The sequence below is a fragment of the Erinaceus europaeus genome, chromosome 10 (assembly GCF_950295315.1).
Source record: "Erinaceus europaeus chromosome 10, mEriEur2.1, whole genome shotgun sequence".
Taxonomy (NCBI): Eukaryota; Metazoa; Chordata; class Mammalia; order Eulipotyphla; family Erinaceidae; genus Erinaceus; species Erinaceus europaeus.
This window is the reverse complement of record NC_080171.1, coordinates 96,087,837-96,232,015: the sequence shown is the minus strand read 5'-3', so window position 1 is coordinate 96,232,015 and position 144,179 is coordinate 96,087,837. Positions and strand designations below refer to the sequence as shown.

The 144,179-nt window shown below is 44.7% G+C and overlaps 1 protein-coding gene and 1 long non-coding RNA gene across 6 annotated transcripts in view; both read right to left on the bottom strand.

The window, feature by feature from the left end:
- The window catches only part of NEK6 (NIMA related kinase 6), a 105,409-nt gene extending 63,733 nt beyond the window's left edge, over window positions 1-41,676 (bottom strand). Inside the window, exon 1 of one of the 5 annotated variants that reach the window (XM_060200141.1) lies at window positions 41,485-41,676. The gene's annotated coding sequence lies outside the window, so the exon portion shown is untranslated. Of the gene's footprint in view, window positions 1-3,215; window positions 3,349-41,484 lie in introns of those variants that run through there. The other 4 variants (XM_060200142.1, XM_060200140.1, XM_060200137.1 and 1 more) reach the window with 4 other exon arrangements.
- Window positions 41,677-50,892: 9,216 nt separating this feature from the next.
- Window positions 50,893-128,335, bottom strand: LOC132540770 (uncharacterized). The gene is made up of 3 exons (XR_009551914.1): window positions 128,209-128,335; window positions 105,536-105,639; window positions 50,893-51,135 (listed from the first exon to the last, which is right to left on the bottom strand). It is a non-coding gene; the product is annotated as an uncharacterized LOC132540770 (long non-coding RNA).
- Between the last annotated feature and the right edge of the window lie 15,844 nt (window positions 128,336-144,179).

The window sequence follows — 144,179 nt, the reverse complement described above, 5'->3', positions numbered from 1 at the left end:
TAAATATTTTTTAAAAAGAGGCCAAGTTATGGCCTGGTCACACAACAGGCCAGAGGCAGAACTGACACACAAAAACTAGTCTACCTGATTCCCTTAGTGTCTAGTGCCTTGGAAGAATAAATGAATGAGTGAGGAATTCTGGCTCAGAGATGTGACTATGGCTGCTGTGTCCCTCTCCCACTCCAGCCCCCCTTTTCTCCTGGTCTTGAGTTTAGCAGACGTTACCCATTCATCACTTGACAGGAAACAGCCAGATCTTGGGCCAGAGACATGGGAGCCTCGGAGCAGTGAGGGACAAGCCACAGATGGCGTCTGGTTTCCTGACTGGTCCTGTTCCCTCCCCTCCCCACATGCTGCACAGATTCCATAGCCAAGCTCCATAACCAGCAGGAGTCTGGCTTCTCTAAGACAAAGACCACAAGCAGCCCCTGGAAGTGAGGGTGGGGGAGGCGGTGAGGGAGGGGCTCAGGGCAGGGGTCCCTAACCCCCTCTCAGAGTGGAACCTGGATGGGGGCAGGCATGCAGGGCTGGTGCATCGTCCGCCCAGCCAATGAGGCTTTTCCTCCCACTCAGCTCAGTGTCAGAACTCACACTTCATCTTTCTCTTCCAGGTCAGCCACCTCTAGTTTCTCTCCAACCTGGGGCCTCTCTCCAGACCCAACTTTCAACAGTCACTGGCATAGGTGACTCAGTTGCCCGAAATCAGAACTTTGGCCTACCCTTCCCAGGTTCCCATCTCAGCAATTCTCTACCAGGTTGGCCCCCTGGATACCCTGCCTCTTTTTAAAGTCCATGCTGGGCCTCCCTGTCCTGCTGAATCTTTCCACAAAAACCTGCCCATGTACCCAGACCCCTGCCCTGTGCTGGCCTTACTCTTCTAAGTGGGGACCTGCAATCACCTTCTGCCTGACTTCCTGGCCTCCCCACTCTACTCTGAGCTGACCTCCAGGACATTGAGGAAGATTTCCCTAGCTTTTCAATCCCAGTCTGCCACCCCACATCCGTCCCACATCTAACAGGACCCACAGGCTGAGCAGGTCACTATGACCTGCCCAGCTGACACCAGGCTGCCCTCCTGTCTGCCTCTAATCCTACTCCCCTTCCCAACTATACTTCACCCTGACCTTTCTTATATATAATTTATTTATTTTCCCTTTTTGTTGCCCTTGTTGTTTTTCATTGTTGTTGTAGTTATTGTTGTTGTTATTGATGTCATCCTTGTTAGATACGACAGAGAGAAATGGAGAGAGGAGGGGAAGACAGAGAAGGGGAGAGAAAGATAGATACCTGCAGACCTGCTTCACGGCCTATGAAGCGACTCCCCTGCAGGTGGGGAGCCGGGGGCTCAAACCGGGATCCTTAAGCCAGTCCTTGTGCTTTGCACCATGTGCGCTTAACCCATTGTGCTACCGCCCGACTCCCTCACCCTGACCTTTCAATGCCTTCCACACACCAGCCTCTCATGTCAAAGTCCCAGTCACACATTAAGAGCAGGTCTGGGGTCCTGTCAGGCTCAGCACTTCTTTTGGGATCTTGCCCAGGGTCTGGCATCCAGGGGCAGCTGGGGAATTAACTTCTGCTGACCGTTTAGTCAAAGAGGACTCCCACCCCCAGGTCTTCAAGTGCCAAGCAAGGAGTTTCCACCTTCACACTGAGAACCTCCCCCCACCCCAGCGACTCAGATTAGAAATCACCAGATCATTCAAAATAGATCACACCACACACACAAGTTTCTCAAGCTTGTGTACAACTGAGGCTGCTGATCACCTTTCACTCCCTTCTTTGCTGGTAATAAAACCTAATGCTAGGGAGAAGAAAATAGGAGATGGAGACAGTGCCTCTCAGCTAATGGAGCAAGAAGCCATTTGGCTCTGTCCCACTGGGCTATGTCTCAACCCTTTTCTGAGGAGGTCCCACTTTGGGCCAGGGGCTGAGAACAGCCCCTCAGTACAACCCTGCTGTGATGATACCAATGCTTCTTTTATTAGCTGAGGAAACTGAAACACAGAGAATGTCCATGGCTTGCCAACTCTAAGTGGCTGGGAAATGGCACATGCTGTCTTTGAACCCAGATATGACCCTTTCCATTTGAAAGGGGCAGTGTTTGGAGCCTAGCTAGGAACCAGAGGTGGGGGAGAATGGAGACCTCACTCTGCTAGGAGTCTCTGACCTCTCAGAAAGTCTTACCATTCCAAGAAGCCCTACCCTCTGGGGAAATAAACTTGGTCCTCAAGGGCTTAGCAGACTTTGCCACTCCCTGTGCAGAATGAATAACTTCTTGTTGGTAACCTACCTCCTGCTTCAGGGTCCAACCTAGGGCACCTCTTCCAGGCAGCTTTCATGGGCTTCTCTTGATAATGTCACACCCAGTTCCCACAGTTCTCACTGCTTTCATCCCCCTTGACTGGAGATGTCATCAAGGACAACCAAGTCACTCACCTCTGTGGTCCTAGCAGGTCACAGAATGAGGGCTAAGGGCTGGAAATGACTGTTGACCTAGCACATACATACCAGAGGCCAGGAGGGAGAAGCCTGAGGCCCTCTGAGCCAGCTCATCCCTGAGGCCACTGGCAAAGGACAGTTTTAGAGCAGAAATTCAGACCCTGGCTATGACCCTGCCCTGGAAGTCTGAAGGAGGAACCTCAGAGCCCCACCTCAAGGAGAGACTGGAGGACTTCATTGTTTACAAAAACTTGTCCTAGGTTCCAGGAGAGTAGCTACCACCGAACTGTGGCCTCCACATGGGGAAATTCTCAAACTCTTGGCTTCCCCTAATTCTTCTCCAGTCTCATGTTAAAGGATTGAAGGGATGGCTATTCCTTGCAGGAGAAACTTCTGGGAAGATCTCATTGCTCAGACATCAGGCAGGGGCTCGAGCAGCCAAAAATCCACCCTAAAGAGACAAGTATTACCTTTCCTGCTTCTCCCTCATCCTCAGGAGTCCTAACAAGGCTGGTAATCACTCAAAGTGAAACCTGTACGCCAGCCACAACCACCCCACCCAAGCCCCTACCTGGGTAGAGGCAGAAGTCCTGCCCAGTTTAGAGTGATGGGCCAGGGGGATGGAGGTCCAGTGGGCAGTGGGACAGAGGTGCAGCCAGGACAAGAGGTCAGTGAGTCCCAGAGGTCACACCTTTTGGTCACTGGCTGGGCAAATCTTTGAAGGCAAAGCCAGCAGGAAATAGGGCCAGGTCTCCCACAGCCAGAAGCAGTACCTTGCAGAGTGGCTCCTGAGAAGCTCCAGGAAAATGTTGGCTTGGCTCAGGATGGAGGGCAGATCTGTGCAGCCTCTCTGTGCCAGGGTGAGTGAAGGCAGAGGGGCTGGCCTTGTCTGAGTGTGGGACTTCCCCTGCAGTGGACTCCCGTCCCCAGCCGTTGCCAGAAGGAAACTCCCCACCATGCACTGCTCCAAAAATAGCTCCAGCTGCCACCTCTGTGGTGAACACATTTTGTCAGAGCCTCCAGGGAGCCCAGGGCTGAGTCTTAGAGAGAGCCTGTGGGCCTGGAATGTAAATGGAATTCACTCTGGGGTTGCCCTGTTCTGACCCCCCACTTCCATCTTCCCCTTCAGGACACAGGTGGCACTAGCCTGGCTTGGGACACCCAGCAGAGTAATGGTAGTGGACCTGGCCTCCCCACCCCCATGCCACACCCCACACTGTTCAGACTAAGGGATCCGCCCTCCAGGCTCCAGGAGTCTCCCACTCCCAACCCAGAGCCAAGTATGCAGACTGGAGGTGCTGGGGTGAAACCAGCAAGTTCAAGGAGGAAGGAGGGGTTCCTCCATTACCTGTGCTGCTCTGTCCCCTCCATCCCCACTACCCCCACTAGGACTCAGCAAATCCAGAAAAGCAAGCCAAACAAAAAAAATTTACTGTACTTTGACAAGTGTACCGCTTTCTACCCTGAGCCGGCCTCTCCCTCTCCCTCTCCCTAGCCCTCTCATTCCCTCTCTCTCTCTCTCTCTCTCTCTCTCTCTCTCTTTTCCTTTTTTATCAGAGCACTGCTCAGCTCTGGTTTATGGTGGTACAGAGAACTGAATCTGGGACTTTGGAGCTTCAAGCATGAGAGTTTCTTTGCATAACCATTATGCTATCTACCCCTGCCCCCTTTCTAGTCTCTCTATTATAATCTGAGCCCAATTGTTTTCCTGCCTGAGGGATAAAAGCCTTGGTTGGTGGTGGCCCTGGGTTCAAGCTCCAGCTGTGTTCCCTGGTCTTTTCAGGGATGTGGGAACAGGAATAGTGCTTGGTACCTCAGGCTGGTGGCGCATCTTGGGCCTTTCTGTGAATCACAAGTGTTCAGCCTTTAGCCAGGGATCACAGCTGACATCTGACCGATGGAACTACTGTTTGCTTACTGTCACATTCTTATTTGGGCATCATTCTCCTAAACAAGTCAGTGGATTCAGGAATCGGTACTCAACACTCCTACCTTGCCTTTCAGCTGCCTTCTCCATGCAGGGCCTATGCTGAAACAAGGCATCCCTAGACCCTGCAGACAAAAATTCCTCTGCTTTTTAAATTTTTTTTCCATTAACATTTTTCTCTGAAATATGGGTAAAATGAACTACTCTTTAAAAAATTTCTTTATTGGGGGACTAATGGTTTACGTTTGACAGTAAAATACAGTTGTTTCTACATGCATAACATTTCCATATAACAATACAACCCCTACTAGGTCCTCCTCTGCCATCATGTTCCAGGACCTGAACCTTCCCCCCACCACCTCAGAGTCTTTTACTTTGGTGCAATAAAAGCTCCTCTGCTTTTACAGGAACTACAGGAGGAAGGCTCAGAACATACAGTCTTCCTGGCATGGAAAGTGAGTCCCCAGGCAAAGGAAGGATGGTCAAGGACAGTCCCTTACAGCAGTGGCATCTTGGAGGTGGCTTCAATGGCTGAGTGGGACTGAGGCCAGAGGTACAGGGAGTTCTGGGGACAGTGAGGTGTGATCAAAGACACAGAGGCTGGCAGGGCTGCCTGCCTGTGGAAGAGAGCCCAGGAAGCAGCTAGGCCAGCCCCAGCCCTGTCTCTGGAAAGAGCTCTGTGGCCAGCACCTGGTCTCCCCTTCAGAGCAAGCTCCACCTCTAGCCCGGGCAAACCACCCGCTGTGTCCCATCTGCAGCTCAGCCACTGGGACTGACACAGGCATATGGCAGCGGAGGCCCTGGAGGACAGAGTGAGCCAGATCCTGGCACCAGGCTCGGCCACCTGCCAATGCACCTTCCCTGCCGGCTGTGCCAGGTGCTGTGACCCCCAGGTGGCTGCCCCTGGAACGGGGCCAGTTATCCACAGGCCTGTGGGTGGACTCCCCAACCAGACCTTTCTTAGGACCGTCGCTCCATGACACAGTGAGTGGTAACATCAGCCTACATTCAGAGAAGAGGCCCCAGACAGGGTGGTGAAGCCCCCAAGTTGGATAGTTCCTACCTAAGCACTGTTTTTATTTTTTCCTTTTGGCCTTCTGTCTGCTGGAAAGGAATTCCCCAATGCAGATCCCCTATGCAGAGACAAGCTTCTGAGGGGCCAGTGTGTCCAGAAAAAAAATATGGGTCTATGGCAGTAAGAACCTTCCAGAAGTCTAACCTGGCTCTGTTCAGCCTCTGCACCTTTGAAATGCTACATTCACTACTGGTCATTCCCTAGCTGTCCACACAGAAAAACAGGCAGAGTTGTGCTGAGGGATACACGGCCCCTCCTTCCCTGTGGTGTTGAACTCGTGGGTGGGGGTGGTGACCCTGAGTCACCACAAGCCTCCGGCACAAGCTCCAGATGCCAGAGAGAGGCTTGGTCCCCTCCATCCATTCCCATCCGCTCATCACTGCTCCTGGGACCACATCACCACAGCCTGCCCCTTCCTTCAAGCTCCCACTAGGATCCTAAGTCAGGCCTGAGATCACTTTACATTCAAAAAAGGTGTGTGTTCTGAGCTGAGACATGTGCAGTGTAGTGGCCAGGGACTCATAAGACCTGGGACTCTCATAGGACTGCATAGTTTGGGAAAGTCACAGCTTGTCTTTTTTGAGCCTCAGTTTTCTCACCAACAGCATGGGTGGGTCAGGCTTCACAATCTAGGAGGGGGCCTTCCTATGCTGATACATTTTCCTAAGGCTGGTGGAAATGCCATGGCTCATGCTGAAACTTAGTTCAGGGTCCTGTATCCAATCATGATCTCATTTGTGGAAGGGGAATCAGAGATTCTAGTCGCAGAATTAATTAGTAAGGGGACACTCACATTAGTCTGGGAGTTCCTCAGCCTTCTGTGGGCTGCCTCTCCATCCACAAGTCACAGATGCATGGAGTAGGGCAGGAGGGCTCAGAGGCCTCAGCTCCCAGACACACTGATGGAAAAGTGGGATACTTGAGCAGGGAGGGGAATGGATCATGCAAAGAGGCTCTCCTAAGTGATCTTTCTGAGGAGTTAGTAGCTTGTGTGCTCATAAAACACCCCTGCAAGGCAGATGGTGCCTCCATTGGACATATGAGGACAGGTTTGAAGAGGTTATGTGACTTGATAGGAGTCCAGCTGGAGCGCAGCAGAACCTGGATGGGAACGCAGGCCTATGTTCATCCTCAGTCACCTGACTCACTCTCTGCAGTATATGGGCTGGACTCTTCGCCTCTGAGAAGAAGGCAGTGGGGTGGTGGAGGGACCAGGTCAAAAACACATGACTGATACATAATCAGTCCAGCGGGTTTCAGGAAAGTGGTGGCACTTGACCTGAGACCAGAGGGCAGGTTGTGAGGAGGCAGAAAGTCATCCCACAGACAGGTTCTGGAGTCTGAGCACCCCAAGTTTAAATCCTGCACGACCTCTGTTCAGCTGCATGAGCTCAGGCCAGCCTCTGGTCACTTCTCTGCAGGTACTTCGTAATCAGGGAACCAGGTAGGACTCTCGGGGGTGGGGGTGGGGGAATTTATAAGAACTGAATGAGGAACGTAGCCCTGTAGCCTGAGACTAGCAGGACCCAGGAAGTATACAGGTATATACAGAGCTCAATAAGCATGGCTGCTGCTACTTTTATGATTACTGTTGCCATCATAAAAAAAACAATGTTCGGCAGGTTTGGTAGGAATCGGCCTGTAACCTACTAGTTAAGGTAATAAAGTACCTCCCTGCCCTCCATGTGGTCTTGGCCTCAGTCTCTTGCCTCTTCTGCATCCTGGAGTTGTAACATTCGGAGATGTTCCGTGGATATTTCCATAACAAAAGGAGGATTTTAGAAGGGAGGGGCAGGGGCTGAGAGAGAGGAGAGAAGGAAAGAACACCATTAGCACCATTTCACTGCTTGGGAAGCTTTCCCTCTGCAAGAAGAGAGCATGGCTTGAACATGAGTCCTTGTTGCATGGTAATATAACTAAGAAATATTTACCACTGCACATTTTCTAAGTGTGGAACTTTTATGTGTGCTATTTTTTGTAATTTGGATGAGCTGATGATTTCCCAAGTCTTTGAATCTTGTTACTTTTTAGCTAAATTGTCCCCTGAATTTCACTCTTCCCTCACATTTTTATAATCTGCAAGGATAAACCAGGTTGTACATTAAATTTTTTTTATATATTTATTTTCCCTATTGTTGCCCTTGCTGTTTTTTTTATTGTTGTTGTAGTTATTTTTTTTTTTTTAACTTTTTGCTTTTTCCTCCCTTTTGTTGTCCTCCTTGTTTTATTGTTGTGGTAGTTATTTTTGTTGTTGTTATTGATGTCATCGTTGTTGGATAGGACAGAGAGGAATCGAGAGGGGAGGGTAAGATAGAAATGGGGAGAGAAAGATAAACACCTGCAGACCTGCTTCACCACCTGTGACGCGACTCCCCTGCAGGTGGGGAGCCGGGAGCTCGAACCGGGATCCTTACGCTGGTCCTTGCGCTTTGCTCCGCGTGAGCTTAACCCACTGCACTACCGCCTGACTCCCTGTACATTTTTTTTTTTAAAACCAGAGCACTGCTCAACTCTGGCTTATGGTGGTGTCTGGGAATTGAACCTGGGACTTCAGACCTCAGGCATGAGAGTCTGTTTGCATAACCATTATACTATCTACCTTTGCCCAGTTATAATTCTTTATAAAGTAAATTTTTGGGGACTAGGTGGTGGCATACCTGGTTGAGTGTACATGTTACAATGTGCAAGGACATAGGTTCAAGCACCCAGTCCCCACCTGCAGGGGAAAATCGTCACAAATGGTGAAGCAGTGTTGCAACTGTCTCTGTCTCTGTCCCTCTCTGTCACCTTCTTCCCTCTCGATTTCTGGCTGTCTCTATCCAATAAATAAATAAAGATTAAAAAAAATTAAATAAAAAAAAAAAACCACTCAGTGTTCATTCAATAGCAATATCCTTGCAAGAAACATTCCTGGCAACCCACTCTGCAGGCAAAATTGTCTATAATAAGGCAAGTTCCTAATCTTCATGGGGACATCTCCCACCCACAACCCCCATTCTGGTCTTGAAGTCAACGCAAGAGGTGTGCCTGGCCTCTGAGGGACGCCGCTCTCAGGGCGAACTGGAAAAGTCACATTGGCTCCTGCTGTATTCTCCCACAAACTGGGAAATGATGGCAATGCATTTTACCAGGATGACGAACCTGAGCTGTCCCACCCTCCCCCTATTGTCTCAATAAAATAAATCTCGGCCCTTGGCTGGTGAGAGACCCTATATATTTACATGACGATCAGGTCTCATGATCGCAGGGCTCGTGGTTCCAGCAACTGCGTGTGGCAGGGATGACAGTGGTCCTTGGAGACTCACTATTTTCTAGCGACTTTTATAGTCCATTATATCCCGGCATTTACAGGGCTCTGCTCCAGGCCTGGCAGGAATATCACACACGATGGAGCTGGCAGACTTAATATTCCATCGTGGCATTGTAGATCTGACTTCTGCCTCATCCATCCTGCTCAAGTCTTTGTGTGACACTGACACAGAGACCCTTGGGAGCTCCAGGGGGTGATGGGAGGAGAGAGTTGAGGATATCTAGAAGCACAGGTGTCCCCACCCAAGCCAGCTACTTGGTTCTAGTCTGCTATCCCAAGCTGGGAACATCACAGACTTAGTGGTCTTCTAGGAACAAGGGACTTTGCAAGGAGAGAGTACACACAGTGTGTGTGGCAGGGGGAGAGTTACTCAGGCATATCAGTATCTGCTGCATTTCAGATGGATCACAGAGGAGCCAGGGCCTCTTGGGCAGGAAGGAAGAAGAGATTGAGAAGGGACTGGGCTCTCAGCCACCTATGTGGGTCTGCCAGCTCAGCCTGTTAGCAGGGCTCACATACCCATTACACAGATGAAATGGTTGAAGCTAGGGGTGGAGGGATGAAACTTGCTGAGGCTGCTAGTCTCCACTGCTCGTGGTTGGGGTGTCTGGCAGAAATTAGGAATTCACCGAGTGTCTCCATTCTGATGCCCCAGTGGTGGGCAAATGGAACCCTTCTGGCCACCAGGTCTTGGCCCAGGGAGTTTCCCTAACACAGGAGACCAAGAAAAGTGCTGGCAATTCTGATGACTCAAATAACCTCTGAAACTAGGAGGCAGGAGGCAGGAGGCAGAAGGTAGCATTTCTGGTGGGTTTTACCCACTTCCTAGAAAGATGTGTCACCTTCTGTTTAGTCAGCACTCATCCACCCATCCATACAGACCTGCATTCAGGGTGGCATCACTTGGTTTGTTTGTCCTTGAAGCAAATACAGGTTGGCAGGTGGGGCTCACAGAAGGAAAAACTGAGGCCCAGAAAGGGGTGCAGAGAGCTCAGGGTCATACAGTAGGGACCTGAGTTTTCAAACTCTGTTGGAAAAGGTTAATTTTTCTATTTTGGGAAGTAAGAAAAAAGAACATCTCTAGAGCTTAAGAAGAAAAGAAGGGAGGCATTAACAGCTGAACAGAATTTCTACAAGGCCCCCAGCCAGACCAAAGAGGTTCCAGAAATTCTGTGCAGTCTGAGTATTTGTGGGCTGAGGGGTCACGAGATTTCCTCTGCAGAAGGCAGAGATGAAAAAGTCTGGCGGTGGGGTGAAGGAGGAGGGAGACATCCACGAGACCAGGGATCATGAGTTTCAGCCTGACTCCCCCAATGATTTGCTGGGTGGCCACAGTCCAGTCTCTCACCCTTGCTGGGCCTCAATTTACACATGTATTAGAACAAAACCTGATGCAAAGAAAATAAGGTATAATTGAGCCACTTGTACCTCATAAGATCACTGCAGGACATCACCTCCACTTTAGACTAGTGGAAACTGAGGCATACAACCAGATATGCCATTCCACAACCTGTTTCTGGCAAAGCTGAACCTTCTTCCTCAGTCTGGCTGCTGCCCTGAACTGCTGCCTCTTCCACAAAGCACAATTTCTTTAGCTTGCTCAGCTGTCTTTATAACCACAGCCCAGAGGCCCTCGGGAGGCCCCTGAATCACAGCGACCATCAACAAACCTCTCATGAACCTCAATGGGGAATTTCAGTTGGAGCAGGGAGAGACAACCCTGTTTAGATGTCTCTTTAGGAGTTCAACACTCAGGCCAGCCTCTGGGACCACAGGCGGGAAACTGCCATTCGGTCATCCGAGGAAGAGGGGGGAAAAAAAGACATCTATTCAGAGTCAGACAGAGCCTGCTCTGTGAAAAGGAGGTAGCCAGCAAGACAAGCAGCCCAGCTGTGCAAGAGATTCCCAAAAAACCCTGACTTGGGAGCAGCCACGTGGAAGGCCCAGAGACTTGGGTGGCCACCAAGCCCGGATGATATGCCTGCCTGCTCAACTGGGAAATTCCCAAGGGAGATGGGTTCTGATTTGAAACCTGGGTCTGTCTTCCAAGACAAAAATCCTTCAGACAGCAGAGATTTTCTGGCTTAAAATGCTTGCTGATCTGTTTTACAGTGGTCTCAAGAGTAAGAAACACTTGTGCCAATAAGAACAGCCACTGTATTACCTGCTCCCACTCCGTGCAGCACACCAGGTCTACCTGCTCATTCCCAGGAGATGGGCTTGATTGTTCCATCTGCACATAAATTTCCACTCCAGGGGTGGGGGGCTTGGAATCCAATGCCAGCCTGGAGTGTAGGAAGTTGAGGGGTAAACCCCAGCTTGAACCAGACAGAGATGTGCAGGGAGAGCTCTGTGGGACAGGTGACATCAAGTCTTGGGCCCTGGAGGGACACATTCTTCCCTCCACAGGCATGGGAACAATTCCCGCAAAAGGACAGGTGGGGAAGGACTAGCCTAACTGCAGCTACAGATGTCCAGAGGATGCCCAATCCCCCTGGAGGCTGGAATCCAGTAACTGAGAACACTAGATTCAGTGCACAGAACAGCCCCTACTTGGTTTATGTGGTGGTGTCCACAGTAGGTCATCACTCAACAAACAGGCCCATTTAGACAGACATGATTGCCATGTTCCACGGTCTATTCCAGGAAGAACCTGAACCTACTCAGCTGAAGTCTCGTGTCTCATCAGAGACCTCAGCAAGACTACAGGACCCTCCCAGTCTGCAGCCTGTGTTCTAAAGACTAAAACTGAGATTTAGAGCAGAAAAGTGGCAAGTCCAAGCATATTCCACAGTTGGTTTCTTCATTTAGAGCACGGGATACGTACCTACCTCATGCACAGCAAGGATGGTAGATTGTCTTAGATGGGGCTTCCTGACTACAGACAAGAGTCTCAGAAACCTGCACCTACAGTCCAGTGTTATCACAGTTTTGCAGATTCAGGGAGTAGAGACCAAGCAAGAGAAAGCTCTGTGCAGCCTGCCTAAGGGTGTTTTTTGTTTTTGTTTGTTTGTTTATTTTCCCTCAGAACAGGAAGCAGATCAAGGACAAGGAGCAGGAGGAGGGCAGTCCAAGTGGAAGACACAGCATGTGGAAAGGTCCTGGGCCCAGCCTGGATAGAGATGTGATTGACGCAGTGGCTTGGGGTCTGCAGAGGGTAGGGAAGCTCAGAGAGCAGCTTAAGCGCAGATAAGGGGTGCCAACTGAGAACTGGGGGGGGGCGTTTCCAGATTCCCCCTTTCAATGCTCTTTTGCACACCACTCTGCCTTTCATGGTTATCAGTCCTTTGGTATAATTTTATTCAGAGGGTGATGTAATAAATCAAAGTCCCAGATGCCAGTCTCAGCAGCACCTATTCTGCACTATTACATGCATGCATCTGATATCCCCAGCTTTGTCCTGATGATTTTAGGTGGCCACACTTCCACAGACAGGAGGAAGAAAATGTTCACAGACACTTCAGTCCACAAGACTGCTAGGGCTGTATTTCAGGAGTGCTGTGAAGTTGACATCCTGGGCTTCAAGATACTCTCTTACTTGGTGAACATTTATTGAGGACCTACTATGTGCCAGGCTCTGTGTGAGGCACTAGAAGGGTTCACACAAGGTGGCTGCAACCTCAAATCACTCAGCTGTCTCTCTAATCTAGGGGCTGGAATCATTCTTCCTATCTCACAGGAAGAGAGGCAGGAGGCTCCGAGAAGCCCTGGGACCTGCTTGCTCAAGATTACTCATCCAGGCAGTGTCAGGGCTAATCTGGAAATGTCTGACCACAGAGCCCTTGCCGGAATAGATAAGGGTCCCTTCAGGAACAGAAGAGCCAGGATCCCTCCTTCCTAGCCTGCAGACTTCCCTGTATGTACAAAGCAGGCAGAGGGTGAACTGGCAGGGCTGATGGGATGACACAATCCCGTCATTACTAGGACCCCTCCCAGCCCCTAGAAGCACAGCCAGGGTGGGTGGCTGATGCAGGTGCTGCTCTGATGGGTCCTCAGTTGTCTAGGCTGGTATTGCCAATGGACTAAATGGATTATATAGAAGCATACTTAAAAAAAATTATTTATTCCCTTTTGTTGCCCTTGTTGTCTTGCTGTTGTAGTTATTATTGTTGTTGTTACTGATGTCATTGTCATTGGATAGGACAGAGAGAAATGGAAAAAGGAGGGGAAGACAGAGAGAGGGAGAGAAAGATAGACACCTGCAGACCTGCTTCACTGCTTGTGAAGTGACTCCCCTGCAGGTGGGGAGCCGGGGGCTTGAACTGGGATCCTTACGCTGGTCCTTGCACTTTGCACCATGTGCTCTGAGCCCCCTGAGCTACTGCCCGACTCCTGAGAAGCATACTTTTTTAAAAAAATTATTTATTTATTCCTTTGTTGCCGTTGTTTTATTGTTGTCGTCGTCGTTGGATAGGACAGAGAGAAATGGAGAGAGGAGGGGAAGACAGACAGGGGGAGAGAAAGATAGGCACCTGCAGACCTGCTTCACCGCTTGTGAAGTGACTCCCCTGCAGGTGGGGAGCCGGGGGCTTGAACTGGCATCCTTACACTGGTCCTTGTGCTTTTCTCCACCTGCGCTTATCCCACTGTGCTACCTCCTGACTCCCAGAAGCATACTTTTTAAAAATCCGTTCTCCCATAGCTGGCACCTGTATTAATTGAATCTGGAGCACAAAGTCCCTGACCTCTTTAAGTCTCTGCATCTATTCAGTGGGTGGGTCACCGCCTGGCCCTGTCTGTGGTCATGTGCTCCCTTCACAGACCTGGGTCCTTGTGTGGACCTATTTCCTCCAAAGGAATGTCAGCAGGCTCTTTGGGCCAGCATGGGTCTCACACAAGCAGGTGGCCTCAGCTGTCCCTCCTGGGAAGCCTGCCCACACTCCAAACTGTTGATGATCAAATCAACATGAACTCTCCAGACAGACCCTCTTCCTCAGCTCTCAGGTGAATGGTATCTCTATAAAACCCATGCCTAATGACAGCCTGTCAATAGGGGAAGTGTTCTTGCCATTGGAAACCAGGTCTTGGCAGACAGCATTAAACTAAGATGCCCTCATACAGGATTCAGTAGCCCTACTCCAAAGACTGGTGTCCTGTAAGGAGATACGCTTAGTGATTTGAGATTGCACAACTACTTGGACACAGAGAAACACAAGGAAAAGGTGATTGAGGACAGACGCAGAGACTGGAGAGATGTTTCTCAAGTCAGTGCACATCTGAGATTGCTGGCAGCTACTAGATGCTAGAAGAGAGGCAGGGAACAGACAATAGAAGGAACCAGCCCTGCGGACTCCTAGATTTTGGACATCTGGTCTCTAGGACTGTAACAGTAAGTTGCTGCTGTTTCAAGTCACCCCATTTTCAGTAGTCTGTCACGACAGCCAAAAAATGAATATGCAGGGCTGGGTGGTGGCACACCCAGTTGAGCATGCACGTTAACATGTACAAGAGCCTAGCTTCAAGCCACCAGTCCCCACCTGCAGGGATGAAGTGGTGAAAGTTCTTCCCATCTCTATCTTCCCCTTTGCTCTCAATTTCTGTTTCTATCAAAAAAAAAAAAAAAAGATGGCAACCAGGAGCAGTGAATTCATGATGCAGGCACCACACCCAGTGATAACCCTGGTGAGATGTTTTAAAAAATAAACATTAAAAAAGAACATGGAGAGTCGGGCGGTAGTGCAGCGGGTTCAGCGCATATGGCGTGAAGTGCAAGGACCAGCCTAAGGATCCTAGTTGGAGCCCCTGACTCCCCACCTGCAGGGAGTCACTTCACAGGCGGTGAAGCAGGCCTACAGGTATCGATCTTTCTCTCCCCCTCTCTGTCTTCCCCTCCTCTCTCCATTTCTCTCTGTCCTATCTAACAATGACGACACCAATAAGAACAACAATAATAACTACAATAACAATAAAAAAACAAGGGCAACAAATGGAAAATAAATAAATATAATAAAATTAAAAAACAACAACAACATGAAGGCATTCCCATGCCACAGCTGGCATTTGAGGTTCTCCAGGTGCTGCAGGTTTTATCTAAGACACCCTCTGGCCCAGTAAATAAAGTAGTGATTCCCAGACCTCAAAAATTCACAGGTCTGCAAAGCTTTCCCTTACCTAATTCTGAAGACAGGCAACAATTTCTGGCATCTGCAATAAAATTTCCACCTATTTTCACCATTTTGCATTGAAAGGGGCCCCTGAAATAGGAAATTGATGCCAGGTGTGTCTCTGCCTTTTCTCATTTCACCAGGAGTCCCGGGATGGTGAGAAACTACACAGCCTGATCTGGCCCACATCTGCATTTGAGACAAATACAGTCCACCATGCCCAGATGACTAACTTTTTTTTTTCTCTCCATTGTAGCAAGGCTGGCCTCTTCCACTCTCCAATAAGTACAAAAAGGGGAGGATTTCTCCATTGTAGAACTCTGACCAGTTTATTCCAGTTAACTAGTGGGTCCTTCCAGTTAACCTCCTCCCCCTTCCCCCACTGAGAATTAAGTGATTTCTCAGTCTGAGGGAGGGGACATTCCCAGCTAGTCTAGTAAGCAGGATCAAGAGGAAAAGAAAAGAAAGAAGAAAGAAAAGCAGGACTGAGAGAGAGTAGTGCTGACCCTTTTGGGAAAAGAAGACCAAATTGTGAAATCACACAGTGTGCAGACACCAGGGGCCAGAGGACTCCAGTTCTCTTCAAAGACACCTCATAAACCCGTGCCGGCCAGCCTCAGAAGGAGAGGCCAGATGCCAGGAGCTTTGGGAGGAGCATTAGAAACATTTGGCCCCCGGCAGCCTGAGGACCCAACAGAAGGTGGTTGCCCTGTGCTGGGCAAGCCTCACACCCATGTCGGCTTCATGGTGAGCAGCAGGCTGGGCCAGGAAAGCTGCTGAGGCATGAGGATGTAGGAGGCTGAGGAATGTTTTCCTCCCAAGTAGCTCAAGAGTGCCAAAGCCATTACAGGATGCCTCCAATGCTGGAGAAACTTGTGCCCGGAGCACTGGGGCTCTGGGTCTTGCTGGGGCAGCCCTGCCAGGGCGGTGAAGCTCAGAAGATAAGTTCTGAGACTGCTACCTTTCAGGGCACGAGTCATCCATCCCTCCATGGCCAGGGGCAGGGTGGACCCCAGCTCTCAGGAAGTCAGGAAACATACTCTTTTCTGGGCTAAATGCCCAGATTCCTTGAGCAGTCACAGGACACGCTTTTTGTGAGCCAGTTCAAAGCCACAAGCATGGACTTGAAGTTTCTTTGGGGGCAGGAACCTGTGAGGTTATACATGGGTACACCTGGAATTCCAGACCACAAGCTGGCCAGTGAGTTGGACCCCCAGCAGGTTCTGTACACGCAGGGGCTCAATTCTGCCCTGGCAGTGTGGCAGGAACCAGAGATTGGTATCTGTGGGCCCTAGTGGCCTTGTTCAAAGAATAGGGGGGGTTTATTCATTCCATCATAATCACTGGTCAAGTACTTCTTGAGAGACTCTGTTGTCTAAAGCACAAGGTAGAGAAGACACTGCCTTCCTAGAGGCATCAAGGGAGACATAGATGCAGATGTGGAAGAAATAATCTTTTGGGGCAACAGTCAGGGCCAGGAGGGAACATAACCTAGGAGTGTGGCTCCGGCAGCGCAGATAAGGGGGCTTGGCTTCACAGGGCAGGAAAGATGATGAAATCAGATGGTGGGCAAATGCCTAGCACATAACCAGCACTCAGCAGAAAATTAGGATCCTCCCGTTCTACCACTGCACAGGGGGCCACCTGGAACCAGAAAGAGAAGGGCTGGGGCAGGCTTCCTGGGCAATGGACTGATTTCCTTATTTCCTGGATTCAAGGGGGAACCCCAGTCCTACTTGACTCAGCAAATCCCTGCTCTTTCTTTTTTTTAATGGAAAAGGTCATCCTATCTCAGGTTATCCCATAAGACAAACAAACAAACAAATCCAACACTCTACACATCATGTCTAGTTCACACAACAAAATAAGTGAAATGAAACCAGGCCACAGTCACCCATCTTCCCACTAGCAGAACTGTAGCAGCAGGAAACAGTCCTACCTGAACTTAAGTCTGAGGACTTCTTCACCCAAGGAAATAGTCCTACCTGAACTTAAGTCTGAGGACTTTTTCACCCATTTGTTGAGAGACCTTGGTCAAGGTTTGTCACCTGAGTCTCACTTTGGTGATCTGAAAATGGGGAGCAGACCCAGGGGAAAGGCTCACTTGTTCATCAAGGTTGTGTAGGCAAGGTGCCCAGGAGTTAGTCTGGCTTATAGAGGTCTAGCTGCTCAGATCTCTGCTCAGCACTGAAGGGGTGGGGCACTTCACATGAGGGGAGGGTAGAGGAAATGGGGTGTATGGCCATGCCCAGCCATCAGGAGTCTGGTGTCTAGAAGGAAAAGCCAAATTGTGAGACCGCCGCTCAATCTAGGAGTGGGGGGGGTGGCGTGGCCCTGAGACAGCTTTTTTGTTGGATGTCTCACCACAGTCCTCACTTCTTTCTGTCGCACCAGCTGGAAAACAGTCCCTAGCTATGACAACATGAGCTCCCTGGAGTATATAAAACCACCCAGTCAGTAGAGCAGGCTTTTGAGTAATGTTATTTCACTCAATGATAATAGTGGTGAGAAAAAAAAAAAAAATCCCAGGATGACATCAGACAAAACAGCTTCATCTGAAGGCCTGCTTTTGTTAGGTATCATTTTATTTAAAGTCAGTTTTCTAGAATCTGTAGGTATTGGGTGAAGATCTACTGTGTCTAACACATTCCTTTTCTTGCCCTCACACACTCAACATCAAACATTCTGACTGGATCCCAAGTGGGTGCAGGTGCAAGGGGAGAGGAGTGGGACTGAGTCTCTTATTTTTGCTTTGTTTTTTCCTTACCAGAGCAGGTTTAACTTACAGTAGTTCTGGGTACTGAACCTGAGGCCTTTCTTACCTCAGGCATGAAAAAAAAAATTGCATAATCACTATGCTCTCTCCCCAGCCCAAGGCTGAGCCTCTTGTTGGTTGATAGGACCCTGTCCCTCTAGAACCACCTTGATATCACCTTGGTGCCAGACAGAGACTGTCTATAGGGCTCCTGGGACCTTGCCTCTAGGAAAAATTATAGCTGGACAGGTCTTGGGGAGAGCTAGGTACTCTCCAGGTACCAATGACCTCACCACATGGTCCCTACCCATCCTGCAACCCAGCCATGACCCATCCATGGCTGTGTAGCAGAATGCCTTGCAGTGCGCTGGAGGACCTCGAACCCTGTCCAGTCCCAGCACACACACAGCGTGCTGCGGACAGATGTTAAACTGGAAGCTGCTCCTTTCCACAGCTTCCCGTCTGACTTCTTTAGCCCACTCAATCAAACAATCAAGCGGTAGATCGATGGAAGATGAGTCAGGATTCAATCACAGTGATACAACCACCAGTTCCTGGAGAAGTGCCTTAAATCCTGGGCTCTTGCAGATTAATGAGATGGCCTAGAAATCAGGAAAATGGATGTATTCTGAGGCAGAGGGCTGAAAAGGCCTGGCCTCAGCTTATGCACTCCAATTAGCTCTGGCTTCTCATGTCCCTGAATCAAAGTAGCTTCTCTGATGATGGGGTGGGGGTGGAAGGTGGGGGCAGGGAATGACATGCAAAGATCTGGATTTAGGAAAAATAACACATCCACAGCACTCTTCCTCCCCCCTCCTTTCCAAAACAGTGCTGTGAGCTTTACATATTTTATCATTTATTTTCACATTGTCCCCAGCAAGTTGGTAGGCGTCGGCCTTGTTTTTCACAAGAAAGCTGTGACAAGAGGCTGAGGATGCGGGAGGTGAGGGGCCTCCTGCCTGACACTCAGCAGGAAAGGAAAGGGCTGGCTGGGGTGGAGTGAGAGTGGAAGAGAGCCCAGGGTTCTTTTTATCGGGGCAACTGAGCCTCTGGGGAGAGTCTGTTGGCCTGAATATCAGCCTTGAGAGACTATTCACACACATGCACATGCACACGCACACACACCACACCACCACCACCAGCAGCAGCAGCCACTTTCTGACCACACCTCCTTCTTTTACTAGCCTTCAAGCCTCCAGAGAAAATGATCACTACTGGGCTTAGCATCCAAGGTCTGTTTACCAGCCTTACTCCAACCCCAAGTGACACCTGTCATCCACTCCATTGACTTCACAAGAGCCTCTTAGGATTTCTCGCAACCTGGCACTTCATACTTCAGTGTGTTCCCTGGCCCGCCCTTTCCATCTGGTAAATTCCTATTGATCCTTGAAGATAGCAGGCTGGGGGCTGGGGAGATAGCACTATTGGTAGCACAGCAGACTTTCATGCCTGAGGCTCTGGGGTCCCAGGTTCAATCTCTGCTTTCACCATAAATCAGAGATGAGCAATTACCAGCTTGAGTGCTTTCTGGAGAAATAGGTCTGCCTTCTTATCTTCATTGTGTGGCCTCAGTAAGTCATTTACTTCTTTGCACCTTGGGTTCATCTGTAGAAGTTCTATAAAAAGTAAGGGCTGACTGATGCTAGTATGCGTAAACCTCTGATGGATGATCTGATGGAAAGTTAGTGAGCCTCGTAAGAGGAGGAATTGTTCACAGAAAAGACAGCTGGTAATTCTAAGTGGATAAGATATATTTGTGGAGGAGGTGCAGTGCAGGGGCCATGGAGGCTCCAGAATGTCCCCTGTGCACATACCAGTGACACACAGGTCCCCTACTTACAGGATCACTGGGAGCTCAAGAGCCTTTTAACAGGCCACAGGGGTTCATCTGCTTCATGAATCTGCCTATTTTCACCGCTCACTGTTAGTCTGACTCTATGACTTCAGTGGACATTGGTCTTCGCCCACATATACTGCTACCTCAAGTCCAGATCTGGAGGGGCAAGTCAAGGAGGGTCAAGGGTCTTAAAAAGGGCAACAAAAGGGAAAATAAATAAATATAAAAAAATTAAAAAAAAAAGAGAAAGTGGTAGATTGAGGTATGGGTTGATTGTTGAAGGCACAGTGGCTCTATTGAGGAGACTAGAAGAGTGGGATTCTTTTTTTTTTAAGACTGAAGTCCTAACTCTGAGCAGCAAACTGGGGATGCAATATTCCTTCCCCCTCATTGCTGCCACTGAAGCCTTCACTGGGACCAGACAATGTGCTGGAAACGCAGAGAAAATGAGTCTGTCCAAGCCCTGGAGAGCCTGGTCTCTGAGGAGGGTCCATGGGGTCAAAGGATGGAGGGCTGTGGGCATCAGGTTCCTGTGCTGAGTCCCAAGGTCAGACAAAGTTCCCCAGAGTCACTGAGGTTTGAGAAGGGAGAAGAAAAGCATTACAGACCACACGAGCTTAGAGATCACCATTGCAGAGAAACCTGCAGGCAGAGAGAGAGACTCTGGGAGTGAGTATTTCCGAAAACCAATCCTCCTACCTTTAGGCTCTGGACTTGATGAGAGTCACACACTCAGTCTCCTGTCTCTGCAGTCTCATCAAGGAAGAACAGTCCTCATTCCAAAATTGAGAAAGCCAAGGCTCAGAAAGGTAAAAGCTATTTACTCAGTCACTCATCATACTGAGAGCACGGAGGAAGGACTTTTCTGGCTTAAATATGTGGGCACTGAGCTCTCACTCTTAGAAGTTTTGAGAAGTATGCACTATGAGAGAGCCCCAACTGGCAGAACCTGCAGGAGCTGTGGAGCTTCATCAAGCCTTCTTTCTGGTATCTGTGGAATTCTGCTGTGTACAGGCATATAATCTCACCCTTCCAGACTGCACAGTCAGATGAGGCACACAGATTACTAACAATAAGAACAAAGCTGGGTGGGTGAGTCAGAGATAACATAAAGAATTACTTTAATGGAGCTGAGGTGATAGCAGTTATGCACAAAGGCTTTCATGCCTGAGGCTTCAAAGTCCCAGGTTCAATCCCTGGCACCACCATAAACCAGAGCTGAGTAGTATTCTGGTGAATAAATAAATAAACAAACAAGTCTTTAAAAAAATTTTTTAAGTTCTATTTTATTTATTTATTCCCTTTTGTTGCCCTTGTTTTATTGTTGTAGTTACTCTTGTTGTCATCGTTGTTGGATAGGACAGAGAGAAATGGAGAGAGATGGGGAAGACAGAGGGGGAGATAAAGGTAGACACCTACAGACCTGCTTCACCGCTTGTGAAGGGACTCCCCTGCAGGTGGGGAGCCGGGCGCTCAAACCGGGATCCTTACACCGGTCCTTGTGCTTTGCGCCACATGCACTTTACCCGCTGCACTACTGCCTGACTCCCACAAAAATAATTTTATTGGCCAGGTGGCGGTACACCTGGTTGAGTGCACACATCACTGTGCACAAGGACCAGGTTCAAGCCCCTGGTCCCCATCTGCAAGGGGAAAGGTTTGCGAGTGGTGAAGCAGAACTACAGGTGTCTCTCTCTCTCTCTCCCTCTTTATTTCCCTCTTTCCTCTTGATATTTGACTATCAAATAAAGATAACAGAAAAACTTACAAAATTGTCTTAATAATAATAATTTTATTAATGGAAGTCTGGTCCCACTTGCACCTCTTCTCCTCTCTCTACCTAAACAGCAGACATTGCTAGTCAATCGCAAAGCCTTCTCAACAGAGAAGTCTTCAAGGAGTTATGGCCAATCAGTCAGACCAGGAACTGAGAAAACAATCACTGCCACACCTGCTCCAAACCATCATGCAGGACAGTATGCTGAGTGCTGAGAGAAATTCCCTGCCCTGTCGTTAGGGGCACAGGCATGAGAAATTCTACCTCCAGATGAAGTTCAAAGTCCTCTGTATGCTGGCTCACTCACGTGGACTTGGGGAGTTGGGGGGGGGGGTGCTGGACTTAAGAATACCCACTCTGTGGTCTGGGAGATGGTGCAGTGGATAAGGCATTGGAGTCTCAAGCAGGAGGTCCTGAGTTCAATCCCTGGCAGCACATGTACCACAGTGATGTCTAGTTCCTTCTCTCTCCTCTTATCTTTCTCATTAATAAATAAATAGTCTTAAAAAAAAAAAGAATCCCACTCTTCTAGTCTCCTCAATAGAGCCACTGTGCCTTCAACAGTCAACCCATACCTCAATCTACCACTTTCTCTTTTTTTTTTTTTTTTCCTCCTCCAGGGTTATTGCTGGGCTCCGTGCCTGCACCATGAATCCACCGCTCCTGGAGGCCATTTTTTCCCCCTTTTGTTGCCCTTGTTGTAGCTTCGTTGTGGCTATTATTATTGCCCTTGTTGACGCAATTCGTTGTTGGATAGGACAGAGAGAAATGGAGAGAGATGGGGAAGACAGAGAAGGGGAAAGAAAGACAGACACCTGCAGACCTGCTTCACCACCTGTGAAGTGACTCCCCTGCAGATGGGGAGCTGAGCTGGGATCCTTATGCCGGTCCTTGGCGCTTTACGCCACCTGAGCTTAACCTGCTGCGCTGCCCCCCGACTCCCTCAATCTACCACTTTCAAGTTGAAGCAAGTTTCTAGACTCTCGTCGCTTCTGTTGTTTCATCTGTACATGAAACCAAAGACCACTCTCCCCAAACCATACACAAAGCAGTCCACATAGTATGGCGATATGTGAGTGCTTTCTACATACTGGGTCCTCGCTTCTTTGTCAGAACTCAAAGGCCCTCACTGCATGTCGTGCACAGATGACAATCATTGGGTACCAGAGACATCACATGCCCTGTCCACTTTCCTCCATGCAGCACCATGGTGTAGCTCTCAGGCTTGTGAGCAGGAATTGGCATTGGGCCATCTGCTGTCCCTTCCTTCTCAGTCTTGGCCCTTTAAGATCCAATAATTCATCTTTCTGTACGAGTTCAGTTTTTCTCTTTTTTCCTCCTTTCCCCTCTAAGTAAAACTGCTCAGGAGGCAGCTCCTGCTTCTGTCCCCAAGGCAGTTCCAAAGGGCCCATCTCATCCTGCACAAGTGATGGCAGTAATTCTGTTAATGGGAAGCAAGACGGATGGTACTCGGTGCCCAAAGTGTATGAGGCAAGCCGGAATCAGCCACCCTGGGGGGGAAGGAAAGTGTTACCAGATCACACCCTCCTTTGGGGCCTTATTAGGTCTTGAAAGAGCTGCTGCACTCGCTAAAACCTGCTTTTGCCAGCAGAAGCCTCATTTTACAAATATACAACAGAAAAACCGTAAATGGGAAGAAAGCCCGGAAGATTCTGCTCCCCTGCTGCAGCAAGGCACACTGCTGCTGGGAGCTGAGGTCTTTAGCCTCCTGGACTCCGGGTTTAGATAGATAGGACCGAATGCTGGCTCACCGGTTTGTGAACACTGAACAAGACCGTTTCTTTGCTGTCTAAAGACCATTTACCAATGGTGGGATGGGTGGGACCGTTTTGAAAACGTTTTCTTCCTTCCTTCCTTCCTTCCTTCCTTCCTTCTTTCTTTCTTCCTTCCTTCCTTTCTTCCTTCCCTTTTTCTTTCTTTCTTCCTTCCTTCTTTCCTTCCTTCCTTCCTTCCTTTTCTTTCTTTCTTTCTTCTTTTTCTTCCTCTTCCTCCCCCTCCCCCTTTCCTTCTCCTACTTCTTTTTTGTCATAAAACTGCTCAGCTCTAGCTTATGGTGGTGATGGTGATTGAACCTGAGACCTCAGACATGAGAATCTCTCTGCATAACCATTATGCTCTCCCCTCTACTCATGAAAACATTTTCTAGGGGGCTAGGCAGTGGTGCATATGGTTGAGCACACACATTACAGTGCTCAAAAATCTGGGTTCAAGCCACTGGTCCTACCTGCACAGGGGAACCTTCCCAAGTGGTAAAGCAGTGCTACAGGTGTCTCTCTTTCTCTCTCCCTCTCTGTCCTCTCTACTTCCCTCTCAATTCTCTCTACCCAAAATAAAGACAACACTGTCTAGAAAAGGCCTAATTGTTCAAGTTGCCATCACACCCTGCATCCCTCAAGTCAGTCGTAGGAGAACCCCCGTCACAGTATTTCTCCACTTCACCCACCCAAGAACCCTTGCCCCAAGGGGTCTCTACTGTCTTCTACTCTGAGAGTCAGTGGCCTCTTGAAGGCAGTGACACCATGGAATGACGACCCTTTGCACAATCACACGAAAGGTTAGGATCTCTCTCCAGTTTGAGATCAGTCACTTAATGTTCTCTGGGCTTCAGTTCATCCGGATGCAAAATAAAGGTGGAGGTTTCAATGGAGACAGAAGGCTGACAACAGACAGGACAAGTGGACATGGAGGCAGGCAGCCTGGGGCTGTCTGACCTGTAGCCTCTCTGAGTCTTGGCTGCCTCACCCCATATATGGAGCTAGCCTTGCCCACCTCACAGCCTCGGTGGGGGTGGGGTGGGAAGGAGTCAAGCCAATCCCAACACCCAGAGGCTTTCTGCTCCTCTTGGTTGCACCTCCCCACAGCACCCAGCACTGCCTGATACACTGCACAGAGCCCTGAGTAGAACTATGGCTTTTATGCTGTCAGAAAAAAACTAAACCCTGTGTTCACATTAGAGCAGAATGGTTCAAGGTATATGCTCTGGGTGAAAAGGCCAGGGTTCAATCCCTGGCTCAGGATTTACTATGTGCCTTGGGCAAGAGATGCAGCCTCACTTGGTTACAGGTAAAATGGGACCAGCAGGGATCATTTCATGGGTCACCATCAGAGGCTGGGACCTGCAGGGGTTAGCCCTGCTGAGCTTCAGCTGTGAGACTGAGCACTTGAGAGTCTTGCGGATGCTTGAGGGGGAAAGAAAAAAATCCCACATTCCAACTGGGAAAACTACTTTCTGGAAGTTGGTTTGACATCCTGGGCCTCATGGGGGAGAGGGGACAATGAACTTCATCCAAACCGGATATTAAATCCCTAGTGAACAGGCCATGGGGGGAAAAAAACAAAACAAAAAACGGCTGCAGGGAACTTCACTCAGTGAAGAGTATGGGACCAGTATTATCTGTACTTATTTATCTGTCTCTGTCTTAGGGCTCTGTAAGCCCAGCACCACAGGACACATGGACTCATTTCTTGATTCTGGTGGCTCTCCCCCACTGGAATGCCAGCTGTGTGTTGTCTGCTCATTCTGTTTCTTAGAACAGAGTGCCCGACTCTACTGGACCGAAGAATGGCCAAAGAAAGGAAGGGACAAATTCCTGGGAAAGAGTGGCTCTGGACTGAGTGACTTCCAATGTGTCCTGGTGTGCAGGGAAGTTCTTGAGAGTCCTGGGTGCCACCAAGCAGTAGTCTTCACCCTGTATAATGTCACTATCAAAACAATAACCACCACCAATTAATTGGTACCTGACTGGATCATGGAAACCACCTCACACCCCTCCCCCACCAGCCAGAGCCTGTTCTTCACTTTGCCAGTGAGAAAGCTGGGGTCTCACCAAGTGAACAGCCAGAAACCAAGGAAATACAGTGAGTAAAGGGTTGAGAGGTATGACAGGCATATGTACATGGGTCTGTCCGACCCTACCGCCGCCCTCCTCTATCTCTAGGACTGAGTGGTTGACTAGATCTGGGAGGGAAAGAGTTAGAGCCCCAGGCCCTGCTCCCTGCCAAAAAGGGTGAATGTTCAGAGGCGGGTCGCAGCTGCTGCCAACTGATTTCTGTTCTTCCTTCCCCCACACTAACACAGGAGGCAGAGGCTCAGCCAGGAAGAGACCCCTGTTGTCCAACACACTTAGGTTTGTGCAAAGAGCATTTACTAGCTTTGGGGTCAAGTCTCAATTAAAAAAAAAATCTTTATTTGATAGAGATAGCCAGATATCAAGAGGGGAAGGGAAGATAGAGAGGAAGAGAGACAGAGACACACCTACAGACCTGCTTTACCACTCATGAAGCTTTCCCCCTGAAGGTGGGCACTGGGAGGCTTGAACTCAGGTCCTTGCACATTGCAACACATGCACTCAACCAGGTGCACCACCACCCAGCCCCTCAAGACTCAGTTTTAAACCATGTAGTTGATGACTGGGCCAATGAATGCCTTTGCTGACCCTCAATTTTACTCATGTGACCATGAGGTAGCTGTGACCACGAACTAAGGCAATACCAGCTAGCTCATGACTGCAAAGTAGGTGCTCAGTAATCGGTATCTGTTCTACCTCATGGGTGGTTTCCTGAGTGTCCAGAAAGTCACATGCTGGGCTTTCCACGCCTCCCAATCCCATCCCCACTTGATTTCAGGCGTGGAAACATAGTGGTGGCTGGTGGAACCCGAGCTCCCTGCCTTCTCTCATCTCCAGGGAACCACCTGCTTGATATTCTTCCAGAGCCAGTGGCTTAGCAATCTGGGCATTGGATTTCTGACCCTTGTCACTCAAGGACAGGAAGTCAGAAAGGATGGGTTTGTCAGCACGGTAATATCCGGAAATGATATGAGGGATTAAATCAGGAGGGCATTTCCAAGGAAGCCCATGCCCATGGCGTGTCCTTGGCACAAGATGAGAGCAGCTGGCCCACTAGAGGTCTGTAGACATGGCTTCAGAGCAGAGCTTGCCCTTCAAATAAGATCTGGTCCCGGTGGGGGAGACAGCATAATGGTTATGCAAACAGACTCTCATGCCTGAGGCTCCTAAGTCCCAGGTTCAACCCCTGCACCACCATAAGCCAGAGCTGAGCAGTGCTCTGGTGTTTCTCTCTCTCTCTCTCTGCATCTCTCTCAAAAAAAAAAAAAAATTAATAAAAAAAAAATAAAATAAAACAAAAATATTAAAAAAAAAAAAAGATCTGGTCCCGATTCCACATAAGGCCTTGATGATGGGGCCTTGCTGTCTTTGGAATGTATATGTTAGTGAGAGGAGGAGGTGACAGTCCTCCCACCAGGGTCAGTTCATATAGTGGAGACCACTGTAGTTGCATCTGGTCCTGCCTTTATAAGGGAATCAGAGACTCTGTGCTTGCTGTCTTAAAATTCTTCACTTTGTTCGATTTTTTTTTTTTTTTTACTATTATTATTTTTACCAGGGCACTGCTCAGCTCTGGTTTGTGGTGCTAGGGACTGAACCTGGGACCTTGGAGCCTCAAGCATGAAAGTTGTTTGCATAACCATTATGTAGTCTCCCTTTTACTCTGTGTGTGTGTGTCTGTGTGTGTGTGTATGTGTGTGTGTGTGTGTGTGTATGTGCTTCTGTATTGTCACCAGGGTTTCTGCTGGGGCTCAGTGGCTACACAATGAATTCACTGTTTCTGGCAGCCATTTTCTTTTCTATCCCCCCCCCCCACTTCTTTATTGGATAAAGACAGAGAAAAACTGAGATGGAAGGGGAGGATAGAGTGGGAGAGTGAAAGAGAAATGCCTGCAGTACTCCTTTTCTACTCCTGAATTGGAACCAGGGGCTTGACTCCAGATCCTTATGGTCACAAATGTGCTCTACAAAGGGGCCAGGTGGTGGTGCACCCAGTTGAGAACACAAGTTACAGATATGCTCTAGCCTCACCACTTGGCTCCCAACTTTTTTTTTTTTTGTCTCCAGGGTTGTCATTGGGACTTGGTGTCAGCACTACTAATCCACTGCTCCTGGCAGCCATCTTTTTTCCATTGTTGTTGTTGATGCTGTTATTGTTGTTGGAAAGGACAAAGAGAAATTGAGAGAGGAGGGGAAGACAAAGAAGGGGACCTGTTCCACTGCTTGTGAAGTAATCCCCCCCCCCACAGGTGGGGAACTGGGGATTCGAACGGAGATCCTTGCGCTGGTTCTCGTAATTCACACTATGTGCTCTTTTTTTAAAAAATATTTATTTATTTATTCCCTTTTGTTGCCCTTGTTGTTTTATTGTTGTAGTTATTATTGTTTTTATTGATGTCATCACTATTGGATAGGACAGAGAGAAATGGAGAGAGGAAGGGAAGACAGAAAGAGGGAGAGAAAGATAGACACCTGCAGATCTGCTTCACCGCTTCTGGCTCCTACGCTATTTAATATTTACATCAATGACCTCCCAGAAACTTCTTCAAGGAAGTTCATCTACGCTGATGACATCTGCTGTGCAACTCAGGCATCAAAGTTCGACATCCTTGAGGAAACACTCACGAAAGACATGTCTCTGATATCTGATTACTGTAAAAAATGGCGACTAATCCCTAGCACTGCAAAAACGGTATCATCTGTTTTCCATCTACACCATGCCTCGGCCTCGCGTGAGCTTAATGTGCAGCTTGGCGATACGAGAATCCGGCATGAAGCCCAGCCAGTCTATCTTGGCATTACTCTCGATTGCACCCTGTCATTTCACAAACATCTCATAAAAACTGCAGCAAAGGTGGGCGCGAGGAATAACATCATTGCAAGACTGGCCAGCTCCTCATGGGGCGCGAGCGCTTCCACACTACGATCATCATCTCTGGCATTATGCTATTCCACTGCAGAATACTGTGCCCCAGTATGGTTCCGTAGCCCCCATGTCCACTTGGTCGATTCCAAATTATATTCCTCCATGAGGATCATTTCTGGAACCATCCGTTCCACCCCGGTTCCATGGCTGCCAGTTCTTAGCAACATCTCCCCGCCAGATATTCGTCGGGATGCGGCATCATCTAAGTTCATTTCCCACGTCTACGCTCGACCGGACCTGCCAATATACTCGGATATCTTCGCCCACCCTGTCCAACGCTTGACGTCTCGTCACCCAATCTGGTCCCCTACGCCTACACTGAACTTCTCTGTTCCAGACTCTTGGAAACAGACTTGGCAGTCAGCTGAGGTCAAGAACAAACACCTCATCACAGACCCCTGCAAGCGTCAACCCGGCTTTGACCTAGCACATTATGATTGGGCCCTCCTCAATCGGTATCAAACAGGCCATGGCCAGTGCGCCGCTATGTTCCATCGCTGGGGAGCCAGAGACCACCCGAACTGCCCCTGCGGCTCCAGACAGACTATGACCCACATAGTCAACGACTGCCACCTCTCCAGATTCAAAGGAGGTCTCGAAACTTTATATCAGGCTCAACCTGACGCTGTTGACTGGCTACGGAAGAAGGGCAAATGCTAGAAGAAGAAGACCACTTGTGAAGTGACTCCCCTGCAGGTAGGGAGCCGGGGGCTCAAACCAAGGATCCTTATGCTGGTCCTTGCGCTTTGCATTACATGTGCTTAAATTGCTGCGCTACCGCCCAACTCCCACACTATGTGCTCTTAACCGAGTGTGCAACCCCTCCCACTTTGGCTTTGAATCTGTGTTTTTGAAAATGAAATCCAATACAATCCTTATTTACTTGTGCTTGGGCCTCATCCTCATCCTCACACAGGCCCCCACTTTGTTCCCTCAAGCCCAGAAACCTTGGTAACCCACCAAACTTGGCAAGAGCTTGGGTGTATAGTGCTGAGGGTTGGGGTCAGGTACAACCCAGGATGGACACCCAGGTACCTGTGAAGGACTGCAGTGGCCTTCCCAGTACCCTTGTGCCATGGAAGCATGGTAGTACACACTAAGAACAAAAACCTCCTGGCAGGTAGAGAGAGAGTGTGTGTGAAGAGAAGGAAAAAGATTTCCATCCTTTTTGTTTCTATTTTATAAGAGTTTGTGAGAGAAAGGCCAGGACACTGTTGTCACTAGGGATCTAACCTGGGGCCTCAGACATGAAGGGCACCATCATTTCTCAAGCCCTGCCTAGTGCCCACCACCTCTCCCCACAGTCCCACACGCCCTCCCCTGTGCAGCCCCTCCTGGGTTAAGTAGTTGCTCCTTTTGGCTCCTACTCTGTGACGGCTTACAGATATTGCTTTCCTTTCATGACTTAGTCCGCAGGTAGGGGCTTCTCTGGCATGATTTGGCTGGTACAAGCGACTACACCACAACTGGTGTGCCAAGTTGGGTCAATCTAGGCTTGATCCTGGGCCACTCCCCAGTTGTGCGGTCTGGGGACCTGGCCTGGCCTGATTCTGTTTTGTGCCTCTAACTTGGGGCTAGTGAAGTCTTGAGGGGTCACTAAATGAGGAAAAGAAATGGTGTTGGCAGAAGCAACCAATAGCACAACTAGATACAAGATACTGGATACTGTACAACAAACCCTAACAAAAGGACTTTTCAAAGTTAACCCAATTACCAAATAATGTGATGATAACATTAACTATCGATTGTCTTTTTGAACCCTAAGACATCAGGAACCTCACATCTCCACTATAGAGCCTCTACTTCCCCCAGTCTTGGAACCCTTGGATAGGGCCCACTTTCCCATATGCCTCTCCCAATCCATATCAAATAATATTGCATCTGCCGATCACAACCTAATCAACGCAACGATTGCCACCTCAACATGCTTCACTTCAGACTGTGTCCAGAGACTTCACGTGTGGAATGACAACCCTTCAGCTTCATTACTCGGTCACCAGGTTCCAGATGTCATCAGGATGCCGGCCAGGCTTCCCTGGACTGAAGACCCCACCAATGTGTCCTGGAGCTCTGCTTCCCCAGAGACCCACCCAACTAGGGAAAGAGAGAGGCAGATTGGGAGTATGGACCGACCAGTCAACGCCCGTGTTCAGCAGGGAAGCAATTACAGAAGCCAGACCTTCCACCTTCTACAACCCAGAACGACCCTGGGTCCATGCTCCCAGAGGGATAGAGAGTGGGAAAGCTATCAGGTGAGGGGGTGGGATACGGAGATTGGGTGGTGGGAATTGTGTGGAGTTGTACCCCTCCTACCCTATGGTTTTGTTAATTAATCCTTTCTTAAATAAAAACAAAACAAAACAAAACAAAACAAAAGAAATGGTGTTGGTGGTAGGCATGGTACATGAGTGTTCGGCAAATGTCAGCCATGACTATCATCTCACAGCCCCAAAACATCAGACCAGCCTGGCACTTCCCAGGATGGCATACATCAGCTCCCTCCTTCTAGCATCTGCCGCAGCTCTTGCTCCGAGCCTGCACTCACCCCCCATTGTCATGTCGCATCAGTCCATAAATATTTAAACAACATGTCATCAGATTATTATAACATATGATCTATAGCACTGATGTGCTGCAGTTCTGCGCATTTGGGCTTCGCTTTCAGAATATCGAGACATAAAATATTTATGTATTTAGCCAACCACGAGATCTCACATTCTGTCTCAAAATGCTGGGTGGTGGCAAGATGCTGAACTGAGACACGATGTGTGAAGGAGATGCCTTGTTCTCACGTCAGTTTCTGGGGCATCTGGATGGTTTCTGGTTCGTTCTGGGAATGTCATCTTGTGACTGGTTGGGTTTGTCACAGCAAGTGGAAAACTGAGACCAGAAGACACCCCCCACCCCTGCCCCCAAATAGGGGGAGAGTGGAAATTTCTAGGGGCTGGATCATTTTCATTTCTTCACCTTCATGGGTCTGCATATAGCATGTGCTCAGTAAACCTCCACTGGGAAGTCAATGGATTCACCTGCAGCCCACAGCACCAACCAATGGGTTAGTACCCAGTAGGGGTTCACTGACAAATTTCTTCTCTCTCACTTTATCCCCAGGGCCCAGCACCAGGCCAGGCACAGAGTGGGACCCAGCAACTATTGCTGGATGCACAGCAATTGAAAGAATAAATGTGTGGCCAGATAAATTACTTAATTAGCTAATATGTTAAGGAAGGCTAAGGACTCATGGTCTGCTGGTCTGAATTACATTGTCAGACCCTCCTCCTGAGAAATGCAGAGCTCAGTAAGCTGTGGTGGGCAGGCAAGGGGGTTTTTCTGGGTAATTAAATATCTTGACTGCTAACATTAGCACATCACAGAGACCATATGTCCTGGAATTTTCAGCCCTACAGTTTCAAAGATGCTGCCCTCTTAAGCTTTCTGTGTATCCAGAAACTTCTCACATGGCAGCTACAAAAAAGCATCACTTGAAATGTCCCCAGATGTTACTGACATGCTTTCATAGACACTGCCCTCTTTGGAGTTTGGGAATTGTGGTCATCATGTGTCTGTCCTACTGACAGTCCACATCTGGAGACCCAGGACACTGTAAAAGTAGGCACAAGTGACAAGTAGTTAGCCTGGTTTAGTAAAGTCTTTGTCCATTTTCCAAATGCTGTGCTATCACTATCGAAAGTGGGCAGCCCACCCCTCTGCATAGGAGGAGATCCAGTCCTTGTTTCTTCTGGGGTTAGCTGAGAAGGCTGGCATTTAAAGCAAACAGAGAAGGCCACTAAAATTCCTGGAGGAGGGGAACATAGGAAATGCACGCACTCTGAGTCAGGCATGCCAAGTCCACACTCGAGATCCTTGGTGTAACTGAATCCGGCTGCTTTCGGTAGGGCCCGCCAAATGCACTGGGTGGGCTCCCTCTCCCCAGTTCCCTGTCTGCCTGCCATGTGGTGCCCAGTGGTCCTGACATCTGGGCACCCACCCTGTTGCCCCGCCCAGGCCCCACCAGCTAGGGAATCTTTCCCTCTTAGAATCTAAGATTCCTGTTTTCTGGGCTGGAGTAGAATCCAGAGTCCTATTCATTTGTTGAACAGCAGTGTCTGTGTCCAGAGGAGGCCTGGGATGGTTCTCTGCTTCCATTCTCTAAGCAACCTCCAGATAAGTCCTCTAAAAAAAAAATAAGTGCTTGATGAAAACACTGCTTTAAGACACAGCACCTACTTGTTCCAATCCAGAGCCCCAGCTATAGTTGCCTGCAGTACAGAGGTAAAGGAAGGAGACCCCTGTAACTTTAGGCAGTAAGCCCTTCTGGAGATAAGCTCTTCCGTCTTGGAACACTTCATGATGCTTCTTCCTCTAAGAAATCTCTGCTCAGGGAAGGGTCAGTTGGATAACACCCAGACCTTTGAGGCCCCCTGGGAGGAGAGGGGAGGGGCCCCGGAAACCACAAGTTTGTGGACAGATTTAGTACCTCTGAGAAACATTCTGCGAGTAACTTGCCATTTGCCCACTGAAATCTTTCCATTCATTCCATAAATGTCAACTGAGCACCTATTGGTTGTCTAGAGGGGGGCTCAGCACTGAGCCATAGCTGTGGTCCACACTCTGGGAGGCAGGTAACTGACAGTCCACACCAAGGATAGTGTTGGTTCTGAAAAACTAATAAATCCAGCCCATGGATTGAGAATGAGAGGATGAGGGTTGGCTTCTGAAAGGGTGGAGATGGCAGGATCTCTTTGGAGAAGTGACTTTTTGAGTGAAGAACTGGTAGCGCGGGTCGGGGTATGGACTCAGGAAGAACACAGTCAAAGGCCCTGAGGTAGGAGAATGCTTGACATGTCTGAGGAGAGGCTGAAGATCCTATAGTTGAGCAAAGTGAGCTGGGAGAGACTTCTGAGAGGTGAGGCTGCAGAGGCAGTGAAGGCTGCCACACTGCTCTTACAATAAAGACCAAAGCTCACCCAGACTCCTAGCAGCCTCCTCTCCCATTTTTTCTCCCTGTATTTTTTTTTTTACAGATAAGTCTCCTTGTCCTTCCCTTAGACAAGAAAAATTCATCTTGAAAGAATGGATTATCACATACCGACCAGCGTGGCCCTTCAGTTAACAAAACAGAGTGTCCCTAACAAGGTAACTCAGTGCATACTGTTTCTTCTAGTTGCCCTGAAGGCTCTTGTAGGTCCTGGGTCTGGTCACCAAGCCCCAGTTCAAAATAAGTATACTTCCAGATGGCAGCCAGATGGCCTATGCATCAGACCAGACCCCCTGGTATCCTTACAGCCCTGGTGCTAAAGACTGTACGTCCCAGCCTCTCTGTGTCTGTTTCTTTGTCCATAAAATGGGCTTACTTGTACTATAATATAATGCATGGAACAATGGAACTGCTTAAGGGGGTCAAAAGTCAGAGAAGGGCAAGAAGCTCTCCTGGCTGCCAGGTGTTTCCTCTAGCCCTGATCCCCAGATACCCACTCCTCAGTCCCATTCACCTGCTCACCTTGTGGCCTACCTGGCCTTCACGCCATCCCTCTCAGACTTCCCTGAAAGGACCAGTAAAGGGTCTCTGTCAGATCCTGACATGAGGCCTGACTCAGAATGAGGGGACATAGCCTGAATGGATGAATGGACTGACCACATACCAGCCAATATGGCAGCATCTAGCTAACACAATGGAGTCCATTCAGTTCACAATGTGCCTATGTTTCTGTATCAAACCTCTCACCCATCCATATCCCAGGTCCAGGCAGTACAACTAGAATCTTAGCCTGGAAGCTGGAGTTGAATCTAAAGTAAACCATGAAGCTGACACAAACAGCACTTTGAGTTGGTCACAGTCTCTCTCCTCAGTTTCCCCATCTGTAAAATGAAAGGCTCTCATTTTTCTATCTTTAAGTATCAGAACCTACTCTATAATTTGATAATTTTCAAGCAAAAAAAAAGTCAGTGGCATTTCATTCATGTATGATGTTGTACAACCACCACCTCTATCTTGAACTGAAATATTCTTATCACTCCCCTGCCTCCCCTCCCCAAAAGAAAAAAAAATCCCTGTACCAATTAAGCAGCTGTTCTTCGCATTCTCCTCCTCCAGCCCCTGATAATGCCAACCTGCTTCCTGTTTCTGTGGAGTTACAAGTTCTGGGTATTTTCACATAAGCACCTGTCTTAAAATGACTCCTCCTACAAAATACAGATCTGTCTAAAGGCAAGGTTTGTCTACTTCCCCTCCACCCCGCCAAGTTCATGTCCCTTACCCTTAGTGGTCTTTTGATCATTCAGGGAATTCTCTGACTTTCAACAATTCTTTTCTAAATTCTACTCCTAAAGATGGATTTTAAAAAATATTTATTTTCCCTTTTGTTGCCCTTGTTGTTTTTCATTGTTGTTGTAGTTATTATTGTTATTATTGATGTCATCATTGTTAGATAGGACAGAGAGAAATGGAGAGAGGAGGGGAAGACAGAGAGGGGGAGAGAAAGATAGACACCTGCAGACCTGCTTCATGGCCTGTGAAGCGACTCCCCTGCAGGTGGGGAGCCGGAGTACGAATCGGGATCCTTACACCAGTCCTTGTACTTTGCGCCATGTGCGCATAACCCGCTGTGCTACCGCCCAATTCCCCTAAAGATGGATTTTTAAAGAAAATCACCAAGACCATCTAGTTGAGTGTAACTGGTCCATTTCCCAGATAAGGAAGTAAAGGACAGCCCTATGTAAACACTTGAGAGGTGGCTGCTGGAGAATGAAGCATTGGATTCAAAGATCTCTAGAACCTGCTGATAGCACCCCCCAACCCCTCCATATACACCATGGAGGGGTCTTAGGTGTGAAGAGCTGGATAAATTCCCACAGAAGTTACTTCAGAAAAGGCCACCATTTCTGGGGAGAGGAGAGCTCTCTTCTCCCTCAGAGAAAACAAGTTGGTCTGAGGGAACTCAAAAGACTTGGAGGGGGTAGGTGGGACAAAGATTCTACTCCCTTAGGTCTGCTGACTGGACCTGCCTTGAGAATCCCTTGTGGGGAGGGGACTACTTGCTTACTTCTGACCAAGAACTACCTGCCCCAGGCCTGGGGCTATGACAGCCGCTCCTGTCAGCAGAGCCCTCTGATGGGCCAACACTGTGTAAATAATTAACAAAACATCTGCCTAGCTTAATAACACACTGTGGCTGACGCAGCTCTTGGGGCCTCCTGAGACCTTCCAGCTCGAAGAGGATGCACTGCAAACTTAGAAGGCTCACTTTCCTCACCTTATGGGCACTGGGTGGGAAGAAGAACAAAATACTGATTGCAAAACATTTTCCTGAGATGCCCAGGGGACCCCCCGACACTTAAATTCTGCCTCTTTCCAAATTACTGGTGTCTCCTCCACCATCTATTCTGAAGGTCATGATCATAGAAAAGTGGTACCTAGAGGTGGCCTCTGACAGACTTCTCTACCCTGTTTAGAGCCTGAATATGTAAGGGTGCTGAAAATGCTCCAGACCAAGAGTCTGGCTGGCCCTGTGACCCTGGGCAGGTCCTGCTTAACTAAATAGTTTCTACATGCCTCATAAGTTCTCGGGAGTGACAGCAGACACCTCCAGGGTGCTATCCATACCTGAGCAGGTCATATGCATTGTGCCCTTTAGTCCTTCCTGTAACCATTATGAGATCAGAAATGTGTCCATTTTCTAGATAAGGAACCCAAGCCTCCAGAGAAGAGTGACTTGCTCCAAGTGGGAGGTGGATGTCCATCTTATTCTAATTGGTGTCAGAGCTCAAGTTGGTTTTGTTTGTTTGTTTTGTTTTGTTTTATTTTCTTCCTCCAGGGTTATCTCTGGGGCTCAGTGCCTGCACTACAAATCTACTTCTCTTGGAGGCCATCCCCCCCCCACCCCAACCCGTTGCTGCAATTGTTGTTGTTGCTGCTGCTGTTGTTGGATAGGACAGAGAGAAACTGAGAGAGGAGGGGAAGACAGAGAGGGGGAAAGGTAGACACTTGCAGACCTGCTTCACTGCTTGTGAAGCGATCCCCCTGCAGGTGGGGAGCTGGGGACTCGAACCAGGATCCTTGAGCCGGTCCTTGCACTTCACATTATGTACGTTTAACCCACCGCTCCACCACCTGGTCCCTGGGTTTTGTTTTGTTTTTTACTGGAGATTGACTTGAGAGTCTATGCATGCAGAACTGTGGTCTAACCACTTAGCCACCTTCCCTGTTCGCTCAGAGCTCAAGTTATTAATGTGTCTATGGGAAAGGGACTCCCCCTCTCTAGATCTCCATTTCTGGTCTGTGAAATGGGCAACTGGGGAAGAAGGGTAAGTCCTTCCGACTCTTATTTCCCTTGGTTCTTGGGTGAAACTTCTGTCTGGCTGTGAGCTTACTAAGTTCATGGCCACTGGGACTGAGCAGAACTTTGGCCCTTTGGCAGGCCTCTTTCCCACAATCCCTGGTTTCAAAGGCTTTGGTGATACCCAGGAACAGAGAAGGTAGGCTGGGAAAAGGCACCATGGACAAATTCCAACTCTGCCATTCACCTATAGTGGGAAGATGTCTGAGGGGCTGAGCCTAGCCTCCATTCAGAAGGCTCTCCTTAAATGGCACCAGGGTCAAGCCCTGCCCTCCTCCTTGAGCCTATTTTGAAGTGTGAGGATTAAAGAACTTGGAGGAAAATGCAGACTCTGCAGACTCTTAGTGGCAGGTTCCCTCCCCCTCCTCTTGTTGGAATTCCTTCACACTCTCTGGAATTCCTACATAAAGCCCCTTATTCTTTTCTATGAGGTCACCAGCACACAGATGTCTAAGAGAAAGAAAGCACAGCCCCATGTGGATCCAGGCCCCATACCAACCAAGGCCTTAGGAACTGAAAGCCTTTCAGACCCAGGCTGCAACCCACAGACAAAGCTCAGAAACGAGTCAGGTTTGGTTAGCTGATGCCAAGAAGACCTGACTAGAAGATGGGCCTTTACCACCAGACAGCTGGAGAAGTCATTTGTGGATAAATCTAGAATAGGAGATAACAGAATTGGAGGGCAGAGGCTGTGAGCGTGGCTCTGTTTCTGCACATGCAAGTCTTGTTAGAGGGACAGATGTCAAAACGTTAGATCACGTTTCAAGTTCAAGTTCCCAAACTGAACATCACAGGAAATTATTTCACCAACTAATCTTCCCCAACATCAGCTCCTGTCTGAATGTCAAGTCTGGGAAGGCTGTTCCTCTAATTCAGTTTTGACCAAAGCAAGACACTGTGTATGCCACCCAGCTCAGACAAGAATGAGTGAAGTTACTGGTCTGATGTTTTCTTTTTAAATTAACATTTTCTCCAAAGGTCATCTCATCACTTGTCACTTCTCAAAAGTCAGACACAAGAAGATGGTCAAGTACAAAAAAGTTAATGAGAATTTTGGCCAAACCCAGAAATCTTCTTCCATCTGCTCATCAAAGCAATTTCACACAGTAGAACCTGGAGTTGGTGTATTGCACCAAAGTAAAAGACTCTGGGGCGGGGGGGGGGGGGGGGGGAAGAGCACAGGTCCAAAAAGGATGACAGAGGACCTAGTGGGGGTTGCAATGTTATTTGGAAAACTGAGAAATGTTATGCATGTACAAACGATTGTATTTACTGTCAAATGTAAAACATTAATTCCCCAATACAGAAATTAAAAAAAAAAAGCAATTTCACAGATGCCTAAGAGATACCCAGACCACCCCAGGTGGCCCCCTTACTCTTACTCCCCAGAACTCTGTGTTCTGGCTCCTACCATCCAAAGTGATGGCCAAAGAAAGTTCCTAGCATGTGCACATTGCTTACTAAGAATGACATGAGAAAAAAAAGATAAAAAAAGTGGAAACAAGGACTATTTATACCTCCCCAAATCACAGACCAGACGGGAGAGCAATCTATCAATGCCAGAAATGTGGTGGAGCCTTCATACAAGATCTATTATTTCACACTTCAAATTAGCGCATCTCAGAGCAATTTGCAAATGTTCATTGATTTACAGAACATACTCAGCAGGGAGAGAAATCTCTTTTCCTTTCAACACCAAAGGACACATGCAGGGGTACACAGGTCCTCACACATCTTCCTCGCAAGTACAGTATAGTATAAACCATGATATAAGTGGAAATGAAAGAAAATAAGAGAAGAGGCATGGGACTGAAATGGCAAATGACAAGAAGCCTGCATAGGGAGCTGGGCAGTGGCACACCCAGTGAGCACACATATTACCATACACAAGAACCCAGGTTCGAGCCCCGACTGTCCATCTACAGGGGGGATGCTTCATGAACAGTAAAGCAGATCTTCAGTAATCTTTCTCTCTCTCTTTTTCTCCCCCTCCCATCTCAATTTTTTTTCTGTCCTATCAAATAAAATAGAAAGGAAAAACAAAAGGTTAAAATGGCCGCCAGGGGCAGTGGATTCATAGTGCTAGCACTGAGCCCCAGCAGTAACCCTGGTGACAATTAAAAAAAAAAAAAAAGAAAAAAGGGAAGCCTATATAGACACAATGGTCAGTTATTCAGATGTGAGAGTCTGGCCCATGGAGGAAGTACTCCAGCATCCAGGGTGAAAACCTGAGGCTCTTCCCAAGGCCAGTGTCATGACTTGCTTTCTCCCCACACAGGCCTAGAAGTGCCAAGCTGACTTAATCTCAGATGACTCATCAGGGCCCACCACTCTCCACCCTTTAACTAACTTCTGGTCTGACCCCAGAAGAGGAAGGGAATAGCCTTCTCTTTTTGACAATTGTTCTCACATTGCCCTTCCAAAACCAGCTTTCTGCACTTGGAGGGGGAAAAAAAGGGGAAAATGGAAACTACGGCCCTCCCTATATGATCACTCCAACCCTGTACTGGTCTTTTGTACCAGAGGGGCAGCAACAGATGAGGAAGGAGTGTAATCACTCCCAGAAAACTGGAGTACAAGGAGAATTCCAGTCCTGAGAACTACTGAATATTAATCCACTCGTTTCTGTAGCACTTAAGAAGAGAAAAACATGACACACACACAGAGAAAGACTGACTTGGCTTGAGGTTAAGAACTACAACTCCACAATCAGAAACGTGGCTTCCTTCTTCCTGTCTCTAAGATCAGGATAACAGTTCTGGACATAAGCACTGTGCCAGGCACCTAACATACAGAACTTTCCAGATTCTGGGGACAATACACTCTACTTGGACAAGCCTGAGTTCAATGCAGGGCTAACTGTGTGATGTTCACCTGGTTATTTAATTTCTGTCTCTCAGTTTCCTCACCTGAAAAATGTAAATTCCCATCTCATCAGGTTGGTGAGTAGGATCCAGTGAAATAAGGCATGTAAGGCTCTTACTTAGTACCTTCATCATAGGATATATCCAAGAAATGATGGTCATCAGCCACAGTGCCACTTTCACACAATAATGTAAGTCATTTCATCACGTAGAGCCTCAGTTTTCTCATCTATAAAGTAGAGATGATAATGTCCTACCACAAGCTGACAAGTCAACAAGAGCCTTATGCATCAAAGCACTCAGCTCCCAACTTGCACACTGTCAGAAAGCAAATGTGGCATGGGGAAGAGGTCTGGACAGGTGGCTGGATTCTGCCTCTGTCTCTGGACCTGTGGGCTTCCCCTCTGTGAGTCTCAGTTTCCTTGTGCATATAGAAGATAAAATGTCACTCCCTACAGTACAATCACTGAGAGGATTATTAGCACCCAGAACAGTGTTTGACACAAAGTGACTGTTCCACAAACATGCCTTCCCTTCCCCAGCTCCTTCCTTACTCAAAGTCACCAGAAGTGCCACCTGGCACAGCTAGAAGCTCCATTTCTTGAAACCTGAATGGCCCCCAAAGCCAGACCAACCTGGATTGCTGCTTCAGCCCAAGATTATTTTGAGGAGACAGAAACAACTTTTTAGTCATTTCCGAAGCAGACAGGACTGTAGAGGCTGACAAACCACAGGGACCATTTTAAATCCTGAGCCTTTTTTTCTGGGAAGTTAGGCAAGAACCTTCCCAAATGTTTGCCCGTGGGGCTTTCTGCCAGAGAGTGACTCACCCACAGCTCCCCACAGGCATATTTTATTTGGGGGTAGGGGCTAGAGGGAGGGCTTGGTCTTGATGGGGGGCTGGGCCGGGAGGGAGGCAATATTTCCAGCAAACTCAAAAGTGCCTGATTTTCTTCTTCTTTTTCATTTTCAGGACAAAAGAAAAGGAATGTAGGTCCTTTTTGCTTCCTTCCAGGTTTTGTCTCCTAAAAGATGTCCAAAGTTCACTCAGTAAGCTCCCTGCACTGGGAACAGGAGCTTCCCAGCCGGCCCTACCTCCTTCTTTCAATGAAATTCTTCTTCCATTAAATGTGCCTCCACGGTTTGCCTGTGCACACACCAAACTCCTAAAACGACATTTCCCCTCTCAGAACGGCAAAGTGAATTTTGACAATTCAGAGGGACTCAGGAGTGGAGAGTTTCCAAAGTTTTCCTTATAGCAAAGAAGGCTTGGGACTGCAAAGATTCTCAGCTAACATAAAGTACAAAGAAACTTGAAAAATAAATAAAAACTGTCAGTCAAAACTGAAAGGGCAGATGTTATGTTGAAAGAGAGTGTTGTGATGAATGTGCTGCTGTGATGGGGGTTTGTACTTGATAAACAAAGCTGATGAATCTCTCTTGATTTAGCAGGGCAGACAGGGAGAGCCCCCACCCCTCAGATAAGTATCTGGGTACCCCCGGTCTCCCCAAGGTCAGAGGCCCAGCCTCCAGACTCACAGGGAAAAAGTTAAAATCTGTCAGGGACAGAGAGACACAGAACTGATTCAGCCAAGAGACTCAGAGGGGCATCTGGGTGGGCCTAAAGGGCTGAGCCAGGCCCACCAGAGACCCCAGGAAAGGTCCTGCCAAAGTCATTACGCAGCCCCCTCCCCGCCCCGCTGCTTCCAGTCACTCTGAGTCTGCGGCAGTGTGGCCAGGTAGGCCTGGTGGGCACACCAGTGGGACACAAAGGGGGGCACCCCAGGCTCCACAGTCAGCACACCGCACTCTCCTGTGTCACTGGCTCACAAACGCCACTCACACCACTCACGTGTGAACTCTCACACAGGCATGACTCCCTGAACACACACATCCGAGTTGCAAGTGCTCCGTGGCACACAGAGAACCGCACTAAGGGGGAAGAGCGGGAGCCCAGCCCACTTCCCTCCAAACCCGGAGACCCGGGGACCCAGACAGCCGGACGACGTGCACACCACCGACTCCGGCCGGCCCGGCGCGCGCACACCCCGCGGACACACGCAGAGCGGCCCCGCCACCCGCGCACCGCGCCGAGCACACCGGGACCTGCTAGTCCACACGCGCCGGCCTCCCGCGTGCACCACCTCGCGCTCTGCCCCGCGCAGCCCGGGCGCGCGCGCACGCGGCTCCCCCCTCCCTTCTCGCTCCCTTTACCGGCCCGCGCCGGCCCGATCCGGCTGGGCCCGGCCCGGGGTCACTCACCGCGCGGGCAGGCTCGGCTGCGGGCGGCAGGAGCGGCGCGCTGACCCGCGACCCGCCGGCCAGCCGGAGCTGTGGTCCCACACGAGTTGGCGCCGCGGCCGCACGCGAGTCCGCTGGGTTCCGCCGGCGCCTGTGAGGGCCCGCGCGCGCGCTCCCGCCCCTCCCCGCCGCGGGGCCGCGCCGCCCCCTGCGCTCGCGCGCTGTGCCGCCACGCAGGCCGGGGTGTGTGTCTGCGGGGTGGGGTCGCCCTGGCTGCGGCCTCCGCGGTCTCACCCTGCGGCCCGCTGTAGAGCCCCTCACCCAGGGCTTCCCCTCCCCATTTCAAAGATGGGGAAACTGAGGTCCAAATTCACACAGCCACTCCAGCATAGCATTTCCCCCTCTTGTAAAGTTTTGGTCTATTAGAGTTAGGGTCTTCAGTCAGTCAACCTTGGACCCCTCCTCATTCATCCTGAGGCTCCCCCATCACCTAACATGTTCCCGTACAGCTCTGATCAGACTCCGGTTGACAAGTGATTAGGGCGCCTGCTGAGTGCGGGGGCACTGCAGGCACCCCAAGGGGTCTCTCCCCAAGCCGGCAGGGAAGGTCTCATCTGGAATCCCCCACTTCCTGCGAGCCCCAACACCAGAAGAATCAATGTGCAGGGGTTTCTGGAAGACGTAAGACTAATGACTGTTTAAAATGCCCCATCTGATGAGAGTCTCCAGGGGGCTCAAGGTGGCTGCTCAGTTCCCCACTTGATTTCTGAGGGGAGACTCCTGTGCAGTTCCTGTTTCCACACGCAGAGCTGTGCTGTCCTCTGGGAGGATGGGAGCTAGAGACTGGCGGTGCCTGCCTGCCCCACTGCCCAGCGTGCCAGTACTGTGCCCAGCCCAACAGGACATGTCTGCTGGGATTCTATCTACCCAGTGAGAGAATGTGCCTCAACTGTTTGATCAAAAACAATGACACCAGCTCGTGGCCGTACACCCTGCCTGCCTTGTGCTGTTCAGTTCCACCGCTGCTCTGTGGAGGAGGTGATGAGCCACTTTCATGCCCATTGTGCAGATGGGGTCAGTGAGGAGGTTTAGAATGGAAGCTTAGCAAGGTGAATTCTTTTGCCTAAAGTGGCTTCGTTTATCAGTGATTGTGTTGAAAGCTGCACTGTCTAATTCCCATGCCTGTTGCTTAATCGCAACAGCCCTGCCAGGGATCAGCATGGCTCTGGGCTGCTGGTGCAGTGAGAGGCGGCAGCCAAGGCAGCAGCTTGTCCAGAGGAGCCAGCTCCATCCATCGCAACCTTCGCACAAACCAACAGGGAGGAAATAGATCACTCTGTGCACTGGTTAGTCATTGAGTTGAGGATCTATTTACAACTCCAACTCATAGTAAATGTACATCATAATAAATGTCAGACTGAACAGTGAAATATAAGAAATAAGCACTGCAAAAAAAAAAAAAGGAGCAGAAAGAAAGGAAGAAAAAAACTGCTGAGACTTTGTTGCAGTGTTAGTGATATTGGCCTTATTCATACTCAGATGTTTCAAGTCATGAAGTATTTTTCTGTTTTTCTATGTATTCATTCACCTTGTATATAGCAAAGGACACCTTCTATGGATCAAGTACTATCCAGGCACTGGAATATGGTCATGAATATAGCTCTGTCACTCTTCAATCTGGGGGTGGTGATGTGTGTGGAGAAGAAACTAAATATCTGATATGGGTGTAGTAACTTGGGTGGAGAAAATGAAGCAAGGATTTCACTGATGCATAAGAGGGCCCAGGGGTGCTTTTTGAAAATATTTTATTTATTTATTTATTTATGAGAGGGATGGGAGAGAAAGAACCAGACATCACTCTGGCACATGTGCTACCGGTGATTGAACTCAGGATCTCATGCTTGAGAGTCCAATGCTTTATCCACTGTGCCACCTCCCAGACCAACCCAAAGGTACTTTTTTTATAGTGGGTATTGGGAGAAGTTCTCTCTGATGAAGCGATTTTTAAGCAGAGGTCTATATGAGGGAGTGATGGAAGCAATTAGAAGTGTCCTGGGTGTGTAGGCCTGACCGCATGCTCCCAGGATCATCCTAGTAAACGTCAGAGTAAGAAGTGCTATTCCTCTTTGAAGAAAACTTGGGAAGTAGTACCAGACCACCAGAGGAGAGAAACCACATTGGTCCCTTCCTCCAATTCCACACATATCTGTGCAGGTCTCTGCCATTTGCAAAGCCCTTCACCAGCTACACAAAGCTCCTAGTTTGTAAACTGAGGCTCAGAGGGGTCAAGAAACATGTTTCAGGTCACAAAGTCCACTGCTGCAAATAGCAGGGATAGGTCTGGCTACAGGGCAGTGGATGTCTGAGTGTTGGGGGGATGACAAAGTCTTTATAAAAAGCTCCCTTTTCTCCCCCTTGACTACAGTTCAGTACTCCAAGGGGGTGGGACATTCACCGTATACTTCTGGGGACAGGAGGGTACAACAGCAGGGCTCAAAGGGGAGTTAGGAAGAGTCTTCCTCACCCCTTGTCCTGGACTTCTTTTTGATCACTCCCTAAATCCTCTGATCTGGCCCCAAACCCTGCTAACATGGGAGTAAGAGGAGGTAGGGGAGGAATCAGGTTAAATTCTGTCCAGAGATGCTTCAATTTTTCTATACACACTACCATGAGCAGTGGGTAGAGGGGAATGGTATAAAGCAAACTAAGCTGCATTCAGTTTTTTTTTCTTTTATCATTTTATTGGCATTTGACTTTTTTTTTCTTGCCTTAGGGGTTATTGCTGGAGCTATGTGCCTGCACTACTTATCCACTGCTCCTGGAGGCTATTTTTCCTTTTTGTTGCCCTTGTTGTTTATTATTGTTGTTGTTCTTGTCATTGTTGGGTAGGACAGAAAGAAATCAAGAGAGGATAGGAATACAGAGAGGGGAAAAGAAAGATAGACACCTACAGACCTGCTTCACCACTTGTGGGGTGCAGGGGAGGGGCCTCGAACCAGGATTCTTATGCTGGTCCTTGCACTTTGCACAGTGTGTGCTTAACCCGCTGCACTACCACCAGGCCCCCTTGACTTTTGTTTTTAATGCAAAAGACTTTTTTAGTGAGTCCCTGGATGAGTCACCTCCACAAGGTGCTTGGCAAAATCACTCCTGGAATTAGAATCAACGTCTTCCTGTGCATGAAGCTTGACACCCTTCCTCGCACTGTGGTTTTTGAGACTGTGGTCTTGGAGAAAGGTCCTATAGTGTAGCCCCCTGGCCTTCCACCAAGAGTTTCAAGATTAAACCTGTGTTATTTCACTATTTCTCTGCATTAGGGGAAGAGAAACCACCATTGCTAGCATGGCATCTCCTCTCCCTGTGTCTGCGTGTGGTGTTTTATTCTCAAAGGTCCCCCTGAAATAGGATGGTGAGTTCTGTTTGACACTGAATAAGCTGAGGCTCAGAGATGACACCACCACAACTTAAGCCCAGTAATACCCAGAGCCCCTATTCCTCTCTCTATCTGGGGGAACGATAGTTAGTGGAGGGGAGTCATGAAGATTTAGAATGAGACCTAGCTCCTTTAAAGCACTGTCCAAAATGTCTTCTTGCCATCTTTGTGATGATGTGAATTTTTGTGGGGAATAGTCTTGGTTTTCCGACCAAGTTTCAACGGTGTTTGTCCTCCAGTGTAATTATTAATAATAGCACTCTGGTTTACCTCCAAAGTGTCTTGGTTTGGTTGATCACTTTTAGGGTCACCTTGGTTGTTTGCAAAGGTTGCCACCTGGACCCAGAGAGAGGGGATTCTAATTTGACGTTTTACTAGATATGAAAATGAGAGCCTCCAGTCCACCTCTGCCCTTCTGGTCGAGGATTCAAACAAGAATTTTTCTGAAAGTTTTTGGGCTTTGAGCAGCAGCAAGCCCAGCTGGTTGGGAATAGAGTCAGGACTCCCTCTCCTGCCATTCTTTCACTCCCTGTGTGACCTTGGGCCACTCTCCTTTTGACTGTAAAAACTGGGGATGGGGATGGGGGTGGAAGAAGCCCTGTCAATCTTGACCTTTTAGGATTTACAGTTGCCCAGATCACATAGAGAAATCAACTGACACTTTGGCAAGAACTGAAACATATGGTACATCCTTCCCTTCCATACCATCAGGTGATTCACTTTTTTTTTTTAACCATTAGATCTCATCTTTAGCTAAATAAATGGTCTAAAGAATTACATACTTGTCTGAAGCTCAGAATTCAAAAGATGCATAGTGAAATGCTTCCTTTATGGTTTCCCCCTTGGTCCCTTATTTCATGGAAGTTCTTCTTCTTCTAGCGTTTGCCCTTCTTCCGTAGCCAGTCAACAGCATCAGGTTGAGCCTGATGTAAAGTTTCGAGACCTCCTTTGAATCTGGAGAGGTGGCAGTCGTTGACTATGTGGGTCATAGTCTGTCTGGAGCCACAGGGGCAGTTCGGGTCGTCTCTGGCTCCCCAGCGATGGAACATAGCGGCGCACCGGCCGTGGCCTGTTCGATAGCGATTGAGGAGGGCCCAATCATAACGTGCTAGGTCAAAGCCGGGTTGACGCTTGCAGGGGTCTGTGATGAGGTGTCTGTTCTTTACCTCAGCTGACTGCCAGCTCTGTTTCCAAGAGTCTGGAACATGGAAGTAATCAGCAGTGACGAACATTCTGGTCACAGACAGTGTTTGTGTGATTTTTCCCTTCCTTCTTTCCTTCTTTCCTTCTTTCCTTCCTTCCTTCCTTCCTTCCTTCCTTCCTTCCTTCCTTCCTTCCTTCCTTCCTTCTTTCCTTTCTTTTTCGAGCACTAACCCACAGTACAATATGCCTATGTTTTCTTGGAGACTGCTTCTGGTCTCTCCTCAATGAGTTTCTTGCTTTCATGTGATGGCATAACACTCCAGAATATTTGCATTTAACCTACATTTAGCAAGTCCCCTGCCCCCTTCTCTGTGTTTTCTTTTAAGCCCATGGGAGATGACAAAAGTTTCATCTGGTGGTCTAGGAGGTGGCACAGTGGATAAAGCACTGACTTTTAAGCATGAAGTCCTGAGTTCAGTCCCTGACAGCGCATGTACCAGAGTGATGTCTGGTTCTTTTTCTCTTCCTATCTTTCTCATGAATAAATAAAATACTTTTAAAAAAGTTTCCACTGTGGCAAGTGTCCTCATAGTTGGGGGACACAAATCACAGAAAATATTGGAGAAGCAAATATAAGCATTTTCTTCAACAACTTCCAGGTTCATATGTGAAGTTTTCTCTTTTAATTCTTTAATTCCAGGTCTATGTAGCATTGCGGAAAGAACACAGACATGGTTGTTTGCTTGTTTTTGTTTTTTGACGTGAAAACTTATCTGTGTAAGTTTAGGTAAATGGCTCTTCATTCTGAACCTCAGATTGCTTGTCTATAAAGTAAAGACAGTCAGCCTCTCTTGAAGGGATACTGTGGTCACTAGAGGCGACATTTTTAAAAATATTCACTGAAGAGTTCTGCGCCATGCTCTGAGGCTGGGGGTCACTTGCAGCTCTGAGGGATGCAGGGTTGTAAACCTTAAATGCAGGGTTATAAGCCTTCCATGCTTAGCTGGTCATCTCTAAGCAATTATTTCCTCCTCTCTTGGCAAGGTGAGACTTCACCTTTGGAGGACTCTGAATGCAGAAATAAAAGTCAGTTACTTTAAATGAGACAAGGAAGGGCACTTGGGCATTGTCATTCCACTCTCTATAGATGGGACTTGCTCCAGGCTGTGCAGGCAGCAGAGGCTAAGATATCAATCTGGTGTCCTCACATCCCAGAAACTTCCTTCCAACCTTGCTCTTTTAGATAACTCATCCCAAGCCTCCTGGTTTAGAAGGAGCACCAAGAAGTATGACTTTTACATGTGGTTCCATAACAGACTTACATGACTCTACTGTAAGGTAGTGATTGTCGCCCATTTTACAGAGGAGAGAACTGAGACCGTTGGTAGTGAAATAGCATAGGACTTAGTGCTCCAACCATCTCTGCTGGGAACACTCAGAACCATTCACACCTCCCTAAAAGAAGTGGCATTTGTGGCTGTTAAGAGACATCAGACGTGGAGGTGGGGGAGTTTCACAAGCTCATAAAAGAATGGGCCTTTGGCCTGCTCTGCCTTCTGCATGCCTATTCTCCTTTTTTTAAAAAAAAATTTATATTTTTATTAGTTATTTAAATATTCACGAAATTACAAGATAACAGTGGTACAACTCCACAATGTTCCCACCACCAGAGTTCTCAGTCCCCAATCCCTCCATTGTAAGCTACAGCAATTCTCCTAAAGTTGCAGATATGGTTAACTATTATTTCTACAACTATCTGTCTTTTTTTGAATTTACTTGACCCCCCCTTTTTTAAAGGTCCCATCTTTTCTTCCTTTCCAAGTCAACACATATACTGATTACTATATCCCTTCCTTTTTCCTCTTCTCTCTCTGGATCCTGATGAAGTTGGAGTTCAGAGCCCTCTGGTCATCTTCCCCTTATCATCCCCTCCCAACTGGGAGTATGGATCAAAGTTATTTTGGGGGTTCAGAAGGTGGGTGTTCTGGCTTCTATAATTGCTTCCCCACTGGACATGGGCTTTGGGAGGTTGATCTATACCCTCAACCTGTTTCTACCTTTCCCTAGTGGGGTAGGGCTGCATACCTATTCTGTCCTGTTACTGAGGTAAATGAGACCTCTGGCTGTGGCTTTTTCTCCTCCCTTGGGGTTAAGGATAGTGATGGTTTGTTCACTCTTACTTTTGGTCTCTGACTAGATGTGACACAAGGGAGATAGAGACTCATGGCCTGGCCATGCAGTCCTGTCCCAGCATCAATAAGAGTGTTGTCTTTCCCTCTTACATTCTGGATTGGACAGTAATACCATGCCAAAGGAAACAATAGCAGGTCAGGTGAATAATTATCCGGACAATAGAAGCTTGAAGAAGTTAACCAATTTGTCTAAAACACAGATTGTAAGGGGGCATCTGATAGGTCTAGAATCTGTGCTCTTACCTACTCTGCTTTGGGCTGAGTCAGCAGGATGTCATGCTAGCCATATTTCTTCTTGGTAGCACCCAGATATCTCCTGAGTTTTGGAGAGGTGAATGAGAAGGCTCTAATACCTTCCTGGAACTTCTGGGGCAGGAAGCCAAGGTAAGACCCACTCTAGGGTCCAAAGCCTCCCCTACTTGCCCAGTGAGGCTGCTTGTTCTCAAAAGCTTCAGATTTAAGCCTGCCCTCTGTATGAGAAATAGGAGCATCTAGGGCCTCACCCACCCTTGGGCTCCAAATTACAGTTCTGGGCGCTAAGCCAGGTTGCTCTGCAGATCCCTGGGGCAGGCAGCCATTTTTACCTCACTGAGTCTGCCAGAAACCTGCGATCCAATTCTACTACCTAGCTTCTGAGATCAGACACTCAAAGCTAAACTGGGGCCCCAAGGGTCATGGCAGAAACCCAGCCATGGAGCCAATCAAACTGAACTTCAAAGCCCAGCTCTGCCACCAATCATAGCACGACCTTGAATACAGCTGTCTACCTTCTGGACCCTCAGTTTCCTCACTAGGAAATTGCAGGGGATAACAACTTATCACTAGTTTGTGACTAGCTAAAAATACTGTACCAGTACCCAGTTGAAAATAATATAAACTGATTTTTGCCATGTGTATTACCCAGGTTCAAGCCCAGCCCCCAGTGCACTGATGGAAGCTTCATTGCTGTGGTCTTAGGCTCTCTCTCTGTGTCTCTCTCTCTCTCCTCTCCTCTATTTCTCACTCTCTATCTCTTTTTTTAAAAAATCAACTCTTAATGGAGGGGATAAGATACGGAACTGTGGTACTGGGAATTGTGTGGAATTGTATATTCTTCTTAACCTACATTCTTGTCAATCATTATTAAATCAATAATTTAAAAAAGTCAACTCTTTATCAGGCACTCTAGATTTTATATATGTCGTTTTATTTAATGTCCTCATCAAGTTTATGAAGTAGATGGAGGTGATGGCAGAGGAGATAGTGTTAGCTATCTCTTTCTACTGAGCATTTGCCTCAGTTTCCCTGTTTGACAAAGAAGAAGAAGGTTCAGAGAGGTAAAGTCTCTTGCTAGAGATCATAAAACTGGGGAAAAGTGGGAACAATGTGTAGTAGGTATGTGGATCCATTAAGCTGGCACAGCTAGCTCAGAGTCTTATCTGTAAAAGAAGCATGATGATAGCATGAGTCACTTCCTACTTCTGGCAAATTCCATACTGGATGCCTTTGTGTTTCTTAAAAGCCCTGATTTGTACCCTTTGCTGATGTCCATGGGGGTAAAAGTACTCCCACTAGGGCTGACTATAATTACCAAATACTTAACAAACAGCTTTTGTTTGACAACCAGCTCTTGCCAGCCAGTGCAGATTAGGCCCCTGGTACCTCAAAGGCCCCATCCACTGCCCTTCCCAGACCCTGAAAAGGGGTGACCCAGTGCAATAAGATGTGCTTTTCCTTGGTTTGGGCAGCCCTCCAGTACTGAGTATCCACTTATACTGAGCAACCACTGTATAATAATGTCTTGCATCCAGGCCCTGGGCCTTCCTGAGTCTTAACACCAACAACATTCCCATGAAGGTAGGAACAAATAAGAAAAATGAAGCTCTTCCAAAGTAATGTCCACTGGCTCAGGTCACCCAGAAAGTAAATTGCAGAGTCAGGACTCTGAAGCCCAGTCTGCTTGACAAGACCTTTTTCTCAGAAGCAGGGGTGAATATGTGAGGAGATCTGGGTCTGATGCCAACAAGCCATGACCTGTTTCTGGCCCTCCCTCATCTGTACTATGTGAGCTTAACCCAGTGCACTACCACCTGGCCCCTCTCCTTCATATGTAAAGAAAGAATTAGACAAATAATTTTTTGGTCATTACTGGAGTTTCATCACTCTCATGTGACTTTATTTTTATGTTAGGGAAAAAGAAATAGGACAGGAGAGGGAGAAAGAGAGAGAAGCTCCCCCAACCCCTGAGGTGGGGACTGGGGGTTCAAACCTGGGTACTTTCACATGGTAACTTGTGTTCTTTACTAGGTGCACCATTGCCATCCTGACTTTTCCCCCCTTCAGATAGAATGACATAGTTGCAGGTGGTTGTGGCATTCCATGATCATACAGTGGTTACTACTTTGCATTGTGGCTGTAGCAGACAAAATGACAGATAGAGAGGCCCCACAGCACCAAAGTGCCTCAGTGCAGTGGCCAGGCTCACACCTGGGTCATGCCTGTGTTAAAATGAACACACTATCCAAATAAGCTATCTTGCCAGCCTGTGACAAATGGTTTTATTTATTTATTTATTTAAGAAAGGAGACATTAACAAAACTGTAGGATAGGAGGGGTACAATTCCACACAATTCCCACCACCCAGTCTCCATATCCCATCCCCTCCCCTAATAGCTTTCCCATTCTCTATCCCTCTGAAAGTATGGACCCAGGGTCATTGTGGGTTGCAGAAGGTGGAAGGTCTGGCTTCTGTAATTGCTTTCCTGCTGAACACGGGCGTTGACTGGTTGGTCCATACTCCCAGTCTGCCTCTCTCTTTCCCTAGTAAGGTGGGTCTCTGGGGAATCGGAGCTCCAGGACACATTGGTGGGGTCATCAGTCCAGGGAAGTCTGGTCGGCATCCTGCTGGCCTCTGGAACCTGGTGGCTGAAAAGAGAGTTAACATACAAAGCCAAACAAATTGTTGAACAATTATGGACCTAAAGGCTGGAATAATGCAGATGAAGTGTTGGGGGTTACTCACTGCAGACTCTTGTGTACTTCTGCTTTCAGGTATATATTTTGCCCTGGTTTATGGATACCTGTGAACATATGCTCTATCTCAGGGGACCTGGTCTATATCTAGGTTTTGGGACTTTCTTAGGAAGTGAACCACCTGGAATGGGATTAGAGAATACTATGAAAGGAAAGTCTCACCCGAGTAATGAAGCTGAAGCGTTGTCATTCCACACCTGAAGTCTCTGGACACAGTCTGAAGTGAAGCATGCTGAGGTGGCACTCATTGTGTTGATTAGGTTGGGATTGGTGGATGTAATATTATTTGATATGAATTGAGAGAAGCATGCAGGAAAGTGGGCCCCACCCCAAGGTTCCAGGACTGGGGGAAATATAGGCTCTATAGTAGAAATGTGAGGTTCCTGCTGTCTTAGGGTTCAAGAAGACAATGGATAGTTATTGTTATCATCACATTATTTGGTAATTGGGTTAACTAATTTTGGTATTTGGTAATTGGGTTGAAAAGTCCCTTTGTTAGGGTTTGCTGTATAATACCCAGCATCTTGTATATAGCTGTGCCACCAGTTGCTTCTATTCTCCCTGCTCTAGGCTTTTGAGAGAGTCCACATATCAAAGACTCAGTCTATGTATTAAAAAGACTCAATCTGTGTTTTAAAAAGTTTGAGACATACAATCAATTTTCCCCTCTCGTATTAATTAGTGATTTATATGACTACAAATTAATAGGAGTGTACATAAACACCGTTTCCACCACCAAAAGACTGTGTCCCATTCCACCCCCACCCCCCCACCCCCCCCAGCCAACCCGGGAAGCTGAATGTCCACCCTCCCCTCACCACAGGGTTTTTACTTTGGGACAAATGGTTTTTTTTATGGATGCAGGGAACCTTGCACAATGTGATTTCACCACTAGGAGTCACTTTTATTTTTATCCAGGTAGAGAGACAGAGAGAAGGGAGACAACACAATGTGGAAGCTTCCCTTTTTTTGCCATAATACCTCTCATGGAGAATGCCAAGACTTGAAAGTGGGTCTCAAAACTGACAACTCAGGCAGCCTACCTGGTGAGCTGTCTCTGTCCCCAGGACAAGTAAATTTCTTTTTTTTTCTTTTTTTTTTTTAATTTTTTCCTTTTTATTTATTTAATTAATTAATTATTTATTTTGTTGCCCTTATTTTGTTGTTGTAGTTATTATTGATGTCATTGTTGTTGGATAGGACAGAGAGAAATGGAGAGAGGAGGGGAAGACAGAGAGGGGGAGAGAAAGACAGACACCTGCAGAGCTGCTTCACCACCTGTGAAGTGACTCCCCTGCAGGTGGGGAGCCGGGGTCTCGAACCGGGATCCTTCCGCTGGTCCTTGTGCTTAGTGCCACCTGCGCTTAACCCGCTGCGCTACCACCCGACTCCCGACAAGTAAATTTCTAATGAAACTTTCCTGCCTAAATGAGCCCTGTTAAGAGTTCAGTGGGGTAGGGGGTGGGGGTTCACATCCACAGAATGAGTAAGTCCAACAAAGAGAAGATTTTCTCAGTTAACCAGGGGAAGGTGTGTGCGTAGGACACCTTGCCAACTTAGCCTGGCACATGTATACTTGGAGGCAGTGGTGCTATGGGACCAACTTGGATTTGAACCCCAACCTTTCACTTGCTGACTCTGTGACCTTGGATCTTGCTAGCAACTGCCCTGTTATTCTGGAAGCCTAAGAAGTCAGGGAAGGTTTCCCAGCTTTTGCACCAGGTAAGTGGGGCAAAAATCCCCCCACCTTTACAGACCCCCACAGCCCCTCTCTTCTCCAGCTCTGTCTCCTTGGGGGGTCTAATGTGCACCAGCACTCTTCATTCAGAACCTGGAAGGTCAGAGCAGCTGAAAGGGGTGGGAGGCCTGAACTTTGTTTCCAAGGAAGATAGAAGCCAAGTCCCCCCTCCTCAGCCTCCATCAGTAGGCTCAGGTTTCTGAGAGCTGGGTTCCCAGAAGAGGCATTAAGGATGGAAGAATGCAGACCTGGGTGTGACTTGAGGGGGGGAGTGGAGAAGTAGTATGGGGGAGAGCCTTACCACCACCCCACCATCTGCAGCCCAGCCCAGCCCCCAGCTGGAGGGGAAGAGAAAGGGAGGGAAAAGGAAATCCATTTAGTGGAGTTCTCAAGAAGGCTAAGAATTCTTGTGTGGGGAGGGGTGAAGTATCAGGGGGCTTGCACTCCTTGCAGAAAGATTGACTATTTGGGGATTTGAGATAACTGCGGAATGGGGAAGGACTCTGGTGGTGGTAAGAGAGGAATCTTGCTGAGTAACTTCTGATTCCTTCCTTCCTCCCTCCCTCCCTCCCTCCCTCCCTCTCTTCCTTTCTTTCTTTGTTTCTTTCTTTCCTTTCATATTCTACTTCAGTGAGAGGTAGATAAATACCAGAGTACTGCTCAGCTTTAGCTTATGGTGGTGCCAGGGATTGAACTTGGGACCTTGGTGGAGCCTCTGGCATGAAAGTCTTTAGCATAACCATTATGCTACTCTTTAAGCATCCTTTCATGCCTCTTTACCAACACATCTCAGCTATAACCTGCCAGATCCCTGCCCAGGACAGTGGCAGACTGATGAGTCCAGACTCACTCCTGTAGGCCCCATGCTGGGAGGGCCACAAAGGGTGGACCTCCCCCCTCTGTTCTTTGCCCTGAGTCGTCCTCCTTCTTCTCAAACCTCCAAGTCAAGCCCTGCCTTTGGCTGCCCTCTGTATAAACTCCAGATAAGGATACTGGGAAACAATTCTACAAAAGATGGTGGGACTTTCCAGAACCAACCAAAAAGAGAAGAAAAAAATAATTCCCCTCAGAGTTCCATTAGAGTTGACCTTAGTTGGTCCTCTGTCCTTGACTCAAGGGAGACCCCACGGCAACTTGGTAGAACCACACTTTTATATTGAATCATGAGACCAGTGTTCAAATTCTGAGTCTGGTGCCTAACCTGGTCTGTAACCTAGGTGAGCTGCTGGTATTGTCTGTATAGTAAGGTCTCCTTGGGAAAGTTGAATGGAATAGTAAGTACTAAGTACCTGGCACAGGGTTGAATTTCCCTCCACAGACGGGGATCAAGTCAAAGTCCAAAGCATCTTTGTCTCTCCAGAGAGAGCCCCTCCTCTGAAAGACTGGGTAATCCTGCACACTTGAGTAATACACACATTCCCCAGGCAAGAGCAGAACTCTTCTGTTCTTCCAGAATCTTCTCTACCTTTTGAGCTCTGTGGGTGGGGGAAGCCACAGTTCCTCATCCTTTCTGCCCAAGGTCCCCTCTGCACAAGCCCACACACTGGCCCTGGGCCTCACTTAGATGCCAGTACTGCTCGAGAGAAAGCCCCTGTACTCTGAAAACCACAGAACTTAAGTACTGACACTTCCACTGCCATGTGGTTTGGACTGATTTTTCAAAAGTTGACTGAGCAATAGTCAGATGATTGCAGATGATTCACTTCAGGGCACTTATAGGCATATTATTATTATTATTATTTGCCTCCATGGTTATTGCTGGGGCTTGGTGCCTGCCTGCACTATGAATCCACTGCTCCTGGAGGCTATTTTTCCCCTTTTGCTGCCCTTGTTTATCATTGTTGTTGCTGCTGTCATTGTTGTTGGATAGGGCAGAGAAAAATCAAGAGAGGAGGGGAAGACAGAGAGGGGGAGAGAAAGATAGACACATGCAGACCTGCTTCACCGCTTGTGAAGTGACCCCCCACCTACAGATAGGGAGTCGGGGGCTTGAACTGGGATCTTTGCACTGGTCCTTGCACTTCTCGCAATGTGCTTTCAACCCACTGAGCTACTGCCTGGCCCCCAGGCTATTACTTCTTCTTCTAATTATTACCGTTGTTTTATTTTTATTTTGCTACCAGGGTTTATCCTTCGGCTATTCAACGTGTCTGCACAGCAACACCATTCCGAGCGAACCACTCTTCTTTTCTATTTTCTTTTCTTTTATCTTCCTTCCTTCCTTCTTTCTCTCCCTTTTTTTTTTTTTTAATAGAGGCTGTTAAGCAGTGTTGGGAATTGAACCTAGGGCCATATACATGCATAATATATACACTGATGCGGAGTCACTTTCCTAGCCCTGACTTGTGTTTTGAAATGCTGTCAAACATATCTGTTTCTTAATATTGCTTAATGTGGTGCCAGGAAATGAACCCATGACCTCACAAATATGTGATACCACTGCTGAGTGGTCTGTCTGTCTGGCCCAGTTGTTTTCATTATTAAAAAAAATAGATTTATGATAGAGGGAAGAGAGAGAACTAGAACACTACTCTGTCACATGTGATCCTGGGGTTCAAACTTAAAAATGTACATATATATAGATATAGATAAAAAGATAGTTATAGAAATAATGGACACTCCATATCTATGACCTTGGGAGAATCACTGCAGTTTCTAGTGGAGGGAATGGTGACACAAAACTCTGGTGATGGGAATAGTGTGGAATTATACCCCATGTTATTTTGTAATTTTGTAAATGACTAATAAAAATAAAATAAAGGCCACAGGGATTAGTGGATCTGTAGTGCCAGCATTGAGCTCCGGCAATAACCCCAGTGGGGGTGGGGGGTGGGGGGAGCTCAGATGTGTTGCAATGACTAGAGCTCTGGACTTACAAGCACATCTGAGCTTCCCCCACACACACACCGTGCTTATTGCTGGAGCTCAATGCTGGCACTACAAGTCCACTAATCCCTGTGGCCTTTATTTTATTTTTATTAGTCACTTACAAAATTACAAAATAACGTGGGGTACAATTCCACATCATTCCCATCACCAGAGTTTGGTGTCACTATTCCCTCCACTGGAAACTGCAGTGATTCTCCCAAGGTCATAGATATAAAGTGTCTATTATTTCTATAACTAAATTTTTATCTATATTTATATACATGTACATTTTTATTAGTGATTTAATAATGATGAACAAGATTGTAAGATAACAGGGGTACAATTCCACATAGTGCCCAACATCAGAGTTCTGTGTCCCATTCCCTCTATTGGAAGATTCCCTAATTCTTTATCCCTTCCTGGAAATATGAACTAAAATTCTTTTTGGGGTGCAGAAGGGAGGAGTTCTGGCTTCTGTATTTGCTTCTCCATTTAACATGGACGTTGGCAGGTTGATCCACATTCCCAGCCTGTTTCTATCTTTCTGTAGTGGAGTAGGGTTCTGAAGAGGTGTGGTTCTGGGACACATTAGTGAGATTGTCTGTCTAGGGAGGTCATGATGGCATCATGGTAGCATCTGCAACTTGGTGGCTGAAAGGCAGTATGATATAATGCAAACTGTTCAATAAACAGGCACTCAGAGACCTCTATCTATATATATTTCCCCATTTTTTCCTATGATCCTGCCTTCTCTTCAATCCCAAGTCATAGTTCCACCAGTTATTACTTCTAAATGTCTTTCCTTTTTTCCTCTTCTCTCTGAGTCCTGATGGAATTAGGTTTCAGAGCTCTCTAGTCATCTTCCCTTAACATTTCTCCCCTTCTGAGAGTATGGACCAAAATTCCTTTTGGGCAGTAGCACAGCGGGTTAAGTGCACATGGCACCAAGCGCAAGGACCCTTGTAAGGATCCTGGTTGGAGCCCCCAGCTCCCCACCTAAAGGGGGGTCACTTCACAAGCAGTGAAGCAGGTCTGCAGGTATCTATCTTTCTCTCCTCCTCTCTCAATTTCTCTCTGTCCTATCCAACAACAATGATAGCAATAACAACAACAATAACAACAACGATAAACAACAAAGGCAACGAAAGGGGAAAAATAGCCTCCAGGAGCAGTGGATTCGTAGTGCAGGTACCGAGTCCCAGCAATAACCCTGGAGGTTGGGAGTCGGGCAATAGTGCAGCAGGTTAAGTGCACAAGTTGTGAAGTGCAAGGACTGGCGTAAGGATCCTGGTTCGATCCCCTGGCTCCCCACATGCAGGGAAGTCACTTCACAGGCGGTGAGGCAGGTCTGTAGGTGTCTATCTTTCTCTCTCACTCTCTGTTTTCCCCTCCTCTCTCCATTTCTCTCTGTTCTATCTAACAACGATGACATCAACAACAATAACTACAATAATAATAATAATAAAACAGGACAATGAAAAAAGGGGAAATAAATAAAAATAAATATTGAAAAAATAACCCTGGAGGCAAAAAAAAAGAAATAGGAAGTGAAAGAATTAAATACACATCTATGTGGTAAGCGTGTTTGTGTGCATACATGTATTTAAACACACATAGACATTATTTTTCTCTGAGGCATTTGAATATCAGGTTTGTTGAGATGTACTTTATATGTGATAAATGTACCCTGAGCATAGAATTTAAATCTTGAAAACTCAATAGTCTTGTACCCACTCCATGAGCAAAGTCCAGAACATTTCCACTACTCTGTAAATGCCTTTGTACTCCCTTCTAGTCAGTCCTCTCCCAGGCTCCCAGTTCCTGCAACCACCATCTGGTTTCAGCTCATATTGTGGGTTGTGTACAGTGTTATATAAATGGAGCCATGTAGTGTGAGCCTTTTATGTCTGACATTAAATAGCACAATGCCTTTGAAATGTTATCCATGCTGTCCTGTGTTTCAGTGGTTCTGTGTTTAATTGCTGAAACAATTTAATTGCTATTTGTTGTCAGTATTTAAAAATTTAGTCATTCTGTAGGTGTGTAGTGCTGTGACACTGTGACTTTAATTTGCATTTACCTAATGAATGATGATACTGAGCACTTCACGCTGAGCATTTCATGCACTTAGTTGCCACCCATATGTCTTCTTTGGAGAATTGTCTCTTCAAAGCTGTTGCCCATTTTATTATTGGGCTGTTTGTCTTATTATTAAATTATAACTTCTTGTTCAATTCTGGATACCAGCTCTTATTATGTATTTTCTTCTATCTTTTGTTTTGTTTTTTCTATTCTCATTTTCTTAACAGTGACTTTCATAAGGCTGATGTTTTTAATTTGGAAAAATATCCATCGTTTTTTATCTTTTATACTTTATGCTTTTTGCATTCTGTCTAAGAAACATTCATCTATCAATATCACAAAGCTTTTTTTCCTATGCTACATTCTAGAAGTTTTATAATACTCTGTCTTACAAGTCCATGGTTGATTTTAGATTAATTGTTGTATATCATGAGAAGTATCATTAGATTCCTTATTTTTTTATATGGATGTTTGATTGTTTTAGTGCCATTTGTTGAAAAGACTCTTCCTTTTTATTTTTTATTTCCCATTAAATCACTTTGGTTCCTTTGTTTACAAAAAAATCAGTTGATAATATGTATGTGGGCCTGTTTCTGGCCTCTCTAGTCTGCTGCATTAAACCATAGATCTAAATGGATGCTCACATTGGCTCACGTTGCCTTTCTTCGTGTAGCTTTTGTGAGGCGCAAGTTGACACACAACATTAGTTTCAGGTGTATTGTGGCTTCTAATAAATTTTGAAATAAGGTGGAGTGGGTCTTCCAACTTCATTGTTCTTTCTGTTTTGTTATTTATTCATGGGGAGGGGCAAAAAACCCAGAGCACTGCTCTGGTGTATGTGATGCCAAGGTTTGAACTTGGAACCTATTGTTTACAAGTCCGGTGCTTTAGCCACTGCATAACTCCTGGGCTGCTTCATTTTTTAAAGAAGTGTTTTTTAAAAAGGCTCACTTTTATGCATACTTCTCCCAATTAATACCAACTGGTACTGTGCCTGCTGATCTCATCCCAATCAATGCAACCAGTACCACCTGTTTCACTTCAGACTATATCCAGAGATGTCAGGCGTGGAATGTGAACCCATCAGCTTCATCACTCTGGTGAGACCTTTCCTAGCTCACAGGAGTCCTTAAATTCATTTTGGGTGGCACACTTGTTAACAAACCTCAAAACCTAGATATAGATCAGGGTCCATGAGATGGGCCATAAGTACATATATCCAGAAGCTGGGAGAGAAATATAGACCTTAAAGCAAAAGTACACAGTAGTTTGCAGTGAGTCAATAAATGTAGCAAGCAAGCAGAAAGACATAAAAAGACATCATAAAGTACCTAATGAAGTAGTTTCTACTTAGACCTAGATAGATACCCTCCTCACCTACCTTCTATTGCATGTCCCTCAACTACTCCGAAGCTAAACTTGTCAAACAAAGTAAGGACTACAAAAGCTGAATAAGGGCAAGACACTGGCACACTTTAATGATAACTCTTTAGTCACTCCCAGGCCACCACAACACCTTGGGCCCTAGTCAGGGAGCCCTGGGATTCCCATACAGATGTGATGGACCTAGACCTCTAACAGATCCCTCTCACCACTGTCACTGGTCATCTCCATTAAGATTTCTCTGGGTAGGCATTTTTGGTTTTAAGTGTACAAATACAATTTCATTTTTACATTTTTAAAATTTATTTTTATTGTTGTTTTTTAATTTGACAATATAGGGAGAAGTTGAGAGGGTAGGAGAGATAGGGAGAGAGAAAGACAGCACTGTTTTATTTCTCCTGAAGCTTCCACCTGCAAGTAAGGAGCGTGAGCTTGAACCTGGGTCCTTGGGCATGGTAATATGTGTGCTCAACCAGGTATGCCACCACCCTACCCCTGATTTCATTCGATTTATATGCTATTGTAAATGGTGTTGCTCTTTTAATTTTATTTCTTCACTAGTATATAGGAATACTAGTGGTTTTTGCACATTGTCCCTTTATCCTGAACCCCAGCAAAACTGACTCATTACCTCCATGAACTCTTTAGTCACTTTTTGAGAGCTTTTCTACATAGAGAGTTATGTAGAAATGAACAAGTATGAATAAACTGTTTTCTTCTTTTTTTAAAAGATTTTATTTATTTATGAGAAAGACAGGAAGAGAGAGAAAGAACCAGATATCACTCTGGCACATGTGCTTCTGGGGATCGAACTCGGAACCACTAAACTGTTTTATTCTTGTTGTTTGTCACTTATTTATATTTTAGAAGATTTATTTATAAGAGGTAAAAATGAACCAGAGTATTTCTCTGGCACACATGATACTAGGAAATGGACTAGGGACCTCATGCTTCAGAGTCCAACACTTTACTCACTGTGCCACCTCCCAGGCCACAAATTACACAATGCTTTTTTTTTTTTTAACCAGATCATGTTTTTTTAATTATTTTGGTGGTACCAGGGATTGAACCTGGGACCTCAGAGCCTCAGATGTGAAAGTCTTTTTGCATAACCTCTATGCTATCTCTCCAGCACTGCCACTTGTTAACTTGTTTGGCTGAACTGATACTTGGTGGTGGAGAAACCTGCATGGATTCTGATCTACTGTGTTAGCTGTAGGTCTTTTGTTTATGAGATTGTGAAAGTTCCCTTCTACCCTTGCTTGGTAGAAAATATCTTTTTTTTTTTTTTCATCATAAGTGGATTTCAATTTTTGTCAAATGTTTTTCTGCATCTATTAAGATGATCATATGGTGTTTCTTTCTGTTGATATAGTGAATTACATTGATTTTTTAAAATGTTGCTCCAACCTTGCATTCCTGAGATAAAACCCATGTGGTCCTGACATCTTGTCCTTTTTTATACAATATTTTCTAATCTTTTGAAAGAATTTTTGTATTTATCTTCCAAACTCATAGAACTTGTTGGGAGATGTGTTCTTTCTCTTTTTAAATTTTATGTAGAATCCACATTAGGTTTTTTTCTTACATGGATTTAACTTGGAATGTTTACCAGTTAAGCCATCTGGGCCTAGAAAGTTTTTCACTGGAAAGTTTTGTAGCTACGAATTTATATTTCTCACTATGTATGGGGTTATTCAGGCTATCTCTTTCTTCTGGAATGAACTTTGACAGCCTGTGTCTTTTAAAGAATTTATACATTTCCCCTAAATTGTCAGTTTTATGGATTATCTTTTTTAAAATTTTGTTTAATATTTATTTATTTATTCCCTTTTGTTGCCCTTGTTGTTTTATTGATGTAGTTATTATTGTTGTTGTTGTTGGATAGGATGGAGAGAAATGGAGAGAGGAGGGGAGGATGGGGGTGGTAGAGAAAGATAGACACATGCAGACCTGCTTCACCGCCTGTGACGAGACGCCCCTGTAAGTGGGGAGCCGGGGGCTTGAACTGGGGTCCTTGTACTTTGCACCATGTGCACTTAACCTGCTGCGCTACTGCCTGACTCCCTATGGATTACTTTTTTAACACTCCTAGGATTCATAAGGATGTCCCCTCTTTCTTTTTTATATAAGTAAGTGTGTCTCCCCCCCATCAATCTGGCTAGAGAATTGCAATCTTTGTTGATATTTTCAAAAAACCCATTTTATGATTTAATTTATTTTATCTACTGGTTTTTCCCCCCTGTTTTGATTAGTCAGTTTCTATTTTTGTCTATTTGCTTTGGTTGTAATATGCTCTGCTTTGTCTATTTTTTTTGAACTATAAATTTATTAGCTTAGATTGTTGATTTTGAAACTGTTTTCTTTGTGAATACAGCCACTTGATGTTAGAACTTTCCATTTATTATTAGATAGAGATAGAGAGAAACTGAGAGGAAAGGGGGAGATAGAAAGGAGGAGGGAAAAGAGGAGGAAGAGGAGGAGGAGGAGGAGGAGGAGAGAAATCTGTAGCACTGTTTCACTGCTCATGAAGCTTTCCACTTGCTGGTGAGGACTTGAACCCAGATCCTTGTGCATTATAACATAACTTCCAGATGGAGAGATTGAAATGAGAGGGAGAAAGTGGTTGATATTAACAATGCTCACCAACATTTCAGTTCTGTCTTGAGCACACATCTACACTTGACTTCCTCTTTGAAATTGAACAGGGACATATGATTTGCTTTAGCCAATGAAACATGAGCAGAAGTGACACTTGTCATTTCAAATGGAATCTAAGAGCCAATACATACGTTTTCATGCTACCTTCCCTTCTGTATAATGGACCTTGGTCCTCCAGATGCACATAGCATCTTAAGATGGTGATATGACCATCAGCCTTGCTTCCTGAGAAATTGCAAGAATACAGCTTTTTCTAATCATCCCTTACTGTATATAGAGAATGAGAAACATCTTTGTTATTGAAAGTTATTAAGATTTGGGAATTATTTATTGTGACAGCATAACCTAGTATTTCCAGACTAACACAGGACATTAAGAAACTTTTAAAATTCATTTTTATTTTTACAAAGTTTTATTTATTTTTCATAAAAAGAAATTGAGAAGGAAGGAGAAACAGAAAGAGGGGAGGGAGAGACACTGATAGCATAGCTTCACCACTTGTGAAACCTCCTTCTTTCAAGTGGGAATAAGGGTTTGAACTCAGGTCCTTGTACACTATCATATGCAACATTTACTGGGTACACCACCACCTGGCATCAAAACAAAAAACATTTATTTATAAGAGAGAAGAAAAGAAAGGGGATAAGAGAACTTTAGCATGTGCAGTGCCAGGGATAGAACGCTGGACCTCATGCTTGAAAATCCAACACTTTATCCGCTGTGCCGCTTCCCAGGTTGCATAACAGGGAAATTTGCATTTGTAAGTTTCTGGTTTTGTTTTCTCTTGCCATGTGATACATCATAGGTTTATTTATATGCACACTGTCCCTCTTCCCTGTAGAAAATGAGCTCCTGTAGATAAGAAAATTTATTATTGGGGCTTGGGTGGTGGCACACCTGGTTGAGCACACATGTTATAATGCACAAGGACCCGGGTTTGAGCCCCCAATTCCCACCCGCAGGGAGAAAGCTTTGCAAGTGGTAAAGCAGGGCTGCAGGTGTCTCTCTGTCTCTCTTCCTCTCTATCTCCCCCTTCCCTCTAAATTTCTGACTCTCTACCCAATAAATAAAGATAATAATAAAACATTTTTTTAAAGAACAAAATTTATTATTTTATAACCTTAAGGCCTAGAATCATATCTTACACCAAGAAATCACCCAGTACCTGCTTACTGAACAAGCATGTGAAAGGTTGCTTGCACTGACCATCTTACCCAGGGAGGACTAGGACCTGTCCTCCAAGTTTAGCATGTGGTGGAGTTGGTAAACATATAAGCAGTTCTTTACAGAAAGGTTCAGGTACATGGTCCCACACTTTGTTTCTCTCTGTGTGTGTTTGTATCTGTCTGTTGGTGGTAGTGAAGGGGGGTTGCTATTTCCTGCCCCAGTGATGGTCTGGCAAAAGAACATCCTGAGAGACTTACACAGCAAGGAAGCACCTCTCCCGGGCACTCAAACTCCCCTCTTCTCCCACACTGAGGAGCTGCCTAGAAGACTGCTTTCTCTGACACGTGCAGGGAAACAGGCCCATGCTGCCAGGGCTGTTTTGAGGCCTCCCCAGAAGACCTATGTCAGTCCTGAGCTGCAGAAATTCCCTGTCCACCTAGATACAGAGACACTCTGTCTCCACCAGCCCACGCAAAAGCCTGAACTCATGTAATTAAACATAATGACACATGGTGGGAGCATCTAGTATCTCATGGTCTAATGATACATCCACCTCAGACCCCATCGTAGAAGCAAGCAAGGCTTTAATTAGGCCTGGCATCAGCAGGTGGCAAAGCCCAGGGGTGAAGAAGCAAAGAGAGGATCCTGGCCTTGGTGTTTGCCAACCTGTTGCCAAGTCTAGTTTAATTCCCTTTTGATGATGAGACATTGGACCAGCCAAATCATGTTGCCAGGTCTTGAACTTCCTATCTGCAAAAGGGGGTTGTGGATTTACACCACACAGAGTTGTTAGGACAGTGAGTCCTCTTCTCTAGATGGGCTGCTAATGGGATTCAGGCCCTGCCTCAGTAGAGATATATAGAGATATAAATTGGGAAACAATTTTGGAGTTCAGGGGGGTCACCAAACCTTAAAGAAAGGTTGGGTTTGCCACAGTTTGCTCCTCAAGGACTCACTGAAGAGGCCAGGAAGGTAACTCAGCTGGTACAGTATTCCCTATACACATAATGCTCTGGGTTCATTCTCCTGACACTGTGTATGACAGAGCAGTGTTCTGGTCTCTCTATTAAATAAAGCTTAAAAAGAAAAAACGAAACAAACAAAAGAAAGAAAGAAACCCTCAGGAGTCGGGTGGTAGCGCAGCAGGTTAAGTGCACGTGGCATAAAGTGCAGGGACCAGCATAAGGATCCTGGTTCAAGCCCCCGGCTCCCCACCTGCAGGGGAGTCGCTTCACAGGCAGTGAAGCTGTCTTCCCCTCCTCTCTCCATTTCCCTCTGTTCTATCCAACAATGATGACATCAGTAACAACAATAACTACAACAATAAAACAAGGGCAACAAAAGGGAATAAATAAATAAATAAATATTTTTTTAAAAGAAGAAGAAAGAAAGAAACCCTTGAAGGCTTGCTGAAGAGCCACAGCTTCATATTGCCAAACTGACTGATAATCCAAAATCTTGTTAAGGCCATCCTTTCTTTTTGTTTCTTTCTTGTACATTTTAAGCGGCAGGCTTAAAAATCATTTGCATAACCATTATGCTGTCTCCTCAGCCTGCCTTTCTGTTCTTTTTTTCTTTATTTGGGGCTTCTCCCTCTAGGCTGACTATTTCAGGTAGAGAGAGAGAGAGAGAGAGAGAGATTGAGGCAGAGACAGAGAGATCACAGCAACAAATCTTTATTCAATGCAGTGGGACCCTGGCTCAAACCTGGGCTGCACATACGACAAAGCTGAGTGCTGTCTGAGTGCTATTTTGTAGGCCTTATAACTCTAATTTCTTGACTTAGAGTTTTAAATACAATCTATAATCTTCCTATTTTTGAAGGTAAAGATTTCCTTTCCATACAATTCACCTTCTTTTTTCTCCTGACATTATCTTCCTTATGCAATATCATGACTCTTTGGTTAGGTAAATATTCTGGATTTAGTGTATAACAACATAAATGGTGTTTTCAGTCATATTGAGGAGTACTGTGATTACATTAATTTTCTTTTAAAAATATTTGTTTTATTTATTCCATGTGAGTTAGAGGGAGTTTCACATGAGGGAAAGAAAGAGAAGCTAGAGCACTCACTACTCTGGCACGCGGTAACGTCAGGAATGGAAGTGCGTGACTCAGACATGCAAGTTCTGTCCTCTACCAATGGTGATGCTTTCATGACTGCACATTCATTTTCCAGAGGAACTATCTCACTGGCTCATTTTCCAGTTTTTCACTTGCTTGGTTTCTAGCTGCTCTCTCTAACCTATATCCTCTGGCAAGAGATGAGGTCATCAGGCAATCCTTCTGATTTTTCTTTTTCTTAGAAACATCTATCCAGGGACCTCTTCCTGTAAAGCTGAGCTGCATGGAATTAGAGTTTAATTTTTTTAGAGGAAACTTTTCAAATTATTTATTTAATTTTACAGTTTTTAAAAAAAATACTTTTATTTACTTATTAGACAGACAAAGAGAAATTGAGAGGGGATGAGGAGATAGAGAGAGGAAAAGAGATAGAGAGACACATGAAGCCGTGCTTCACCACTCGTGAAGCTTTCCCACAGCAGGTGGAGGACCAGGGGCTTAAACCATGGCCCTTGCACACTGTAATGTGTACGTTTAACCAAGTGTACTCCCACCTGGGCCCAAAGCTTAGTTTTTTCAAAAAAAATATTTTGTGGGAGTCGGGCTGTAGCACAGCGGGTTAAGCGCAGGTGGCGCTAAGCTCAAGGACCGGCGTCAGGATCCCGGTTCAAGCCCCCGGCTCCCCACCTGCAGGCAGGTCCCTTCACAGGCGGTGAAGCAGGTCTGCAGGTGTCTGTCTTTCTCTCCCCCTCTCTGTCTTCCCCTCCTCTCTCCATTTCTCTCTGTCCTATCCAACAACAACGACATCAATAATAACTACAACAATAAAACAACAAGGGCAACAAAAGGGGATAAATAAAATAAAATTTTAAAATATGTATTTTGTATTATGAAAAATATGGGAAAATACTACAAAGAACTTGATTCAGACACCCCATTCAGGTTTCACCACTTGCCCCCATGATGTCACTTACAGGTGATGACCCGTCTAGCATCTGAGCTATTGTCTCTCCACTCTCCTTCAGTCAAGTATAGTTACTCCACCTGGCTTTGAATCTCACATTCTCAGTGAACATGAAGATGATAATGCAGTCATTTTCCAGAATTGTGCTCAAGTTGCTTTTGTCCGTGATTCCCCATAATCATGCCCTGATCATGCCCTGATCATGCTTCTTGGGCAGGAATACCACAGAAGTGCTACTGGCTTTCTCATTGCTTCCTCTCAGGTGCCTCATAGTGCGGGTTTGGTGACACAGTTTTTGATTTGTGATGTTCATTTTGATCAACTCAACATTTGATCCAGACTCTATTGTCTGACTATTTTGTGAGCAGTATCTCCTTGGGGGTGCTTTAGGATTATGTGATTATTTTGCTCATTCTACATAGAAAGTTGAGCATTCATTGATGTTTCTCACTTGAAATGATTATCATATTAGTTGTCCACCAGTGATTTTCTTCTTCATATACTATTTGGCACACCACTACAGGAAAAATTACCCTCTTATATCCATTTATTTATTCGTTTGCTTAATAGAGCTTTATTTCTCTGAGTGCCCTCCTTCTACATCCAAGATCACTCAGAAACTAGGCCAATAATACTAAGTGTGGATTCCATGGATATTCAATAGAACATCATTCATCACTAATGTTCTTAATTTTGGTGTTCAAATTATACCAGATTTGGCTAGAACGTGTCCCTTCCAGATGGCTCTTCTGACCCACTGGCATGTCCCCTTCATTCTTTGAACACTTACTTCTTAACTTTCTGACTCAACAAGATGTTATGCATCTTGCATTTTCTCTGACCCAGCCCAGAAATCCAGCATTCCTGTCAAAAAGCCTGATTTCTTTTTAGACCTTCTTGCTAAACAGGACTGAACACACACAGACACACACACACACACACACATTGACAGCTGCAATTCTATACTAACGTCAGAAAGTTCTTCAGCATCTTTTCTCCATTTTTCCCCCTTATCAGTGAAAAACCTAGTTCTTGAATTCACAGTAGATTTTTCATCTACGGTCTGGAAGATAGTATGTTTATGCAGAAGGCTCATACCGATAACTCTGAGGCCCCAGTCCAGTCTCTAGCACTATCATAAGCCGGGGCTGAGCAGTGCTCTATTAAAAAAAATCATATGTATATATATATTCTGCTCTACCCACTCATGATGCATCAATGCCCAGCCTCCACAGTTAAACTCATCATCTTCCACCAACTCCAAATCTGGCTTCTTGAAGGCCACCATACTGTCCCACGTGGACCTGCCTCATGATTTTTCAACTGGACAGACTGAGAAAGGCAGGCAAGGAAGGAGGAGGGGTGAGGAAAGGAGAATGAAAATAACCAGCAGGCATGAGACGGATTTAAATAGCTCTGGAAGATTTCTGGGATTTTCAGGAATGTCCACTTAGTCTCCACCCACCTCCCTGATACTGCCTCTAGAGGAAACTGGACTGAAGACCCAGGGGAGAGGGGAGAGTGGCCCTGCCCCACCCCCCCAGCAGCAGGTTGGCATGTGGAGGCTGGTGACATGTTTGAAGGTCCTTGAAGGCCCTGCCAGTTCATTTCATATATATTGCTAGAATTTTACAAACAAAAATTAAATTGGGATAGATACATTTGATAAATGCCATGAGTAAACTGACCTCTGATGAATAAACTCAACCCTGGGGTGTTAGGGGCAGGGGAAGTTCCGACTCACAGGTTCTGGGATCTCCTCCTTCTACACCCAGAGTAGCTCTGCTCATTATACTCCTGGGCTTCTGAATGAACTTCCTCTTAACAAAAGGTTCAGAGAGAAGACTGGACCTGAATCCTGTGGCCCCTTGCCCCTCTGGGTTTGTGTGAAAGGAGAGGCTGGGGGCTACATTCGGCACATCTCAGCCTCTGGCATGTGACTGACATAGCAAGGGGGGAATGGTAGCACAAGAGGAGATTGAAGCGGCCCTCCTCCTTCCCCCAAAGAAACAGATCGGCTGGCTGGCCCTGGGCCTACAGCCAAGGGGAAGCCAGAGACAATAAGCTGGAGTCACCCTGGCCTGCTAGGGCAGGTTGTGCAACTTCCCCCCACCCTCTGCCTGCAAACAAGACTTTGGCCCCAGGACTTTGAGCTCTGGGCAGCTGTCATTTTCCACCCCTACCCCCCATCCCCAGGACCCAGGCTGCTTATTTTAGAGGACTGGCAGGGGGTAGGTGTGGATGGGAGGTGGGAGTGCTTTCTTAGTCTGGGGCAGCCAGGTGGCGCAGGTTCCTTGGGAAGAGTCCCAAGAAAGACCAGAGAAAGTGGCTGTGGTGGATAGTGGAAATGACTGTCTAAAAGGGAAGCTGTGTGTGTACGTGTGTGTGTGTGTGTGTGTGTGTGTGCGTGTGCGCATGCACATGTAAGCAGCAGCACATGTGAGCTGTGGAAGGGCACAGGAAGTGACATTTGTGAGACAGTCATCACCTCCTTGGTCACCAGCATGGGAGTCGCATCAGAGGACTGTCTCTAGATGCTCTGAGCCCACGAAGGTACATTAGGGTAGGCACACCAGTCTTTAGGATTTGACATGCGTGAGGAATGTGGGGACACCTTGGTGAACTCACATGTGGGTGTGTAATCAGGTTAACTAGTTGCGCACATGCATGTCATGGAACATGGATGCAAGATTGTGTACATGAGTGTAAGTCTATGGGTGCACATGTAGTATCTACCTATGAGTATGCACTGGAGTGATTCCATGTATGTGTGTGCCATGCGTGGGTAGACATTTCTGCCCACACAGGGTGTGTGTGCATGAATGAGGTCCCAGTTATTGCACCTGTGGCTTTTGTGAGGGGCTTGTAGTTTTGTACATGTGAATGCATGTAAAGTGACTGCTTGTGCAAGTGCTGATAAAAGACACACATCCCTGGGACCTAGGCCCAACATGTCACATGCTCCGTCCCTACCTCTCCCCACATCTGCCAATGATTCTGCACACTTCCAGCTTGCTTGTCCTGAGCCACATTTCCCCGACTTGTGCTGTAAAGGATGAGGTTGGGCTCAGTCCTCAGGCTCCTCCTACCTTTGTGGTGACTTGTATACAGCATTGAATGTAAAAACATTCAAATGTGGGGAAATTAAGAGCCTGGAAACCCCGTAATTTAACTGGGTTCCTGGGGGAAGAGGCAGGAGGTTTTGTGGTAATAAGTGAAGTGGGCAACCCAGAGACCAAAATGCGGTGCATCTGAGAAGGGCCTGAGACCTGCTGAGCCTGCCAGCTTCTGGAGTTTAGAGGAGGGGGCCAGCTTGAATGATCTATGCTCAGGGGTCTGGAAAGGAGGAAATGAGCACTGGGACCACAGTGGAAACAGGGCAGTTGGGCAGCTGTCCTGGCACAGAACAAGCCTTTATTTCCCTTAGGGCTATTTGTATTGATTTAAAAAAAATTATTAGTGAGAGAGAGCCCAGAGCACTGCTCTGTCATACAGTTCTGGGAATAGAACCCAGGGTCTCACATATTCAGAGTCTGCAATCTTGTCACTGAGCTACCTTCTCAGCCCCATTAGGACTTGTGTTTAAAAGCAAGGCTCTGGCCTGATATTCAGGGGGATACTGAATGGGAAGGAAAGACAAGCTAGCTAAACACCCTCTCTGTTTAGGCACTCTGCTAGTGCAGCATCTCCTCTGCCTCCTTCACGGCTTTCCTTTCTCCCCTGGCTCCCAAGATCTCCCCACAGTCTATGTTCTGGGGTGGGGGTAGAGGAACCTCCCTAGCCATCTTCACCTACCCATCTGGATGAATAATTAAATTAACATCAGATAAATTAGTAGGGGGAAATAAAAAATTTAAAAATTTATTTATTGTGTGTGTGTGTGTGTGTGTGTGTGAGAGAGAGAGAGAGAGAGAGAGAGAGAGATAGAGAGAGAGAGAGAGAGGAGTACAGTTCAACTTTGGCTTATGATAGTGTCAGAGATTTAACCTGGGACTTCTGGGACCTGAGGCATGCAAAACTTGTACTCTGACACAATGAGTTATCTCCCTGGTCTGAAAAAAACAACAACCCAAATTCAATTTCACTTACACAGGGGTCAGGTATGCTTGTTATTTGGAACTGAGGGTGGGATAGGAGCCCGAGGTTTTAAGGGGAAATGACTGTAATTCACAGGATGAAAAAGAGGAGCAAATAATATCTGACACTTAGTTGTGTTCCCTGCCATATACATGGGCTACTTATGGCTATTTCTGGTAATAACCCTAATTCTGGGTAAAACCCCTAAATACATTCTTCTAGTAGTAGTTAAGGGAGTGGTAAGTGATTCTCTTCAGCTTGCAGGACCTCAGCTGGAAATTATCCACATATCAAATCCTGGGGAAGCCTGTTTTGAGCCCCTCAGGGCAGACAGATGAGTCTTTGGCAAGATACAGTAGAAAGTGTGGCGACATCATCCTTACTGCAACTTCAAGCTTCTTCATTCTACCATTGTTCCTTGCAACTCCATTCACACTGCAGGAAACAAGCTTAATCTGAGAAATTTGGGGAGCAGGTTCATTGTAAAGAGTTAGAAGGAAATAGAGTCCCTTCAGACCCTATGGGACATGCCTTCAGGAAGCTGGCTGGCTAAGACCTTCCTGAACAAAAACTCGAGGAGAAAAGAAGGAGTGTATTTTAGGAGAAGGAAGGTTCTGGGTGTCTACTAGAAAAAGTCATGAGCACTCTGAAAAGCAGGAACCACTCTAGGCATTTCACACAGAACAAGTTTAGTATGGAAATTGGTTACATGAGAAAGAGAAGAGCTCAAAAACCAAACAAAAAGAAAATAGGGAGACACTAGAAGAAATTTCTGTAACTCACAGGCTGAAGAGGCAGGAGGAGTAAATGGTGACGTGGCTTAGGGATGGTTGGGATTATGGCGAGAGCCATGGTGAGGACTAGAACTCCAGAAAAATGTGTTGTTCTAGAGGAGTTAAAGACATAGAAGACAGCAGACCACCCTAGTGAAAGCTCCTGCCCTCATTTCCTCATTTCACCAACCCTTGGTTTTTCCCTCCCTCTCTCCCCACCCCCACCAGTGTTTCCTATTGGGTGCAAAGAAATACTTGGCACCATCCCCAAGACCACAGATAGGATTGAATGTTGATAAGAGTGTGATGAGCTGCACACATACACCCTTCCCAGTGCCACAGGCACTCTGAGTGTGACTTCAGGCTATCCCCACTGCAGTCCAGAAAGCCCAGGGCAAGGCTGCCCACCCTACAGTCAAGGAAACAGTTTTCAGAACAAAAGTTACTTCTCTTAGGTCGCATAGCTGAAAAAAAAAAAAAAAAGCCAGGGCAGGGCCAGGGCTCACACTTGTGTGGGAGAGACTTCAGGGACCCCAGGCGTGGGAAGCAAGTGTTAAGTCTGGTGTGGGGGTCCTACTTGGGAGCAATATTGAATAACACTCTGGGCTGGTGATTCCTGGGAAATTCTAAGAAAACAGGCAAGATCAGCAGTGAGAAGGCCCCCAGAGGCCATGGGGGAAGAGCAGTGTGGTGGGTGACAGCAAGCTCTCAGAGCCCCACAGACTGATTCAGATCTACTTTGCCATTGACCAGTTGTGCAACCAAATATCTCTGCATCTCAGTTCCCCTTCTGTAAGGTGGTTGTTCCTACTTAATTGTTGTGAGAGTGAAGGCTGCCTAAATGTTTGCTTCTGTGAGATGTTCTTTTTTTGGTCTCTGTTTCACATATGAGAAAATCGAGGCTCTGAGAGGTAATTTTGACGAATGGAGTGACACTATGCAAAAGTAGGATGTGGCTGAGATCTGTGCCAAATCTGGGGTGCTCTCTCACACCTCCCCCATTTTCTCCCTGGCCCCCGGGTCCTTTGCTCACTCTCTATGGCCCACACAGCCCATTCCCACTGTCAGTGGGCTCTCTCTGATGATCACCTTTTTCTGCTGGCCGTCAAGCCCAGGGGCCTCTGGCCTCCAACCATTGCTGACCTGTGGCTAGCTATGCTGTCCCTGTTATGGTTTCTCAGCAATTCTCTGCTCCAATAACTGGCCTCTGTATCAAATTCCCTCTCTTCAACACCTGGAGAGTTTCAGTTTTCCTGCCAAGTCTCCATTTATTGCCGTTTCCTTGGCTGGGACCCTCTTGGGTGTTTTCTCATCTGCTAACGTACTTAACTGTATCCCACTCCCTGCAGTTAGGTCTGAGGGCTCCGCCCTGTGGAAGGGAAGCAAGCAGGAAGAACAGAGGGACTTTGTTTGCCTAGAGTCCTGCAACAAATGAGAGGCAGAGCTAGGGCTTCAAGTCAGGAGGTTCAAACCTAGAGGTCACATTGTACTCACCACAGTTACTACCTTCATCTCTTCCAAGTGACAGTCTGATGGTGGGTAGTGACTGTGACTCTTGTATCACTTTTCAGCCCTCAGAGACATGATGACATAATGATGGGTGGTGTGTCCCGTACAAGCTCTTCTCCAAGTTGGAGACCCCGGGACTGAGGACAAGCCAGGTGACGTCAGACCCTCCTCTTTGACCCTAAATGTTCCTCACTGGCATTCTGGGTTTTCAGCCTCTACCCTCCAGGACCCTGGCATCCATCTCCCCCAGGGCTCTTGGTGACTCACCCGCATGGCCCTTTTACTTCCTTCTTCCCCGAGAAGGTTTTTCACCTGCAGCAGCTGCAGAAAACAGGCCTCCTCCATGGTGGGATTAAAAGGCCCCAAGGGGCTATGGGAACCCTGGAGGGTACAGGGTGGCAGAAGGAATCTTGGGCCTCCTTGAAAGACACTGGTCTCTGACCCTGTCCAGGAATGCCCCCAGCACCTGTGTAGGACAGTACATAGGGAAGTGGCCTAGGATTTTCAAGCTGGAATTGTGCCTCTCGTACTTATTGCTAGTGTTAAAGGAACCCATCTTTATTCCTTTCCTTATTTAACACATTTGCCCAGGCTTCCCATGTACCCAGCAATCCCTAAAGAATTAAGAAACTCTTTTTTTTTTTCTCTGCCTGTGAAGATCTATAGTCAAGGGTGGGGATAGGGGTGGGATGAGAGCTCGAGGATTGAGAGTGGGGGACAGATTCATAAGCAGAAAAGAAAACCCAACACATAGGGAAGTTTCAGAGGCACTTCTGATATCTCCTCACACACTTTACCAGAAATGTTTATGCAGAAAACGCTTCCTCATTGCAACTTGGCCTTCACTCTCCCCTTTGAGCACTCAGTTGCTGGGCAAAAGCAAGGCTCAAAGTTAAATTAAGCTTCATAAGCATCTCTGTACAACTGCCTTGGTGCAGATATGTTGAACAACTTCAGGGGTACCTTTCATATCCTAGTCTACCCTGTTTTTTTTTTTAATTATATTTATTTATTCCCTTTTGTTGCCCTTGTTGTTTTCTTATTGTTGTTGTAGTTATTGTTGTTATTGATATCGTTGTTGTTGGATAGGACAGAGAGAAATGGAGAGAGGAGGGAAAGACAGAGAGGCGGAGAGAAAGTTAGACACCTGCAGACCTGCTTCACCGCCTGTGAAGTGACTACCCTGCATGTGGGGAGCCGGGGGCTCGAACTGGGATTCTTATACCGGTACTGGCAATTGGTGCCACCTGCACTTAACCCACTGTGCTACCACCGACTCCCTACCCTGGTTTTATAACTGAGCAGTAGAGTCAGGCATGGCTTAGCTACTCTCTGTGTGGATTTAAGGAGGTTGGTCATCTCTGAACTTTGGTTTATTTATCAGTAAAATAAAATGAAACTATTGACAGAAGTACAGCATCTTGTTTTCGTTTAAAAAAAAAAAATCAGTCAGATCATCTGCACAGAACACCTGGCCTGCTGTGTACAGAAAGCACTCAATAAATGCAGCTGTCATGGAGGATGCTATTATTTATGATGTGGAAGTGTGTGTGTGTGTGTGTGTGTGTGTGTGTGTGTGTGTGTGTGTCTAAGGAGTGCTCCCAGGAAGCTTTCTGGAAGAGTTGATATTGGTGCTGAACCTTAAGGGAGAAAGTGGAGGAGCATGTTTCTGGATCATGTGTGGAAAGGCCAGATATGGTGGGGGAGTGCAGAGTACCTCTGGGAGTGGCTGGTGGCTAGGTCCTGGAAGGGTTCTCTGGCCTCTGGGTGGTACTTGAGCTACAGCCTGGCTGTGCTCACTGTGATATTTGGGTGGATGGGATTGCCCAGCCTGGTCTCAGAGATGCTGGCATGGTTTCAGGCTCTCCCCTCCCCCTTCTCCCCACCGCCCGCCCCCTCCTGTTTCCGGGCCTCCACTTCCTTCCCCTGCACAGACCACAAAGGCGGTTAAGAGGAAGCTGCTACTTATTTTAGCAGCAATCCCTGGACACCCCCACCCACAACTGCCCCCATGCCAGGTCCCTTGAAAAGATACCCAGTCATTCTCTGAGTCATAGACCTTGCTCCCCACCCCTGCTCCCTGTAGAGAAACAAGGAGCCCACAATCATGGGTTCTCATGTCCTCATGCCCCCATCTGTGCCCTGGGCTCTGACACAGGTCAGGAGCTGACCCCTAGGCAGACATGGGTGGGAGGTAGATAAACAGCCACCCTCACCCCAGGGGCTCTCCATGGAAGCTGAGGTCTAGACCTGAGAGAGGATCTTGGGAGAAAAGTAGACTTGGATTGCTGAAAGTTTACAGTTTGGAAGGCCATAGTTTACAATTAAAGAATCACAAATATAGAGTCAGTGAGATAGCTCACCTGGGAGGGTGTCTGCTTTGCTATGAGCACAACTGAGGTTTGAGTCCTGACCCTCTGGCAGTGGAGGAAGCTTTGATATTACGGTCTATCTATCTAGCTAGCTAGCTAGCTAGCTAGCTATCATCTATCTACCTATCTATCTATTGCTTTATCTGAAATTTCTGTGACAGTAAAAAAAATTGCAATTACAAATGTATGTATGAAAATGCATTTCTATTTAGGAAGAGTGTGTAGTGAGGAATCCTAAGGCTGCAGCTCTTTTAGCTTCTGGTCCACCCTGGAGCTAACAGCTGCAGTACTTACATAGAGAATCACCCTGGGCCATCTCCAACGTCCTCTGCTTTGCAGAAACTGCCCTCTCCACCCCCACTTCCCTGATACTGATACCATAAGAACTGGTGCAACTACTTGCAGGGCACCCAGGAAATCCAGGGCTGGCGATGTCCCAGTGGAAGTCTCCACCCCACCAGGAATGGTAGATAGTGCAGGTGTCCTCTAGCTTGCTCAGGGCTGGGTGGGACCGCTCCAAGCCTGTCCCACAAGTCACTCTATGTTCTGGCTAGGACTGAGCCCCAGTACCCATCAAGCAAGCTGCTGGTTAGCCATTTGTCCTTCTCCCTCTTGCTCCCTCTCCCTCTGGTGCCTCCTTCTTCTGGAGATCATTGCCTCCTGCACCCATGGCTTCCTCCCTCCCTCCTGCTCATCAGTCATTTATCCAGAGACTTGACGTCCCTCCAGAGCCCACAAGCTTGTGCAGATGGGCTGGGCTCCCCACGTGCACTTCTGAACCCCCATCAGGTGAGCTGGGGCAAGGGGCAGGCAAGTGATGAGCTAAGCCACTTCCTCATGGAGCTCTGGGCTCCACACCCTTGCCTCCCTCTCACATGTAACTTTCCAAAGAAGGTTCCAGCAGCTGTGCCAAGTCAGGCAGGAAGGAAGGAAGAACAATAGTTAACACTTGTACTGACTATATGTGAGTAGCTTTACACAAATGTAATACATTCATCTACTCACAGTCCTAAGAAGTAGATGTTTGAGCAGAAAGCCCAGTTTAGGGCAGGGGTAGATAGCATAATGGTTATACAAACAGACTCTCATGCCTGAGGCTCCAAAGTCCCAGGTTCAATCCCCTGCCCCACCATAAGACAGAGCTGAGCAGTGGTCTGGTAATAAAAAAATAAAATAAATAAATAAATGGATGAATAAATAAATAATATATATATGTATATATATGAAAGCACAGCTTACGGATGCAGGAACTGAGGTAGCCAAGGGCTTTCATGAGGAGGTAAAGTTAAGAAGAGCTGGAGTTTTTAATCTAAGCAGCCTAATTTAAAGCTTGTGATTGAGCCCTTTTGCTTTGTAATTCCAGGAAGAAGGGAAGGCAGGGGTGGGGGTGAGTTTGATGCCAAAAACCAGATTCAAATGCACTTGAAGGGCTGAGAGAAAAAGGCAGATCAGTGCAGAGAACCACACCTGAACACACATTTTCACATCAGCATGCTCCAACTACTACACATCCACATGGACCTTATAGGCATACAGGCAAGCATGTGTGTCTGGCCAATGCATATGTGTCTATGTTAAGTGTGCAAATGCTATATACACTTGGGAATTTGTTCACACATGTGTACATACCTCTGGGCATCTATAGGCTCCCCCCCACATGTGCATGTATCAACAGGCATGAACATGCAGGCTATTCACAGAAGGTGCACAGCCATGTACATTACAGGTTTATGGCATCGTGACTGTAGCCCCTCACACACACATCACCCCCCCCACACACACACACAAATACAAATTAGTGCTTGTTTCAGATTCTTTGCTTAAAGAAAACTTGTGACTGTATTAAAAATGTAGGACACATCAGCCAAATAATTAAAGTGAAGAGCGCGGCAGTGGGACTCCTCGCCACTCTCTCGGGGCCGCCTGCGCAGGGCTGAGCTCGACGTGGCTGTGTCCTATATCTTTGAGGAAGAGGCACTTTATTGCAGTAATTTATCACCCCCATAAATGTGGCTCCTCTGTAACGTGGAATAATTTGGGAAGAAATATGTTTTAAAAATTAAAAATGCAGTCTGCATGCGCCCCGGCAGGTCTGCAGGGAGACATCGCAGGCAACTCCGGTAACTGCCCGTGTAGCTCTAATATCTACAACTTCCATTATTTAAAGTGTGATTATATTTTTCCTGCTTGGAGCTTTGTCAGCTATAAATAAAAGATAAGGGTGAATTGTTGTGAGGCCTAGTAAGCACTTCCATTATTGGTACTTAAGAGGACTTGGGGATGGAGGGAATGGACAGGGATAGGAGAGAAAGGGAGGCCATTTTGGGGCGCCTGGGTCTGAAAGGTGAGCTGAGGGGTTTGGTGCGCCCAGTCCTTTCTCTGGTTGAGGTTTCCTTTGGATCCAGAGCGACATGATCACATGACCCACTCAGTTCTATTGTCCACATCCACTAGGACCGAGGTGAAAAGCTTTCCCAGAGCTGACTGCAAGTCACATTTCCCCATGTGTGGACCAACTCCAGGTCTCCCCAGGGATTCCACAACCGTGGGACACCCAAGGGTCAAGGGTGTAAGCTGTTTATTTTGGAGTTGTTTTTATGTTTGTTTGTTTTTTGCTTCCAGTTTTATCGCTGGGGCTTGGTGCCAGCACTATGAATCCACTGCTTCTGGAGGCTATTTTCCCTATTTTGTTGCCCTTGTTTCTCTTGCTGTGGTTGCTATTGTTGTTACAGTTGTTGTTGGATAGGACCAAGAAAAATTGAGAGAGGAGGGGAAGACAGAGAGGTGAGAAAGATAGACACCTGCAGACCTGCTTCACTACTTGTGAAGTGACCCCCTGAGATGCTTGTTTTTATACTGGAAGGAGTTAAGGCTTCCAAGTGAGTCTAGAGGAGGGGGTAAAAGGTTTTAGTAGAGAGAATAGTAGGTCAATAGGTTCCCAACAGTCAATCAAACATAGACTGACCAGGAAGGAAAAGAAACATTTCTGAGACGATCAGAACAGAAAACAAATCTATTTTGTTTGTTAAAAGGAGAAAAGGAGGCTGGAAAAATATCTCACTTATAGTGAGGCACCCCACTGCACTGCTTTGGTGCTATGATCTTTTCCATTCTCTTTGCCTCTCTGCCTCTGTCTCTATCTGAAAAAATCATCCTAGAACAGTGAAACTCAGGTGATGATATAGAGAGAGGGGTAGGTGGGAGAGGAGAGAGAGAGGATAGAACTCTAAATTAAACAGAAACCTGAAGATAACTTCTTTTTAAAATTTTTTAAAAAATTTATTTTCCCTTTTGTTGCCCTTGTTGTTTTTTATTGTTGTAGTTGTTATTGTTGTTGTTATTGATGTCATCATTGTTAGATAGGACAGAGAGAAATGGAGAGAGGAGGGGAAGACAAAGAGGGGGAGAGAAAGATAGATACCTGCAGATCTGCTTCACCCCCTGCTCAAACAGGGATCCTATGCCAGTCCTTGCGCTTCATGCCACGTGAAGACAACTTCTTTGCCTCCTTTCCCTGAGTCTTAAAATTTTCTCTACACTCAAAATTTTGGACTGGGGGATTGGGCAGTAGCACAGCGGGTTAAGCGCACATGGTGCAAAGCCCAAGGACCAGCGTAAGGATTCCAGTTCGAGCCTCCAGCTCCCGACTTGCAGGGGGGTTGCTTCACAGGCAGTGAAGCATGTCTGCAGGTGTCTATCTTTTTCTCCCCCTCTCTGTCTTCCCCATCTCTCTCCATTTCTCTCTGTCCTATCCAACAACAACAACAGCAGTAACAACAACAATAACAACAACAATAAACAACAAGGGCAACAAAAGGAAAAAAATGGCTCCCAGGAGCAGTGGATTCATAGTGCAGGCACTGAGCCCCAGCAATAACAGTGGAGGCAAAAAAAAAAAAATTTTGGATTGATGTCCTGCCTCTGCAGTTACATTGATTTGGGATCCAGAGTAAGGTCTTTTCATTTCCTTGAATCTAAGTTTGTTCACCTGTAAATTATGTTTAGTAGGACCTATTCTCTCATGGTCACTGCAACAATTAAATAAGATAACAAATACTGGATTGGCTCCAGGTACTCGGTGAAATCAAGTCAGACAAAGGTCCAGCATGCACCTTTGTATTTAACAAATATGAGTTGAACACTTAGGTCCACACAAAAACCCAAACACAGATGTTTATAGTCACTTTATTTATAATTGCCCAGACCTGGAAATAAGCAAGATGTCCTTCAGTAGATGAATAGATAATCACACTGTGGTCCATCCAGACATGAGATATGACTTAGGGCTAAAAAGAAATGAGCTATAGGAGTGGGGAGGTGCTGTTCATGGGTCTGGAACTTAAGTTTGGGAAAATGAGAAAAGTTCTAGGGCTGACTGGTGTTGATTGCTGCATGACAATATGAACATACTTCAGTCACCTAGACTGCACATTTATAAATAGTTAAAAGACAGAAAAATAGGAGCTGAGCAGAGGAGCACCTGGTTGAGTGCACATGTTATCATGTATAAGGACCTAGGTTCAAGTCCCCAGTCCTCACCTGCAGGAGGGAAGGTTCATGAGAAGTGATGCAGTGTTACAGATTCCCTCTCTCTTTCTCTCCTTCCCCAATATTCTCCTTTCCTCTCCACTTTTCTTCATCCTATAAAAAAGGCTACCAGAGGTGGTAGATTTGTTGTGTGGGCACCTGGCCCTCATGATAACCCCAAATTTATTTATAAAAATTAATAAATTTGTCATGCATATTTTAACACACACATGCGTGCGCGTGCACACGCACACACACACACATACGCACACACACGAAATGTATCACAAAGCTGTGCAAAGGCATAGAGGAACCTTAAATGCACACCATTAATTGACATAAGCTAATCTGGAGAAAATACAGGTGTATGACTCCAACTATATGACATTCTGGAAAAAGCCAAACTGTATGGACTGTAAAAATATTAGTGTTCATCCAGGGGTGGGGCTAGGGAGGTGGAAGTGAGGAGTGAAGAGAAGCACAAGAGAACACTGAAACCATTTATCAAAATGCTGTAATGGTGGGTACATGCTGTTACATACAAAATCCAAAGAAAACATGCTGCCAAGAGTGAACCCTCATGCAAACTATGAATTTTAGCTCCTAATAATATATTCTCATTGGCTCATCGGTTGTAACAAATGTACCACAATAATGCAAGATGACAACAAATGGGGAAATGAGTAGGGAGGAGTTGTCTGGTGACTCTGTGTTCTTTTTGCTCCTTTTAAAACCTAAAATAACTCTAAAAAATGAAAGCAAAAACTCTGAAATTGAACAATAAAAGACACTGAATTAAGTTCTGGCCTCTTTCTTTAACAACTGACACTACAAAGAGCAGGGCTGGAAGGCACATGAGCTATCATTCCATTCAATGGTTTAGAAACACTTGACCTTTATTTTCCAGGCAAAAAGTTATAGACATTCCAACACATCAAAAGCTTACGAGCTGGGTAAGAGCAGAGAACAGCTTGGACTGGCTTTAGCCACAGTCTGCCAGCAGGGGTTCACTGGCTTACCCATGTGCTTAGTCTCATTGGGCTGCTGGAGAGGCCCTGGACCTCACCTCTGGTGAGTTTTATCTGAGCTGCATCAACTGAAATAGCAGATTTACACCATTTGGAGCTGGTACTGGTTGGCTGAGTTTGCCACACACCAGCTCAAACCATTTTGAATTGGCAAGAATTAGGCCCAAATCTAAAGCCAAGGATGTGTGCACCAAAATAGTGGAGAGAGGAGAAACCAGAAGGACTAAAGTCCTTGTAAAAATCAGCAACACATGTACAGACAGCTGGGCTCAGAAAGTCAGTAGGCTTCCAGAATGGACTTGCTCACCAGCCAGATGGCATCAAGGGCCACACTGTAGGTGATGAGAAGGGTGCTCACCCCTAGGGTGCTCTAGCCTCTTCTTTATTAAGATCCTCACCTGACTGGATCCGGAGGAGGTGCAGGTAGAAAGGATTACACGGGTTTACCTGATGGTCCTAGCAGTTGAGGACTGGGGGTGCTGATTTGGTGGCATAGTAAATCAAAGGATCACAGAGATCTTTGTCTGAGGTCACCAGGGCCTTGAATCAATTCACTATTGATTAGGTTCAGTGTAACAGTGCAGGGCAGCACACGGTAAGAACTTCTATGCCTAAAGTTGGGGATTAGTCGAACAATGATGAAAGTCATACTCAAAAATGGATTGAAAGAACAGTGGGGTCCCAAGGTGCCACCTATATGTAAGTCTTCTCTACTGTTAGGAGAAGGTTGAGGCCCTGAGGCCTGGGGTGGGAACATTTGTGTGGCTACATGGAATAACCTGGACATCAAATTCCCCCAACCTCTGGACCTGGAAGAGATGCCCTCCTCTTTGCTGGAGTTTCTTACAGCAACAGCAGATGACTCAAAGGTACCACCTGAGATGCATACTTCTCAGGAAAAAGTGAGCCCAGGAAGAAATGGGTTATTTACCTCAAGAGTTGCAGGGCCTGGCTAGTGTATGTGGACAAAATCCATAGCACCCCTGGGAACAGGGCTTGAAAAAAATCTAAGCCAGAGAAGGGCTGATGTGGACCAGGCCAAGTGGGGGGAGATTATGGACACGAGAGACTACTGAATTTATCAGTTTTTATTTTTGTCATCTCCAAGGATTCATCTTTCCAGGTCAACATTTTCAGACAGGAAGAGAGGGAAAGGGAGAGGAAGAGGGGGAGGGGGAGGGGGAGGGAGGGGAAAGAGAGAGAATGCCTGGGTGGTGGCTCACCTGGTCAGCACACATGTTAACAGTGCAGAAGGACCAGGGTTCGATCCCCTAGTACCCAACTGCAGGGGGATAGCTTTGTGAGTGGTGAAGCAGTGCTGTAGGTCTCTCTCTCTCTCTTCCCTTACTTTCTTGATTTCTGGCTGTCTCTATCTAATTAGTAAATATAATAATAATAATAAATGGAAACAGTTTTTTTTTTTGCCAGGGTTATTGCTGAGACTCAGTACTAGCACTACAAATCAACTGCTCCTGGAGGCCAGTTTTTACATTTTTTAAATATAGGATAGGACTGAGAGAAATTGAGAGAGGAAGGGAAGATAGAGAGGGGGAGAGAAAGATAGACACTTGCAGACCTGCTTCACAGCTTGCAAAGCAACCCTTCTGTAGGTGGGGACCCAGGGACTGGAACTGGGATCCTTGTGCAATTTTTCTTTCTTTCTTTCTTCCTGTCTTTTAAAAATTTTTTAAAATTTCTTTATTGGGGAATTAATGTTTTACATTCGACAGTAAATACAATAGTTTGTACATGCATAACATTTCTCAGTTTTCCACAAAACAATACAACTCCCACTAGGTCCTCTGTCATCCTTTTTGGACCTGTACTCTCCCCCCACCCACTCCAGAGTCTTTTATTTTGGTGCAGTACGCCAGCTCCAGTTCAGGTTTTTCTTTCTTCCTTCCTTCCTTTCTTTTTTTCCCTCTTTCTTTTCTTTCTCTCTTCCTTCCTTCCTTCCTTTCTTTTTTATGTGTGTTTTATTATACAGAGACAGAGAAAAATTGAGAGATAGAGAGACAGAGAGACAGAGAGACATCTGCAGCCCTGCTTCACCACATGTGAAGCTTTCCCCTGTCACAGCCTCTAAATTATACCATTTCAGCCCCCACACTTACTATGTGTGCACTTATCTGCTGAGCATGTGGTTTCCATACCCATAAAAAAGGAGGACTGCAAGGGAGGTGTCATAGCAGTCATGCAATAGACTTTTATTTCTAAGACACTGAAGAATCCAGGTTCAATCCCTGGCACCACCATAAACCAGAGCTAGTACAAAGAAGAAAGAAAAAGAGAGGGAGAGGAAGAGGAGAAGGTGAAGGGGAAAGAGGAAGAGGAGAAGTTATAATATAAAAAAGGAGGGTATGGTAACTGGGAATTAGTTTACCTGGTCGAGCACGTGCTTTACATGCCTGAGGACTCAGGCTGGAGTCCCCCAGTCACCGCATAGAAACACCTGAATAAGGAAGCATCATGAGTGGGGAAGCGATACTGTGGTGTCTCTACTTTGCTCTTTGTCTTTCCCCTTCTCTCCATCTCTCACCATAAATAAATAAATAATAAATAAATAAATAAATAAATAGAAGTATCAGGAGGCAAGGTGGTGGCACACCTAGTTAAGTGCTCACAGTACAGTGCACAAGGATCCAAGTTCAAGCCTCTGGTTCCCAGCTGCAGGGGGAAAGCTTCATGAGTGGTGAAGCAGAGCCGCAGGTGTCTCTCTGTCTCTCTCCCTGTCTATCTCTCCCCATGCCTTTCAATCTCTCTGTCTCTACCCTATAAAAATAATAATCATGCAGGCATGGAGCTTCAAAGATAAACTCAGGGGCAAAAAAGAAAATATATATATATGAGAAGTGGTTCATATGCACCTAGGGTAGAAGGCAGGACATGCTTTCAGTTTAACCCCCAGATTATGTTAACTCTCCCTGCTCACTGTCATATATAATCTGTAAGAATCTGAAACATCTGAACTCGGTGGCTGTGCACTGGGGTAAGTCAGCCAAGTAGAAACTACATTTCCCAGAATTCTTTTCCCTGTATAACCTAGTGTGGGTCACAGACATTTTGAGAGAGAGATAACAGATGAAAGTGAAGCCAACCTGCTCATTTTATATTTGCAAGGTGGATTTATGGTGGCAAGCATCATTTCAACCCCTACACATTGTGACTTAGCTGTTGACTAACTTGTCACGAGCAACAGCCAGCTTCTGACCTCTGTGCTCCAGGGACTAGGATTATGGCAAGGCAGGTCAGGTTCCTACTGTGAATGTGTTTATGTTCTCTTGGAAGTTGTGTAGGGGTATAAGAAATGTCATCAAACTAGTTCTTCACAGCAGGCCTCTATTCTCAACCCTGTCTCAACCCTCCCCCTCAAACCCAACCTCAAAAAAGCAGGCCATATAGTTCTACTCTGTGGTTATAGTGGTCAGTTCCATGCCAAACTGCCCTGCTCTTTCTGCCTGCATTTCTCTTCTCTCTCTTCTGGATTTGAATCTGCAAAGAAATGAATCTGGGAGGACATGTTCTGAACCACTGGTGACTCCCCCAATAAGTGAAACTGGGAAAGAGAGGACTTTCCTGTCTATTGCAGACAGCCCAGGGAAATGACATCATATGCCCAAAATCACATGGCTGTTAAGTGGCAGAGCTGAGGCCTTGGCTCCTTGCCCACTTTATACCTTTCACCTCCACATCCCCAAAACTGGGACATCCTCTGACTCTCACTCCTCTGGCTCTTGCCTAACCTTTCAGATATTGCATGGAAACCCCCTTGTGCTGTCACTGCCTTCGTTCTGGCTCTGTGATGAAGGACTGAATTAACACTCACTAATTCTGCGGTAGGAGGTGGAGACGATAGCTACAGAGGAGAAGTGACTTTCAACTTCTAGGAATTGTCTTTGACAATCAGATAGAGCAAGGGGCTGAGTCATTGGCGGGTCCCTCAGGCTGGGTTTTAACCAGGTCAGATGGTGGAATGGGAGTGGGGGGAGGCGGGGGGGGGGGGTGCAAAGGGCTCAAGTTCCACTTCCTCCCTCTAGGCTCAGGCCCTTGGATGCTGTTTCTGAAAGCTTACCAGTAGGTGTCAATCCAGGCCAGCTGGCGTGGGCCAAATATAGGTACTGAGATGTGGAAACTGTGAGGACTGAACACCTCCTTTTGAAGAGGAGAAAATTGGACCAAAGGGTCAGGGGACTTTCTCAAGGCCACATGGCAAGTAATAGTCATAACAAGAACTCAAGCTCAGGCCTCTCCATAAGTCAGCCCCAACTCCAGAGTGGGGGCTTTTCTCAAAACATCCCCCTGTTGTCCTAGGTCAGACCTCACTGGGGCTGGAATCAGGCTCTTCTCTGTGTCTGAAAACAAACACTGGTTTTAGAATTAGACATTGTGTTTCTGATCTTGATCCCAGCATTGACTGGCCTTAGGAATAAATCTTTGCTTTTTTTCCCCTTTATTGTGGGATTAATGTTTTACATTACATTAATGTTTTACATTTGACAGTGAATACAATAGTTTGTATATGCATAACATTTCTCAGTTTTCCACATAACAATACAACCCCCACTAGTTTGCTTTTTCTTCTGCCATGGTCCTCACACATAGTAAAGTGTACAATCTGCCTTCTGAGCCTTCATCTGGTCCCCTTTTAATGATTTATTTAAGAAAATATCTGACTGTTTTTCATTTCTAAAACCTTATTTACTGGAGGGGCCAGGCAGTGGTATATTTGGTTAAGCACACACATTATAGTGTGCAAAGACCCAGGTTCAAGCCTTTCCCCACCTGCAGGGGGAAAGCTTCATGAGTGCTGAAACAGGGCTGCAGGTAGCTCTCTGCCTTTTTCCCTCTCTATTCCTCTCCCCTCTCAATTTCTTTCTGTCTCTATCCAATAATAAATAAATAAGCATATATATTTTTAAAAAACTTATCTGTTGGATAGAGACAGGAAAACTAAGACGGAAAGGGGAGATAAAAAGGGAAGGAGAGAGAGATACCTGCAGTACTGCAAGCTTACCCCCTAACACACACAGGTGGGGACAGTGGTCTTGAACCCAGGTCCTTATACATGGTAACATGCACTACCATCCAGCCCCATCCTTTTTTAGTCTCAAACTTTTTTTATTTATAAAATGAAAATATTGACAAGACTATAGGATAAGAGGGGTACAATTCCACACAGTTGTCACCACCACGACTCTGCATCTTATCCCCTCCCTTGAAAACTTTCCTATTCTTTATCCCTCTGGGAGTATAGACCCAGGATCATTGTGGGGTGCAGAAGGTGGAAGGTCTGGCTTCTGTAATTGCTTCCCCATTGAACATGGGTGTTGGCAGGTCGATCCATACTCCCAGCTTGTCTCTCTTTCCCTAGTGGGGCAGCGCTCTTGGGAGGTGGGGTTCCAGGACACATTGGTGGGGTCATCTGCCCAGGGAAGTCAGGCTGTCATCATGGTTGCCCCATCCTTTTAAGAACTACTTATTTGTCTTTTTTTTTTTTTTTTTTCCTTTTTATCAGAGCCCTGCTCAGCTCTGGTTTATGGTGGTGCAGAGGATTGAACCTGGGACTTTGGAGCCTCAGGCATGAGAGTCTCTTTGCATAATCATTATGCTATCTACCCCCACCCTATTTATTTGTCTTTATGAGAGGAGGGAAAGGGAGAGAGATGCCAGAATATCTCACACCTCTGGCATATGTGTTCCTGGGAATCAAAGCTGGGACTTTATGCATACAAGTTCTGTGTTCTACCCCTGAGTATCTCCTCAACTCATCATTTCTCTTTAAAATAGGGGTAAAGAATATTGTCACATTAAAGGATCAAATGTATGATTTCTTCTTTTTCTTTTTTAATTTTGAAAATTTTAATATTTTATTTATTATTTATTAGAGGCAGAGATAAATCAAGAGGGAGTGGAGAGATAGATAGATAGATAGATAGATAGACAGACTACAGCACTGCTTCATCACTCATAAATCTTTCCCCCTGCAGGTGGAAACTGGGGGCTTGAACCCACGTCCTTATGCATGGTAACTTGTATGTTCAACTGGGTGCACCATAGCCTGGCCTCTTGAGTTCTGCTTTTTCTATACACCATTTCCTAAGTGATTCTGAGATTCTAGAATCTGACAATATTTTAGGGGTCTTGAATGGGAAGGAAAGAAGGAAGAATAAATGGGGCTTGAAGCTTCCTTACATACATGTGTGCGTGAGCATGCGCGTACACACACACACACACATCTTTGTTTCATATCTTCCTAAAATGCTTGATAAAATGGTTCTGATACCAAAAAAAAAAAAAAAATTGGCAGCTCACCAGTGCCTACGACTGCAATCTTAGAGAAGATCTAGAATCCCAGAAAGCACATTTACGCAACCCAGATTTGAGTCTGACCACATTGCACTGGAGGAAACTTAGGTACTATGGTATTTTTCCTCTCTGTCTCTGTGTGTTTCTGTTTGAAAAAAAAAATGGTCTGGAGTAGTGGAACCCCAGTGATGACAAAATAGTTTAAAAAATAAAAAAGTCACAGAGAAACAAGAACCCCCATGCTATTTTAGCATCTTTGCATTTTACATGTACAAAGTAACAATAAAAACTTTACTATTGTTTTCCTGGGTCAGCAGGAGTCTTTGGCTGCCCCTGTGGGTTCCCACTCAGTTGCTGAGACCCACTTTTTTCCTTGCTAGTGGAGTCCTCATTCTGGTTGACCACTGGGTGCAGTATGATTCACAGAACCCCTTCCCCACTGCTTGGAGGGAGAGTGTACTTCTTAATGTGATTCAGATGTGGTGATGTCCAGATGGCAGCACACCTGGCGGAGCACACACATGACAAAACGTAAAGACCCAGATTCAAGCTCCTAGTCCCAATTTGCAGGGGGGGGGGGGAAGCTTCATGAGTAGTGAAGCAGTACTGCAGGTACTCTCTCTCTCCTTCTCTATATCCTGCTTCCTTCTCAGTTCCTGTTTCTATCCAAAAAGGAAGGAAAAAAAAATTAGTCAGTGGGAGTGGTAGATTCATCATGCAGGCACTGAGCTCCAGCCTTGGTGACAATAAATAAGTTGGGGTTGGGAGGTAGCACAGCGGGTTAAGCGCAGGTGGCGCAGAGAGCAAGGACTGTCATAAGGATCCCGGCTCCAGCCCTCAGCTCCCCACCTGCAGGGGGCTCTCTTCACAAGTGGTGAAGCAGGTCTGCAGGTGTCTATATTTCTCTCCCTTCCTCTGTTGACTTCTCTCTGTCCTATCCAACAACAACATCATTGACAATAATGACAACAACAAGGGCAATGAAATGGGGGAAAGTGGCCTCCAGGAGCAGTGGATTTGTAGTGCAGGCACTGAGCCCCAGCAATAACCCTGGAGGAAATAAATAAATAAATAAATCTTAAAAAAAAAAAAGGACATCAGGATGAGACAGAGACAGAGAGACCTTTAAAAATAGTAAACAATAACCAAAAGCTATAAAGGAGAAAAGTAGCTACTTTTCCTGCTTCTCCGTGTGATTGGGTGAAAATACTGACTCCTAACCCTGCTGCTGAGACCAATGGGGGATGGCTTGAGGATGAGAGAGCCTGCTGAGTGCATACAGGCTTGTCCACCATTCTACCATGTACTAAAAGCCAACAAATTCCCAAACCCGGTGACTGATGGCAGCCATTATGTCTCATGCTCACAGCCATGTTCCTCAGGTTGAGTGTGGTTTAGCTCGCATCAGCTGAGTCTGCTGCTCTGCCTTACGTTGTGGGTTGAGTCCAGTCTGTCCCACATGCCTTTATTCTGGGACCCTAGTCACTGGACCAGATTCACAGTGCTGCATCTCTCTCTTTCTCTCCCTCTCTCTCTCTCTCTCTCTCTCTGTGTGTGTGTATGTGTGTATGTGTATCCCCTCTCAGTTTCTCTCTGTCCTTATTCTACAAATAAATAAAATAAAATATTTTTTAAAAGCTAAGTAAAAAAGAGTCCAAAATTTCCTTTGTCAGTCCTCTTAAGCAAGATATCCTCCTTCCTGTTCACTAGTGGTGGCAGTTTGGCCCTGATCTAAAATCTGACTCAATTTTAAGAAAATGATGAAGTGAAATGATATTTTCCATGGTGACTTTCTCTAGATCTGACTAAATATGGCTTCAGGGCTAGAGAAATGCATATCATGCATGTGGCCCAGGTTTGAGCCTCAGCACCACATGGGAGATACTATGTATGGCACTTTGATGAAACATCAATGCTGTGGCATCTCACCCCCTCTCCATCTCTCTCTGTATTTCTCTATCTGAATGAAAAAGTGGCCCAGAGCAATGAAATATATATATATTCCAGTGAAACCACATTTCACAACATGTAGAGGTGAGTCAGACTGGTGGTATTTGGTCACATGTTTATGAAATGGCAAAAATTCAACCAGATATAGAGGCTTAAATATGCTGATGGAGAAGGTGACAGAAAGAGAGAGGAAGGGAAGGGTAAAGGGAAGAAAGGAGGAATTAAAGTTAAAGCATCATTGGGCCTTACCCGGGAGCCATTCTTGCTTTGCCATGTGCATGAACCAGGTTGGAGCCTGGCTGCCACAGCACTGGGGACAACTTTGGTGCCATGACATATTCCCCTCTGTATCTATCTGAAAACAAAACCAAACCAAAAATAAACATGAGTAATATTTAAGTAAAAGTATTTATAATCACAGAATCAGGCAAGGCCACATAGGGAAGGAGGACAAATGAAAACCCAACACGGAACCCTGAGCATCTAAGCATTTAAAGGTCAATAGAGAAGAATCAAGGAAAATACTGAGGAGTTAGAAATGTAGAAAATCAGAATTCTGGGATATGATGAAAGGCAAAAAGGTGTTTTATCTTGCCTTCATCATATCACAGACTTCTGAGATACGGTCTTATAAAACAAGGCTACCTCAATCTATTTCTGAGGTAGCCTTATCTTTATAAAACCATATGTTTTAGAAGTACAATTTCACATTTCTTCAAAATGTTACTACACCAACCCACCACCAAAGTACTGATATCACCTCACCAAAGTCAGTGGCACTCCTGCTGCCCTTGTGGCCAGCCCTGCCCACCCCCACTCCCACCCCCCACCCCACATACACCCAATTTCCTTTGCTAACCTCAGTTCTGCAGTCCAGGCCCAAAGAATTGTCTATATTTGACTTTTCTTTTTTTAAATATTTATTTATTTATTCCCTTTAGTTGCCCTTGTTTTTTTATTGTTGTGGTTATTATTATTGTTGTTGTCATTGTTGGATAGGACAGAGAGAATTGGAGAAAGGAGGGGAAGATACAGAGGGGGAGAGAAAGATAGACACCTGCAGACCTGCTTCACCGCCTGTGAAGCGACTCCCCTTGCAGGTGGGGAGCCGGGGCTCAAACCGGGATCCTTACTCCGGTCCTTGTGCTTTACACCACCTGTGTTTAACCTTGACTTTTCTTTTATCCTTTAATTTTTTCTTTATTTACCTTCATGTGAGTGAGATCATTCTATATTTCCTTTTATATGTCTCTTTTATATTCCTTGTAGAGCCAGTTTAGCGGCAATGAATTCCTTTAACTGTTATTTGTCTAGAAAGCTGTTCAGCACTACTTTAAACCTGAGTGATAACCTAGCTGGAGAGACTATTCTTGAGTGAAGGACTTTTCCATTCAAAACTTAAAATACTTCCTTCCAGTCCTTTCTGGTCTTCGGGGTTTTAATTGAGAAATTAGCCTATACTCTCATGGGGGAGGAGGGTTTAGATCATTTTTCACTTTTCTCTCAATACTTATAAAATTCATTTTTTGTCTTTGATCTGTGCTATTTTGATGATTATATGTGTTTTAGTCTGGGTCTATTTTGTTTGAAACTCTTAGAGATTCTTGAATCTGATTGACTCTCTACAACCTTTGTGAGAAGTAGAGGTGTTTTTATTTTGTTTTGTTTTTTGCATTTTGTAGGGATTTATTCGTTACACAATATACCTGACTAATAAAATATTTATGTGTACTATTCTATAATAGGGATGACTATTAAATATTTTTATGTGTGCAGCCTTTTATTTTGGAACCTCAGGTATGGCTGGGGAGGTGGAGCAGTAGATAAGGCACTGGACTCTCAAACATGGAAACTCAGGCAGGAGATTCTCTTTGCATAACCACTGTACTATCTATCCCCATAGATTTTTTTTTTCAAACCCTGTATTTTAAGTGTGCATTGTTATCTCTAATCTTTCTCCCCTCCCTCCCCAAAAATAGCAAGCTAGAAATGTTCAAAATGAGAAACTGAAATTCAAAGAGGTGAGGTGGCAGGCTCAACATCACATAATCAGGAGTGAAGGACTTTTTTTCTTCTTCTATAGAACCACAGTTGATTGCCAAACTCTTCACCCACCACTAAACCCACTTCCCTCTTCTCCTTCCTCCCCCCGCCACTTTTCTTTGCTTTCTGCTAGCATTATCTCAAGTGCAACCTGTTGGCAGAAACAGACATATGCATTATTTAATTCATTTTAATTAAAATATATTTTAGTGGATTTTTTCTAGGACATAACTCATTTTGATGGGAACCCATTGGATTTTAATGGGAAACCTATTAGAGAAACATATTGTGGTCTTTAATGAAGCTAGGCTGTATGGAGAACCACCTACAGGTAATTAGAAGCCCTCCAGGCCCCTGGGGAATAAGGTGAAATGAACTTCAGTTTGTTTAAGACAATTAGTGCAGACAATGATCTGGGAATGAATTAAATGGTCCTTGATTAGGAGCAGCTGTGCAGGTGGTGTCCCCAGGAAATAGGACATGCAAGTGGGCTGGTAAGAAAGAGTGATTATTAGTACTTATCTGTTTATATTGGCAGCTGGCATTTCTGCCAGGCTGTCGGTTTGATCAAGTGACTTCATCTTCTCATCCCATCTCTCTGCACTGCCTTCTCTCACTGATACATGCTCTTCTAGGCTTTCAGGCATCTCAAGGGAGATGCCTGCCTCTGGTCACAGATGGGCACATTCATGCTGGTAGGACTAGGAACCTCTCTAAACTCATTGTTAGTGCTTCCATATAGCGAGACACTTCTGCATTTATGAGATTAAAAACATTTTTGTTACTCAAGGATGACCTTATGCTTACTAGTTAGGAGAGGCAATTCAATGTTTCTGCAAATGCATACTTTGTATTTGCAGTTCTTAGAGCCTAAAAGATTCCTAGAAAGGAGGCATTGCCCAGGTCTAGAGTGGACTTATCTTTGATAGACTTCTGGGCAAATCTGCCAATATATTGGGAGGAAGAATAACTATTTCACCGAAGATGGGCACATTTGTCCTTTGCCCTGAATGAAGACTCTGCACACACACAAGGAGGATGTACCTTCACGAGAAGAATGACAGGACTGCCTGGAAGAAGAGACATCCAAATGGAGTCCTGGTGGGGGTCAGCAAAAGGAGACTAGAACTCAGGTGTTGGTATTTCTCTACCAATCAGCAAAAACAACTGCAGCAGCTGATTTGGGAATGTTCCCAGGGTTAGCAATGATTGCTGCCAAAGATAAAACACATACTGGCAAGGAAGGGTCTATACACTCAGAGAGGGCTATTTATGCAGTCACATAAATGGGAATCCCTACATTTGATAAATGAGTACTTCAGTTTACAGTCACACCCATGCCAGCGAGGGTGGGCACAATTATGATGGCAAGGTATGTCTTAGAAAAGAATGGAGAAGGTTGGGTATTTATTCATTGATAAGGATGAATGCTTCTACATTGGCCCATGATGACATTTTCTAGGTATTGACTGGGAAAAGCAGAATGGTGCCATCGACTTTTTCTCAGTCCCCAACCATCCCCTGAGTTTAGGGTGTCTCAGTTTCCAGCATAGTTACTCTGTCCCAAGATGGAGGAGGCAGTCATAGTGTGGGTAGGGCCATTGTTTGCCTACCTGCCCAGGAGTGAACTAGGAAGGCAGAGCCCACCCCAGGCAGAGCCCAGAACAGATTCCAACAAAACTTTCTGGTACTCAGAGCCAGTGAGACTAGGAAAGTGGCAACTCGCATCCTCCACAGATACCAAGCAGCCCCAAGCCCCTTCCCCAATCTCCTCACAGCTCCAGCTTCTGGCAGGGGCTGCTGTGAGATTCCCCATGCAACCCTGACACAGGGCTGTAGCTAAAACATTGGTCTGGCAGTTTTCCCTCTTTAAGTTGAAGTGTGATGTTGGCAGGCAGTGAGCTGTGGTGGCAGGCTGCCAGAGGGAGCATGTGTTGGAAATCCTTGTTCCACACTGCAACAATCTGGGGCTCCCACACCCACAAACTGCTCAAGAGCCAGCCAGCCATGGGGGCCAGAGCTTCCCACTGGTGTGGAGCAACTATGAAGATCAGGGGATGATGAGGCAGAGAGTTTCAGAGAAACCGGGGAGAGACAGTGGTTTGGATAGAGTTTATCAGAGCTGAGGAGGAGCCACCAAGAGACATAGAAACAGAACCACAGCTAGAGACAGAGATACTGAGAGACATGGAAATAAAAGCTCAGTGAAATCCAAAGAATACTGAGAGAAGACAGACTTTAAAGAAGACAAGAAATACAAGCGATTTGGTGAAAATGATGGGTTGAATAAAGTTCTAACTTCACAAATATCTAGTTAGAACAGGAAAAAAAAAGTGACCATGTTGAGCATACACATTCTCATGTGCAAGGACCTCTGTTCAAGACCCTGGTCCCCACCTACAGAAGGGGGAAGTTTTGCAAGCACTGAAGCAGGGTTGTAGGTGTCTCTTTCTCTCCCTCTCTACTTCCCTCTCCCCACTCATTTTCTTTCTATCCTATTAAGTAAAAGGAAAAAGAGAGATAGATAGAAAGAAAGGAAGAAAATAAAAGAAAGGAAAAGAAAAAAAAAGGAAAGGAAAAAAAAAGGCCACTGGAAGTGGTAGACTCCTCATATAGGCACTGAGCCCCAGTGATAACCCTGATAGCAAAAAAAAAAATAATAATAATAATAGAAAGAAATGGCTTGATGGAAATATGTATGATCTTCAACAGTTGTAAACAAACAACAACAAAGCAAGAGAGTCCTTGGTAGACCAGAATTCCTGACATATTAAAAATAGATAGACTTGGGTTGGTAGAAGAACCCACACCCCAAAACACTCACAGTGAACATTGCTATGCACGATAAGGTAGGTTCTGGGGATGCTCAGCACTCAGGGTGAACAGAATCACCAAATACCAGCAAGGGGAAATCTGGAGCATTCAGCGTCATTGCAATCAGAGCAGCCAGGCTGATCCATACCAGCCACCCATTTTTCACACTGGACAGCAGGCAGCAGGGGAGCTGACATACAAGTTAAGATAGTGAGTGGGGGTATTTGGGTCTGAGAGTCAGGGACATGTTATAGGGTAGCTATACCAGAAAGTGGGAAGATCATTTTTCATCATGCACTATAGTAATTAGCAAAGTTACAGAAATTTCTTGTAGAAATTTCTTCTCTCACCAGACAGGAGTTCTCAAAGCAAAGGTGAGCAAGAAACCAAGAATACACAAGCATATGAGAAAAAAAAAATACTAGAGGTATCAAACATATCAACAGAAAACCTACTACCCAAAGGAATGGACTTAAGAGAACACACACACACACACACACACACACGATATTTTAGAGTACTGAACAGTAAGCAGTGTGATCACCATCACAAGGGAAATTTGAGGTGTTGTAACCATTCATTGAGAAGATGCTATTACTAAAACGAATCACTAAAACTGAAACTTAAAAGGGACTGGGTGGTGGTACACCTGGTTGAGCACATGTTATAATACACAAGGACGGAGGTCCCCACCTGCAGGGGGAAAACTTCATGAGTGGTGAAGCAGGGCTGTAGGTGTCTCTCTGTCTTCCTCCCCTTTATCGCCCCCTCTTCCTCTCAATTTCTTTTCCCACCCCTTCCTCTCAATTTCTGACTATCTCTATCCAATAAAGAACAAAGAAAAAAAATTAAGATATATGTATTTAATAAATGAAACTTAAAAAATTATTGTTCAGACAGAACTCAATAGGTTGACTAGATAAGAAGATGACTATAGCTACAGAGAAAACTGATGCTTTAAAGATATGCAGCCCTGGAGCTGGAAGGGATAGCATAATGGTTATACAAGAAGCTTTTCATGCTAGGGGCATCAGAGGTACCAACTTCACCAGCAATCCCATATGCCAGAGCTGAGTACTGCTCTGGTAAAATAATAATAATTTTGAAAAATGATATGTAGCCCTTATGCCATTTCTAGGAGGTTTTTTCTTTTTTAGAGAAACTCTCCCAGTGTATAAGGAAGCTCATGCAAGAGTGTTCATTGCAGAGCTGGTTGTAATAGCAAAATATTGCAAACAACCTATAATTCAACAGAGAATTGATACATCAGTTGTAACATGACCACGTTATAGAAGCCTATACAACCAGTAGCATGAATTATCTAGAGCTACATGTATCCACAGGGATTAATTTTCAAAAGAGTGCTGAGTGAAGAAAAGAGCAATTTCAGGATAGTAGATTAGAATAGTATATACTACAGAAAGTTAAACAGGAAAACAATGGTATAGACATTTATGTGCATTTAGTAGACCATTGATGTTCATACTTCAATAAAATTTACATTAATGGGCTTTCTGGAATATACCTAAAACAGACCTACTAGCTTTTTCCAAAACAGATAGCCCAATCTTCATCTGCAATATTCTTGCCTTTAGGTTTATGATTAGTCAATAATTTGTTCTGCATTATATCTTAACTCTTTTCAGCCACCAGGTTCCAAATGATACCATGATGCCAACCCAAGCTCCTTGGGCAGAGGACCCCACCATGTTTCTTGGAGCCCACCTCTCCAGATCCCTGCCTCACAAGGGAAAGAGAGAGACAGGCTAGGAGTATGGATCAACCTGCTAATGCCCATATTCAGTGGAAAAGCAATTACAGAAGCCAGACCTTCCACCTTCTGCACCCCACAATGATCCTGGGTTCATACTCCCAGAGGGATAAAGAGTAGGGAAGCTATCAAGAGAGGGGATTAGATATGGAGTTCTGGTGGTAGGCATTGTGTGGAAATGTAACCCTCTTATCCTATATTCTTGTAAATATTTCCATTTTATAAATAAAAAAATTAGTAAAGTAAAAAAATTTACATTAAAATGTGGAAATGGCATATCCAAAATATACAAAGAGCTCTTACAGTCTGCTAGTAAAACAAACTACCCAATAAAGATGGCAAGGGGACAAGAGATAATTCACTAGCAAGAGCATGTGACTTACCACGTGTGAAGCCCCAGGTTTGAACCCTGACACCACACAGAAGCACTGTGGCACTAAGGGAAACACCACAAAGGCAGAGTGGTGCTTGCTCTCCCTTCCTCTCTCATTCTTTCTCCAAAATGTAAAGAATGAAAAACTTGGTCAAGGAGTAGGTAACCAGACATGCACAAGGCCCAGGGTGACCAAAAGAACAAAAAAAGGTATGTGTGCATGTGTGAGGGGGATGGTGCAAGTATTTGAATAGAAATTCCATAAAGAAGATATAGCAACAACAATCACACAGATGACCCAGGTCACTAGAGAAACACAAGCTGGGCTGGGGAGATATTATAGTGATTATGCAAAAGAATTTTAGATTTGAGACTCTGATGTTCCAGGTTCAATCCTTGGCACTACCATAAGCCAGAGCTGAATAGTGCTCTGGTAAAGAAAAAAAAAGTGGAAAAATAAATACAAATTAAAATATATCACCAGGCACTGTGATTAAAAAGACTGGCAATACCAAGTGTTGGCAAGAATATGGAACAACTCTTGTAAATTTCTAGCAGAAATAGAAGGTAACACAGTGACTTTGGAATAATAGCATGTCACTATCTTATAAAGTTAATTATACATTTATCCCACAACAAAGCAATATTATTACTAGGCATCTACTCAAGATAAAATAAAACATAGAGTCATATAAAAATCGTATACAATTATTTTTATCTTCACTACTCAGAATAGTTCCCTAAATTATCTAGTGGTCATCAACTGGTAAGTGGATAAATGAATTGTTTTATGTTCATACTTGGGAATACTACTCAGTAATTAAAAAGTAATTGTACAGAAGCTGGGGGGAGGTAGTACTCTGGATAAGATAATTTAGTTTTCAAGCATGAGACTCTAGGTCTGATTCAAGGTATTGCATGTGCCAGAGTAATGTTCTGGTTCTCCCCCCCTTTCATTAAATAATAAAAATTTTCTTTTTTAAAAAAATATTTATTTATTTATTTCCTTTTGTTGCCCTTGTTGTTTTATTGTTGTAGTTATTATTGTTGTCTTGTTGTTGGATAGGACAGAGAGAAATGGAGAAAGGAGGGGAAGACAGAGAGGGGGAGAGAAAGACAGACACCTGCAGACCTGCTTCACCGCCTGTGAGGCGACTCCCCTGCAGGTGGGAAGCCAGGGCTTGAACAGGATCCTTATGCTGGTCCTTGCGCTTTGTACCACCTGCGCTTAACCTGCTGCACTACCACTCGACTCTCTAAACATTTTTTTTTAATATTTATTTTATTTATTTATTCCCTTTTGTTGCCCTTGTTGTTTTATTGTTGTAGTTATTATTGTTGTTGTTGTTGTTGGATAGGACAGAGAGAAATGGAGAGAGGAGGGGAAGACAGAGAGGAGGAGAGAAAGACACCTGCTGACCTGCTTCACCGCCTGTGAAGTGACTCCCCTGCAGGTGGGGAGCCGGGGTTCGAACTGGGATCCTTATGCTGGTCCTTGTGCTTTGCGCCACCTGCGCTTAACCCGCTGTGCTACAGCCCGACTCCCTCTCTAAACATTTTCTTAAAGCAATGTATTTATCTTTTCTTTACCAGAGTGCTGCTCAGCTCTGGTTTATAGTAGTGCTGGAGATTGAATCTGGGGTCTTTGATGCCTCAGGCATGAAGGTTGTTTGCATAACTACTACGCTGTCTCTCCAGCCCTCTTAAAGAAATTAAACATTAATAATGCGTGCAGAAACATGGCTGACTCTCAAAAACATTGTTCTAAGTAAAAGGATATTCCTTGGCTCAGTTTCAATGCTGTACTGGAGGCAAGAGAAAGAAGACAACAAAATTTTTGTGATCTTATAAGGTCAGTGTGTTGTGGACACTGTAGGAGTTCTCTGTTCATCACCAATATTTCCTACAGAACTCAATGATATTCTGAAACTGTGGCTGAATCAGAGACTTCTAAATGGTGTAACGAAATCTGTGATTTCATAGTCCACCATCTCATTAGAAGGAGGAGACCCCCACAAACTCTGCTGCCTTTTCGGAGCAAGAGTCTCAGTCTCCAAGGAGGAGAACTGAATCTTCCATAGTCACTGAGGGTTGAGGGGCAGAAGTTTTCCAGTATCTCAATTAAAACCTCAAAGGACCCAACTCAAAAGACAATAATGAATCCGATGCACACCAAGACTTATTAAAAGTATAACTCAGCCCTGACTGAACTTAATCCTTCATTGTACTGAACTGGTCAGTTCTTCCATCCTGTCTGCCTAACAGAGGAATGGGAAAATCTTTTAGCGCCTTTATGTTTCTTTTAGACATAGTGTGTGGCGTAGTTATTTGTTGTTTTTGGTATGTACAGGGCATTGCACATGCACAATTTGAAAAAAAAAAAAAGCTCCGAATCAACTTTTTCATCCAGAGAGAGACACAGACAGAGAAGGAGAGCTATCACAGCATTAGAAATCATCAGTGTTACCACAACACCCCCCCATGTGGTACTAGGGCTCAGCCCTGTCTGTATACACAGCAAGGGAAACATCTATGTGATAAACTATTCCTCTACCCCTTCATAATTTTTTAATTGACATACAGTATACAGAGGGAGAAATTATGGCAATCAATTAAAAAAGTAACAAAGCAAACTCACAGATGAACCAGATATTGTCATTACCAAACAGGGACTTAATAACTATGATTAAAGTACTAAATTGAATCATGGAAAAGATGGGCAAAAAAAGAAAAAGAAAAGGTGAGGAATTTCAAGATATTTGAAATCTGTCAAAAATAATAAAATGAGCACTCTTAAAACAAAAATAGCAAAGTTAAAAACAAATTATCTGATTGTAGAAGACTAGACATAGCTGTAAAGCTCACTAGTGAAGTCGAAAATAGATCAGAAGAAACTATTCACATAGGTCAGAGGTATGGAAAGAGTCCTTGCCCATCTGCATGTTAGCGGTGGGGCTCAGGCAAAAATTAGTCAAGTCTTGGGCTCCTTGGAATATACCAAAAATAGACTTCCTGCTCCTTCCAAAATGAAGACCCCAAGTTTCACTTGCTATACTCTTACCTTTAGGTTCCTTATCCTTAAACAATTTGTTCTACTTTATATCTTAATGCTTTTCAGCCACCAAGTTGCAGATGCTACCATGACACAACATAAATTCCCTGGGCAGAGGATCTCACTCACTAATGTGTCCTGGAATCTCACCTCCCGCAAAGCCCTACCCCCTTAGGGAAGAATAGAAACAGGCTGGGGATATGGATCGACCTGGCAACACCCATGTTCAGCAGAGAAGCAATTACAGAAGCCAGACCTCCCACCTTCTGTTCCCCATAAAGATCTTTCATCCATACTCCCAGCGGGATAAAGAATAGGGAAACTTCCAATGGAGGGGATGGGATACGGAACTCTGGTGGTGAGAATTGTATGGGATTGTATTCCTCTTATCCCACAATCTTGTCAATCATTATTAAATCATTAATAAAAAAAAGTATGGGGGGGGTGAATCGGGAGCAAGCACAGGGGTTAAGAGCACTTAGTGCTAAGTGCAAGGACCGGTGTAAGGATCTCGGTTCACGCCCCTGGCTCCCCACCTGCAGGGGGTGGCTTCACAGGTGGTGAAGCAGGTCTGCAGGTGTCTATCTTTCTCTCCCGTTCTCTGTCTTCCCCTCCTCTCTCAATTTCTCTCTGTCCTGTAAAAAAAAAAGTATGGGGGGAGCAAAATAATGTAATATACAAAGAAAACAAATGTGTATGGGATACAATGAAAGCAGATTTTTTTTTCTTCTTTTCCTTTATTATATTGTATAAGAGAGGAAACATGGTTGAGAATGTATTTAGAAAGGCAGTACCTCAGAACTCTTCATAACTTTGGAAAGGCAGTAACCCCTAAGTATAGGAAGCTGAACAAAATGCAAGCAAATGAAAATGAGAAAAACCACATCTAAGTGCTCAAAACAAAAGGCAGAGATAACCTTAAAGGGGAAAAGAGACACAGAAGGGGAAGAAAGAAATTACCACATCACCTTTGAAGAATTACAGTAAGAGCTAGTTTTTTCAGTTGAAACCATGGAAGCCAGAAGACAATGGGAAGAAGTCTTTAAAGTGGGAGTCAGGTGGTAGTGCAGTGGGTTAAGCACAGGTGGCACAAAGCGCAAGGAATGGCCTAAGGATGCTGGTTCGAGCCCTGGCTCCCCACTTGCAGGGGGGGTCACTTCATGAGTGGTGAAGCAGGTCTGTAGGTGTCTTTCTTTGTGTCCCGCTCTCTGTCTTTCCCTCCTCTCTCCATTTCTCTCTGTCCTATCCAACAATGATGACATCAAAAACAACAACAATAATAACTACAACAAGGGCAACAAAAGGGAAAATAATTTTAAAAATTTAAAAGAAAAGTCTTTAAAGTGTAGAAAGAAGATGAATCTGTCAACATAGAGTGCAACAATGGGATATAGAATGGTATCAATGAAAATACCCATCAGAATGGTGACATTTCAAATAAACACTGACTGAAAATCTTGCCAACACATTTGTGCTAAAGGAAATATTGAAGAAACTAAAGAAAATTTCCTCCGGGAAATGCAACCAAAAGATACATAAAAAATAAGGATTAAGGATGTAGGGCTGGGGCCTGGTGGTGGCACACCTGGTTGAGTGCATGTATTACAATGCTCAAGGACCTGGGTTCGAGGCCCCGGTCCCCACCTGCAGAGGGAGAGCTTCACAAGTGGTGAAGCAGTGCTGCAGGTGTCTCTCTGTCTCTCTTCCTCTCTATCATCCCCTTCCCTCTTGATTTCTGGCTGTCTCCATCCAATAAATAAAGATTTAAAAAAAATTTTTTAAAGGATGTAGGGCAAAAGATAAAGAAAAAGATGAATATAAGGGTAAACATAATTTATAATCACAATGATGCAAATACGTTGTGGGGGTCATAAAATAAAATAAATGACAACAGTAATATAAAGATTGGCAAAGGATAAAAAGAGTAAAACTGCTATAAGAATCTTGTATTTTTCTGAAAATGATAAAATTAATAATTTAAGACTTGTGTCTATAGAATAATATCAAATGGTCTAATGTGTAGGCAACTGAAACTCCAGAAATAGGAAAGGGAGGAAAAGGGCAGATCAAAGGAAATATTTAAGTAGAAAATAATTCAAAATTTCCCAAATTTCATAAAAGACACCAAATTCCAGAAACTCAGAGCTCACCAAGGATGGCATATATTTTTTGAAAAAGAGAGTCATATATTCAAACTACTAAATTAATGATAAAAAGAAAGTCATGAATTTTGCACAGTCAGAGGGGGGTTAATGGTTTACAGTATAGTTGTTGACACATGGTTACAGTTTCCCATCTTTCTGTGAAAAGTCTTTGTAGAACACTCTCTCCCCTAACTTAAGACCTTTTCATCATTAGTCACCAGGACTCCAGGACTCTCTCTACCCCATCCCTTCCCTTCTTTCCTCAGAGTCTTGTGCTTTGGAGCAATATGAAGACTTTTTTTTTTGAGGGACAAAAACTGAGAAAATTCATTACTAGCAGTTCAATACTGGAGATATATTAAAATAAAAATCTTAGGTAAGTGGGAGGAATAAGATACCAGACAACAGCTTAGATCTACACAAAGAAAGGAAGCGTGATGAAAACATCTTAAGTTACAGTACACGTAAAAGTCAATTATTGTGTGAATATGGCATGTCAAAAGGTAAAAGATTTGAGAAAATAGTGCAATGGGTGAAAAAGAGTAATTCGAAGTGTGCAGCTGTAAGACCTTTACAATACACGTAAAAGTTTCAGACAAAACTATCAAAATTACCTACTTTTTTTTTCAGATAAACTGTTCACTTTTCATATAGTTATTTTTTTTAAAGAATTTATTTTGTTTATTCATGAGAAAGATAGGCAGAAAGAGAAGCAACCAGACATCACTCTGGTACATGTGATGCCTGGGATTGAACTTGGGACCTCATGGTCGAGAATCCAGGGTTTTATCCACTGTGCCATCTCCCAGACCACAAAATTACCTACTTTTTAAAAAGAAAAAAGATCTCCAGAAGAGCAGAATAATAAACACTATTTTAAGTTGTACATGGAATATTCATCAATAAGACCATATTCTTGGCCAAAATACAAACCTTAACAAATTTAAAGTGACTGAATTCAAACAAAGTATGTTATTGGATTAAAACTGCTAGGGAGACAGCACAATGTTTCTGCAAAAAGTCTCTCCTGCCTGAGACTCTGAGGTCATAGATTCAATCCCCAGAACCACCATCAGCCAGAGCTGAGCAGGGTTCTGGCAAAATAAATGAGACAAATCTATCAAAAATGGGACTAACCTAAAAATCAATAATGAAAGATAATAAGAGAATTCCCCAAATTAGTAATATACTTACAAGTGACTTTTGAATCAAAGAGGAAGTAACAATTATTTTTTAAAAATCTGTTTAAAGTTTTAAGAAAACATTAGAGATGTAATAATCATTCACAAAATTGTAAAATAATAGAGGGGACTGAGTGGTGGCACACTGGTTAAGCACATGTATTACAATGTATAAGGACCCGGGGCCCCACCTACAAGGGGAAAGCTTTTGCAGTGCTGCAGGTGTATCTCTGTCTCACTGTCTTCCCCTTCCCTACTGATTTCTAGCTGTCTCTATTCAATAAATAAAGATAAAAAGGTAATAGTAGCACTCCTTATATATAATTCCATTTTATATCCACCATCAAAGTTCTGTGCCTCATTCCCCTTCACCTCCCAGTAATAGCCACTATAGTTTCTCAGTCTTACAGACAGGTTGGCTATTTATTTTTCTTTGCAAGTTCATGTGTTTCAATTTTCTATATTCCACATAGGAGCTAAAACATCTGGAAATTGTCTTATACCTCCTTACTTACTTACTAAGCATAATGATCTCCAGCTTGATCCATTTTGTCAAAAGAGACTAACATCTTTTTTTTCCCCCCTCCAGGGTTATCGGTGGGGCTTGGCGTGGCCACTAGGAATGCACTGCTCCTGGCAGCCCTTTATGAATAGGACAGGGAAAAACTGAGAATGGAGGGGGAGACAGAGGGAGAGAAAAAGGTAAGACTACTGCAGACCTGCTTCACTGCTTGTGAAGGGACCTACTGCAGGTGGGGAGAAGGGCCTCAAACCCAGGTTCTTGAGCTTAGTACTATGTACACTTAACCCCCACAGTATCACCTTTTTAACTGCAGAGTACTACTCCATTGGATATATATCACATGACTTCATTATCCAGTCATTTGTCAATGGGCATTTAGATTGCTTCCACTTCTTGGTTATTGTGAATAATGCAGCTGTGAACATAGAGGTGCATGACCCTTTGAATTAGTGCTTTTATACCTTTTGGGTCAATGCCTAACAGTGGTATTGCTGGATCATAAACTATTTCCATTTTTGTTTCTTTCTTTCTTTTTTTTTTTTTTTTAATTACCACCACCAGGTTTACTGCTAGGGCTCAGTATGTGAATGACAAGCCCACTACTACCCATGGTCTTTTTTTTTTTCTTTTCTCTCACTCCCTTTGTTTTATTTAGTAGGACAGAATGAGGGTTTCTTTAGAGAGAGGGAAAGAAAAAGACACCTGCAGCAGGAGAGATAGCATAATGGTTATGCAAAAAAGACTCATGCCTGAGGCACTGAGTTCAAAAGTTCAGTCCCCAGGAGAACCATAAAACCAGAGTTGAGGAGCAGGCTCTGGTGGGGAAAAACCAACAACAACAACAAAAAAACCTTGTTATGGAGCCAGGAAGTGGTGAGCATGATTAAGTGCACACATTACAGTGCACAAGCACCAGAGTTCAAGTCCCAGTCCTCACCTGCAGGGGAAAAGGTTCACAAGTGATGAAGCAGGACTGCAGGTGTCTCTCTGTCTCTTTTCCTCTCTATCTCTCCCTTTTCTCTCAATTTCTCGTTGTCTCTATTTAGTAAATAAATAAATAAGAGATACTTGCAGCACTGCTTCAACTATTCGTGAAGCTTCTCCCCTTGCAGGTGGGTGCTGGGTCTTGAACCCTGTTCCTTGTGCATTGTAACATGTGCATTCAACCTGGTGTAACACCGTCCAACCCCCTCCATTTTTATTCTTAGAAAATATTTTCATTAAATAAAAATGGGACTATAACATAAAATGAAAACACAAATAACAGGTATAATTCCACACCTTTCCCACCACCAGAGTTCTGTGTCCCCATTCTCTCCATTGGAAACTGCAGTGAGCTGCAGTGATTCTCCCAAGATTGTAAATATGGGTTGACTATTATTTCTATAACTATCTGTCTATATTTTTTCCCATTTTTTCCCTGTGGTTTTGGCTTCTCTTCCTTTCTAAGTCACAGCTACACCTATTACCACTTTTGAATGTCTTTCCTTGTTTTCTCGTCTCTCTCTCTCTCTGGATCCTGATGGAAATGGGTTCCAGAACCCTTTAGTCATCTTCCCCTAACATTTCTCCCCCTCTGGGAGTATGGACCAAAATCAGAATTTTTATTTTTAAAACTGCAAAATACTAAAGAAAGAAATCAATGACGGTCTTCAAAAGGAAGATAAATTTCATGTTCATGTATTGAACAACTCAAATTAATGTTTTAATTCTCTTCAAACTGATCTACAGATTCAAACAATTCTAGTAAAAAAATTAAGCAGGATGAGATGATTCAAAATGTTATTCTGTTTTGTGTGTGTAGAGTCAGGATCTCAAGTACACATGATTTCACCACTCCAAACTGTTGTTTGCTTGTTTTTTTCATTTAGATAGAAAGATGGCCAGTGACAGACAGATCAATAGATAATGATAGCTATAAACAGTGAGCTAGAGTCAAACAAACAGAAAAAAAAGGAAGAGAACTTTCTCTAATAATATAGCATCTCCCATATTGTACAAGAATTTGAGCCTAGACTACACCTTGGCAAAATTTTGTCAACTATGACACCAATCACTTGATGTGTAGAAGAAAAAGAAGAAAATTTTGAGAGGACCGGTGAGATAGTTCACGTCGGAGAGTTGCTGCTTTGTCACGAGCACAACCCAGGCTCAAGTCTGGCCCCCAGCTCACTGGAGGAAATTTTGGCGCTATGATTTCTTTCCCTCTCTCCTTCTGTCTTTCTGCCTTTGACTCTCTTTATCTGGGAACCAAAAAAAAAAAAAAAAAAAGAAAAAGAAAAAAAGGCCAGGAATGGTGAAATGGCGAGACATATTCACACAAAGAAAGAAGAAATTTTTTATAAATTGAATTTCATTAAAATTTAGAACTTTTACTCTTAAAGACTGAGATGGCAGGGGCCTGATGGTAATTCACCTGGTAGAGTGCATGTGGTACCATATCCAAAGCTCTCAGTTCCCACCTGCTTGGGGGAAACTTCACAAGTGATGGAGCATAGTTGCAGGTTTCTCTCTTTTCTGTCTCTCTTTTTCTTTCTCTTTCTTTCCTTTTCTATTTTTCTCTGTCTTTCACCCTGTCAAAAGATAGAGAAATAAGTGAATAATTAAGTAAGTAATGGCCATCAAGAATGGTAGATTTGTGCAGGCACTAGACCCCAGCAATAGCTCTGTTAATAAAAAAATTAAAAGGCAAGGAGAGAATGAATATCAAACTGGGAGGAAACATTTTCAAACAGCACATTTAATAAAGAATCCCTATTCAGAATTAGGAAGAATTCCCAGAAGTCAATTATAGGAAAGCATACAATTTAATCAACAAATATGGTGTAAAGGTTTGAATAGATGGGAGAAACTGTTTAGCTCTGTTTTGCTGAATACCAAACAACTCTAAAACTTAGGAGCACTAAATAGCAGTGACTTACTTCTCAGTGTTCTCTGGATCTAGAACTCTCTCAGAGCTCCGCTAGGCTCTCCATATGGAAGGCATCCTGTAGCAACACTCACTTGGCTGCAGTCTGTCAGTGACCTGGGTGGACAGTCCAAGAAGACATGTGAATTTCTCTGCTTCCTATCAGCAGGTTTGCTAAAACACAAAACTGCAAGCAGCTGGGCCTTGTTAAGGCTCAGCAAGGAGTTCAGAGTATCGCTTCTGCCACATTCTCCCTCACTAGGTTATCACTGGAGCTCTGTGACTGCATGATGTCACCATTTTTTTCCTTTTATTTCTTTTTGATAATGGTGAGAGGCAGAGAGATATAGAAGGAGGAGAGAAAGAGAGAGAAAGAGAGAGGGGGGGATCTGTAGCACTGTTCTGCTGCTCATGAAGCTTCTCTCCTGCAGGGGGGGGGGACTGGGAATTTGAACTCAGGCCCTTGTACATGGTAACACCTGCACTCTACCAGATGTGTCACCTGTTATCCTGACTTCTGCCACCTTCTTTTTAAAATATTTTTACATTTATTTATTTATTCCATTTTGTTGCTCTTATTATTTTATTGTTGTAGTCGTTGTTGGATAGGACAGAGAGAAATGGAGAGAGGAGGGGAAGACAGAGAGGGGGAGAGAAAGACAGACACCTGCAGACCTGCTCCACCGCTTGTGAAGTGACTCCCCTGCAGGTAGGAAGCCAGGGGCTTTAACTGGGATACTTACACTGGTCCTTGTACTACCACCTTCTATCAATTTCTTTCTATCTACAAAATAAATAATGAAGAGAAAAAAAAAAGGAAAATTGGCTGCCCAGAATAGTGTATGTATTATGCACACACAGGGGCCCAGTGATAACCCTGATGGTAAATTAAGTAAATTAATTAAATAAATCCACAAAGGTGACAGTATATTTTAACTTCTAGAAAATGACTAAATGTTTGAGAAATATTGAATAAAAGTATCATAAACAGGGGCCAGGCAGTGGCACGCCTGTTTGAATGCACATGTTACAATGCGCAAGGACCCAGGTTTGAGCCTCTAGTCCCCACCTGCATGGGGAAAGCTTTGTGAGTGATGAAGCAGAGCTGCAGGTGTCTCTCTGTCTCTCACCTTCTCTTTTGCCCTTTTCCCTCTCAATTCCTGGCTGTCTCTATCAAATAAATAAAGATTTACTGCAGGGAAGTCGCTTCATAAGCAATGAAGCAGGTCTGCAGGTGTCTATCTTTCTCTCCCCCCTCTGTCTTTCCCTCCTCTCTCCATTTCTCTCTGTCCTATATAACAATGATGACATCAATAACAACAATAATAACTACAACAATAAAAACAATAAGGGCAACAAAAGGGAAATACATAAATAAATATAAAAAATTAAAAAATAAACAAACAAAAATTGGAGGCTGGGCACACCTGGTTAAGCACACATATTACGAAGTGCAAGGACCTGCTCAAGAATCTGGGTTTGAGCCCTGGACTCCCTTGCTATAAGGAGGGAAGCTTTGCAAGCAGTGAAGCTAGTCTGTAGGTGCCTATCTTTCTCTATCTCCCCTTCCTCTCTCAATTTCTCTCTGTCCTATTCAATAAAGTGGAGGTGGGGATAGTCACCAGGAGCGGTGGATTTGTAGTGCTAGCACAGAGCCCCAGAAGTAATTCTGGAGGAAAAAAAAAACCTGAAAGCATTTAGAAAATAGTAGTATTTCAAAATTAGTGGCAGCATTCTACATTCAGCAAAGCCCGAATACTTTACTTTGGATCAGTCCTCCCACTGAGAAAAAAATAACCCAAAGATTTGGATTTAAAAGTCTGTTTGAAAGCATTGGAACTGTACCAGGAAGTGAAAGTTTGAGGCCAAAATCTGAAGGAGGAAGAAGATAATCTAGGCAAGCCCAGCATTTGGCAGCACATGCCTACTTAAGGCATTTGCTAATTCAAAAATTGAAGTGGCAGCTTAAATGCCTCGAAGCTGAATAGAATTTTCAGCAGTCTTAGAGGGCAGGGGGACAAAAATTGTTTAGGACTTGTGAGTGTTGGGGGAAGTACTTTGAACTTCCTTTAAATTTATACTGGAAATAGACCCATTTTTGGCAGGAGGAAATCCAAGTTTTAATCATCTCAATCTCTGATTAGAAGCAAGCCATCTGACTTGAGCTTCACTGTCTGCCAGGAGCAAAAGAACATCGTCTCCAGGAGCCAGGCGATGGCATATCGAGTAGAGCATACACAACTGATTACAAAGCCCTGGGTTTAAGTGCTAGCACCACATGGGAGTACCACAGACAGTGTCAGGGAAGCTCCCTGGAGAAACGGCAGCACAGAATGGTGGAACAGTGCTGTGTTCTCTCTCTCTCTCTCTCTCTCTCTCTCTCTCTCTCTCTCTCTCTCTCTCAAAGAAGTAAAGACGAAGTTGGTTTGTGGAGGCTGCTCAGCCATAGTATTATGCATGTGTGAGGTCCTGGTGCTACATAAAAAAAAAAATCCTTTCTGAAGAAATCTAGATCATCCAGAATCTCAAATTACCTTTTTTGTTGTTGTTGTTCAGATATAATGTGCTTATAAAAGACAAACTTTTCTTTAAAACCAAGGGACTTAAAAAGCAGGTAAAAAAAAATTCTAACTTTTGGCAATCACTGAATAGAGCCTGTTAAACCAGCTCTGTGCAAGGGCCCAGGTATGAGTCCCCACTCCCTACGTCCAGCAGGGACATTTCACGAGCAGTGGAGCAGATCTGCAGGCCTCTGCCTCTCTCTTTCTCACTCCTTCTCTATCTCCTTCTCCCATGCCAATTTTTATCTGTCCTATGGAATAAAATAGAAAAAAAAAAAAAAAAGGCCTCTAGGAGTGGTGGATTCATACATAGTACCTGCACCAAGCTCCAGCAATAACCCCTGAGGCAAAAAAAAAAAGTACCAGGGTGTGCATGTGAGCCAGGTTCCAGTCCAACCTCCACTACACTAGGGGAAACTTTGGAGCTGTGGTGTCTTTCCCTCTCTTCTTCAACCTCTCTTTTTATCTGAAAAAGTCAGCCTGGAGTGATGAGGTTCCATTAGTGACAGGAAGGAAGGAAGAAAGGAAGGAAGGAAAGAAGGAGGAGAAAGAAACCTTATAGATATTTAAGAATGTAGTTAATAAAGATGCTCGTTCCCCTCTACCCAATTATAAAATATTCAGGAATAAACTTAAAAGGAATATACACAGCAGTCCCAGAGTGATTCAATGTAGAACTTTCAAGTGTAAGGTCCTGAGTTGATTCCCAGCACAGTAAATGCCAGTATTTCTCTCTCTTTGTCCTTACTAGGTAAGGAAACAAATCTTAAGAAAAAAATGTGTATAGTCTCTATGAAAAAGTACACAAATTTGTCTACGTAAATAAAGCCAAAGAAATACACATAGTGTTTGGTCCAAGTGGTGGAGCACCAGTTTAGCACACATGTTTCTATGCACAAGGACCTGAGTTCAAGCCCCTGGTCCCTACCTGCAGGGGGAAAGCTTTGCAAATGGTGAAGCAGGGCTGCAAGTCTCTCTCTCTCTCTCTCTCTCTCTCTCTCTCTCTCTCTCCTCTCAATTTCTGGCTGTCTCTATCCAATAAATAAATATAATAATAATAAAGAAATACACAGCAGAGTTGATGTATTGTACCAAAGTAAAAGACTCTGGGGTGGAGGGTGGGGGGAGAGTACAGGTCCTGGAAAATGATAACAGAGGACCTAATGGGGGTTGTATTATTATGTGGGAAACTGAGAAATGTTCTATATATAAAAACTATTGTATTTACTGTAGAATGCAAAACATTAATCCCCCAATAAAGGGAAAAATGAAAAATAAATAAATAAGATCCACTACCATAAAAAAAGAAAGAAATACACATAGGGGGCAGGTGTAGATGGCATAATGATTATGCAAAGAGACTCTCATGCCTGAGGCTCTGAAGTCCCAGGTTCAATCCCTTGCACCACCATAAGCCAAAGCTGATCAGGACTTTGGTAAAAAAAAAAAAAAAAAAAAAGAAAGAAAGAAAGAGAAAAGAAAAAAAAGAAATATACATAGCGTTTCTGAAGGAGAAGATTTTTAAAAAATTTTATTAGTGATTTAATATTGATTTACAAAATTGTAAGATAACAGGATGGGTGTAATTCCACACCTTTCCCACCACCAGAGTTTTTATTTATTTGACTATTTTTCCTATGGTCCAGCCTTTTCTTCCTTTGTAAGTCACACCTGCTACTTCTGAGTGTCCTTCCTTTTTTCCTCTTCTCTCTCTCAGTCCTGATGGAATTGGAGTTCAGAGCTCTCTGGTCATCTTCCCCTAACATTTACCCTCCTGGGAATATGGACCAAAATTCTTTATGGGGTACAAAAGGTAGAAGGTGTGGAATTGCTTCTAGGATAACTACTTTAGTTATCTTCTTTGGGGGCCTATGCATGACTTTAGTAATTTCTGCTTGATCTTGATAGCTAACATGAAGGTGGATTAACAATATAATTTGGTAGGATGGTGTCAGAGTTGAGAATAGAATTTGAAAGCTGGATTAGGGCAAGAGTAGCTCCTAAACTTGGGGGGGAAATAAATATAATTGGGAGCCAGGCAGTGGTGCAGTGGGTTAAGCGCACATGGGGTGAAGCACAAGGACCGGTGTAAGGATCCTGGTTTGAGCCCCCAGCTCCCCACCTGCAGGGGAGTCGCTTCACAGGTGGTGAAGCAGGTCTGCAGGTATCTATCTTTCTCTCCCCCTCTCTGTCTTCCCCTCCTCTCTGTCTTCTCCTCATCTCTCTTTTTTTTAAAAGAATTTATTTATTCATGAGAAAGATAGGCAGAGAGAGAAAGAACCAGACATCACTCTGGTACATGTGCTGCCAGGGATTGAACTCAAGACCTCATGGTTGAAAATCCAGTGCTTTATCCACTGCGCCACCTCCTGGACCACTTCTCCTCATCTCTTGATTTCTCTCTGTCCTATGCAATAACAACAACAATAATAACAACAACAATGATAAACAATATGGGCAACAAAAGGAAAAAAAATTTAAAATAAATAAATATAATTAACTGTTAACTACATTGATCTTACCCAGGGTCCATATATAATTATATTTAGCACAGGAACCTGTTTAACTTCTCAGTCCCAATCTGAGCTCGCAGTTCATGGTCATAGCTCAGAACATCATAGGCTGCACTCATTTCAGGATCAGTCTTCCTCAAGTGAGAAGGGGAAGATTTTATATCATTAAAAATAATCTGTTGGGGTTTTGGCTTGTGGCACACTAGGTAGGTGTTCACATTACAGTGCACAAGGAACTGGGTTCAAGACGCTGGTCCCCAGCAGCAGGAGGAAAGGTTCACAAGCAGTGAAGCAGGGCTGCAGGTGTCTCTCTGTCTCTCTCCCTCTCTATTCCCTTTCCCTCTCAATTTCTCTCCTATAAAATTAAATAAATCAAGCTAAATTTTTTTTTGAATAATAATGTTTTCCCCTCACACTTATGGACAATCAATTTACGACAAAGAGATCTAGAACACTAAATGGAAGGAGTCTTTTCAATCAATAGTGCTAGGGAATTTGTATTGAGATACATAGAGAGTGAAACAGTATCACCTCATGTCACTGTGCACAAAAATCAACTGGGGGGCTGGTGGGCAGTAACACTGGGTTAAGAGCACATAATATAAACATCAACACAGCATGGGTAAAAGTCTTGGATGTTAGATTATAAACCATAAAATACATAGAAAAAAAATAAGCAGGAAGAAAATCATGATGTCTGATTTGGAAAGATCCCTGGAGATTCAAGTCCAATAAGGAAAACAAAAGCAAAAATAAACCAGTGAAATTAAATTAACTATATCAAACTGAAATGCTTCTGCATAGCAAACAGAATCATCACCAAAACTAAAAGAGACCCTATTGAATGAGAGATCTTTATACACCATACATCAGACAAAGAACTAGTAAGCAAGCTATATAAAGAACTCACAAAACTCAGCAATAACAACAAAAACAAAAGACAACCCCATTAAAAATAGAAGATATGAACAGACTCTTCACCAGAGAAGACACTCTGTTGGGGTTGCATCACAGGAGAGAGACCAGGAACTCGTGGTGGAGCGGGACGCAAATCTTTATTCATGCAGGAGCCCCAGAGTGGGGTGTGAGCGGGTTTAGGCCACGTGGAGCTAGCAAAATGGCCTCCTCCTGCTGTGCACGCCAGCCCTTCTCCAGGTCTTCTCCAGGTCAGGACATGGAAGAGAAAGAGAGAGAAACCAGGAACAGCAGTGGGTTTTATAGGGTAAAAACGGAAGTGGCAAGTTGGGATAGAATTGGCTAGGGAAGAGGGTGGAGAAAAGAAAAAGGCATTCTGGGAACTTCCTTAGTTACGGTTGCTATAGTTTTAGCTGGTGGGAACAGGCAATACCCTGAGGGGATAACATGGTGGCAGAGGAATCATTTTTAAAACAAGGCAGAAGATTGATATGTAAATAATAATACTTGCATGGAAATATGGTGGTTTCTGGGTCCTGCCTAACTCAACCACATCTGCACAATTTCCCAACAACACTCAAATAGCCAATAGACATATGAAAAAAAAATGCTCAAAGCCATGAATTAACAGAGAAATGTAAGTCAACAATGAGAAACCACCTAACACCTGGGAAAATGTCATACATTAAAAAGATCAGAAACATCAAGTGTTGGTGAAGATGCAGTGGAAAAAAGTAATTCTACACTGTTGACGGGAGTGTAAGCTGATTTAACCCTTTGTGGAAAAAAATAAATCTTTTAAAAATCTTCTTTCTCCTAACTAATTTGCAAATTTAATGCAATCCCAATTAAACTTCTAAGAAGATTTCTTCAAGTGTATTTCAAAGTTTATTGAAGAAAGAAACATAGAAAAATATTTTTTAAATAATATTTGGTGTTTTCACTAAAAGCTATCAAAAAGTTACAGTTATTAAAATACTATAGTACCCATGAGGGAAGATATGAATAGACCTTTGAAACCTATAATATTTTTTTAAATAATTACAATTGCTTTAGGAGACTATATTGTCATAATCTCAAGTCAGCAAAATCTGCATTACATTTTTAAAAAAACCAGCAGTAAATTGGCACTGAGTGTTGGCACACCTGGTTGAGCCCACATGTTATAATATTTAAGGACCTGGGTTTGAGCCCCTGGTCCCCACCTGCAGGGGGAAAGCTTCACAAGTGGTGAAACAGGGCTACAGGTATCTCTCTCCCTCTCTGTCATTCCCTTCCCTCTTGATTTCTGGCTGTCTCTATCCAATAAATAAATAAAGATAAAAAAATAAAACTAATAGTAAACCAAAAAGGGAAAAATAAATAGATATGTACACATATAGAAAAATTTCTTGGCTGCCAAGCGGTAGCACAGTGGGTGAAGCGTACATGGCGCAAAGCTCAAGAACCAGGGTAAGGATCCTGGCTCAAGCCCCCGGCTCCCCACCTGCAGGGGGGTCGCTTCACAAGTGGTGAAGCAGGTCTGCAGGTGTCTTTCTCCCCCCCACCCCCGTCCTCCCTTCCTCTCTCGATTTCTCTCTGTCCTATCCAGCAACAACAACAGCTATAACAACAATTAAAAAAGAAAGAAAAAAAGAAAAATTTCTTTGTGTACCCTAAGGACTGAACTAGACTAAAATTGGCAAGTGCTTAGCAAACATCCCACTACTTGTAGCAGACCTCATCAATCAATCCTAGAACAATTTTCTGCTGAACTCTACAAGGTTGTGTGGTTCTCTTCAATAGAACACTTTCAGCAGCCTCTACAGCTCATTGTATTTAACATTAAGAAAATGAAAATATTTGACAACCTGGGAATACACCATTCTTTCCTGTGGATGTGACCTTCCGGGAGAATTCAAAAGGTTTCCAAGATAAAAGGTTTTTATCAGCAGGAGTTCAACCTGGAGTGAGGCTCCCTCTGAGCTCTCCTTGGTGCTGAAAATTGATTTGCATTTTCCAGTAGATCCCTGATCTGCCACTTTCCACCCTGCCACCATTGTCACCATGGACCAAAATTTGGATAGTTGTCAGAGATGCGCCTTGTAAACTGAACCCACCATACTAAGTAATGCGAAAAGAATAGTTAGGAACTAAATAAATGTTAAAGGAAAGTCTTTAGATTTGTTTTGTAGGGGGCTGGGCAATGGCACAGTCCATAGAGTGCATACATGACTATGCACAAGGACCTGGGTTCAAGCCCCTGCTTCCTGCCAGCAGCCAGAAACTTCAGAAGTAGTGAAGCAGTGCTGCAGACATCGCTCTCTGTTTTCTCTCCCTCTCTCTCTTTCTCTCTCCTCTTTATCTTAGTTTCTATCTAAAAAGAAGGAGGAGGAGGATAAGGAGGAGGATGAGGAGGAGAATAAGAAGAAAGATTTGTTACAAAGTAGAATAGGACCAGAAGTCATGTATTTGTAAGAGTCAGAATCAGAGTAGCTGTGATGCACAGTGGAACATTCTGCAATCTTGAGTGAATGCTGAGGGGAATCCAAAATTATGAATGTAAAGCACATTCTATCATGTGAAGCATAGTCTATCAAGGAGAGAATGAAAATGGGCAGGTCTCAGAGACTTGTCTAAGTTCAGGTACTATAAAAGGCAAATAAAAAATTGCATGATATTAATTAAATTCAAGTAAACAGAGATGATACTTTGCAACAGGACATTTTGTCATATATACAACAAAAGTAGAAATAATGGGAAAGATATTGCCCACAAATCAGAGACAATCATTATTAACACTGTGGTATATTTCTTTTAGCCTTTCCCTGACTACTGTACTGACCTAATTGATAAGATAATTGTACATCTTAATTTTTCACTTAACACTAAATTAACATTTTCTCATAAAAAAATTCTCTGTGTGTATATTTTTTTTTTTTATTTTACTTATTCCCTTTTGTTGCCCTTGTTGTTTTATTGTTGTAGTTATTATTGATGTCGTTGTTGTTGGATAGGACAGAGAGAAATGGAGAGAGGAGGGGAAGACAGAGAGGGGGAGAGAAAGACAGACACCTGCAGACCTGCTTCACCGCCTGTGAAGGGACCTGCCTGCAGGTGGGGAGCCGGGGGCTCGAACCGGGATCCTGACGCCGGTCCTTGAGCTTAGCGCCACCTGCGCTTAACCCGCTGCGCTACAGCCCGACTCCCTGTGTGTATATTTTTTACAGGTGGCATCACATAGCATTGTGTATGGATAGAAGATAATTTATTAATCATTCTTTTATTTTCATATTTTGAGTTGTTCCTTTTCTTTTTTTAATGAAAATTATAAACATGTGTGTGTGTGTGAACTTTTTTTCTGAAAATAAACTCCAAAAAATAAAATCACGGTGTTAAGCGATATAAATTTTTAAAAGTTCTGATAAATCTTGTCAAACTGCCTTTAAGAATCTTGTACAGGGTGGGGGGAGGGGGCAGGTAGTGACACGTCTGGTTAACTGCACATAGTACAAAGATATTGTACTTAGGGAGCTGGGAGGTGATGTACCTGGTTGAACACACATGTTACAATGTACAAGGATCTGGGTTCAAACTCCTGGTTCCCCCTGCAGAGGAAAAGTTTTGTGAGTGGTGAAGCAGAGTTGTAGCTGTGTCTCTGTCTCTCTCCTTCACCATCTCTCCCTACCTTCTTGATTTCTGGCTGTCTCTATCCAATAAATAAATGAAGATTTTTTTAAAAAAAAGAATATTGTGCTTACTTACCCTCTCTCCCATAGTGTATTAGAGATCCTGCATTATCACTCCTCTGTAAATGATATAAATTTGGGTAATAGGATAAGCTGCAGAGGCAAAGAGATGAGAAAAATGCACTTGCTCAGAAAAGATGGACATTTAAACTTTTAAATCACTTAGTAAATCTAAACTCAAGAAAAACCAGATCAAGGAGGCAGTCTCCTTGAACATACTCAAAAGCTGTAGTTCGTCACATGTTCTACATTCTTCAGTGGTTTGTTTCCAAATCTATGATTAAATTCTTTCAGGTCTTCATTTGATTTTTGTTGTTGTTATAGTCACTGAGGCTTCACCACTGGGACTGATTTTCCCAGACTTAGAGAAACAGAGACATGGTGAGAGAGAGAGAGAGAGAGAGAGAGAGAGAGATATTGAGAGCCCATAGTACCTAGACTTCCCCCAGGGTTCAGGGCTGTGAGTCCCCAGCGGTCAGTCACTAGGTTACTAATGGTCTGTTCTTATATGTGGCTGGGGCCCCAGTTTAGACAGCGATGGTACAGTGCATATTCTACATCTAGTAGGGCACAGATTATGAAAGGTTGTGAAATGGGGATCAAACCTGTGTTGTGCACATGACAAACCAGGCAGCTTCCCAGGTTAGCTATATTGCCAGTCCTTTGATTATATTCTACAAGAAAGGAGAATGAAAGCAATACAGAGCAAGTGATTTTGTTTTGGGCAAGTGTGTTGGATATTAGTTCCTTGACATCTACTTCCTAACTTTATTTACGCTGTTCTATGCCTTGGGAAATGTCCTCTATTGATTTCCCTTCCAGTTTTAGTTCAGCAAGAGACTGAAGGAAAGAGTAAATGGATTAGAATGTCTAGTTCCCCGGCTTTCTTCCTGCCAAAGTTTACCTGCAACCCTTTATTGAAAACCATAGCTCTCATCTGATGGCCTACTCCACAGAAATCCCTTTGGGTTCTGTATTTGCTTACTTCTAAGATTTAAGAAGATAATAGCTCCCTGTTGTTAGCCTATACTTTAAAAAAAAACCCTGTCTGCAATAACTTCTAACACCAGCTACCCTGAGTTGAGCTAAACTTCACAAAAGCATATTCTTCCACAAGGATGCTCTCACTTCAGATACCATCTACTGCTTAGGGTTCCCCCAAGCCAGACTGACTTATGGTCAGTTGGTTACAAATCTAGAGATTTGATTACTAGAAAAATTTAAAGAATTTAGGATAACAGTATATTTATGACTAGCAAGACCATCCAAATAGATTCCAATTATTAATTGTCCATTGTCCTCAGTGGTGCATTTATCCTCCTAGCACATTAAAGAGTGACAATATGCTTAAGCAGCCAGAGAGGCTCACTTTGGTTTTCAAAGTTTTTATTTCATTGAGGTTTTATTGTGTAGACACTATTTATCAAATGATTGGCATTTTGAACTCGATTTCTATCCCTCATCTCTCTCTAGAAGAAGAACTGATATCATGAGTCACAGAATCCCAAACCTCAACACAAGTGATTGATCTTTCTGGCACTGTCAACCTCCATCTTGAGTCACCAGAGTCACTTCATCAGCATAAACTATGAGGTGTAGTCTGAGAATCCCATCATGAATAACAAAGACACTGCTCGGGAAATTGCAAGGATTTAATTCCCAGTATCAGTGACAAAGTCCTTTTAAATTCTCTAGTTTACATTGTTCATATCATTTTGTGATTTATTCCTGTATTTAGTATTCTTCAACTTTTTAATTATTTTTAATATTTTATTTATTAATAAGGATAGGAGGAGAGAGAGAGTGAGAGAGAGAGAGAACCAGCCATCACTGTACATATGGTGCCAGGGATCAAACTCAGGACCTTATGGTTGAGAATCTTAACACTTTATCCACTTTACCACCTCCTGGACCACTATTTCCTAATTTTTAAATCAAGATTAATTTTCTTATGAGATAATGGTTTAGAAGGCTATAAATATTCTAAAGGTACAATTCCTCATGTCTTTAAATTACTTTATCCCACAAATCTACCACCATACTACAATATCCCTCTGCCAAAGTCCACTGAATCTCTTCCACCCTTGCAACCCAGTCCTTTCTCCAGTTGCCTCTGATAACTTTTGTTCTGTTGCCCAAGTCTGAAGTTTTGACTTCATTAGCTTATTTTCCTTGCCTTGTTTCTTTATTTGCCCCCATGTGAGTGAAGTCATCCTATATTTTCCTTTAATGTAACTTCCTTTTGTATTTCTTGTATGGCCAATTTAGTGGCAATAAATTCCTTTATCTGTTGTTTGTCTGAAAAGCTCTTCATCACTCCTTCAAATCTCTGTGATAACCTAGCTGGACAGAATACTCGAGTCTTTTCTACTCAAAACTTTGAATATATCATGCCAATTGTTTCTCACTTTTAGGTTTTTATCACTTTTAGGTTTCTTGTTATAAAATCAGTGATAGTCTTTTTAAAAAATATTTTTATATTTATTTATTTTCCCTTTTCTTGCCTTTGTTTTTTTATTGTTGTAGTTATTGTTGTTGTTATTGAGGTCGTCATTGTTGGACATGACAGAGAGAAATGGAGAAAGGAGGGAAGACAGAGAGGGAGAGAGAAAGATAGACACTTGCAGACCTGCTTTACCACCTGTGAAGCGGCTCCCCTGAAGGTGGGGAGCCCAGGGGTTCCAACCGGGATCCATATGCTGGTCCTTGCACTTTGAGCCACGTGCTCTTAAGCCACTGTGCTACTGCCATACTCCCCCAGTGACAGTCTCATAGAGGTCCCCACGTAGTTGATCCTTGACTTTTTTCTTGATGCTTTTAAATTTCTTTTATCTTTGCCATTTTAATAATTGTGTATAGTTGGTGTGTTTCACTTTGGGTCTATTTTGTTTGGAACTCTTAGATCTTCCTGTATTAGATTTTTTAATCTCCTTCTTTCGTTTGAGGGAAGGTCTTAGTTATTATTTCTTCAAATAAGAATTATGTCCATTTATTTTTCTTCCTTCTGGTACCCCTATCATGTGGGTGCTGTTCCATTACTATCTTATATTAGCTTTGTTTGTTTTAATTATTTTTTTCTTTTTGCAGGATATTCTTGATAATTTCTACTACCTTATCCTCCTGCTCACCACTTTGATCTTTGGCTTCATTTCTTCTGCTGGTAAACTTTATATCATATTTTAACTCATCTACTATATTCTTTATTACTCTGTTATGACCTCTCTTGTACTTTCTCTGATTTTGTTGAAGCTTTCTTCCATTGAACTTCTCATTTTGTTGACTATCCTAGAACCATATGTTTGATGTTCTCTTTAGGAGTTTTACATAGCTCTGTTGAATTGGGTTTTTTCTTGCAATTGCTATCTTGGTTCAACAGTTCTGGTAATTTCTTTATCTTCTCATTAAACTTGCTATTCTGTGAGGACCTGGATTAGGTTATCTATGTTGAAGCACGGGTATCAACCAGAAGCTTGCAGTTGTAAGTGCTGAATAGTCACTAGGTTGTTATGGGTGGGGTTTCATTTCTGATATGAAGCTGGGGCCCCAGTCTAGGTAGTGAGAACATTCTGCATACTCTAGGTCTTCCAGGGCACAAATTATGGCAGGCTGCTAGCTGGGAACCTGCACCCAGGGTCTGTTGATATGGACACTGAATTCCAAAATGGATTTCCCTAGAGTGACAAGCTTCCTCATATAGTTGGGAAGGGAAGCTGTCCTGATTCTCCACTCCCTTTTTGCTGTTTTTAATTTTCCATTGTTTTAGAGTTACAGGAATAGAACTGGGATGCAGGAATTTTGGTACAACCTGCCTCCTACTCTCCAGATTCTAATCCTGTGCTTTATACTTGTCTTCCAATTTCAGTAGTTGTTGCATGGAGGGTTTTTTAACATCTCTGGAGAGAATTTTTTTTTCTGCCCTGCCAACTGGATTTTGAACTATTTGTTGCTTGCTATGGAAAGTCTGTATCTACGTATATTTTTCCATGTATTGTTATAGCTTTGATATTGATGCTGGGAGGAAGGATGATATACACACCCTCTCTATTCAGTTATCCTGACGCTGCCTCTCTAGTAATTCTCAATTTTCACAGTTTGAATCTGTTACTTTCTCTTGCTGAGACCTTCACTAATACAACTAGGGAAACTAGCATTAAGCCCCTCCCACTTGGGTGTGGGTAAAGAACTTTAGTGGTGGGTACTATATCCCTATCATCTTTAAATCTTGTAAATCACCATTAAATTACTATTTTAAATATATATATTCCTTCTGGTGAAGATGTAGTCATATGGTCATATCCAACTGCAAAGGAGCCTGGGATACATATTGAATACAGTCATGCATTACTTAATGAAGGATATATGCTGAGAAATGAGTTGTTGGGAAGTTTCTCATTGTATGAACATCACAGAATGTACTTACACAAACTTAGATGGCATAGCCTATTACCCACCTAAGCTGTAAAAAGGAACCACCATCACATATATAGTTTGTCGATGAATCATCATGATGTGCTGTGTTACACAGTAGTAGACAGTGGTGTCTAACCGGGTCACCACATGTCTACAAAAAACTCTGCCAGTGGAATAAACAAAAGGTGTGTTTGAGGAAGGAGAAAGCAGTTTGTTGAAGCACTTAAACACCCTAAAATATTTGTCAGTTTTGTAGGAAAAAAGATGGGTTTTGTCATTTTCATTTGCATCTTTGTTCACTAGAAAGGGATAATGTATTTTGATTTCTATTGGCCATTTGTTATTATTTCACTGTGACTTGCTTTTCATGTCTCTAGAAAGGGATCTAGTTAATTTTTCCATTGACATTTTAGAGCATTTTATTGATGAAATTATCTTTTTCAGCTTTAAAGATAATGTTTTTTCTGGTAAAAATAAATTCAGAAAAAAAGAAAATTTAATTCAAAACAGAAATAAAGTAAATATAGGGTGGGAATATAGTACACTTGACTTGAATGTGCAAGGTCTCAAGTTTGGTCCCCAGCACCAATAGCCAGAGTTGAGTGGAATAAACAAACAAACACAGGGTCACAATGGTAGCTCACCGGGTAGGCTGTATGCCTTGTCATGCATGCAGCCCAGGCTTGAGTCTCAGCAAAGCATGGGAAGTCTCTCTCTCTCTCTCTTTCTCTCTCTCTCTCTCTCTCTCTCTCCATATATGTCTGAATGAAAAAAAAAAGTGACCCAGAGCAGTGAAATTGAACATGTCTGATCCACAAAAACATCAGGCAAAACAAATGAACAATAGCAAAACAATAACCACTACCAAATATACATAGACAACAACAAAAGAAATTAAGCACAAAAATTATGAGACAAACTCCACTGAACCAAACATAGTAACGTAACCCTTGCTCCCAGTGAAAACACAACAATCTCACTTTAGTCTCTCTCTTCTGGTTCAGTACCTCCTACAGACATCACCTAGGAACATGCTAACTGAACTTATAGCTACATTATCAGAGAAGTAATAAGTCTTCCACCTTCCCAATGCCCCCTCTGCAGATGAGTTTCTATAATAAAAAGTGACAACAGCCTTTTAAATAAGTGCATGTGCCTTCAAGAAGCTTGTTCTTCATCCAACATTTTTTAAAATCCAAATTACCAGCTCCTGGGGGGTGCTGGGGAGGTGTGAGGGAAGAAATAAGTCTTCTCCTCAGGCTCGAGTCTCCTGGTCAGCAGCAACAGAAGGTGCAGGCACCTACTTCACAGTCTGTTTGCCAAGCACAGAATATCCTTGTTGCTATGGAGGCCCAACAAGTATTAGCCCTGTTGGTGTGGACTCTTAAACTGTTCACTTCTTGAGAATTCTGGTGAGCCTAGACACCAGGCTGTGACTTCCCCAAAATACTAGTTAAACGTGTTAGTTTGCCAACAGAATCTGAGACCCAGACTCTAGGTGGGAGGACAGGAGTTTAATCAAGAGGCACAGCCAGGAAGTTGGAGTAAAGGAAACTGAGAAACACAAGAGGAACAAACACCAGAGAAGGCACAAGATGGTCATTCTATAAGAGAAGGACACCCTTAAAGAAGGAAATGTGTAGACTCTCCCTGAACATTGTCTTTTTTTCCTCCAGGGTTATGGCTGGGGCTTGGTGCCTGTACTGTGAATCCACTGCTCCTAGAGGCCATTTTTCCCACTTTTGTTGCTCTTATTGTTATTGTTATTATTGCCATTGTTGTTGTTGTTGCTGCTGGATAGGACAGAGAGAAATTGAGAAAGGAGAGAAAGACAGAGAGGGGGAGAAAAAGATAGACAACTGCAAACCTGCTTCACCACCTGTGAAGTGACTCCCCTGCAGATGGGGAGCTGGGGTCTTGAACCGGGATCTTTATGCAGGTCCTTGCACTTCGTGCCACGTGTGCTTAACCCACTGTGTTGCCACCTGGCTCCCAAACATTGTCTTTTTAAACCAGGGCAGACAGAGACTGTGTCTACTGCTCCCCCAGCCCTAGCACTAGATGCTTGGTTGAAAATCAGCCACTGGTCAGCAATGGTAGGGACTGTCCCATTTTCGGAAGGGAGGTTGGACGAAAATCCTCTACCACTTAAGGAAGATGGGTCTGGCAATGGGTGCAACCTAGCACGTTCCTAGCTATGATCACAGAATGAAAGCTCAGACCTACAGGGACGCAGAGGTTACATAGGCTCCTGCACTGAATATTGGCCTCAGATCAAATCGATGGGGTTTACAGCTAACAATATCTATATACTTTCCCCAGATTTGGGAGCTACCCTCTTCCCTGATGAAGCTTTCTTGTCCTATTTCCAATCCTGGCACCATCTCCCCATGTAATACCTTTGGCCTACCTGTGTGTTAGCTGTCAGGCTCAGGCAAAAATTGGTAAAGTCATAGGCCCCTTGTAATATATCTAAAACAGACTTCCTAGATTTTTCCAAAATAGAGTCCTCAAATCTCAACTGCTATATTCTTGCCTTTAGGTTCTGCTTTATATCATGATGCTTTTTCAGACACTAAGTTGCAGATGCTACCATGATGACCAATCTGACTACCCTCCTGGCAGACAACCACACCAATGTACCCTGGAACCTCATCTCTCTGGAGCCCTGCCCCACTAAGAAAAGATAGAAATGGGCTGGGAATATGGATCAACCTGCCAATACTCATGTCCAGCGGAGAAGCAATTACAAAAGCCAGACCTCCCACCTTCTGCAACCCATAATGATCCTGGGATAGATCCCAGAGAGATAAAGAATAGGAAAGCTTCCTGCAGGAGGGGACAAGGGGCTTGAACCTAGGTCCTTGGATACCGTAATATGAGTGCTTAACTAGCTGTGCCACCGCCTGGCACTCCAATTTTCTAGAAATTGTTTTCTTGTTGCTTAGTAGGTGTGCACATTAATTCCTAATGTTTTCCATCTCAAACAACTGTGAATAATTACTGCTAGTAGTTAAACTCAAGGAAATCAGAATTTTAAGAGGTGAGTTGGATTTTACACAGGATGCTTAAAAAAAATAGGAAAGCTTTTAGTGGAGGGGATGGGATATGGAACTCTGGTGGTGGGAAATGTGTGGAATTCTACCCCTCTTATCCTATGGTTTTGTCAATATTTTCTGTTTTTTATTTTATAAATAAATAAATATAAAAGAAGGGAGTCAGGCGGTAGCACAGAGGGTTAAGCACAGGTGGTGCAAAATGCAAGGACCCATGCAAGGATCCCGGTTAGAGCCCTCGGTTCCCCACCTGCAGGGGAGTCGCTTCACAAGCAGTGAAGCAGGTCTGCAGGTGTTTGTCTTTCTCTCCCCCTCTCTGTCTTCCCCTCCTTTCTCCATTTCTCTCTGTCTTATCCAACAATGACAAGATCAATAACTACAACAATAAAAAATAACAAGGGCCACAAAAGGGAATAAATAAATATTTTTTAAAAGAAATAAATATAAAAGAAAAAGAAAAAAAGAAAGTCAGCCACTTGCCTGTTGATGCCCCTGACTGTCTTCCTTGCTGCCTTAGAAAATATCAAGGTGGCCACCACAGCTGCAACTAAAGGCAAAGGTGGGTCAGGTGGATATGAGCTGGGCCACAAATAGCACTGGCAATGTTGCATTTTTTTCAACATTTAAATTTCTCAACCACATACCAAGACACAGACACACATTGCATTGGGGGTAGTCTTAAGCCCAGAGTTGCTGAAGCTTGAAAAATATAGGCTGACCAAGTTTCAGATGCTATCATGATTTCATCCTGACTTCCTGGGACAGACTACCTCCTCACCTATGTGTCCTGGAACCTCACTAGGGAAAGATAGAAACAGTTTGGGGGTATGGATAAACCTGCCAACATCCATGTCCAGTGGAGAAGCAGTTACAGAAGCCAGAACTCCTACATTCTTGTACCCCCAAAATAATTTTGATTCATACTCCCAGTGGAGGAGAAATGATAGGAGAAAGATGACCAGAGGGCTCTGAACTCCAACTCCATCAGGATCCGGAGAGAGAGGAGGAAAGAGGGAGGAACATTTGGATATAGTAATAGGTATATGTGTGACTTGGAAAAGAAGAGAAAATAGGACCTAAAAAATTATAAAAGGCCAAATATATACAAATATAGACAGATAGTTGTAGTTAGCCCATACCTGCAGCCCTGGGAGAATTGCTGTAGCTTACAAAGGAGGGATTGGTGATCCAGAGCTCTGGTAGTGGGAATGGTGGGGAGTTGTACCCCTGTTATCTTGTAATTTTGTAAATCAATATTAAATCACTAATAAAAATCTAAAAGAAAAAAATACAGGCCATGCATGGGCATGGACAAGAAGCTGGACTATGTGGAAAGGGTCTCGGGAAGGCACAAACTCAGATGGGAGGGGAATACCCAGAGTGCGAGGACACATGGCTGTGGGCAGCTGTTTGGATAGGCTGCCATGAAGGGAGACCACAGTATCCCTGGCTGAGGGGTACTGGGGATAGGGAGGTGACATGTCCAATCAGAGCAGTGTTGTCACTAAGCATTCAAAGGGTAACAGACATGGATGTTGACCTCAGTGATGTTTGCTGTAGCAATTAAAAACAAATGAATAAGTAAATAAATTAATAAGTAAGGTAGGCAATCTAAAGGTTTTTATTTTTAAAACAAATCACAGATAGCAAAGCCAACTTGCAGAATTGTAGAAGTTGGAGGACATACTAGACTGCAGTGGGCAGAATTCAGATTGTAGGAAATTCTACAGGTCAAACTGGTAGCGATCTAAGGGGGGGGGGAAACCCTTGTAGACTAAAATAACTTAAATGTCATCAAATTTTTGTTAAAAAGTCAACTAAACTATAATGTCTAAATATGTCCACTTAGGTGATAAGACTATAAAGAAGTGTGGAGGAGTAACTCACATACACACACACACACACACACACACACACACACACACACTTAAGAATCTTGCTATTTGCAGTGGAGGAAGCAGGTGCAGCAGGGCAGGCTAGGGGGACATTTGGGAGTTTGGCCAAATACTCTTTCTTGAACCAGGTCACAGAGCATTTACTATAATTCACAGAGATAAACTTTTGTGTTGTATGCCTTCTGCTTTTGTTTTATTTTATAACAGAAAGGTTAAAAAAAAACAGAGGCCATAAGTCCCTAAACACAGAGAAAGATGTCACAAAAGAATGTCAACAGGGGAGAGTTCAGTGACACTCACTATGTGAAAAGGTAATGGGAAATCATCAAGTTTATTATGATGCCACTTTGAAGAGAGATATGATGATGGTGATGGACCAACACTGGATGGACAGACACACAGACAGATGAACGCTGTGATAGTGATGACTGTAGAGGAGAACACACAGACATGTTAATATTTTGGGGGATGAACCTTTTCTGACTCTCATTTCCTTTCAATTTTCTGTATTGTCCAACCTTTTATAGTGGGTCTTCTGTTATGGAAGAATCATTTAAATAAGTGCTATTCGTACTATTGAAAAGAGATTTATTTTTATTTTTAATTATCTTTATTTGATTTGATAGAAATCAAGAGATAAGGGGGTGATAGAGAGGCAGAGAGACACCTGAAACACTATTTCACCACTTGCAAAGCTTTCCCTCTGCAATTGGGGACCAGGGACTTGAACCTGTGTCCTTGCGTACTGTAATGTGTACGCTCAACCAGGTGCACCACCACCTGGCCCTGAGATTTTTATTTTAAGGAGAAAGAAAGAGTAAGGCATGCCAGCTCTATGCTGTCTGCCTTCCTTCTCTCACCTTGGCTGACTATATGGCTCAGGCAGATGCAGGCCCCTTCCCAGCAGTGCACAGTGGCCTCTGTTGATGGGGCATTTGCCCTCTGGAACTGACTTCTCTCTTCATATTTACACTGTCAGGAGCTCCTAGGTACTAGCAGGGTGGCACCCCTAGAAAAGATTTGGATGCTCTGTGCTCCTTCCACTCTAATCCCTTGCTTTATGCATCTCTTCCTTTTAGCTGCTCCTGCACTCCAGCCTTTATCATCAAGCATTGTCCTCAACTCTGTGAGCTAGTCTAGAAAATTAGCAAAGCTAAGGAATGGGTGCCAAGGACACACACCAGGATGCCCACGGCACACCAGGCATTGTACCCAGCATTTTGCATATGCCAACTCAGTGGTGTGCTCACAATGCCATGAAGAAGACACTATCATCACCTTGTTTTACAGCCAAGGACTGGGGTTCAGAGTTCATGTGTCAGCTGTCACTTTCTGTTAGTTTTCACCACCACATACATGCCCTGGAGAAGATGGGACTGGAACCCTAGCAATCTAGATCCAGAGCCCACGGGCTCACCCCAAACTCAGAGACTCAGAACAAGGGATCTGAAATCACACAGCTCTGGGGTGTAAGCTGCGTGACCTTAGAAGATTCCCTTTATCGCAAGCCCAGTTTAGTTTAATCTCTACTTTGGGAATGTTGGTGTTAGCAAAGGTTGACTGTGGAGAAACTAAGATGAAGTAATGCAAAGAAATCTTTGTGGATGGTGGCCCTGGGTGGTGGTGCAATGGCACAGTTGAATTTGGAAGCATAGAGTCTTGAATTTGACTAGCATTGCACATACCCAGAGTAATTCCCTCTGTCTCTCTCTGAATAATGACTATATATATATATATATATATATATATATATATATATATATATATATTTTTTTTTTACCAGAGCACTGCTCAGCTCTGGTTTATGGTGGTGTGGGATTGAACCTGAGACTTTGGAGCCCCAGGCATGAGAGTCTCTCTTGCATAAGAACTTTGCTATTTCTCCTGCTTTTTTTTTTTTTTTTTGCCCCCAGGGTTATCACTGGGGCTCAGTGCCTGCACTACTGCTCCTGGAGGCCATTTCCACCCCCCATTTTTGTTGCCCTTGTTGTTATTACTGTTTTTGTTGCTATTGCTGTTGTTGTTGTTGTTGGAAAAGACAGAGAAAAATTGAGAGAGGAAGGAAAGACAGAGAGGGGGAGAGAAAGATAGACACCTGCAGACCTGCTTCACTGCTTGTGAAGTGACCCCCTGCAGGTGGGGAGCCCAGGGCTAGAGGAACCAGGATCCTTATGCAGGTCCTTGTGCTTCGTGCCATGTGTGCTTAAGCTGCTTCACTACCACCCGGCCCCCCATAAATCCGCCACCATCTTCCTCCCTATGGCCCACTTAACAGGTTCAGTAATCTTCCCAAAATGCCACCATGATCTCACTCTTGCCTGTATTCCCTGATTAGAATCTTTCACAATGCTCCAAGATTCCTCATTGCTTCAAGGTAAATCACCCACCCCCCACCCCTGCCCTGGAATTCAAGACCTCTTGTTGCGGCTCCTGCTGTTGTGATCTCATTCTCCTCCTCCCTCTACTTGCCCCTTCACATTCCCTGTCATTTGCCCACTGCTCACACCACTCACCTGTGCACATGCTATTCCTGCCTCTGGGAACACGATGTTTGCTTGATACTCTCTGCTTCGGATCTTAAGACTCAAAATTCTTTTTATTTATTCTTATTTTTCTTCTTTGATATGACAGAGAGAATTTGAGATGGGAGGGGGAAAATAGAGAGGGTGAGAGACCCAGAGACATCTGCAGTAGTTGCTTCTCTACTTGTGAAGCTTCCCCCCTGCAGGTGGGGAGTGGGGGCTTGAACCCATGTCCTTGCACATGCCAATGTATGTGCTTAACCAGGAGTGGCACCACACAGTCCCTAGGACTCAAGTCTTAAGCACCTCTATTGCTCCCCTTCTCTGCTCAGGTAAGTCAGCCAGCAACTCTCCCTGGCACTCCTACCTTGCCAAGTTTCTAAGTTTCTCTTAGCGTGCATGGAGCTGTGGTTCTGTCTCTTCTAGACTAACCTCCTGGAGGCAGAAAGCACCTGCAAATGAGCCACACCCAATTTGAGGTTGGGAGTCCCAAGTGGTCCTATCCTGGGGCCATGAGATGTGCTCCAGCTTTTCTGTCTCGCCTGCCCCAGGGGGTAAGACTGTGGAAAGTGCTTTTTGGAGGGAGCTGCCTAGCTCACAATAGCCCCTTTCTCTCCAAACTGCTCTCCTAGACAGAGGGCAGCTTCCTAGATATAAGCTAGAGGCAGGAGTTTCAAATGGTTCAGCCTTAGCAAAAAATCACCTTCAAAGACAACATGCAAACATCCAAGGGGGAACTAAAGAGAATTTCCTGGACCTCTGTGTCTACATGATTTGACTGCTCCCAGCAGTCTCTCTCTCTCTCTCTCTCTCTCTCTCTCTCATAGAGGGTGAGAGACAGAAAGACAGAGAAAAATAGAAAGAGACACAGACGGGAGAGACACCATAGCACTGCTGCCCACTGCTCGTGAAGCTTCCCCTGTGCTCCCATGTGGCATCCAGAGACTGGAAGCCAAGTGCTCAAGCATGGTAAAATGAATGCTCTGCCTGATGAGCTATCTCTCATCCTCCAGACTTTCAAGAATATTCAAAGGGCTCCAGATTAGAACCCCAAGTGGCCCTTCTCTCAAACCCCTGTGTACTCACCAGAACTGGCATCTGTTCCACCGCATTCACGTCCCCAACCCCTGTGGCTTCACTGGGCTTTTTGAGTTTCTTTCTTCTTTCTTGCTGCCGTGCTCTTCATCACATAGAGCATCTTAGCACCTGCCTCTCTCTCTTCTTTCTACTCCCATCCCCACCCACTTTCTTCACTTGAGATCTGGAAAGCAGACTGAGTCATCTGGATGGAGGGTGGGGGCGGGGGTGGGGGCAGGGGCCAGGGACTGTGTGTGGCAACAGCACATATATAGACTCTGGCTTGTGCCCAGGGGACATGGCACATTAGAGCCTGGCACTTGCGTCTGTTGTTCTCTTACTCCTGACACCTGCCTAGTGTGTGATTTGCATATCATTACCATAGGTATCCTCAGGTCTCCCAGCAAGCCTGTGCCACCTGTCTCTTCCCATGCCTTGTCAGGTTCTTAAGAATTCCCAGAGCTCTTTTATAGTTACCATCTTACTCAGAATCCACAGAAGCTCATGAATGGGGCCGCACCAGTGTCCCCATTTCACAGATGGAGAAACCGAAATTGAGGGAAGTCACATGGTAAGCCCACGGTAACAGAAAGCTACTTCCAGTGTCCCCCCCCCCTTTTATTATTGTCACCAGGATCATCTCTGGGACTTTGCCCTTGCAGGACAAATCCACTACTTGAGATGACCTCCCCTCCCCTTTTCTTTTTTTAGTTTGATAGGACAGAGAGAAATTGAGAGGGGAGAAGGAGTTAGAGAGGGAGAAAGAGACATCTGAAGCCTTGCTTTACCAGTTTCCCCTTGCAAGCAGGGTCCAGGGGCTTGAACCCCAGTCCTTGCACATGGTAATGTGTGTGCTCTATAGGATACACCACCACCCAGCCCTAAATCCACTGCCTCTCAAACTAAATCCTCTTACAGCTGATTCCAAGACCGCCAGGGTCATCCTAAATGCATCTATGTATATGAGAATGATTTTCCTGCCTGAGGCCCCACAGGCCCCACACTCAATCCCCAGCACTATCTATCATAAGCCAAAGCTGAGCAGTGCTCTGGTTAAAAGAAAACAAACAAACACATGTGTATGCATACAATCACACTCATCCTTGTAGAACCACACCCAGCTCTACATGCATGATACTCGCCAACATGCAAAATGAGCAGCTGACCCCCACCAGCAAGGGCATACATGCACACACAACCAGGGCACACGTACCCACACATACAATCTCTAACAACGTACGTACATAAACTGCTACAAAGGTTCATTAGTGTAGACGAGAAATGAACTAGACCCTTGCCCTGTGGTATTAACCACTGATGCCTTCCCCTTTGCTTGGCCTGCTGCTGCCTGAGTCCCTCTAGCACTCTTCCTCTGTCACATCTTTTCTCTGTGCCCTCCCTGAACTCCTCAGCTCAGCTACCAGACTCTTCTGGAGCCCTGTGAAATTTACAACTGCAGGGAACACACTCAGAGAGAGAGGAAGGCTTTTCTCAGAGGGCAGGTGCTGGATGCTCAGAGCTGCTGCTTCTTGGTCCCCGATAGGCAAAGTTTCTCTACTCAATTGGGGTGGTGACAGTGGTCATCCGACCTGCTCCAGGTCAACCTTCCTTGGAAAACTGGCTTAATGTCACTGACTCCTCCCCCATCAGGCCTCAGGACATCCCGGGTTGGTCTGGGCTCTGTGCCCAGAAAGATTGCCCTGACCAATAGCCAGAGGAGAGACTCCACATCAGCAGGGTGACCTCCCAGAAACTTCTTCAAGGAAGTTCATCTATGCCGATGACATCTGCTGTGCAACTCAGGCATCCAAGTTCGACATCCTCGAGGAAACACTCACGAAAGACATGTCTCTGATATCTGATTACTGTAAAAAATGGCGACTAATCCCTAGCACTGCAAAAACAGTATCATCTGTTTTCCATCTACACCATGCCTCGGCCTCGCGTGAGCTTAATGTTCAGCTTGATGATACGAGAATCCGGCATGAAGCCCAGCCAGTCTATCTTGGCGTTACTCTCGATCGCACCCTGTCATTTCACGAACATCTCATAAAAACTGCAGCAAAGGTGGGCGCGAGGAATAACATCATTGCAAGACTGGCCAGCTCCTCATGGGGCGCGAGCGCTTCCACACTACGATCATCATCTCTGGCATTATGCTATTCCACTGCAGAATACTGTGCCCCAGTATGGTTCCGTAGCCCCCATGTCCACTTGGTCGATTCCAAATTAAGTTCCTCCATGAGGATCATTTCTGGAACCATCCGTTCCACCCCGGTTCCATGGCTGCCAGTTCTTAGCAACATTGCCCCGCCAGATATTCGTCGGGATGCGGCTTCATCTAAGTTCATTTCCCACATCTACGCTCGACCGGACCTGCCAATATACGCGGATCTCTTCGCCCACCCTGTTCAACGCTTGACGTCTCGTCACCCAATCTGGTCCTCTACGCCTACACTGAACTTCTCTGTTCCAGACTCTTGGAAACAGAGTTGGCATTCAGCTGAGGTAAAGAACAAACACCTCATCACAGACCCCTGCAAGCGTCAACCCAGCTTTGACCTAGCACGTTATGATTGGGTCCTCCTCAATCGCTATCGAACAGGCCATGGCCGGTGCGCCGCTATGTTCCATCGCTGGGGAGCCAGAGACGACCCGAACTGCCCCTGCGGCTCCAGACAGACTATGACCCACATAGTCAACGACTGCCACCTCTCCAGATTCAAAGGAGGTCTCGAAACTTTACATCAGGCTCAACCTGATGCTGTTGACTGGCTACGGAAGAAGGGCAAACGCTAGAAGAAGAAGCAGGGTGTGGCCAGATTCTCTACTTTACTTCCCCTTTTACAGAGGGGGCGCTTCAGAGCTGTGTCCATTTGTGCACAGAGAAACTGTAGGGCAATCCATGGGACCATGGATTTTCCCAGAGGCTGGAGGGAGATGGGAAGTTCTGGGGATCTTTACACAAGAGAAAAAGAGATGGATGAGAGAAAAGGAGGAATGGGACGCTTGGGTACAAAAGCAGGGAAGCACAGAGTGTCTCGTCATGGGTGGAATCTTCAGTTGGATGCAGAGGTGAGACACAGAGAGGAAGTAGAGGTGAGGCATGGTCGCCTTGCTATCTTGCTCCAGCCCTGTGAACTCACACCCATAAGCCTTCAAAGATGATGAGAGGATTCTTTGACTTTTGATTATCAGTGTCCATCCTACTCCCTGCAGCCAGTTCAGTCAGATGGGCTCTTCATTTCTGTCTGTCTGACACCTGGTTCGAAAACCACTCTCAGGTTCCCTTTCTTGATCCCCTAGCCTTCACACCAGAACTATCCAACATCCCAGCCTCCAGGTCCTCTGCCAAAAGTTGTCTTCAATGTGGGTGCCTCTGAGTTCTTGGTTCTCAAGACATGCAGGGGCACCTTAGTTGGCATAGGGTCTGGGAGATGTCTCTGAGGGATCCCTTGACATACCCACTCTCTCTGTGCTGCAAAGTAGGAATGTTGTTGATTGCAGTACAAAGGACTCATTAGTTCACTTTCCAGACCAGAAAACCCCACTAGTCAAGCTAATTCCCCATCCTGACAGAGGCTGAGTGCCATCCAGAATGGGGAGGTTCACTGAATGCCCACTGGGCACCACTGTTTCCATCACAGGGTTGATTAATCCCCATGAGCCTCTACTGAGGGAGGCTGTGAGGGCTGGGAGTCCAGAGACACATATGCGGAATCTGCATCTGCCTATGACTGTCTGGGTAAACTCGCTTAAACCAGGCCTTCCCCTTGTCTGGGCTTCAGTTTTCCCACCTACAAAATGAACAGGTAAACATGGATGGTCCCCAAAGTCCCTCTGCAGCTGATTTCAACTTGCCACAACATCCTGTGATGCTGACATTGTGCAACAGCCCTGTATGGTAGAGGGTCACGTCAGTGACATTTACAGCCATAGACAGCATGCTGTGAGGACACAGGAAGGTGGTCCTTGACATCCTGTGACATTTACAACCAGCTACAGCATTCTGCTGCATCGGTTGGCATTTACAACCATCTGTGACAGATACAAGAATTCACGGTATCCTTTGACATTCCAGAGCATTTTACGACATTCAGTGACATTCAGCCATCACTGTGGCATTCTAGCCATGCTATTCCATGGCCTTCTGTGACATTCTAAGCTTATAGCATGGGGGATTGTCTCTCATTGGAGGAACCTCCTTAAATAGATGGAGAAACCACATGCCTCCTCAAGACTTTCCTCTTGAATCTCTTCCTGTACAGGTATATGTCCCCTCTGTGGTCAGTGAGTCTTGACATTAGACCTCTAGAGCTATCTCGCCACATCAGGATCCTCAGCTGATTGAGGCTGGAAAGGAGAGTCTGCCCAGCAATTGCATCTCCTCATGCTTCCAAGGAAATCTGTCCCCACCCCAGTGTCACTAGAATAGTCCAACTAATGAACAGTTCCCTCCTTCAGGATCAGGGCATCTTCTTGGCACACTATTAAATCCAAACATGCTTAAGATGTTTGGAAAACCCTGAGCTATGGGAATGAACCATTTTATGTGGCTCAACCCAACACAAGGGAAAGAATATAGATGTGGGAATCAGACAGTCTTGGGGATAAATTTTGGCATAGCTCTTTCTTAGCTGTGTAATTTCTGGCATCTTCACCAGGACCCTCGTTCCTCATCCATAAATGGAGATGAGCACTTCTTACTCAAAGGGATCCTTGGTAAAGGGTCCAGCAGCAAAATAACGCCAGTATAGAAAATGACCAAAGGGGGTCGGGAGGTAGCTCAGCGGGTTACGTGCACGTGGCGTGAAGCACTAAGATCCCAGTTCGAGCCTCCAGGTGCAGAGGAGTTGATTTGCAAGCGGTGAAGCAGGTCTGCAGGTGTCTATCTTTCTCTCTCCCTCTCTGTCTTCCCCTCCTCTCTTCATTTCTCTCTGTCCTACCTAACAACAACAATAATAACTACAACAATAATAAAAAAGCAACAAAGGTAACAAAAGGGATACAAATATATAAAAAAAAAGAAAAGAAAATGACCAAAGTTCTAGACCAGAAGAAGGTCTCTAAGATTGTCTTCCTTCCACTTCTTCCTTTCCCCTCTGGAGCAACAGTAAAATATCTCACATACCAGGTGATACAAATTTAAAAAAAAAGATGTATGTTTTTGAGACTGTGATGTTAAGATTCCACAGCTCTTAGCTTTTCCATCTGTAAAATGGGCTGGGAGATACTAGAGCAACTGGAGGATCCCGCTGGCTGGGGGAGCAGAGGTTGGCAGAAGGCAGGATACTCACCCGGAATCAGGAGGCACATATCAGACCTAGAGAAGTTGTTTTTATCCTGACCCTTGTGAGACAGCAAGCTTGGGTATCATTCTGCCCCTCTGCAGCTTTCAGGAAGCATCCAACTATCTCCTGTGGACAAGGTGGACGAGAACCCGCCTCTCCCCACCTTGGGTGCTGTACAATCTCCAGTCCTCCAAGGACTCTGGCTGGTGCGGAAACCTTAAGAGATTGCGCCCCCTGGTGGCCAGTCTCTGTCATTGCATCACAGGGTTCACAGGCCGGCAATGCCGATTCTTTGACTTGTCCCTAGCTGTCACCCTCTCTCTCTGGGTGAACACTGGGAAGCAAGACCCGGGAAGAGGGTGCAGGCTAGTGAAGAGTGTTCATTAGCCTCTTGAACGAGGTTTATTGAGCATCTACTTGTGCTAGGAAACATTGTTGGGTTTTCCCACCCGGCATTGAGTGAGATGATCTCTGATGCCCTTACTATGGGAGGAACTCAAATATCCTGGGGCTCCTGGACTGGCTGAGGACCTAATAGGCACTCCTTTCTCCTCTCTGGACTCCTCACAGCAGCTATGGGAACGGAGAATTGTCATTCCCATTTTACAGATGTGGAAACTGAGGCCCAGGGATCCATAACTGTATGATTCAGAGAAGGGGAGAAAGCCCAGATCAGTTCACACAGGTCTCTCCCTCCAGTTGGGCTGTTTGGGAAGTGGGGCCTGTGGACTGGGTCCAGAGTGTGAGGGGGGCATGTCTTTGCCCCATGCCAAGCAGGGGACCTCCTTTTAAAGAGGGGGGGGTGCTACTCAAGAAGCAGGCACCCCCCAGGAGCCCGGGCATTGTTCTCATTGTCTAGGCCTGGTCTTTGTCTCAGGCTCGCTCCTCCCCCAGTGGAGATGGGGGCCAGCTGCCTGGAGAGTGGGGGCCGCCAGGCTGCTGCTGCTCATTAGAGCCCTCACAAATGCCTCTCTCACGGGACTCCCCACCCCAGGGTCTGAGCTGGGAGTTTGACATGAATCTAAAAATAGCTGCTGTTTTTGTTCCTTTGTTGGAGGGGAGGGGCTGGCAGAGGGGCTCCAGCTCCCCTTAATGACCTGCCCACAAAGAACAAAGCCTTTTCTCTGCGTTGGCTAGGCTTCTGCAACACTCCTCTGCTCACCGACACGGAGCCAGAATGGTGGTCCTGCTGGCAGAGGTCGGGCTTCCAAGTGGGACAGCTCAGGCCTAGGCTGCATTATGCAACCCCCCTTACACACACACACACACACACACACACACACACGCACACACTGCTGTGAGGTCTTGATGGGTGCTGGAGGGAGGGCCTGCATGCATGTGTAATATCATACCATGTGGTATGACTGAGGGAGTGGCAGATGACTGCATCTGGTGACAGGCAGGTGAATCTATGGGGACTGTGTACAACTGAGTTGGGGGCACTGTGTGACTGTATGCAGGGACACCACCCCTCAGTGTAGACTGTACATAGTGAACCTTGCTATGTGCATATGGTGACCTTGTATATATGAGTTTGGTACGGGGTCGGGGTGACAGGACTAAGTCTTCAGGTGACACTCACTCTTCATGACTCTGATCCCCACAGGCAGTGAGGCTGTTAGCACAGGTGACACTGAAAGTGGCCCTGGAACTATGTGCTGGTAAGGGTGACTAACCAAATGTCAGGAAACAGTAGAAACTCCCTTTGTTCCCCTCAGGCATTGACATTAGGCCCCAATGCCTCCTCTCTGGGCAGCTGGTGGAACTTCCTTCTTAACGTTTTCCTTATCTCCAGCTTCCTGCTTCCCCTCTGCTCACTTCCTGTTTCCCCCCTTCTGACTTTCTGGTGCCTTTCCTGCAGGTCTGGTGCACTGACTCTCTGAATTCCATCTACATGAACGTCCACCACTGAGCTCAGAAGAAAACTTGACCAGAAGTGAACACTCCATACTCTTGCTGAAGCCTGTCCCAAGGCAAAGGCCAACAAGGGGGTCTCTTAGCAGATATTCAGCAGAGCTCTCACATTTGTCTGTAATGTTTGGGTTTGTTTTCCAAAGGGGAAATAGAGGTTCATGTTACTGTCTAAGCTTGTCAAGAACTAAAGTTAATGTGACAAATCTTTTATTCATTGCTAATCAGGGTAATATGACTATGAGTGACTATTATATGTTTCTTTTTATTTTCTCAGTTTTTTTAATGTGATGCTGAATATTTAAATCAAGGGCATGTTCTACTGCTGAATCACTTCTTTGGCCCTTATTTTTTTCTGAAATTTTAATCTCTCAGAATAATTAACATATATATATATATATGCATTGTGCAAACACTGGATGTTGACTTTATGGCTAGAATGTTGGACATGGAAGCACAGGGTACCAAGTTAAATCTCCAGTATTGTATGTGCCAAAGCAATATTCTGATCCTCTCTCTATTCTCTCTCTTATGTTAATAAATACAAAATTTTGTTTAAGTTAGCATTGTACCAAGTGCATTATTCGGATTATCTCATTGAATAAATACCACTGCTCTAGGAAGGAAGTACTATTAGCATATACATTCTCCTTTTTAATTTTTTAATTTTTATTTATTTATAGGATAGAGACAGTCAGAAATTCAGAGGAAGGGGGACACAGAGAGGGAGAGAGACAGAAAGACGCCTGCAGCCCTGCTTCACCACTCGCAAAGCTTTCTCTTTGAAGATGGGGACTGGGGGCTCGAACCTGGGTCCTTGAGCATTGTAATATGTGCGCTCAACCAGGTGCGCCACCCCCCAGCCCCATACATTCTCTTTTATACCAGGAGAAACTGAGGCTCAGAGGAGCTATGAAGTAGCTATCACACAGCTAGTTGATGGGGGAGTAAGATTCAAACCCAAATCTTTCTAACCCAAGGGTTTGTTTTCTTAGATTTATATGATTGTCTTTCTCCCTTCCCTTTCTCATCTTCTCAATACTTTGGAAATGAAAAAAGGATAGAGTAAAAGCATCTCCTCAGGAGTGACTACTGTTTTCAATGGATTTTAGTTCCTTTTTGACATTTGCTGTTTCCGTGTGCATGTATATGTATCACAGGGTCACAAATGTTAGTTCACATTACAACTTTGAAATACAGGTAAATGATGTATCTTTATTTTGTCTTCCTTTTGAGTCCCACAGTCATTATACAGCAGGAAAATTAAACTTAGTTCTATGTAGTTCAAAGTTTACACAACCCAGAAATTCAAGCCATTCTCTCCTGTAGATCTCTGCTCCTTGTCCTGCTTCTTTCCCAATGGTTGCACCTGGGTGAATGGGGAAGGAGTATGGATTAGGAGACTTTCTGGTAGAGAAGCAAATATTGAGATTGTAGGCTCATTGCTGCCAACTGCCTTCCTTGACCTCTGGTTACTATGTACCCTACAGGTGTGCAGGTGAATTTGTAGTTGCTGTCACTTTAAGACTATGTCCAGAGCCTCACCCACTCCCCCTCCAGTCCACATCCCTGCTGTACTGCTGTACATGCCTAGACTCTGCTCCTAGGTCACCTCTCCTGCCATAGTGCCCCGTTACTCTCATCTTCACTTACTTGTCTCTCTTTTTGTCCCACCAGGGTTATTGCTGAGATTCAGTTCCTATACCGCTCCACAACTTTTTTCTTTCATTTTTTAAAAATAGAGAGAGACTGAAGAGGCGAGTGGCAGCCTCTCTCTCTCTCTCTTTCTCTCTCTCTCTCTCTTACAACCATTGAAGTACATAAGTTATGATGTGCAAGGACTCAGGTTTGAGTGCTTGGTCCCCATCTGCTTCATGAACAGTGGAGTAAGCTTCAGGTATCTCTCTCTCTCTCAATTGATTTCTGTCCTGTCACATAAAAAATAGGAAGAAAGAAAGAAAGAAAAAAGAAAAAATGGCTTCCAGGAATAGCAGATTCCTTGTGCAGGACTGAGCCCTAAAGATAATACTGGTGAGCAAAAAATTAAATTAATTAATTAAATTAAATAACATAGAGATGGAGTCAGAGAAATATAGAGAGGGAGAGAGTGGAGAGAGACCTGCAGCACTTCTCTACTGCTTGTGAAGCTTCCTCCTCCACTGCGCTAGAACCCTGGACTTCATGCATAGTAATAGGTGCATCACCAGCAGGCCTCTCACACCTCCTCTTCTACACCATAGGGAAACTCAGCAAGGCTCAGAGTCTCCCCCTGCTGGATGACATCCCCACAGTGTTAATCACTCATTCTGTGCCATAAGTCATCCCCAAATGGAATGGTCTGAAACAATAAGAATCATATCTCATGGGTTCTCTGAACAAGGAATTTGGGGATGGGTTAGCTGCACAGTTGTGGATCAGTTTCTCCTGAGCTTTCAGTAAGATGCTGGTGACACAGCAATTACCTGAAAGTTTGACTGAGGCTTGAGAATTGACTTCCAAGCTGACTGATTCAAGCTGCTTACAGGATGGTGCAGCCTGTCAGTCTGTGTGGGGATCTCCAGAGGGCAGCTTGAGCTTCTGAGCAACATGGTGTCTGGGTCCAAGAGAGAGCATCCCAGGAGAATCAGGCAGAAGCTGTGTCTTATTTAATGAGTTAGTCAATTTCTCTCCCTCTCCCTCTCCCTCCTTCCCTCTCTGTTTCTCTCTCTCTCTGATTAATAATGGGTTACAATATTTTAAGATTACAATGTATAGTTTCATACTATACCCACCACCAAAGTTCTATGTCCCCATACCCCCATCTCCCAAAGTTGTTGTTTTCCAGAGAATTGTTTGGCTCTGGCTTATGGTGGTGCAGGGGATTGAACCTGGGACTTCAGAGTTAATGATTTAGTCTTATAACATCACTTCTACAGTACTTGACTACCCACAAGGGTAAGACCTGTCTCAGAGACAGAGTTGGAGCTGAGACTTTACCTGACTCACAAGCTAAGAAGTTAGCCTGCCTCAGCTTCCTGAATACAAGAAGAAGACAACAGGTTGCCAGATTGAAAAGAGGCCAGTTTCTTAGTTTCTTATAGCAGTAGCAGTAGTATCAGCATCTTCTCATTCATAAGCTCCCATCCATCAACATGACGAGGGCTAGAGATCACCTGAACAGACTGGTTTGCGTTATAGAAGAGATCCTGAGTTTGGGGAGCTCAAATCTTATAGAAGGTTCAGTGTCAGAGGGAGATACTATGTCTGTCTTCCAAGACTGATAGACAAGTCTCTTTGACAAGAGAGAACAAAGGATATTCAGTACCTAGCTTGCAAGTCCTACCAAAATGTGCAGTCTGTCTTTGCTTGGTTTACTATAGCACAACATAGTAGAATGAGTGACTGAAGCAACAGGAGTTTATTTCACACTATTCTAGAGTCTAAAAGTAGTTGGCCAATTTGGTTCCTGATGAGGGTTCTTTACATGCATGTGGCCATTTTCTCATAAAGTCCTTAGATAACAGAGGAAGTGAGAAAAAAGAAAGAAGAGATATAGATAGATAGATAGATAGATAGACAGATAGATAGAACATACATATGAGGGAGGGAGTCGGGCGGTGGTGCAGCAGGTTAAGCACATGTGGCGCAAAGCACAAAGACTGGCATAAGGATCCCGGTTTGAGCCCCTGGTTCCCCACCTGCAGGGGAGTCCCTTCACAGGCGGTAAAGCAGGTCTGCAGATGTCTTTCTCTCCCCTTGTCTGTCATTCCCTCCTCTCTCTATTTCTCTCTGTCCTATCCAACAATGATGACATCAACAATAATAATAATAACTACAACAATAAAACAAGGGCAACAAAAGGGAAAAAAATAAATATAAAAATATATATATATACGTATGAGAGAGATCTCTTTTTAAAAATTTTTTATTTAAGTAAGGAGACATTAACAAAACCATAAGATAGGAGGGGTACAACTCCACACAATTCCCATCACCCAATCTCCATATCCTATCCCCTCCCCAATAGCTTTCCCATTCTCTATCCCTCTGGGAGTATGGACCCAGAGTCATTGTGGGTTGCAGAAGGTGGAAGGTCTGGCTTCTGTAACTGCTTCCCTGCTGAACATGGACGTTGACTGGTCGGTCCATACTCCCAGTCTGCCTCGAGAGAGATCTCTTATAGTATCACCAATCCAATAGGGTTAGAACCTCACCCTTATGACCTCATTTAACTTTAATCATTTCTTCCAAATCCCTAGCTCCAAATATAGGCATGCTGGGAATTAAGGCTCCAAGAGGGGCATATTTTAAGGAAACACACTTGAGTCCATAAAAAGTACCATGGAGATGTGTCTCTCGGTAGGGACTACCCAAGAAGGTGAACATGCGGGCCATCTTGGAGGTGGACTATGACAGCTCAGGATCTATGATGACTTCCTCAAGTGGCCCCCAGAGACAGGAATGAGAATGGAGACCACAGCCTCTCTGTTGTTAGTTATAATCCCTTACCTAACATCTTTAAGTAACACCCCTCCTCCAAGTCAGACCCCAAAGTGGATACCTCACTGTCTTTGCCATCTTAACCTCACATCTTTAGAGCAGGCTTTCCCCAATGTCACATCCTTCTTCCCATCACTCACCAAGTGGCAAAATCTTGAATTGTCAAATAGGAACTCCAGGAAGTTGATGGTTGTCTGATTGCAAAATTCTATTTTGGAGTGCCTGAAGTCAAATCTGCCCTTCTCTTTTTATTTCGACTGTATTATATTCAACTAATTCCCGTAAGGCAGATGGGCATTCACTGACCTAATATTACTAAGATCAGAAGAATGTTTAAAAAGCACATTCATGATGTTCAAACTATTAACACAACAAATGAACAAACAAAACTCCTAGGTACAGAGAACAGATTGGTGGTTGCTAGAGGGGCTGGGTATTGGGGGAGATGACATGGGTACAGGGAGTTGCATGGAAACCAGGCTTTTGGTGGAAATCACAATATGTTTTCTACAGAAGTGAAGTTAGAATGCCATGCATCTGAATCTTAAACTGTGTAATAAGCAGATGTTTCCTCAATAAAAAAAAAAAGGCAAACCAAAAGGCACTCACAAACTGAATTCAGAAACAAAAGTGGACCTGTCCCAAATATCTTGCTTTATATTCAGGATTAAAAACATGAGAAATTCTGCCATTTTCACTGACATGGTTGGTCCTTGAGGGCCTTATGCTAAGTGAAATAAACCAGACAGAGAAAGACAGACACCATATGACTTCAAATCAGCACCTAAAACTCTAAACAAAAAGCCAGCCTTTTAGGAGTAGACTGGATTTGTGGTTGCCAGAGATCAGGTTTATAGATGTGAAGAGAGGATTTGGATGAAGGTGGTCAGGACAAAATAAATGAGTAGTAAGGATGTAGTGTACAACATGATGACTATTTTATACTTACGGAAATTATTAAGAGCAGTGTGTAAGAGATCTCATCACAAGGAAAATGATCTTTGCTTTTTGATATCAATATAAGGTGGTGGCCATTAACCAAACTCACTGTACTAATCATTTCACCATGCATGTAAATCTGTCGCTTGCTGCGGTGGTGGTGGCGGCGGGAAGCAGAAAAAGGAGGTTTGGAGCAGAAAGGGAACACAATCCTTTATTGTTGGGACAGATGGGTGGTTCAGGCCACGTGGAAGCAGCCAAAAATGGCCGTTCCCTGCTACCTCACCACCGGGCAAGAGAGAGAGAGAGAGAGAGAGGGAGAGGAGATAGAGAGAGGTTGTGGGAGGGCTTTATAGGGCAACAACCAGGAGTGACATGTCGGGACAGGATTGGTTGAAAAAGTCACTGTGAGAATATCACGGAAAGTGGCAAGACCTGAGGGCAAAGACTGCATCTGCATAATTCCCCAACATCTCCTCCTTTTCCTTTATATCTAATGGACACAGTAAGGAAATATAGAGTGGAGCAGGCTTAAATGTTTTTAAGGAATGCCGTGCTCAGGTGGGAAGATGTAGGACGTTTTTGTTGGGGAGGGAAGACTTACATGGCCGCCAACCTTGTGAGATTCATGTGTCCCCCCTGTGCTCAACCCCTCTTTATAGAAAGAGACTTACCTGGAGGGACTCATCTCATAGGATAAGCTCTGCCAGGCTCAACCATCTCCTCACAATATCTCTACATCTTTTTCTATCTTTCTATCTAGTCATCACATAAATCAGATTAGTATACTGTACACCTAAAACCTATATAGTGTTTTCTCTCAATAAAACTGGAAAAATAAAATGACACTGTTTAAGTTTTACTTTTGTATTTGAAAATGTATTATGAGTTCCATGTCAGTAATACAGATCTAATTGACTTTTTTTTTTTTTTTGCCACCAGGGTTATTGCTAGGACTCGGTGCTTGCAAGATGACTCCACCACTCCTAGATGCCATACTTTTTCTTTCTGTTTGATAGAGACATAGAAAGTGAGAAGGAGAGAGGATAGAGAAAAGGAGAGATACCTAAGGCACTGCTCCATCATGCATGAAGATTTTCGCCCTGTGGTATGGATCGACCTACCAATGCGAATGTTCAGCACAGAAGCAATTATAGAAGGCAGAACTCCCACCTTCTACACCCCCAAAAGAATTTTGGTCCTTAACTCTTAGCAGGGGAGAAGTAATAGGAGAAGATGAACAGAGAGTTCTGAACTCCAACTCCATCTGGACCCTGAGAAAGAAGAGGGGAAGAGGCAAGACACTCAGAAGTAGTAATAGGTGAGGGTGTGACTTGGAAGGGATGAGAGGGCAGAACCATAAGCAAAGAAATGGGCAAATACAGACAGTTATAGAAGTAACAGTCAACCCATATCTGCAACCTTGAAAGAATTACTATAGCTTCCAATGGAGGTACTAGGGATACAGAACTCTGGTGGTAGGTATGGTGCAGAATTATACCCCTGTTACCTTATAACTTTGTAAGTCAATATTAAGTCACTAATAAAATTTTTTAAAATTTCCCAAAATATTGAAACCCCCCCCCTGCAAGTGTGTGGGGTGTGGGGGCTTGAAATCATGTCTTTGTGCATGGTTATGTGTGCAATCTGCTTAATTCTTTTTAATAGTGCTACTGTATGTAGATTATCAATACACCAAAATTTATTCAGCCATAACTTTGCTGAAGGGCATTTATCTTGCTTCTAAATATGTCTTCTTACTGACAGCATATCAGGATATAGCTGTGTCAATATATCTTTGTATGCATGTGTTAGTAATTTTTTTATTATTATCTTTATTTGTGGGATAGAGATAGCCAGAAACTGAGAGGAAGAGGGAGACTGAGAGGTAGAGAGACAGAGAGACCTGAACCTGGGTCCTTGCACACTGTAACATGTGCGCTCAACCAGGTGCGCCATCACCCAGCCCTGTGTCAGTAATTTTAAAAAAATCTTTAATGATTAGATAGAGACAGCCAAAAATGGAGAGGGAAGGAGGTGACAGAGAGGGAGAAAGACAGAGAGACACCTGCAGCCCTGCTTCACCATTTATGAAGCTTTCCCCCTGCAGGCGGCGACCAGGGACTCGAACCTGGGTCCTTGCACACTGTAACATGTGTGCTGAACCAGGTGCTCCACCACCTGGCCCCCTTGTTCGTAATTTTGTAGGATGGATTTTTACAAGTGGAACTGCTGGGCTATAGAGTATGTATACTTTGTATTTTGATTGTTCTTACTAAACTGCTTTCTTTAAGCGAGATCCAGTGTCATCCTCCCTAACAGGACAAGACTGTGCTCATTTTCTCCACACCCTGTCCGTTACTGAACATTTTTTGGTTTTGTGTTTCAGTTCAGCAAATCTGTTTGATAAAAATGGTTTCCTTGTATTTTAATTTTAAAGTTACTAATGAAGTTAAGACTTCTTCACTTATGTGCTGGCCATTTGTGGTATTTCTTTCTGAAATACTTTATCACCCATCTAGCCCATTTTGTCATTGAATTGTTATTAATTTCTTTTTTATTTTTATTTATTTATTTATTTATTGCCTCAAGGGTTATTACAGGAGCTCAGCACCTGCACTATGAATCCACTGCTCCTGAGGGCCATTTTTTTCCTTTTGTTGCCCTTGTTGTTTATTGTCGTTGCTGCTGTTGTTGTTATTATTGTTATTGCTGTCCTTGTTGTTGGATAAGACAGAGAGAAATCGAGAAAGGAGGAGAACACAGAGAGGGGGAGAGAAAGATAGACACCTGCAGACCTGCTTCACCACTTGTAAAGGACTCCCCTGCAGGTGGGGAGCCGGGGACTCAAACCAGGATCCTTATGCCAGTCCTTGCGCTTTGTACCACCTGCACTTAACCCACTGTACTACCGCCCGGCCCCCCTGCTGTTAATTTTTTTTATTTATCTCTATGAACCCTTTACATGTCATAGATAGTACTCTGAATCTAGTGCAAATTACAGATACTTATACTCAGTTAATTTGTCTTTTACACCCCTTTGATCCTTTTCACTACTTTATTTGTATAAAGTTGGATCTGCTCATTATTTGCCTTGTGACTTTTGGGAGTTTGTAACTTTCTTGCAGGAACCCACCTGTGGGTTTTAGATAACCTTTTTGGTAAGAGAAGGTCTTACTCTCAGCAGATTGTCTAATGCTCCATGTAATCAGAGGTCCTGAGCTTATAGTCAAAGGAGGTCACCTCCTCCCAAAGCAGCATGTGAGATGAGAAAGCTCTCAGAGGGTAATGATGGAGCCAGCGAGGGCCCCACAGTGATGCTTGTTGAACAAAACAAGCTGAACTCCTGGGAACAAGTCC